Below are 144,179 nucleotides of genomic sequence, written 5' to 3' on the forward strand. Positions count from 1 at the left end.
TCCTTCCTTTAAAGTTTCACGATAGTCCATCAAACTGAGTCTGAATAGACAGGGGGTCCCGTCCAATTTCCCATAGGGACTGTGGGATGAGATATAGGAAAAAAATTGGCATTACAGAATTACACTAAATTTGGCAGGCAGCTAGAGCTTTACTCTGAAAGTGTGCTTTTTGTGATTTGGTGTAAATCTTTTCAGCAGTTTTAAAAAAAATTAGGCTTCAAAATATAATAACATCTTAGATGGTTGGTTCTGCTGGAGTACTGTAGAGTAAAATACAGTGATCTAATTGGTGGAGAGGGCTCTTTTCCCATCTGCCCCATTAGTACTGTAGGACTGGTACAATATGATTTGTTGGCTGCAAAATCAGCAGAAATGTTGCTACACCATTTTAAGACTGGAGAGTCCGATCCTCGTGTCCTCGGTTTAAAAGGAAAAAAAAGACATAAGGGCACAGGATAGGGGTTCCCTGACCTCCTGTCACTTGTGGAGATGTCAAAACACGAAGGAACCACTTTACGGTACCAATCCGGCTGCACAGCATTCTCCTCAAAGATATGAATCCAATAAATCGAATTCCCAATGTTACTTCTTTCTTTGTACTCCTCATTTCATCAACTTGACTCTTCTAATCGATTTACATTATTTTCTTCAATTTATTTTACTCATTCATCTCGATGTAGTGATGTGTCCACAAAACACAGGAGAAATACGTGTTTCTGCATATCACGACTTTATTCATTGTGCCCAATGCATTTCGGAAATAATTTCCTTCGTCAGGGGTGTCTGCAAGAATTCAATAATATCACCGTCAGATAACATGTTATAGTCCTAGGTACAATGTATCACCTAAATAAAATACATACATTCTTTTAAACGTTATGTACTACAATTTAATAAAACTAATCATTCACAGCCTCTTGTTGCAGTAATCGCGCATGAATGAACCATTTCCAACCCCCATTAATCGCCAGTTGCTAGAGCATTCTAGGTGTGTTACCTTAATGTACTTTTAAATGACCCCTCAATCCATCACTCCTCACCAAGCTTACCGTGATATATATTCAGTTAAAAGCACCGAACTGCTGCGTGTGCTTCATAATCACGGAGACAAAATCTCCCCACGCCGCTCATAGTTTCTCTAACACCAAAGCCAAGCTGGTCACACTCATCAAGATTTGCTCTGCCTTATATTTAAAAGCTAACGGTCTTGCTCATGCGCGAAGGTCATTTCCAAACTCTGGAACGGAGCTACACTCATACCACCTCAAGACATCCATTAAACTACTCGTCCCCTAATGCTCCTTAACCATAGTTAGTCTGATCCATACACAGTGCCTCCTCTAATTCTTATCGTAAACCGTCGGATTTACTTTTTCACTTATTGCGCTTCAAATCGCCCTTTCTGCTGCTAATAATGTCTGCCTGTGTAATTATCGAATAATCCGTCATAACAACTTTGCCACAATGTTAATTCCAAAAACATTCTTAGACCCCTCCGTGTTTTTAAGGAAGCCGTTCGAAACAGGAACACCCCTCCTGTGGTGCTCATCATGTTCACGAATCCGTTCTCTCCAAGTTTTCCAATTTTAATCCGTGGGTGCTATCTCACTGTAGGACAGAAAGATTTTCAGACAAAATACATACTTTGTGAGATGCGACACCTATTATTTCTCTGTTTGCGTAATCATTCCATCATTTTTCCAAGCTTGACAAGTTTATCACAATGTAGGCGTGCAAGCACGGTTCGCGCCTTGCCCCGTTGCACTAATCAACAAATCAAAACACGAAGGAACCACGTTACGGAACCAATCCGGCTGCACAGCATTATCCTCAAAGATATGAATCCAATAAATCGAATTCCCAATGTTACTTCTTTCTTGGTACTCCTCATTTCATCAACTTGACTCTTCTAATCGATTTACATTATTTTCTTCAATTTATTTTACTCATTCATCTGGATGTAGTGATGTGTCCACAAAACACAGGAGAAATACGTGTTTCTGCATATCACGACTTTATTCATTGTGCCCAATGCATTTCGGAAATAATTTCCTTCGTCAGAGATGTCCCATATCCCTTGCAAATTTTGGTCAGAGGTTCAACATAAAGTTTGAAGCTTGTTGCGGATAGTATGGAACCTTGTGGAACTCCACTAATGATAGGTGCTGGGTTAGAAACATTATTGAATTTCACAATTTGAGAGCGATTGAAGAGGAAGGAGGTAAATCATATGCGAACTGAGGGCCAGATGTACCACCAGTTTTTGCTTGTGCAAACGGGTTTGCGACCCATTTGCACATGCAAAAACCTTCATGGCCAATGTTTTAACACAATTTTGCGAGTCGCGCAAAATTGCGACTTGCAAAATAGGTTACTGCGACTCGCTATTGGGAAGGGGCGTTCCCCCTCCTAATAGCGACTCACAAGCCATGTATGAATGTTTTGCGCCTGCAATTGCGGCCGCAATACACTCGCAATTTACCGCCCTCTTCAAGAGGTTGGTAATGCAGTCACAAATGGGAAGAGACCACTAACTGCCCTTCTTTTTTTTTTAAATGCATCCCGTTTTCCTTTAAGAAAAATGGAATGCATTTTTTTTTAAAACTACTTTGTTTAAAAGCACTCACAGACATGGAGGTCTGCTGAGCCCAGCAGGCCACCATCCCTGGGAGGGCCAGCCATTCCCAATGGGGTCACAAATTAATTAATCAAGACTCCTTGATTAATTATTCAGCAATGACAGGGTGAATCCGTTATTCAACCTGATGAAGCAAAGGGTTTTGTATGATAATAAAATAGTTTCTCAGTGAGGTTCACCTTGATCTTAACGTGGTCAATTGAAAGGGTAAAGCTGACATTATTTGCATGTTCAGACCACAAAGTAATAGTAACTTGTTCAAGCAGCTAATTTAAAAATTCAAACAATTGCATTTTACATTCCATATATTGATTATCATATTCACATAACGTATCTAAATGTTAAGTTTTGAGAGAGCGCCAAACAGAAGAAAAAAAATTGTAGGGGTGTATCATATGTACCAGTAGTCAACACCAGCATATATAGAGGACTTACTAATCGTGTTCAAATTGTAATGTAGGGTTGAGGACTAATGTATTCGGTATTTGAAATACAGGTAGAGCTAATGTTAAGAGTTTTTGAAAATCAATAATGCCGTTCAAACAAAGAAATGTCGTTTGACGTGAAGCCTTTCACTAATAAAGAGGTGTTTAGTAAGATCACCATTATATACTTAGTTCTGCTATGTTAAAGTTCATAGTGTACCTTTTATACGTTATACAAGTGCTTGAAGTAGAAAATGTATTTGCTTTAAAGATGGAGGCTTAAACGAACGAGATGCTCATGTTAGGATGTCGGGCCTATAAAACGTGCAGAGGCCCAGTCTATGGAAATTGTGTAGGCCTGATTGAAAATGTTGCTTAGCATTAAATCGTAGACTCGTTTAAGAAGAAAGCTGTTTTAGCTGAAGTCAATTGCAACATTTAAGAATTTGTGAGCCGATTCACATGTATTCCTTTGCAGGTGCCGGATCAAGTAGACAGTAAAGTAGAAGGGCCCATTGTGTATGAGTGTTAGGATGCTAGACTCAGACATGGAGGAGTAGCCGAGGAATTCATGGAAGCAACTTGAAGCGAACGAGAGTCTGGGACCCAAGGACATCCTAACGAACAAAGATGGAGATGTGCCATGATGGAAAATTCTGAAAACCAACACTTTGAGAGGGGCGTACCTGAAGGCGTGTCGTCCACATTGTGGGGTTTTGTATTAGGGACAGCACCCTAAGGGTGGAGGCAGAGCAGATGGGCTGAGGAGCGAGAGGGAGCAGTTGGTTGACAAAGAGCTTAGCTATGACTGAAGAGTCTCTAGACTAAGTAGAGAGAAAGTGAGTGAACTTCTTTGGAAGTCACCACGGCTGACACCTTTATTAGGTTGGGCTATTGCAGAGTAGGGATGTCACTTAGCATAGTGTAGGGACAGATTAACCTGATTTGTACTCTTTTCCAATGCATACTAGAACTCAGGTTATAGCAATTCTTGTTAGCCTGATGATTCTCGAATTGATTCTTGTAATATTCATAAGTCGTTTGAGACTTTTCCGTAGGGTTATGTTTGTTCTAGTGCCTGTTTATCTTCTGAACCTATTGTTGAGGTGTTTATACCTTCAGTTGTTTTTGGTTATGTAATACATTTCCAAACTTAGTCCTTAGTCGGTGGTTCTTTGGGGAAACAAAGGGAAGCTGTTGAAATTTAATTGGCTATTGGTGGATAGATTGCCTAATTCATTCTATGACAGGTAAAAAGGTTCAGTCGACCTGTGACGGGATTCTGGAGAATGGTAAACAGACTCTAGAGAGAAAATCCCGCCCTTTCAGTTGGTAGCAGAGTAGGATGGTTTATCTTCTGGAGTGAGGGCAATCTAGAGTAGGTTAAGATTTCCCGAGGCCCATAGAGAACCAATGGCGAGTGTCCAGAGAGGCGCGGACGGAGGATGGCGTTCCATGGAAACTGACGGAGAGTGACGGTGCGGCAGAAAGCAGCGGCTCGGAAAGAGAGTGAGTATGAAAAAGGGTCATGCGTTGTTAGATTGCGGTGATACGTTTGTATTGTTGTGTTGTATTGTCTTGCGGAGTTGAGTGCCTGTAGAGTGTGAGAAGATCAGGTTGTGAGCGTGCGCAACCAGAGAAAAATCTTAGGCTCAAGTGGAGTTTAAGTGGTTCGGGTGTATCGAACACCCATAGTAATTGTCAACCATTGTTAAGGGGATCATGAGGTACCATTGATCGCCCGCAGGACCGAGATAGGGGGAACGAATGTGTGAGTGCGTGGGTAAAGGACGCTGGTCGGAAGTTGCTGTGTGTTTGTAACCTATCAGTTGAAGCGATTGTCTGGTAGTTCGTGGACAGACATTTGCCAGTTCGGTGACAATTACAGTCAGACTGTGGACGTACATTCAAGGAGGTGGTTGCTTGGTCGGAAGTGATCATTTCCAGTGTATGATTGGGACGCATGCGTGACCGGGAGACGAGCGGAGAGAGGAGGGGAACTGCTGCAAAACGGAGGCGAGTGACGTCAGACGGAGCCGCGCTGGGATAGGGTGGTTAGTGTGGAGCCGCGCTGGGATTGGTGGATTGTCATCGGGAAGTAAAAGAGCGCTGTAAACAAAGAAACGTTGTGGGTTTCATCATGAAGTGTTTAAAAGGGTTGCGAAATTGTTTCAAAGGTGAAAAGAAGTTAGAACCTCGGGGTGGGGAAGAGGCTCCACCCGAGGATACCCCAGCCCATTATATGGCTACAAATGTCGGGTTGCATACTATATTGTGGCTTGAGAATTGGTGTAAGATGACTGACGGAAGCGAGGAATTGACTTTTCCTAAATATGGAACATTCAGATCAGAGGTGTTGTATCAGTTAAAAGCGATTATGGCTGCGTTGCGACCTTTGCCTAGACCAACACAGTTTGAAGCGCTGAATGCATGGATCAGGGCAGCCCATGAAAGGAACAGAGATAGGAGACAAGAAAGAGTGAAGCGATCAGTCAGGGCAGTGCAAGATGCGAGATGGGATGCACTAGCCATGAGGTGGAGAGTGCAGACCGTCGAAGGGGACAGGTTGTACCCGTTGTTGGTCAACACGGGGGATGCGCAGAGAAGGAGTACTGAAGATGAGGACAGTGAGACAGACGACAGCCTGATAGAGAGACTGTTGTCGGAGAGACCACCTCCATATGATCCTGAGGTGGGGGGAACGCCAACGTCAGCAATGAGCAGGGAAGCTTCTGTCGGGGAGGGTGGCGTCCCAACGGAGAGCGGCTTGAGCCCTTTAGGGGACAGGTGCAGCTCGGTGGAGGGAGAAAGGGCACCTCCACCTTCTCCAACGACGAGAGTAGTGGGAAGATTTACGGTACAAAAAGTATAGGTCGAAGAGGGGGTTGACTCTCGAAGACTGCCAGACGCTCTTACGGTACCTGTTACCATAGGTCCCATAGTATCAGTGTACAATCCAGAACAGACACAAGGCGAGGGTCCGCCACAAACCGAGAGGGAGAGAAATGTCAGTGAGGAAAGGAGTAATGGGGCGGACAGGTGGAGCCAATTACCAAGACCTGTAGAAAGGAGCACCCCTTTGGCAGCATCGGCAGACTCATCTGGAGAACAGGGGGGTTCGAGAGGACCGATGGACTTGAGAGGACCACGGCCAAGGTCACTTAGGGAATTAAGGCCTGATTTGAGAACGTGAGATACGATTGCGGATTCCAAGAGCAACAGGTCGAGGGATGATTTTGACCATGGAAACCAGGAAAATAGGGGGGTGTCTCACTGTGCGTCTAGCGGAAGCAACCAGGAATGGGATCGTGTGTGGAAAGTAGGGGGGCTTCCCATCAAGCGCCTAGTGATCATAGACAAGAGTGGGACCGTAAAAGTTGGGAAAACCAAAGGGTTCCCCATAACACACCTGAGGAAGACAGACGAGTGAGTCAGGATTGTGGAGGGAGGGACTCTAATGGAACTTCTAGCCAAGGTACATTGAGGGCGGCGATAAAGGCAAGAAGGATTGATGTACTGAGACTTAAATCAGAAGTGGAGGAAATAGTGGAAGGCACATTGCCACTAGAGAGAATTGAACTCTATGAACCAGATGAACTATTGTTTGTGGCGAAGGATGTTACTCAAAGGGCTAGGACAGCTCATGAGAAACTGTCTGAGTTAGCGAATAAGTATGCTGTGGATTTGACGAGGACGAAAGCATTACAGGGTGGCCATAGGTTGCAGTACTCGGACCAAGATCTAGAAGAGAAGAGGGTGATCGGATTAAAAACCCACATCAGGGAACTGGTGGTGGGACTCCGAACATGGACCCAATTAGATAAATGGGAAGAAAGGTGGTCAAAGAAAAAGGGTGCTAGGAGAAGCACTATTGAGACATCCCCGAGAGGAGGGTTGATGCATGCAGAGGCGTACCCCTTGCGGGAGGTGGCTCATGGGGGATATGTTCATGTACCCTGGAGTAGGGGGGATTTGGCTGCCTTTACGAACTCGTTTCCGAAGTTGCGAGAGAATCCAGTGGAATGGTACAAACAGGTAGAGAGGTTCGTCAAGATCTCAAAGGTATTGTGGATTGACCTAAACACACTGTTTGACATTGTGGTTCCAGGAGACCTGTGGATAGCGTGTAAGGTCAGTGTTGAATGGCCCACAGTGGAGCCAGACCGAGATGCTACCACGAATGGACCCTCACCCAGGGTGATGGTAAAGTATGAGCAGGCGATCACGTGGTTGAAGACAAAGGTACCACCACAGGACATTGACTGGGTGAAGATAGATCGGACTAGGCAGGAACCGAAGGAGACAGTTCACGAGTTTTATGAGAGATTATTGCAGATTTTTAAGCAGTACAGCGGATTGGATGTGATGGACCCAAAGGACATGGGACAGTTCGTGTCCAAGTTTGTGCTAGGACTAAGACCTGATATTTGTCTCCTGATACAACAATATTTAATTTGTTGGCAGAACAAGCCTCTGGACGAGGTCTTGAGGTACGCGAGGTATTGCAGTGACGAGATAGATTCTAAGACAAAGAAGCTTAAGGATAAACTGATGTTAGTCCAGATGCAATCGGGAGGACAGGGTCAGTCAGGAAACTGAACATTAGGGAGAAAACAAGGGGGACAGAGGGACAACGAGGAAGGCCTAAGACCAAGGATAGACCTGGTGACTCTGAAAAAGACAACCAAGTGTCACCAGTGTCACGAGGTTGGACATTGGAGACGCGAGTGTCCCCATAACCCAGAGAATCAAGGGCAGGAAGAAGAGGAGGAGGAGGTTCAAGCCCCTCCGGTACAGAAGGTAACCGTAACGAAGTACAAGACGGTTAAAGGGGGGACTTCAGCCCCTAGGGCTACGGTTCCCCAGCCACCGAGGATTTCAACAGGGAACAAGGTTTACAAACAGATGCCTTTCATAATTGAAGGAGATGAGTACTATTACTTTGACCCAGTCACGGGACGGTGCCTGAGTGGGGAGGAAGACTGTACCCTCGGGGCAGTTTTGGAGGTATATCAGAGGGGACCATTCGTAGAGGCTGACGTAGATGGACACCCAACCACCTTTTTGGTTGATACTGGTGCCTCCCGTTCTACTGTACGGTCTGCAGTAGTCCCCAACTTACCCCTTTCAGGACAGACTATCCAAGTTGTAGGCGTTGCAAACAGGAGAATGACAAACCCACTGACTGAACCAGTCCCAGTGAAGATTGGAAGTTTCAGGGACAACCACCAACTCGTAGTGTGTGATTCCAGTCCTGTGTGTCTGTTAGGAAGAGATCTCCTGTGTAAACTCAATTGTACCATCTGCTGTACCCGAGAGGAGTGGAGTTGCAGACAAATGACGATGATGCTGCCTTTAAGGTTGCAAATACGCATGTGTGCATAGAATTGTATCCTGCTTTAACTGTGGAGGAACTCCCTTGGGATTTGAGGGACTCAGTCTCACCGGAAGTGTGGGACTTCACAGGAGAGGAGATAGGATTGATTAGAGGAGTGGAGCCAGTTAAGATTCAAGTGAGGCCGAATGCTGAGTTCCCAAGAACACCCCAATACAAGTTGACTCCGGAAATGATTGCAGGGATAAGACCTGTGATCGAATCCATGATTAGACAGGGAATTCTGAAGGAAGTCATGGGCAGCCCATGCAACTCCCCGATCATGGGTTTGCAGAAGCCTAGCCGGAAGTTTAGGATTGTGCAGGATTTGCGAAAAGTGAATAACATAGTTGTTCCATGCTGTCCAGTGGTACCGAATCCATCAGTGATACTGTTTCAGATACCATTCCAAGCTGAATGGTTTTCTGTGATAGATTTGTGTCAGGCTTTCTTTTCGATTCCATTGCATGAGGAGAGCCAATTTCTTTTCGCTTTCAAGCTGGAGAATCGTGTTCTAACGTGGTGTCGTATTCCTCAAGAGTATACGGAGAGCCCATCGATCTTTAATCAGCTGCTGAAGAAGAATCTTGAGAGTCTGGTACTGCCGCAGAACTCCGTTCTCGTACAGTACATAGACGATCTCCTTGTTGCGTCAGAGACAGAATATGCTTGTAGAATTGACACCATTGCCCTGTTGAACCATTTGGCAGAGAATGGACACAAGGTGTCCCCCAGCAAGTTACAGTACTGTTTATCTGAGGTACAGTATCTGGGTCACAGAATAGAGAAGGGAAAGAGGAAAGTGTCGCCTGACAGGATTGAGGCGATCATGAGGATGATGGTGCCTTCGACCCAGCGAGAGGTTAGGATGTTCTTGGGCATGGTTGACTACTGTCGCCAGTGGATTGCCAATTTTTCCCTGAAGGCGAAACCTTTGCAGAAACTGACGCACAAGGATGTAAGTGATCCGGTACCATGGGACAAAGACTGTATGATGGCTTTCCTTGAGTTGCGAGAGGACTTGTGTCGCGCTCCGGCGTTGGGAATGCCTGATTACGCCAAACCATTTTTACTGTTCTGTTGTGAGAGGGAGGGGTGTGCTTTGGCAGTCTTAGCACAAGATCATGGAGGAGTCCGTAGACCAGTTGCTTACTTTTCGGCTACCTTAGATCCAGTAGCCGCAGCGTTGCCCGGATGTCTCAAATCCGTAGCTGCAACAGGTGTCAGCATTGAAAGGTGTGAAAGCATTGTGATGGGTCATTCACTGACTGTGCATGTTCCCCACTCAGTGGAATTGTTGATGACCAGGACCAAGACGCAGCACTTGACTAATAATAGGCTCACACGCTACGAGCAGGTTATACTTGCTGTGGAGAATGTGACCCTTAGGAGGTGCTTGGTCTTGAATCCTGCTACTTTGATGCCATTACCAAATGATTTAGATGATGATTGGGAAGACCATGATTGCCTTGATGTGACTGAACTGTGCACCAAACCCAGACCGGATATTGTTGACGAGCCACTGGTAGATCCTGATGAAATTTTCTTTGTTGATGGCTCATGTGTAAGGGACAATACTGGTCAGTTGAGAGCAGCTTTTGCTGTATGTACTATTACTGGAATAGTCGAAGCGGCATGCCTGGAAGGAGTACATTCCGCTCAGGTGGCTGAAATAATTGCGTTGACGCGTGCCTGCCTGGCAGCCAACAAAATTCGGATCACCATATATACTGACAGTCAATATGGGTTCGGTGTGGTTCATGACTTCGGTCAGTTGTGGTCTCAAAGGGGATACATGACATCATCAGGTTCCCCTATCAGGAATGGAGAATTTATCAGATTACTGTTGGAAGCTTTGCAGGGTCCGGCAGAGATAGCCGTTGTGAAATGCACAGCACATACAAAGGGTACTGACTTTGTGTCCCAGGGAAATCGTTATGCTGATGAAGTTGCACGTTACTGTGCCGAACAGGGATACTCATTTACTGAACAAACTGTTGAAGGGGCACAGGGAAGGACTGAGTTAAGCATGATGCTTGAGGTGGCAGATACTTGGGAAGAATTGAAGAGCATGCAGGAGCAGGCATCAGATTATGAGAAAAGGGTGTGGGAGATGGCTGGTTGTGTCAAGGGAGAGCTGGACTTGTGGGTTTCGGCTGATGGGAGAGCGGTGTTGCCGAATGAACTGGTGAGTCCAATGGCACGACAGATACATGGTCCTGTACATTTGGGGAGAGATGCGATGATGCGGGTGTTCAGACCGACTTGGTACAACCCGAAATTCCAAACGGCTGCGGAAGCAGTATGTAAGAGGTGTGTTACATGTCAACAATTGAACGTTGGGAAAAGAACACCAGTTACAATGGGTCACATTGGGAGGTCCGACGGACCTTTCTATAGGATGCAATTGGATTTCATTGAGATGCCGAGGTGTAATCGCCTCAGGTATGTCTTGGTGATCGTGTGTGTGTTTTCCAGGTGGGTTGAGGCATACCCAACTCGTAGGTGTGACACACTCACAGTAGCAAAGTTATTGTTGAGGGAGCTAGTGCCACGTTTCGGGGTTCCAACCTCTTTGGAATCAGACAGAGGGACGCATTTTAATAGCGAAGTTGTGAAGATGCTCTGTTCTGCGCTGAACATTGACCAGAGACTGCATTGTAGTTACCGACCAGAGGCTTCTGGCATAGTGGAGCAGATAAATGGAACCCTCAAGGCTCGAATGGCGAAAGTGTGCTCATCTACGTCCCTGAAATGGCCAGATGCATTACCGTTGGTGTTAATGAGCATGCGTAGTACGCCAGACAGGAGGACAGGACTCTCACCTCACGAAGTTTTGATGGGGAGGGCTATGAGACTGCCATCTATTCCTACAACGGCCTTGATAAATATCACAGATGATCTGATTCTTGATTATTGCAAAGGACTTTCTGATGTCATCCATTCTGTGTCCCTTCAGGTGCAGGCTGCTGAAATTCCGGCATCTAGGGAGCTTTGTCACGACCTGTGCCCGGGTGACTGGGTCCTGGTGCGGAAGCACGTAAGGAAAAGCTGCCTGGATGTGCGCTGGAGAGGACCATTTCAAGTTATCTTGGTGACGAACACTGCCGTGAAGTGTGGAGGATTACCAAACTGGGTCCATGCTTCTCACACCCGACGAGTTCCAGCACCTCTGGAAGAAACAGCTCCCCTTGTAGATGAAAATCCAGCTGTGGAGGAAGATCCACTAGAGGGGACAAGTCAAGCTGTGGAGGTGTCTGAAGAGGCTGGTAACTCATCTGATCAAGCTGAAGGAAATCACGACGACAGTGACACCGAATCTGCTTCTGAATGGGGAAGTGGCTGTGAAGGCGATTTGAGCGCAGAGCAAGCTGAAAGTAGTGATGAGCAGGGCGTGCCAAGAAGAAACAGAAGGGTGAGAAGAGCCGAGGCTCATTGGCCTGAGAGATGGAGGCGACTGAACGTAAGATTGGTTTCCGAAAGAGATCTTGCCCCTGTATCTGAAGAATCAGACCAAGAGGAGAGAGAACAAGAACCAGAGCAAGGAGGTCCGAGAAGGTCGAGGAGGGTGAGAATACCTTGTCGGAGATACGCCACTCCTGAGTGGATCTACCCTTTGACAAATGCCCGGTCTACTGAGATCAGGGAGGGTGAGGGCGGTTTCGGTGACCAGCACAACCCCAAATGTTAAGTTGGAAGTGGTGCTGTTGGTACCACGACTTGAGATCGAAGGCGTACTGACTCTCACCATTCCTAATCCCCCTTACCTAAGCAAGATACGTGATTTAATCCTGGATAGATTGATTTTTCCTACATTTGGTCCCGAAATACCATCCTACGAATCGGTTGTGCTCCGCATGGAACTTCTGGATTATGTGCTAATGGCAGTTGGAGCAAATATTATCATTGACTATTAAAGACTTTGTAAATAGCTGTTGAACTAACCTGGGGCCGAGTGGAAGAAGAAGAAATTTAGGGACTTTCCACAGAGGACGGAGAAGGGTTAGGGTTGTCTGTTGCTCATGCTAGCGAAGAGCAAAAGACAGGGAATTTCCGCTTTCAGAGGTGTGGTTCGAGAGACTCAAATAACCAAGAAAAGGACTTTGGATTGTTGCTGAAATCGAACTACATTGTTCCAAGACCATGGAGGCTGGAAACCCGACTCGTAGGGCTAAGTGCATTGTAGGCACCCTTCTAGGAGGAGTGATATTTCTTATTTTCTTAGTAGTTATAGTTTCCTATTTTGCACCACATGAGCAGGCAGTGAAGGTTGAGGGAACACCGACACCTACCACTTCTAGCAAGAAAGAGGTCAAGGTAGGAGCAGAGAAGGCCTTGCTGGAAGAGGAGAGTCGTAGGTTACATACCGATCTGTCTAAAGGCAATTTTGGGCAGAATGCGTATGCAAAGTTGTTGTATGAATACATTGATGCGATGGATGCGAAGGACTGCTATGTGTGTATGCAACTGCCGGCTTCAGTAGATGAGGGTATTAGATACCATCACCTTCCATTGACATATGGAATTTCATGTAGTTTGTTGCTTAGTATATTTTATGGGAGAAACCATTTTGAATATTTCTTTTCGAATTATGACGCTGTGTTACCAGAAGTCCCTGCTTATAAACACTTGAATAAGTTTGATTATTATAAGTCAGAGGATAGACTTGGGTATTTTTCAATTCCAACACAAGAGTTAGACACCTCATATGCACACCGACACAATTTGACATGCTTGTTATCAGAGACAGAGAAAAAGTTCATAGAACAAGTTGAGGACAGGTACAAGAGGCAAAAACAGTTGCAAGATTCAGGGCAAGGTAAAGTTGATTGGACGGATGAAGAGAAGCAGCACAAGTCAAGAGGGAGCTATGGTCCGATAGCTCTAGATGAAGTGCAGAAAGGGAAGTTATGTATTCACAGACCACAGACGTATTATGAGAATGTGTATGTGGGTCATACTACATGTGAACACACTTTCACACTGGAGTATTACACAAAGGATTTCTTGAAGAGCGTGGTGCAGGTGATTCCTACTGTTTACTTTGTCTGCGGGAGGAATGCGTATGTAAGATTGCCGGAAAAGTGGTACGGAACGTATTACCTAGCGATCATTTTTCCCAAGATTTACCATACTGAGGATTTTGCTCTTTTGGAAGGAGGACGGCAGACGAGGGTAAAGCGAGGTGAAAGTGCTGGTGCAATAGTTGGAGATGTGTTCGGAGCAGTGATACCTATGTTGGGAGTGATTTTGAATGACGTGAAGATACGGCGGTTGGCAACTGTGGTGGATGAACTGTCAATGAATACAGCTAAGTCATTAGTGTTGGTTGAGGGTGAGATGTTGTCGATAAGGACAATGGTTTTACAGAACCATCTTGCTTTAGACGTCCTTCTAGCAAAAGAGGGAGGAGTCTGTAAACTTTTGAAGGTTCAGGAATGTTGCACGTATATTCCAGACCATTCCAAGGATCTGAAGAAGTATATAAGTAACATTACTGCCATTCATTATGAAATTGAAGATTTGACGCAAGAGAACGTGTGGGAGAAGGTTGGCAAGGGAGTTGGAAATGTTGGGAACTGGTTTGCAAATCTGGGAAGAAGTTTCCTTGGGTTTGTACTGATACCCCTCATCATAGCTGTGGCCTGTGTGATTGGATTGTGGGGTTTGGTAAGGGTGTACAAGTGGTACAGGTCAACTAGGATGGAAAGATCGATGAGAGTGCAAGAGCGAAGAATGGAGAATTTGCAGGACAGTCAATATCGGAGCTTGAGAGCATTGGAGATGCTCAAGCGAGGGAAAATGGCGACAAGCTCTGTTTAACTCAGTTCTTACCCTTAGGGATGGGGTGATGATGGTGATGACACAGGTCATCAAAGGAGAGAACTGAGAGAGCACCAAACAGACGGAAAAAAAATTGTAGGGGTGTATCATATGTACCAGTAGTCAACACCCGCATATATAGAAGACTTACTAATCGTGTTCAAATTGTAATGTAGGGTTGAGGACTAATGTATTCGGTATTTGAAATACAGGTAGAGCTAATGTTAAGAGTTTTTGAAAATCAATAATGCCGTTCTAACAAAGAAAGTCGTTTGACGTGAAGCCTTTCACTAATAAAGACGTCACAACGCTACTTTTATATAACCTTGGACCAACTATTTAAAAACTTTGTATATAGTGCAGAAAAACCCTAGGACTTATATGTCTGGATGCAATATTATTTTGATTGAAAAAGTTAACAAGGTTTTGGCCAGGTACTCAATACGGCAAATTAGATGTCCAGTATTGTTTGTCAAATAATGTGAATATTTTCTGACCACTATTGTGAATTTTCTTCTCTGTTCACCTATTTCACTTTTTCTGATCATGCCTTTCTTTGCACGCTCTCTGTGGGCAACCACTCTGTTTTTATTTATTCTAAAAGGATATATTGTGTATAAAATGAACTGCCAAAAATGAAAAACAAAAATTAAAAGTATTTTCTTTAACCGTGGTGGAGGTTTATCTTGTGGTACCAAGCAACTTGAGTACAATAGAGCAGACTGTTTGTAGTTGCTCTACATATATAAAAAACTGTGGGAATACAATTGATTTAGTCAACCATCATAATTAATAGGTTTAGGACCATTGTTTTCTCTGTTACCTCAGCGCCAAGGTGCCCCTTTGGGGACGAGTTGAGCGCTATTCCAAATATTCTTTAACATAACATAACATAAGCAAGTCAGCAGATGACAAAAAGACATATACTGCTACTCTGCCTCCAGGGCTCAGTAGTCTCTTAAAAGAAGGATGGCCTTAGGGGAATTTGGGTGGGGTTCCTCGTCATTACCATCGCTAAAAGGTGTGGTGTGTCAATTGTTATACTTGTTCCGGTCTATGTCACTAGCTACAAACCTTACAGTGCATCTCAAGCTGTCTCGGGTAATAGTTGGGCTATAATTCTGGTCTATCCAGTGCCTAATGGGAACTCTATGTGCAGAGTCGGCCTTCAGGGTTTTGTAATTAGCCTCATGCTTAAAATGCTATGTACCTTCCTCTAATGCTTTGCTGTCATCCTCCTGTCTCAACATACTTGCTATGCCCACTTGCGTGTTGTCCTCTTGAGTCCCTATCGTGGCGGTTTAGTCAGTGCTGCCCCATTTCCAAGCACTGCCACAGGTGAACCGCCAGCGTCTCCTGACAACCTGAGGAAAATATCAAACATCTAAATAATCCTTGTGTCTTCCTTCTTCGCCCTCAGTGGTTTCACTGATTTGTGGAAACAGGTATGTTGGAGGTGGGGCAGTGGGGACGCAAGCCTTAACTCTGTCTCTCAAGTAACTAATTCAGTTTTGGAGTCTCTCATGAGTGTGCTTCATCCAGCAGGCTTGAGGCTCATGTTTCTGTTTGCTTGCTTTTTCATACCAATTCAAAAATGAGGCCCCTTTCTATGTCTATCTTACTCTCAGGGTCTGTCAATGCTCCCAAGTGCTTGTTTAAGTGTTCTAGATCAAAGGGACTTCTTACCGTCTTCGCTAGTGTGTCCCACCATTTCAAATATCTGCACTTGCTTTTTCCTTACTGTTGGTACATAGCATGGGTGGTGGTCCCTTTCGCTGGGCACTCTTTCTGGTGAGATTAATGCCATCTCCACACCACATTGACACCCAAGAACATATAAAGGTGTCTGGAACACAGGAAAGGAGAGACGTTATAGTTATTTCTCTAAGTAATTTGGCTCCAACAGGTTGCCCTGAAGCTACTGTTAGCTCACCAGCACCATTGAAGTAACTCTCAAAGTGAAATTCAGCCCAGTTCACCATTCAGAGGATCTATGCACATGAGAACACATCACTGTTCATCTCAGGACCTATAGAGTGGCAGCCAGCCACATCAATGACAGGGCCTCATGCCAGCACACAAACACACACTCTGTTGGCCTAGGAGGCCTGCAAAGTGTCAATTAGTATCTACTCTCAATCTAGCAAAGGCACAAGGAGTCTGGTTGTGTTGTAGGCCCCACAGTCAGTGATACTATGTGTGTGAACAATCGGCCAGGAAAGAAGAGTGCAAGCAGAAACCAGATTAGAAGCCTAGGTGTGGGCCAATAGGAGTCAGAGAAAAAGTATGTGAGTTGGTTGTATCTTCAGCCCAGGAGCTAAGGAAATCTGACATTCATTTCCAAGCCTCACTGTGCATTCATCTTTGTCTGTCTATACAAGTGTGCCCATTTATTTGTGTATCTGTCTGCATGCGTTTGGAATTGTGTTACCCCTGACAAACACAGTTGCTCCCTGGAAGCTACACCTGATGTCAAGGATCATGAGAAGTATGTGGTTCCCCATCATATGTAGTTCATCTGTAGAAAAACTGGGTCTATTCATGGCATAGTAGTGGTCCTGGCATAACAAATATCGGTGTTGGCATATTTTAGGAATTTTGGGTCTATTTAAACATACTGGCAGCTATTCTTTATATTTTGTGACATATTAATGACACACCAATGGCCATGACTGATGTATTGTGAGCATCCTGGCCATTATGCTGTCCAGCCTTGGAACAGTGGTGCCTCTCGATTAATAGTGAACATTTTTGGCATATTAGAGGCGTCCTAGGCATTATGGTGACTTTCCATGTCATGGGATTGCAAACGTCTATACATTTGAAGCAGATTCCCTCCATGTGAAGCATTTGTGTAGGTGAGCACTTTCAGAAAATGACCAGCTGATGTTTGGGGACTGCATTTGTTATGAATGAAAATTGCATTTTAAAGACAACAATTATGTTTCTGTCACAGAAGAAATTTGAAAATTGAGTTTGTTTGCCCAAAACTAAAGAGGTATTTAATAGGAAAATATGTTTATTTTCAGAAACTAATATGGTGATGACGACACAATGGTAACATTTCAAAAACATACTGAGAGCTGATAGTTGAATTGTAATTCAAGCTGAGACGGAAAGTTATTGCTGCGGTTATATCTGTTATGCAAGACAGTGTGTGCTGTTTCAGCTGTTATTTCATTAATCATAACATAATGTGTATATGTAAAGAGAATTTACATCCAGAAAGGTATCTTGGTGCTAAATAACAAACTTTATTGTTTCCCAACTCAATCGTATTCATTTTATCGACCTCAGAAGGAGGAAAGGCGGAGTGGACCTGCCGGGATATGAACCTGTGACCATGAGGTCAAACACAGGCCCCTACAATGAACACATTAATCCACTAAGTCACCAAAACTGGCCTCAATTGGTGGCATTTCATATTGTTAACACATTTCCTAAGATTTCTGCTGGTAATCCCACCTATTTGAGTTGTCACTATTACACTGTGATAAAAAGTGTTAGTAGCTTGCAATAATTTTCCTTGAGCAGAACTAGCACTCAGTGTGAAAAAGGTTAGAGACCCCTGCTCTAACTGTTCTCATGAGGGAAGAAGACAAATATATTTTACTTGTGCACACATACCCCCTTCCTTGCTATGGCTTATATCCAATTAATGCAGTGAGGCTGGCATAGCGGCCATGGCAACTGGATCAGTGAGCCTCTTTCACTCACATGTTCATCCTTGTAGAATCTATGTAAGGAAACCTCTGGGCCTGCACAGAATGGTGCTATTATAGAGCCTACTTGCTCTGCACTGGGGAGTACAGTCTTACTTTTTTTTTTCAGAGACTCTTGTCTTAATGGCACAAGAAGTGACATCCCTGGATTTTCCATCATCCATCGGCACAGAATGTGACATTTCTGGTTTCCTGCCAAAACTGTCTTTAAAAGAAGAACGGAAGCAAGTGGAGTCATTTGCGTCATCCATCTGCACAGAAAGTGACATCACTGGATTTTTCTTCATCCATCCGTATAGGAAGTGACAACATTGCATTTACCACCATCCACCTGCACAGGAAGTGACATCACTGGCTTCCCTCCAGCAACTGGCTTAAAAGGAAGAAGCAAAGCAAGAAGAGTCATTTCCATCATCCATCTACACGGGTAGTGATGTCATTTTGGAGAAGTGTGGCTCAATGGTTAGCGCGGCAGACCCTGATGCAGAGGTCTTACCCGGGACCAGGGTTCAATTCCCGCTTCGGTGGGTCTTGAGTTCAATTTCTTCGGACCTGATAATTCTCGCCTCGGTGCCTATTCTAATCATGGGTCCCACTCTGCAACTCTGGGCAATAGCTTGCTTAATCTCCACAACGGCCCCAACAGTGCTGGGATGCCTGGCTTCACCTTGGGGGTGCCCAGGAGTGGGCATTTCACAGGGAAAAGCCAGGAAGGGTTCCACAGCGATATGCGTACAGCGCCAAGACGCCTCAAGGTATAAGTGCGCTATACAAGTACGAATTCATTTCATTTCATTGGATCTCCCATCATCCATCTGCACAGGAAGTTAATCACTAGATTTACCATCATCCATCTATAGAGGAAGTGGCATCACTGGTTCCACCAAACCTGTCATTAAAAGAGGAAGCCAAGCAAGAGGAGTCATTTCCACCATCCATTTGCACAGGAAGTGACATCAGTGGATTTCCCATCATCCATGTGCACAGGAAGTACATTACAAGTTTCCCATCAAAACTGACATTAAAAGAAGCCAAGCTTGAAGAGTTATTTCTATCTTCAAGCTGCACAGGAAGTGACATCTCTGTATTTCCCTTCATCCATTTACACACAAAGTGACAACACTGGATTTCACATTATCCATCTGAACAGGAAGTAACATCACTGTTTTCTCACCAAGCCTGTCTTGAAAAGAAGAAGCGAAGCAAGAGGAGTCAATTCCCCCATCCATTTGCTCAGGAAGTGACATCAGTGGATTTCCCATCATCCATGTGCACAGGAAGTACATTACAGGTTTCCCATCAAAACTGACATTAAAGGGGCGTGGCCTGACCGGCAGTGGAGTGAGACGTGCGTAGCGGGAGCTCTGGCCGGCCACCAACATTATTAGCCTGATTTAAGCGGCCCGGCAGCGGCGAGGGGGCACGGATTGAGCCCCCTGTGTGGCTCACAGTGGGCTTCATTGGACCCGACTTGGAGAGGAAGTGACATTACCTGCAGTTGAATGGCTATCCCTGGTGCGGCCTGGTCGCCATCTTACAGGTCTGAGGTCCTTCTGCAACTGGCGTGGCTCGGAGCCCCCTGGGCCCTGCTGATGAGCGGGGCAAAGCAGCGGTGCAGCGGAGGCAGCATACAAGTGGAGCGGGAGCTGGACTGACCCTGTCTTACTTGGGAAGAGGCAGCGGCGACGTGGGATAGCTGTCCCGGGTGGCGTGTCTGGCCGACGCTGCCGGGGAGCTACGGGAGCCGCGGCGGACCTGGGCACTGGGGTGCTCGGCCGTGACGATAAGCTGCTGTTTGTCAGCCCCGAGGAGTGGTCTGCTGGAGGTGCGGGATATGGCGGAGGAGACGGGCGGCCCCTGCCTGGATTGCGGACTGGGGAGCTTTGGCTGCCGGCCGGAGCGCTCGCCATCTTCTCCTCTTGAGGTGCGGAGGCGGCCTGCCATTTTGATCGGGCGGCCGCCCTGCAACTGAGGGGCCTGGCCGCGTGTAGGCGCGAGCTGGCCGAGGGATCCAGGACTCACATTGTGCGGTGCGGTGAGTGGAGAGCTGGGGTCCCTTCGTGTGTCTTGACCTCTCTGGGGCTGGAATCACCGGCACTGCATTTGCGCCCGCACGCCATTTTGAGACCCTCCCTGACTGTCGGCGTGGAGGGGGTTTGGGTGGAGAGAGAGGGGCCCTTCCCTGCATGGCTCAGCACCGTACTGGGGCAGACTCGCTGAGAGATTGCGGCTGGGGCTGTCATCACCACTGATTGACGTGCCTGGATACCGGTGCTCCCGGGGGTGAGTGGAGACTGTGGACAGGCCTTGCCTTGGGAGACCCTGTACTCGCCCTGGGCGGTTCGCCTGTCTGCTGGGGTTAGTGGTAGGCCCGACTGCGGCTGGGAAGAGCAGAGATTGAGGCCCTGGGCTCAATCTGTGGGGCCCGGGCGTATTGGAGACCTAGGCCTGCCTGTCGCCACACCTGACACTCCTTATTGTGGCGTGGGGGAGGCCTGCCACATCGGCTGTGTAATGAGGATTTTTTCCTGGGGTCTACCGGAGGTGCTGGGGATCCCCCTGCCTGTTGCTGCACTTAGAGAGGGGCTGCACCTATTGCCACACTGCTCTCCCGCCACCTGAGGTTTCTGTTGGTCCCCACTGGACATAGCGTCCCCGCGGCCCCCATAGGAGTGAGGTGCGCCCTGGGGCACCTGTCTGGCTCCCCTCTTGATCCTGGCTGGATACACCCTGTGTTGTCGTTGCGGCCCTAGTAAGGGACCTTTTGAGTTGGCTAGAGCCGGGGCTGAGAGGTCTGGAGAGGGTGGTGGGGGGCCCCCTGGCCACCCGCTGGTACCTTGCCGGGGGGTCGCTGGTCCCATGTGATTCCCCACCTGTATTTGTTCTTGGTTGCTGCCTCTAGCTGGAGAAGCCTTGGCTAGCTGGGGGCTTCTATAGTTGATCCCTTGAGCCTCTCATCTCTGCTGTTTACCTTGGTGGGCGCTGTGGTGGGCCGGTGGTGCTCCGGACGGCGGGCCTGCTGCGGAGTGCATCCCGCCCAACGATGACACGCTCTAAGGGGGGCAAGGATGCATCACGGGCAATCCCCAAGGACAACTCGGTGGCAGCCATGTGGGACAAGACGACTACACATGCCTCAACTGACTCTAGCCCTTTGCCAGGGGGGGAATCGCCACCAGTCACGCAGGCGTTCATGACCTCTTTTATGGCGGAATTAAAGATGGAAATAGGCTCCCTGCGCACTAAAGTGCACTCTTGCGTCAAAGAGCTGAGGAAAGAAGTGACGGATTTTGGTGACCAAGTCGATGGCCTTGAAAGGACTGTTGATGTCCGCACGGAGGAACAGGCGCAGATATGGCAGCGCCTGGCCTCCCTAGAGGAGCAACACATCGAGTTACAATTAAAGCAAGAGGACTTGGAAAATCGGAGCCGTAGGAACAACCTCCACATCCGGGGGTTCCACTCGGAGCGGAGGGGAAGGATGCCCTAACCTACGTGACCCAGCTGCTGCACGAGGTCTGGGGAGATAAAGACGCCTTGCCACCAACTCTGGATCGGGCTCATCGGGTATCGGGCCCGGCTGGGCAACCGGGAGTTCTGCCGGACATCCTCACCAGAGTGCACTTCTTTATGGAGAAGAAAGCCATTCTCAAGGCGGCGTGTGCCAAGCAGGACCTCACATATGATGGCCATCGGATTCAGATTTTTCAAGATTTGGCGCCCAACACGCTGCGGCGACGGCTAGCTTACAAACCCATCACCGACAAGCTACGAAGTCTGGAAATTCCTTACAAATGGGGGCACCCGTTTGCTCTCATCTTTGCATGGGAATCCAAGCACAGGGTGGTGCGATCCTATAGGGAGGCGGACCAATTGCTCCGCCTTCCATCCTCACCGCCGACCAGTCCCTCGAGACTCCCTGCCACGACGAGGATCCTGCCCAGCCAGCCTGGTCCACGGTACGACATCGCCGAAGGTCACCGCCCATTGATGAACAGGCAGCATCGCAGGCAAAGCAGGACATTATCGAGCACATCAGGTCCCTGGAGGGGGACGCAGCTGGCTCTATGCATCAACCGAAAACTCCCTGACTGCCCCACCTGTAGGTGCATTATGTTCACTCTAGGCACTAGGGACAGTCTCCTTTTATTGTTGGGGGAGTAAATACGAGTTCCTTCCCAGTCACTACGTGTGACACCTCTGTATTTCCCTTCATCCATTTACACACAAAGTGACAACACTGGATTTCACATTATCCATCTGAACAGGAAGTAAAATCACTGTTTTCTCACCAAAACTGTCTTGAAAAGAAGAAGACAAGCAAGAGGAGTCATTTCCATCATCCAGCCACACAGAAAAGGACATCACTTTGATTTCCCAACATCCATCTGTACAGGAGTGGCATCACTCGTCTCCCCTCCCAGAACATTCTTAATGTGTGCCACATCGTGGACACAGGCAGGGGGTGATCTGCAGGTGCGCCAAATGCACACGAGAGACAGCCCATCTGTGCCCGTCTATGCTTGGACCATGCCCAGTGCCGGGAATGCTGACCTTCCACCCTCCCAACACTACCATGCTGCAACCCTCCACTCCCACAACACCGGTTACTGCTCCACTCGCTGATACTTTGCCACACCAAACAAAACCAAGGGAGCATTCTTGTGCACTTCCTGCAAGTTTTCATGCTGTTACCAACACCCAACTCTCCCTGCACCAACAGTGTCCAACACCCACTCCCTCAAACTCACATAGTCCTGCAACCACACCCAACACTCCACACTCACATGTATGCTCATCAACACCTGTTCACTCCCCAAACACACTACAGAGATCTGGGACCTGCTGCACGACAATGCCCGTGACCTGCTTTTCCTCATGGAAACCTGGTTGAATCCTGCATCAGCACCTGACATCACCACAGCCATCTTCCCGGCAAGACATACTTTATTAGCCCGGAGGCAGTATCCCCATCATCCAGAAGAACACCATCAGCTGCACCACATCCATGGATATGTCCTGCTCCAACATCAACAGCTGTCATTTAAGCTCCATGTTGCAACCAACTTCACTTTAAGCGGCACTCTCATCAACAGACCACCAGACCCGCACACCAAATTAATCGAAATCATCATGGACTTCATTACACCACTCGACCTCAATACTAGCAATTACATACAACTCTGAGACCTAAGCTTCTACCTGGAAGACCACAATGGCCCTAACTCAAAGCACTGATTGAAGACCTTGGAAGCCTAAGCCTCACCCAATGAGTAAAGGGTCCTACCCATGTCACTGGCCACATCCTGGACCCTGTTTTTACCAACATCAGAGACGACCCGACACCAGTCCCCTGTACAGACCACAACCATGACAAGTTCAGCATTCTCATCCCGGTCCGACACACATGCACGACTGCCAGACCATTCCACCAAAACTGAAACATTATCACTGACAAGGATGGAAACACCCCTCTCAACACCCACTGAGCCAAACACAGAAAAAGCCTCCCAAATGCATCAAGATTTCAATCAATTTTATCACCTCCTGCGCCAACTTCCTGCCCCCCTTCAAACACAGCAATACAACAAGATCCAGACCCAGGCCACTTGGTACACAAAGGAACTCAGACTGAAGAAACACAAGTACAAACAACTAGAGCACAAATGGGGAATGAGCCAGGACAAAGCAGATAAGAGTATGTTCGTATCCCCCTAAGAAGCTACCACCAAATGATCCAGACCGCATCAATGCAAGCTCCAACTGAAGCAAAGACATTTTTGCACATTGTGAATAGATATCACTTCGCCATCTATGCCTTTGGCTCGATTACCCTGTTGCAGGACCGCTACAACAATCTTTCTCAATTTGTCAGCAACCAAATCACTTCCCTTTACAACAATTACAGCCCACAATCGAACCTGACAGACCTCACCAAACTCCTCCCAATCAAATCCAAAGAACCAATGCTAACCACTTGGTCCACCATCACCCCAGAAGAAACCAGCATATGTCCATCCACTCAGGGGCCCCATCGGACCCCTGCCCCCACCACACCTACTCCAGGGTAGTGCAACCCATAGGCGTCATGCTCACACCCATTCTGTATGCCTCCACCTCTTCTGTGACCTTCCTAGATGCTTGAAAACACGCATTGTCCTCCCATTACTGAAGAAACCTTCTGCGGACCCTTCAATGCTTGCCAACTACAGAGAATTTCCCTTCTACCATTCCCGGCCAAGGTTTTAGAGAAAATCATCAACAGGCACCTCACTGAATACCTCAATGATCACCAACCACCTGACACCACTCAGTCTGGTTTTAGACTCAAACACAGCACGGAAACTGCTCTTGTCGCTGCCACAGATGACATCTGCATGATTCTGGACAAAGGAGATATGGTGGCCCTCATCCTCCTGAACGTGTTTGTAGCATTTGACACAGATGCCCCACTCCACTGCATCCTCACCCAATGCCGACACAACATCGAAATCCAGGGACAAGCACTCTGATGGATCTGCTCTTCCTGACTGGAAGGCCCTACTGGCACTGTGCACCTCAGACACCCGACCTTATCTGCGGAGTTCAGCGAGGATCTTCCCTGAGTCCAAACCTTTTCAAAGCATACATAATCCCTCTATCCAGCATCATCCGCTCTCACAATATCAAAATCCCGCCTACGCTAATGACATATAATTAATCATCAAAAAACTTTATTCAAATCTTTTTTCGATCCATAAAAGTGCATACAATTAAAAACTTACTATCAATTTATATAATATAATGCATAATATAACAGTTAAAACTTAATTTGTACTAATCACCTTGTTATCCCATTTAAAGTAAATTCACTTTTCAGCTAGGGTTCATCTTTCAATTAACTTTATAGACTAACTGGTCTAAATATACAAGGGATTTCCTTCTTTGTATATCCCTGTTTATAAAACCAGCAACAACTCGAGCAGCTAATTCATTATCAAGGGTACAAATACATTTCATAGCATCGTTGAAAATGAATAATTTCTGTACAATAAAAACTGGGCGTAGAAAATGTTTCTCATATCTCGATAAAACTTGCAAAACAACATAAAGTGCATCGTGGACTGAATTGCTTTCCCATCACATGGGCATTTGTGAACTATTTTCTGACATTTTTCGTGTTTTGGAAAAGCCACCAGTTAATGGACTGTGCCCAAACACAGTCTTGTCATATAGAATCTGTCCTGAGTGTTTGTAACTTTAACCAAATAATTAGGTAGACCAGTCAACTCAATGCTAGCCATATATCTCGATATGCTTGTTTTTTCCTCATCTCTGCTAGCCCTCTCTTGGCTTTGTTCCTCCATGTACATTTTTTAAATTTCGCTTTTACCAAATTGCTGAATGTCTGTAGGATTTTTTTTCAACGATAGATCTTTGTCAATATTCTTCAGCAACTTGTCCATGAATGCTAGCCATGGGATTTTGTTAGTGTGTTCCAATGCTAAGCAGTCCTTAATTATATCCCTTGTGAACTTTGGTCCCTCCTTGCACAAAATGTTGTGCAAGGAGCACAAAGCTCTTACTTGAATCAGGTCCGCAACATATGGTACATCCAACTCTTTATGCAAGAGATATGTGGAGGTGGATCTTGGTACAGCCAGCATACGACAGAAGAATCTTGTGAAATAATTTTCACAAGATTGCAATGTGTTAAGATTGGCAATACCCCACACTAGAGAGCATAGGTTGCTATTGGTAGGCATTTACTGCTATATATTTTAAGCATATCACAGATAGGTTTGCTATCTATCTTGTTATAAAATCTAAAGATCGCCTCTATGGTTCTAATGAATTTAAGCCTAGACTGGTCTAAATAAGGACCCCGATTACTATTAGAAGAAAAGAAAATACCGAGGTAGGAGAAGTTCTGGACTTCTGTTAGCTTGTAATGCCTTACGTAGTGGGACTTTTTCTTTGCCCTACCTCAACCGCAGACCATCACAAACGTTTTGGTGAGATTTAATTTTAGGTATTTCTGCTCCATGTATGAGACACATAACTCATTCTCTCCCTCAGAGAAAAAATGCCTTATACCAGGATCAAGTTCATTGCCTGCATGACTGAAATCGTCTACTGGATGAAGACCAACTGACTACAGCTGAACACCAACAAGACCAAAATTGTGATCTTCGGGAAGAGCACATCAATGTGGGACTCCACCTGGTGACCAACAGAGCTCGGACCGACACCCATACACCCATTCCAAGTACCTCAGGATCATCATTGACAGCAAACTCAACATAACCGCCCAAGTCATTGCCATCACGCTCTCATGCAATTATACCCAAAAGATGCTGAGCAAGATTTACAACTGCCTCCCAATCAGCGCCCAGAAAACAGTCCTGCATTCACTGGTAACAAGTAAGCTAGATTTTGGGAACACCCCCTATGCTGGTTTTAACAAAACACTCACCAGGAAGCTGCAGACCATTTAGAACTCGGCAGCCAGAATCACTCCCAACTTCCACGCGGCATCCACACCTGAAGGAGCTCCACTGTCTCCCCATTCACAAAACAAGCACAATTCAAACTCCTCACCCACACTTCAAAGGCACTACAAAACAATGGAATGTGAAGGTAAACACCCAGGCTATCTGTCTAACAAACACTAGCTATGTACTCAACTGCATCATTCCCCAAAAAATATAGAAAACCTAAACCATGACACAAACAATCATAATGATATCAAAAATAGTATTTTTTAATAAAAACAGGAATAAATTTTTACAATGTAAATATACAGTTATGATGAATTGTTGATAAAAAAATGATATATTTTTTATATTAAAAAAACATAAACTAAAAAAACATTAGAAGGACAGTGATACATGTCCTATCTATTGTTGCTGTGGCTGTTGTATGTGAGTCAACGCGTTTCGACACGTCGTGGTGTCTTCCTCAGGACAATTATAGTTTCAGCCAATTTATCTATAAAGAACAAAATGATATTAGTTCTTATTTTTTCTTAAAAACGGTGTCACAGTTTACAGTTTCATTTTGACCATTCATAATTGATGATAGCGAACCCCAGAACAATTATTCATTTCATTACTGTTGTTTGGTTCACTTCAGTTAGCATGGGAATATCAAGTGCAGTTCGTTATTTTATCTCGAGTATTACTTAATACATAGCATAGTGTACAAGGGATACATTATTACTGGAGGTATCCTAAGGAGAACAGGCCTAGACAATTGCAATTTTGATATAATCTATTTTGTCTACGATGTACATTTGTTTCGCTGTTGACATTCTTTAAAAATCCTGTTCAAGTTTCGTTCAATAACATCAATTTTTTATCCTTCTATCAAAAACAAGCGAGAGAAACCCAGAAAAAAGTTTAAGCAGCAAGATAAGTGAATGAAAGAGAATTTGCAGCTGCAGAGATATCAAGGTTCAGTCATTTTTTTTCTCCCACAAGGATTCAAGTATTAGCCTTGTCCACGCCTGCAACTGGTATCCTATCCTATATTAATCCACATTACTGATACTACATTTCTATTCTCACCAATACTGTGTTACATTTAAGTCGGTGTATACCTATTCCTATTCTTCCAGAATATTAGGCTACCCATGTCTTTACCTGACAAGGACCTCTCTTTAGACGGTTCGTCTGTCGATTTCTTCAGTTAAAAAACAGAGTAAATGAGACACCGTTATTTTCTTTCCCTAAAATCGGCATGTGAAACCTGCAGAGGAAATAATTTTGTGTTTCTTAATAATCATTCTGTTTATTTCCTTAGTACGATAGAGAGCGGCATCTAACTATCTTCATTCTCTCTTTATATTATGTTGCATACCTTAGTATTAAGGATTCACTGCTCCTATCTCAATTAGCCTGTATTCCCACTATTCGGTGGTTTTCTTCAGGTAAACGAATGCCTCTAGGCTATAGATAAAACCATATAAACTACGCGTTATGATGAGACACAGAAGTCTTACTCGGATACAATTAAATGGGCTTATAATGGTATCTTTCTCACCTCGTGTAAAAAAAGGTCTTTCAAATATACCGGGCGACACACCATCGGGCAGTAACAGGATAATTTTCAAGCCAAACTACGTGGTGCCTTTGAGAGATTACAGCTCCCCGCGTAAAATGACAACGTCAACATGGAACTGTTAGGGGAAAGTGAAATGCAAAGCATGTTTATCTATTCTGACTTTTCTTTTAAAACACGCTCCTGTCTGTGCCCCGTGGGATAGGGAAAACAGCCTGTGTTCATACCTTCATAAATCTCTTTTCAGATGAAAAGACCGTTCGGAGTTTTAAATGTTGCAGACAACGCTGCCCGAGAACGGGTCTCTCCGTTTCTTCCCTTCTCACCGCGGGGACCAGCAGTTTGTATTACTGAGCGTTCGCTTCTCGCAGGGCTCTATTCTTTTAGCAGAGTACCTGGGAGGTTTAAGACATTATTCCATCAGTTCGTGAGCTATTATAAAGCTATTGCGTTTAGCTAATAGGGGCCAAGGGGACCATTTCTTTTCATGCTTACCTCTTTGGCGCTATTTCTCCCTCTGGGGATGGTCCAATCAACGGGCGGCTTGTAACGGCAGAAAACGAAGGGATTCACAAGCCGTAATTTTATTGGTATTTATACTATACCTTCGTGACATCATTTCCCTAAAGCTCCTCCCCTATTTAAAGCTACATTTTCCTTTTTTCCTTATGTTGTTTGTTTTAGAACAAAAAGGAAAAATAGAGAGTCTTCTCGCGTACTCCATATCAATTCACTTTTCCTCATTTTACATCGGTTAGTGCTTAATCTACTTAGGATAAATACATTAATGCCTTCATACTCAAGAGGTTTAGGGTTTTTGAAGACCAATTCATCATTTTATTAAGATGGAATTACCTCTATATTTTAGTACATTGATCCTACGCGGTGGTCCATGGACTTACTCTTTCATTAGGTAATTTTGTCATATTATGGCATTTGACCACGGGCATTCTAAATTCAGGCCACGTTCGTATGTGTCAAGGGTAAAAATCCAGTATAGTTCTCGCTTTTTCCTAATCTTTTCCCCTCCTTTGTCATTTGGCAACTGTATTTTCTCTAAAATTCGCCATTTTATTTCTTCAGGAGAATGTCCGAAGTCCAAGAAATGGCTAACTAAAGGTGCTGTTACTTTTTTCGTTTTTATTGCTGACCTGTGCTCGGTCAGCCTCGTTTTTATTGCTCTTCCTGTCTCGCCAACATATCCTAAGTGGCAAGGACATGTAATAAGATACACCACATTTTGTACAAAACAATGGCCCAGCATACCTCAACAATCGCATCTTCTTTCGCAAACGTTCCAGAGACCTCCAATCTTCCGGAAACCTACTTGCACTAATTCCAAGTATATGGAAAACAAGATTAAGCTGTCAATTCTTCTCCTACATCACTCATAAAGCAGGAAAGTCCTGCCTCTACACACAAGAGCCTCATCCTCCTCACTTCTGAAATTCTGCAAGAAGCTGAAGACCTGCCTTTTCTAGTAGTCCCACTAGGCCCTAGGTGTGCCTAGACTTACAGATGGTGCGCTCTACAAATCTGCATAACATACCTATCTACACAGTCTTAACCCGTCGTCTTCTAGCCAGACAACAACTGTGCTCATTTAAAACACCCAGACTGTTAGGCAATCTGCAAGACAATGACCATACCTAGACTTAACCTTTTTAGTTTAGCCATGCTAATGCTGTCTGGCCTGATCTGCGGGTTTAGTGCTGGCTCGTGCTCGGCCCAGTTTACCTGGATTGGTAACAGCCCAGTCCCTTACCTTGGAGAAGGGAGCCATTGTGTAGAGTCCTCAGCCAAGGGTGTCACTGCTTTGACACTCTTGGATGCAATCTTCTCTCTGCTATGATGCAGAGGCCAGATGGATCCACGATCCTTTGTAAGGTCTCCACCGCAACCTGCTTACCAAACAGATCTTGATAGAGGAGAGGCTCCAGGGGAAAGGGGTTTGGGAACAAACAACAGAGCAGACGACGCCTCCCAGTATCACCGGGACTGATGCCTTCCTTGGAACTACAACGATGCTCCACGGATTGAAACTAAAACTGTTTGCACTTACCGCGGAACCTGAGTACCCTTGGCCGCTGCCCGGTGGAGCTGTCACATGCAGCTATAGAGGAGTCTGGCTCTGGGTTTCCCCCTCGGATGTCACCTACCCAGTCGGACATTGTTTTTCACGGTTCTTCACGTTTTTATCTTTCTCTCTCTTACTGTTTTGTTCCCCCTTGAGTACTTCCCCCCTTCAGGTCTTCTTGACTCTGTCTGCTTTCGTCTCCCCTGTTTACCATTTCCCCCACTACCTTCCATTCCCCATTAGACTTGTGTCTTGGATATGCTACGCGCTAATATCTTATATTATTGTGTAAGATCACGTTTTTCTCCTAAGCATATACTGGTAACTGCAACTGTAACTGATCTAACTATGTAACAATGTTCTAAAACAATGTCCGTTTCATTGTAAAGCGCTCTTATAACAGCGGGTCTAGCCAGCGCTATATAAAACTTTTTTCAAACTTTTTTTTTCAACAGAGTAAAACAATGAAGAAACTGATGAAAAGACAAGTTGTGCTTTCACACAGGAAGAAATACACATGCTATTACCAACTGGAAGTTCTCAATCAATATGTCTGCCCCCAGCTAAGTTCCCCTGACATCTTACCAAGAGCTAATTGGGTAGAATTCCCATTTCTTAGAGAAGTGCTGTTCCTCCCAGTTAAAGGTTCGCTTCTCGGACACATTAGGGCTCATTGAACTCACAACATAAAGCGAGGAACTGAACTCACAACATTAAGACAGGACACATGCAGTAGTTGCTTTCTCACAACTTTAACAGTTTTGTTTTCATATGACTGTTCACCATCAACCATATTTATTCTCCATTTTACTTTATTACTATGTCCGCATTAGCAACACTCAATGCTAGTATCTGCACTCAAGTTTCTTAAATACCATATTCAGTTTTCGTTTCTACCAATTAAAAAGAATTGAAAGGAAGTTCTTATGCAAAAATACACAAGCTGTGATCTCACTAATAATAATATCTTAGTATGTTTATTTACCATGTAAAGCGCTCTGATACTCTTGGGTCCAGCAGCGCTATATAAAACCTTTTAAAATAAAATAGTACTAGCCACGTTTCTCAAGAGTGTGTGGACACATAAGTGTTCGTTTTCAATAAGTCCTGTAAATTAATTCCCAAACATAAATTCCAGGCTCTTCAACAGTGAAATGTTACATTTTGTGAATAGTTTTAAGAATAAACTAAATGTTATGTAATAAGTGACATTTATCCGAGATTTTACCTCGGCGGCCGACGTCCTTTCCAGAGTGAGACTTCAAACCAATGTTTATTCTCAGGGCGGAGATCCCTGCATACTCTCGCGTCATCTCCCTGAAATGCTGTGAAAAACAGGTAAGACCTCTGCCAGCAGCTTCACAGAGGCACGTCTTTCACGAGGACTGTGCACGTCAGAAGCGAGAGGACCCAATCCTCTTGGTTTAATGTGTGACATGCAAAATGGCCGCAGGTTAAGCAAAAGATGTTTATATTTGGTATACATTTTCTGGTAGGGCAGTAACCATAGAAACATTCTTTTTTTTGTACAGATGTACATTGTTCAAAGAAACAGAAAATTGTGTCTAGTATTCAGGTTTTTAATGTTTTAATTGCAATGATTTTTGTTGATGAAGCAATAAAGAACCAAATCATTCATTAATTATAGACGTAGCTAGTCCGACCTTCGTGGCATATTTCAACATAAACTGTATGAATGCACTGGGGGCGTGGCCAGCAGCCGATCATGGCGGACGGGTGCTAGGAGAGCTCCGGACTCGATCCTCCAAAATCCTGATATTATATGCCTTAATTGTACTAGCTGACTACCTGCGGCTGCGGTATAGGGCAGTGCGGTCAGGGCTGAATGCTCGGAGCCGCTTCTGTGTGAAGTAGGTGCTGCGGAGAGAAGGGATCGATACGACCCTGTGCCGACTGCGGAGGCCGAGTGTCGAACCGCAGTGTAATCCTGCAGCCACGACACCGGAGGAAAGCCGTTCGGGGGCAGAAGCGGTAGCGGAGGGCAGCGAAGTACTTTAGCAACGCACTGAGCGGCGGTCGCGGCCGCTACTATAGAAGGTCCTGTGGCGGGGAGCCGGGGCACACATTCAGGATAGACCGGGGATGAGGTGAGGCCTACTCTCCCGCGGTGGTGACCCCTGGGGGAGCGCAAAGTATCGAAAGGAGAAACTATGGTGCGATACCCTGCTGAGTTCTGCAGAGGAAGCTGGAAGAGACAGAAGACCCGACCCCTAACTGGAAGAAGCGTGTGACGACGTGTGTTCCCCGGGATGGCGGCGGCCATTTGCCTTTGATCGTCCCGCCACTATCTATGTATAGTGATCGCGTGGAGCAAACTCCTGCTTGGTCGTGATTGCCTGGACTGCTACCAGACATGCACAGTGAGTAATATACCCCGGTGGGTCCGAACCACTGGTGTAGGGCGGCTATCCTTAAGCGGAGGGAAGAAGCCCCCCCGCCCCCAATCTCCTGTTAAGACACTGGGGCTGGTACGTCATCTGAAGGGGAGCATCGGAGACACACCCGGCAAGGCCTTACAACGGTGCAGAATCCTGTGGACTGTCAGGACCCTGCTGAGGTGGGATTTGATGGAAGGCGCACTCTCTGCAGGCACCATTGTCTTCACCGTCGCCGCTGGGGCGCGCTGAGTGGGGCACCATTGCTCACATACCTTGAGAGGAACTGTCTTCTGCTGCGGCTGGTGACTGCCCATTGGGGGACAAGAGGGCGCTGATGTGAGGCTGTGGGATTTGAGAGACACTATCTGGGCGCTATACTTGCTAGCTGGGTCCTGGCAGGATCAATCGGATGTGGCGTCATCGCCGGTTCCCCACTGCAGCATTAAAGGAGTACGTTGCACGGGTGATTCGGGGCTGGATTGTAAGAGTGACCCTCTCTGACCTGTGCTTTCCCTGGGGCATGCTTCCTTAGTGGACAATGGGTAAAGTGGGACGCACCAAGCCAAAGATGCCAGAACAACGGGGTACAAACCAGTCACAAGGAAAACCAGAGAGCACGGACGAGGTGCTGTGCTCTGGATACGTACCCCCAACAAAGGAGCCCACCTCAGAAGACAAACTGGACCTCATCTTACGGGAGGTGCGAGACACACGGAAGGCACTGGAGCTCCCAATAGGGTCCTTGTCCACAGGGCTGAACTTGCTGAGGGCGGATCATGTAAAGACAGCGGAGACGGTCAAGGAACAGGGGATGAGATTGGCGGAACTGTTGCCCAAGCAAAAGCAAACGGAATCTGACGTGAAGCAACTACAAACACAGGTAGCCACATTGATGGACAGAGTGAAGGATGCAGAAGGGAGGGCACGTAGGAATAATATTCGCATAATTGGCCTGCCGGAGAGAAGCGAGGAACCGGATGCGGTAGGGTATATGGAACAATGGTTTAAAGATAATGTCACAACAGAGGGGCTCTCTTCGCAATACTGCATTGAAAGGGCGCATAGAATACCAACTGGATGGCCAAAACCAGGCGCCCCCCAAGACCCCTTATAGTAAAGTTTTTAAGCTACCGCAACCGAGATGTCCTGCTCCAAAAAGCTAGAACGGCGGCGCCGATCTATTTCGAGAATGCGAGAATCTCGCTGTTTCCGGATTAAATGATGATGGTGCAAAAACAGAGAGCCTCCTTCATGGCGGTGAAGAGACGGCTTCGTGATTTGCAGCTATAGTATGCGCTCTTGTTCCCGGCACGCCTCAAGATAATTCACGACCAAAAATCTTACTTTTTTGAGAGTCCTGGAGATGTCGAGGATTGGCTGGAGGTGATGGAACTTACTAACACGGAGGAGAAAGCTATGCTCATGGAGGAGAATCGGAACTCAGTGGCGGCTTCATCGACTAGACGCATAGGCCGTAGACTAAGGAGGACCAACGAGCGCATGCGGTACACTTCGCAACAGATGCAACAGACCAAACAACAGGCGGTGCTGGCCACAGCGACCTTCACGAATGCACCGAGATCGGTCCATAAATCCTCCTCGGAAGAAGAGGACACTCATGAATCAGACTCCGAGGGCAGTGTGGCTCTATTTCCCTCGGCAACGCCGCAGCTGATCGCAAACCTGTTTGGTTGAGGGTCTCACACAAGTATTGTAGACTCTAATTGATTTCTTTTTGCGCTGCAGCTGTGTTGTCCCCCCCTCTCAGACAGCGTAGTTCATTTTTCATCAGGCACCAGGTATTAGCGCTCTTGTACCGTAGTAGCTCAACCTGGCAGATGTTTGACAAGTAATAGCATGTGCAAGTCGCAGGCACAACCCCTAAATGGCGAAGGCGCAATGTAACTTCTTTCATTCTTGTTTTTTAATGTTCATTCAGTTTGTAGATTCAATGAGGATCCTTATTTGTAAGTTGGATCAGTTTGCGGGAGTTTTGGTCCAATGCTTGTTTCAGGTTGGACCAAGTATTGTGGGGGGTGGGCTGGGTTACGGTCTTAAGTTGTCCGCCACTATTGATCTCCAAATCCACAGATATGTACTGTTATGTTATTACATGATATGTTTGATGATTAGATGCATACACCGGGAAAGTATAAAATTGTAATGTGGAATATAAGGGGTATGGGCAAGGTGCATAAACGGCACAGAATGCTCAGCTACAGCGCCGCAAAGAGCAAATAGTCTACTTACAGGAGTCACATATGATAGAGAATGAAGTTGCGAAGCTCAGGAAAAAATGGAGGGGACAAGTGTTTTCCACTGTGTATTCTAATTATGCTAGGGGAGCCATGATTTGGGTTTGACACGGTGTGCCCTTTGTGGCCCAGGAACAGCGAATTGATAAACAGGGTAGACATGTGTTTGTTAAAGGACTTTTGGATGGCCAACTGGTAGTACTGAGAACCTTTTACGCCCCTAATTATGAGCAGGACCACTATTGGAATACACTGAGCGGGGCATTGCCGGGATGGGAGGCCTATCCCTGGATATTGGGAGGGGACTGAAATGTAGTATTAGATGTATCATTGGATAGATCACACCCACCATTGCAGGGCACTACTGTGTTGAGACAGGCTGAGGCATTATCACACTGGATGGAGGGTTGGTATTTACAGGATGTGTGGCGGATGCGACACCCCCTTCATAGAGAATACTAATATTACTCTGTAGTACATGACCTACACACGAGAATAGATAGGCTACTCTGTACGGGTAGGATAGCCATGCAGGTGCTTGACTCCACTTACCTTCCCAAGACTTTTTCTGACCATAACCCATTGGAAACCATAATCGCATGGGGTAAAATACCCACACCGGTCCCCACTCTTGGAAGATTAAGTCTGCCGTAGTACCCTATCCAATACTACCGAACATTATTTTGTAGATAACAGCAACACAGCCTCCAATAAACTGATAGAATGGGATGCTTTTAAGGCGGTGGTGCGGGGTAGGGCCATAGGTACGACGGTAGGAGCAAGACAGGAATTGCATAAATCACTAGTGGAGGTGGAAGGGAAAATGGGCACACTTGAGAAAGAGGCACTCACGGACGGGTTGAAAAAGGGGCCTCTACAGGAGGTGCGAATACGTCACGCGGAACTGTTGGAATCTCTGAGAGTAATGGATTATGCAGCATTCACACAGCATGCTCACAGCGAGGCAGACAGTGCGGGAGCCTTACTGGCTCGCATTCCACGAGATGATCCTCCGTCTGTGGTCATACCCCGACTTATCACAGAAACTGGCAACATAATCACCACTCAAGGGGAAATAAATACGGCATTCCGTGACTACTATGCTACACTATAAAGGGCATCTGACGGCCCTACTGGGCCACACACGGAGGCCTTTCTGTCTGACCTAACATACCCGACAGTTCCAGAACTGGTGCGTAAAGGGCTTATAGGCCACATTACATCACAGGAGACCAGAGTGGCAATGAAGGGGCTGCCGTGCAACAAAACGCCTGGTATTGATGGACTACCCATTGAGTTCTATGATACTTATGCGGAGGCTTTGGTGCCCCAGTTGGTAGATTTATATAAGGAAGTATGGGAAAGGGGCTCTTTGCCTACTACGATGGCACAAGCACTGGTCATCGCGCTCCGAAAGCCGGGTAGGGACCACACTGATATGGCAAATTATCGACCGCTGTCGTTGTTGTCCACAGAATATAAAATATTGAGTAAGGTGCTCGCAAACAGATTGGTTCCACATTTATCAAAGTTGATACACAATGACCAAACAGTTTTTTTGCCTGCCCGGAGTACATCTCTAAACATTAGGAAATTGCATTATTTGGTAACGGAAGCCCCGAAAAGTTGTCCATATGCCGGCTGTCTTTCACTTGACCTACGGCAGGCTTTTGATTCCATACAGTGGGACTATATGTTCCAAGCACTGGGGAAATTTGGCATCCCGGAAGAATATATTACATGGGTACGGATATTATACGATGCCCCTGCGGCACGTACTAGAACGGGAGGACACATATCGGGAGAATACACCATACATAAAGGCACAAGACAGGGCTGCCCGCTATCCCTCCTTCTTTTTATCTTAGCATTGGAGCCGTTAGCAATACAGCTGCGACGGGATTTTCTAGATATGGGGATACGTTTGGGTAATACGACCCATTTATTCTCGGCATACGCTGATGATATACTTTTGTATATATCTGACCTTCGCACCCCTCTGGTCACCTTATTTGAGGCGTTTCAAAGGTTCGAACATATATCGGGACTGGCTTTAAACACTACCAAGACGCATGCCTTTTTTTTGCGGATGGGATGGACACTACTGAACTAGATATTGGTGACACTACAATTCAGGTTACGCCGTCGACGTTTGGCTACCTGGGAATACAAATCTATAGGAAGCATGAAGACATGTTGGAGGGTAATCTGAATAAGGCAATCAGGGCACTGAGAGCTGGTATTGCGTTCTGGACTGCGTTGCCACTTTCTATTACAGGCAGGGCAGCTATTGCTAAAATGGTTGTGTTGCCCCGTTTGGTGTATTACTTCACGAATCTACCTTTGTTAGTACCACAGCACACCTTTAATTTACTGAACACTCTGCTAATGGATCTTATTTGGGGTAAGGGTAGACGGCTCATTAGCCTTAAAAAACTTCAAGTTGGGACTGCGGCAGGATGCCTGGGAGTACCAGATTTTTGCGCTTATTACTATGCCTGTCAACTACAATGGCTGTCCTACTGGACAGCGGGCCGTAATTTACATGAAATTGATCAAACAGTTGCAGACTTGGATAACGGCAAGATACATGCCCTATTAATACCGGGTAGTAGAATCCGGCGGAGCTTCCCCTACTACTGCAGACGAAGCTGCGGTTCTGGAGAGCGGCGCTGAAATACACACGCACGGGGCATAGATATGCAGGGAATATACCATTACTTGGGATTACGCTGGTCAGTGGGAGGCTAACGAAATGCAAACTGACACCCTGGTTGGATGTAGGTATAAGTACGGTAGCCGACTTGTTTGGGGAGGACACACTAATGGACCACAATACATTCATACATCAAACCGGTGCCACGGCATCTATGTTTCTAACACGCACTGCTTAGATTTATTAAGAAGACTTGGGCTCCTCAGAGGACACCCCCCCTGAGAATGAATTGATTAAGATGGTATATTATATGGGTGGTTGACGTCATTTGATCAAATGGTTGTACACTGGAATTAGTGCACACACGAGGGTTTCCCTACAAACCTTGAAGACTCAATGGGATGCGGATGTAGGGAAGGAATTGACGGACAGGGAATGGGCGATAGTACTGGAACACCCCAGGGAAATCCCTCGCAATGCTAGATTCAAATTTATACAAATGATGGTGTTGCATCATGCTTATTTAACCCCACACAGACTAGATAAGATGTTCCCCCAAACACAGCACTGCTGCCCGCTGTGTCTTTTAGAGGGGGCAGGTTTTACACACATGGTATGGGACTGCCCACGACTGCGTAGATACTGGGAAACGGTACGACAAATGATAGATTCTTCCACGAAGCTAGCCATTACTGATACAGCAGTGGAGTGCATCCTGGGGTTCCATACTCGGACCACCATTCACAAAGTGCAATACCGATTTGTAAACCTTGCATGTTTGTTAGCTGTTTGAAATATAACTAGGAGATGGAAATCTCGCAAATCCCCTGAAGTAAATGTATGGCATGCAGAATTATTAAGATGGGGCGGAGCGGAAGGCGCGACACTACGCAGAGAAGAAATTAGAGGCCTGCCAAAGACCCCGTATCTCTTGAATGGGAGGTTATGTTGGAAGGAATGCGTATGCAGGACTTAGATTTGATGTCTTAAGACAGAGATATTGTGTATTAAAGACTCGACCGCTGGGTTTGCTGTAGAATATAGATGCGACACAAAGCGTAGCTGGGTGTATGGCCTAGATGCCTTTAGGGTACCGCCTACCCACTAGATATACCGGTAGTATGGGCATTAGCTGGATAACAGACCGTAACCTTGGGGAGGGGGTAGTTGGGACTTAGTTTTTACATCTTTATTATAAGTATTACATTCTATTAAACTGCTGAATTTACCTGATATGATGAATATATCATGTACATTGTTTGACTGCCTATTTTTATGTATCTGAAAGTAAAATGACGGCTTTAAGGTGCATTATATTGACAGTTTTCTAAAATTGGGCTAATACGTAATATTTGTCAATACTATACTGTAGAATGTAGAATGTATAAACGGAAAATTCAATAAAATATGGTTTTTTTTAAAACTGTATGAATGCACAATGTACTAGGGCCAGCATGTTGCCTGGATTATGCCATTGCCATCAGGTCACCACGAATTACCACCATTATGTCAGGGCTAGCATACCACCAATATCAGCTTACCACCAGGGATTTCTACTATTTTATCAAGCCTGCATGTTGGTAGAGAGTACCACCATTATGCTAGGGCCAGCATGCACCTGGGGTTTCCACAAATATATCAAGGTGAGCATGTTTGCAGACATAACTTCTATTGTAGCAGGGCCAGCATTTTTACCAGAGATTGCCAACATTGTGCAAGGGCCAGCCTGTTGCAAGTGATCATCACCATTATTCCGGGATTAGGATGTTGTCAGGAATTACCACAGTGGCAAAATATTGACTACTTAACCACACAAACAATCACGCGCACAAACACCAGGGCCGGACTGGCCGTAGAGGGCACCGGGCAATCCCCCGGTGCCCCGCACAGGTGGTGGCTGGTTTTGGGCCACTGGGGCCCGATATTGTTACAGGGCCGTTTTTGCAGGGGCCGGTTTTGGTTCCCAGTCCGGCCCTGACACACACACAATAACACAGACATGCCCTCACTGATATGTACTCTCATGCACACATACAAACACCCACAGGCATGCACAAAGACGTGCATAGACGCAAACACTCACAAACATGTTTGCACATACTTGCACACACACAGGCAATGCAGAAAACTGTTTAGCTTAAACTGTTCTTCTCAACACCTGCTCTGGGGCTGCTCCTCTGCTATGGCAGAGGATTGTCGCCCCACTGCTCCCAGAGCCAAAAATGATAATAACCTCCTCGTTATTATCATTTTATTTTCCTTTGCTACCGGGCTGGGTTAGGGCGGGGCTGGTGGCACAGGGGGAGGAGTGGTGTGCACACGAAGTCTGCATGACTGCTTGTCTGGCTGTCTTGGAATGGCCTAACAGTCACATGCACTTTGCATGTTCCTCACCAGGCTGTAACACAAAGCCTGATGAGGAACATGCCCAGGCTCCCATTCCCCGTCTGAGCGCCACACCACAGCGCTCAGACCAATCACAATGCTGCATTGCAGCATTATGATTGGCTTAGGGGAGCCTGGGTGCTTCCTGGTTCCCGGACTGCCAGGAAGAGAAGCAATGACCGGTGAGACGCGGCGGGGAAAAGGTACGCGTTTGTTTTATCTTTTTTGTTCAAACCCCCCCGCCCAACCACTCCCGCTCCCCGCCAGCCGCCACTGCATCTGCTGCTCCTTAAGCAGGCTGGCCTCTGCTCTCTTGTTCTCAAGGCGCTCTCAGGAGGGACCGGGCAATTTCCTCAGGTAGTCCGGGAGCTAGGGTGCAAGGGTTAGGGCCAAGAAGGCATGTGGGGAAAATGGGAGAGACGTTATGAGTGCCTAAAAAGGCCCACGTGGAGATGAAGTAATGAAGTCCCAGAGAAATTGCAGAGTGGGGTAAATGAATTAGAAGTTTGAGATCAAAAGAGGGGAGACTGGGTGTGAGTGCTTGGTGGGACCCAAGGGCCCAACAACAGTGTGAGGGTGGGGTATTGTAGCGGGAATGTGGGTTTGGTAAAGGGAAGGGAAACAACCTTTACAACGCAGTCATTACATCGCACTATACTAACAATGCAGTCATTACATCTCAGCATCCGTTACAACGCATGTCACTACAACGCAGGCATTACAACGCATACCATTACATCGCATGGCACTACATCGCATGTCACTACAACGCAGGCATTACAATGCATACCATTACAGCGCTTACCATTATAACGCACAGTACCCCTACACTATCCAACATTTACCCTACTGTTGCACCCCCTGGCGTTATAATAGTACATTTTAACCCCTACACTATCCAACACTTACTCTACTGTTGCACCCCCTGGAGTTAGAATAGTAATTTGTACCCCTACACTATCCAACACTTACCCTACTGTTGTACCCCCTGGAGTTAGAATAGTAATAATTGTTTACCTCATACTATCCAATACTTACCTTAAATGCAATGTAATGGTATGCATTGTACTGGTATGCGTTGTAAAAGTATTATGCAATTTAATGGAATGCGTTGTAAAGGTAGTTTCTTAAAATGCGATGTAGTGTCATGCGATGTAATGGAATGCGTTGTAGAGGATGTTGCGATGTAAAAACTACGTTGTATAGGCATGCGTTGTAAATGTATGCGTTGTAACATCATACATTCAAAGGGAAAGGGTCTTTAGAACCTTACCTTGGAGGAGGGATGGATGACGTATGCGAAACAGGATATTATAAGGAGCATCCGTAGCCATCAGGTGTTTTGTGGAGGTGGGTTGCATGCACAGTGATGGCACTATCAGGGGGGCACTCTTCCCTCTGCCAGCGACTCATCCCCATGGGGAGGAAGTTGCCCCACATTATTTCTTTGCTTTGCGAGTGAAAGTATACACTTTTCAATTTGCGCAGCAAGCGGTTGTGTGGTATGCCTAACAACATGCTAACAGCCTTTTCTATCATAACCTCAATAAGCTTTATCATAGTGTTGCTGAAACGCAACAGCACTGATGCAAAGCCTAAAAATTAGTTCAAACAAATATTTGATTTCAATTTTCTTAATAGCTTTTGAAACCTACCTATTCTGGACTCCAGTACAGTGGTATGGATAAGGGATGGGTATGAAATATCCATAAAGTGATAACTAGGGGCATGTCCAGCAAGATGGCAGGCTAGACGCAGCCTCCAGGTCTTCGGTCCAGCCACATTGATCCTGCTATAAACCTGCGAACTGTGAGGCCTATGCAGCCTCAGAAAACGCAACTACCTGATCTGTAGGGTGACCACCACTATTTGGAGGCGGAGGAGTGGACCGTCACCTGTACTGTGGGCCAATTACTGGAATGGGGATGGTGCACGAAGACAGGCCGCAACACCAAGAAGGCGCCTGAGCGTAGCGAGTCCCAGCTCTGGAGATTAAGTTGCGTGCCGGGGGGCTGTTGATAGAAACCCCCCCCATCCCTGTTTGGGCCTGAGGAGGCCAGGGGCTGCACTTTGAAACCCAGTCGGCCGCAGTCGCCAGATTCTCCCCAAGTGCCAACAGACCAAGCCCCTAGTGAAGCCTGGAGCTAGTGGTGAGGTGGCGTTGGCATGCGCCGATGCGGACCGGTCTGTGGATGAGGGACAAAGCCACCAGACAGGTGAGTGAAGCAGGAGAGATGGTCGGATGAGCACCTTTTGAGTGAGGTGAACCACAGGTCGTTGGGGACCTGTTGGAGATGTCCATGAGGCTCCGCTTTGGACGTTGTGGAAGCTGGACTGACTGGAGCACCTGACTTGTTCTGATCTGTGGCCCTTGGTATCCTGTTGTGGACTAAGAGCACTGTGACATTGGGCCACTCTTTTCTTCCCTCCCCCCTGCATTAAGAGATGCCAACTCCGGTGTGGGTTGCAACGCTGGTGTCATGGCAACCCGGAAGAGAGCCTGAGAGCTGTGGGGTGGTGATTTGCCTGTGCGAGGAAGGGCTGCGAGACCCTTGCCCCTGTTGGGAAAGAAAAGGACCCAATACCTCCCCAGCAGGGCAAGATTGACCACTATACGAAGATGGTGGGGCCCCATGGGGAGGGCTCTGTCAACTCACCCATGATGCCTGATAACGCAGTGCTATTAGCAGCAAAATCGACTTCCAGAGAATCCTTAGAATGAAAAATTGGGGAAGTGCACTTCGAGGTGTCACTCCTCTGACATGACCTACGAAATGTGATTGAGTGAGTTTCCACAGCTAATGGCAGAATCTTGGACCTTGAAATAGCTGTCCAAACCCTTACGCGAGGGGGTTGCAATGGTCAAAGGGGCCCACAAAGGACCCTGCCTGGAAAATTGACAATGCTGAAAACAGAGCACGCAGAAATAATCTGCGCCCAGTGGGATTTCTGGAAGGTGTTGAGAGAGGTGATATGTTGGGATCCCTAGACCAATGGCTTCGCTCCACCTTTCCACCAGAAACATTCTCCTCCTCTTTTGTTATTGGAAGGGCCCACAGAGGACTTAGCAGGAGCCACAGCCTGAAGCTTCCTCTTAACTGGTCATTGCCCTCTCCATGAACTTTCAAGAACAAAATATGATCTTTAAGGAGGCCAGACATAAAGGGTAATTAAATAGGATACCTCCACAATCATGATCTTTCCAGACTGCTCTAGGGAGGTGCAGAAACAAAGGTGGACATACAATGAATTCAAGGCCAAGCTCTGCGCTCTAAGGTTGCAATATATGCTCTTATTCCGGGCAAAGCTTAAAGTACTCCTCCAAGAAAAGGCCTTTATATGTAATTCTACGGAGGAGGCATGGCAATGGCTAAAGGAACAACCCCAACTTAAACCGGCACATGAGCGGTCAGGGTTGGATAATCAACAGGAGGAACCCAGGGCACGAACCAAGCTCTGGCACACAGTGAAAAGGAAGAAATCACAGAGGAGACTGGATGGCTGGAGAGTCACTCCGCTGCCCGGCAGCGCTCATAGGCGTGGAGGAGAGACAAGTGATTCTGAGGGGGACTTACCACCCTGTTGTGCCGCACACACTTGGGGGATTGGAGGGGTCACAGCCCGGCACACCACGTACGATGGAGATGAACAATGCTCGGATGGTGCTACACTGAACCCTGAACTGGAGGACAAGCCAAAGGTGAACTGGTTGATTCCTAAAAAACAGGTATTTCTGGATGAGCCCAAGATGGCTGAACTGGGTGAAGGATTGGGGGTGTTATCATGGAGGGCCCCCCTACATAGTGACCCTTGGGGTGCTCGTAGTGCTTTTTATTAATCTCCTGGTGGGCGAGACTTTGCAGGAGAGACTGAGAGATCTCTAGTGCAATTGCTGCAGTTGTGTTTGGGGGTTTGGGGTGGGCAACAGACCTCTCAAGCCTTGGTCACGAGTAGGTGTGATTTTGAAAATGTGGTTGTGTACTCGTGGAGGGGGGTGGAGGGTAGGCTGGGGGAGATTGGGATAGGGAGAGATAGGTTTTGTGTTTAATATGTTTTTTTTCTGGTTTACAGAAGGGGAAGGTTGGAGCAGAGGCATCACAAATTGATACATGGTACAAAAATGTATGGGTACTGTTCCAAAAACGTACCAATGGCACAAACCAGTTTCTTAGATAACATACAATATTCTGTTTTAACATGGCATGTCAATGGGCTGGGGAACAAGAACAAACGTGGGGCAGTAGTGCAATAAATCTGCCGCCTAAAGCCTGACATAGTTCTTCTCTAGGAAATTCACCTCCTAGGGGCACAATGTCGATTTCTGAGCAAGGAAGCATACACACATCACTTTGGCACTGATGGGTTTCACCTTGGGATCCAGGAACTATACTGATTTTTAAAAATCCTCCCTTTCAGGTAATGCGCACATAGATTGATTCACACGGCAGGTATGTGGGGGTCCAGGGTCTTTGGGGCAAACCAGATATTTCCATGATGAGTGTCTATGCACCCCCTCCAACTGCAAGCACCCACACTTGAGAAGGTAGCGGTATACTACTGGAAACAACCTCTTCTTTACACATTATAGGCAAGGATTTCAATGATGTCTTTGCTCATGATATGGAACGTTCCGGGTCCACTGCGGTGCCCGCAGAAATACTCCTCTTGCACGGTTTGTGTCCATGCTGGGTCAGTCAGATCTGTGGAGACACCACCACCAAGAGGCGAGATGTTCCTCATATTTTCAGGGTCATATGGAGTCTTCTCCAGACTGGACTATGTGTTTTCCCCAGGAGGGGAGATAGATAGTGTAGCAAGGGCTAATTATCTGGCACAGGGTTTTTCAGACCACTCACCCCTCTTGGTCTCTGTGGGCAGGAAGCAGCCGCAACCACGTGTTAGCTGGAAATTGAACCCTTGGGGACTGGGGGACATGACAGTGGCCTTGGAGCTCCAGATAGACACAGTACTGTCCTATGAGAGACATATAAAAAGATCTTTAGGGATCTAGCTCAAAACTTTATTGTGCAAAAAACAGAAGGGGTTGAGGAGATTGAGGCAATAGCACATCAACTTTTGCTAGAGAGCTACCCCGGGACACTGGTAGATCCGCTTGTCCTTAGAAAGATTGAAAAATTACATACCGACTACCGCAACCTAGCACAGAGGGATGGACAGAAACAAATGCTAGCCACACTCCATTGATTATACGAATGGAAGACAAAGCGGTAAGCTGCTGGCATGGTTGAGGTGGAAGGAAACAAACATCCGTTGGGTGGAGGGCATCACAGACCTTTGCTGGGGAAACGCATGTAATGGATGGCCAAATTGCAGACGAATTTGCCCAGTACTATGAGTTGTTCTATAAAGCATGTCCACTGACAGACACCGACCAAATCATAGAATACCTTAACACTTTGACTACTCCAGTGGTGTTAGACGAGAGGAGGGACAAATAATGCTCATGGAGGTTCAAGCTGCTATTATGATACTAAAATCAAGCAAAACCATGAGTCCTAACGGTATCCCGGCAGAGTTTTATAAGAGCTATGTCAGGCTCCTAGAGCACTATTTGTTGAATCTCTTCGCGAGGCTCGGGACCTGACCTTCAACATGCTGATTTCACGGAGAGCTTTAAAGAGGGTGAGCCTAGAAATAGTTGTGAGTCATACCGTCTGATCTCCTTGTTGAATATTAAAGCAAATATACTACCTACGAGAAGCAGATTAAATGAAATATATATATATACAGGGTATGTACTCGCTATACGCAATCTGTGTAATTAGTAACAATATAGATGTCCATCAGTGAACTGGTGCTAGTTATGGCTTAATTGCTGATTTCGGATATTTGACTGGTTGTGGAATGGTGTAGAGGTACTCACAATTGATTGATTGTGTAGGTACTCACAAACTGTTGAAGCTTTGCAGACACAACAGGTTTGAGAACGGTGCATAGCTGATAAAAATGTGCAGTCCAACAGGACTAAAACATCTCGGTGCTTGGCTCTCAGTCGAAGCATAAGACGAGCAAGGCCATATCACAGCCCAAATAGGGATGGCACACTAGGACACTAGTAACAGGAAGATAAGTCTTGAGCACACTAGACAGGCCCTCCCTTTTTTGATGGTGACTAGAGAACGGGATTGGGGGGGCATACTGACATAAGGAAAACAGGGCCTGTGCTACTGGTGGAAAAATGCATCCTTCATGGAAAAGTGACTCCCAGCACTCATGCCGTTTGTGAAAAAGGTTGGTTTACTTGGAAGCAAGCAGAGCTCACAGTACATCAACATTTGACATAAAGGAATGTTCTACAAATCCTTACCAGCATACCAACAATTAACTCTAATCCGTATTTCCTCCCCTAAATAATTACCCACTCCAATAGGCTCTAATGCCCCTACTGCTCCTTTAAACATCAAACTGCCAAAATGTCAACCTAACAATCCCCAATTTCCTGTTTGTCAATCCTAAAATACCCATCCGCTACCTTTGCTGAGTCTGCATTTGTCCTTGTCAATGTTTTGTCACGATAACTGCAACCTGTATCAAACGTGCTGTGTGTAGTGCATCGAAAAACTTAACTTTTATAATAATCCCGGTTGCTACCACCTCCAGTCTTCCAGCAGTGGAGACCTGCTTGCAAAATGCCTGATTGCCCCCCAGCCCCACCCCCTCATTCGGCATACAATAGCCTTTTCATTTCAATATTTACCTTTGAAGTGCATTCAAGGCAAATTTCGTGGGATTTACCTTGAGTCAGGTGAAAGGGCAGCCATTTTGAAAGCTTGACCATAAAAGCCAGGCCCTCCAGCCACACACTTACTTGACTCTGTAACACCTGGCTGGCAGGAAGTCTTGCTCAGTTACCTGAACTCCTGGATCCAACCAGGTAAGAGCTTAACATGGTGATTCGATTCTCCTTCCAAGATGGCGGCTGCCCGTGTGGGGGAGATCAACCCTGTAAAAAGAGAGACAAAAATAACAGGGTTAGTGACCCACGTCTATTTCAGAGCCATGCAACAGATTAAGGACAAGGTTCATGTTGCAATAATTTTAGAATAATTTCAGAACAATTTATTTGCACTATGAAATCCAAAAGACAAAGAACTCTGAGCATGAGCTTTTGATTTGGCTGACGATTAAATTGGTTGTCGAGCGCTCCAATCCCTCGTGGGAGTTCAATGCCAACTAAAACTTTAAAGACTTTAAATGCTTCAGCCTCTAAAATAAGGGTTAATTGACAAGCATTGTTAGCCCAATTAGAAAATTCAGAGAAAAGGGAAACTTTCTCTATGCTGTTGCTAATTAACCAGGAGACAAACTGTACTTTCGCCAACAGGACAAGAATCACCTTATCAAGTCAGTTGTCAATAGGCTATTCATGAATCTAGAATGAATGATAATTGTAACAACGTGTATTAGTTAAAATACTCTGTTAACATTGAACTTAATCTTTGCACAGGGACTGTTTTTTAAAAACATTTTATTTATAGGATTTTAAGGGGTGGGGCTCAAAGTTGATTACAGCTTAGGAGAAAGGGAAATGAAAGAGCAATATCATCACATTGGCATCATGGGTGTTGTACAGGGTTCACACATTACAATCGTAAGAAGGAACATGAGAACATTAAGCACACAGGTTATTGCTTTACAGAGTCATCAATCAGGCACATGCCAAAGAGCTCATCTTCATCTTCATTACTCCCGGATGTACTATCTGAAGAAAAAAATGCCTCAAGCCGCACTTTTTGCAGAGTATCCGGCATGGTGATAGTCAGGTTACTCTTGTCCCTGTTCCTTTTAGCGTAGGTCTTGAACGGCAGCCAAATTCTTTCAAACTTATGCATCTAGTCCATAAATTGCATGGTCAAGTGTTTCATAGCATATATGTGGCACACCTTAGCCCACCATAGTGAAGGGCTTGATGGGAAAGGGTTCTTCTATCAGGAATATACACCAGGCTTGTATCATTTGTAGACATCCCCACGGTCTTAGGATAAATCATGTTATGGTCTCTGAGAAACCTTAAATGTGTTATCTTGTTTTACCAAGGCTTATTGGGCACCTTTGTATAATGTGTATAATTAAAGCATGCTATAATTTTTCTTTATTTTATTGTTACTTCATCACAGATTATTAAGAAGCATTATGCATATCATGTTATTTTGCCCGTTCTGTGAAATGACCAGATTCATGATTCATTCAAGTGTGCGTGAAACTAAAGACGTGTAAAAACATTGAAAATACATTGTTTATTGTTGCCAAGGGAAACGATCACCTGAAGCAGCAACGTTGTCAGGCACGTTGCTACAACACGACTGGTTACGCCCTTCAGATTGGCTATAAATAGCCATGCCCCGCAGCAGTCCTCGTTTGGCTTTTTGATTCTGTGGCGTTTGGTTGTGCGGACTTCCTCAGATTCCGCCCACTGTCACTGCAGCAAGTTTAATTACGCTTAGCATTTCTTTTGTGTTCAGGACTCGCGAACCTTTATGTGATAATGGGGCATTGATTATTTGGTGACTTTAAGAAGTTACTGAGAGTGACTTTAATTGACATTTGGGATTCAATGCTAATATGGGTTGTAAGACTTACTCTTTGGGCATTTGATGTTAATTTGCCTGCTTGAAAATAAATCGAATGATTCTAGGTTCAAGGAAGATCCCCCTTATGTAAAAGGTGAAAGCATGAAAATAATCTAAGCCTGAAAGTAATCAAAGAGATTTTAAGTGCACATTAGAAGTATATGTATACGTTTAATACAGATGCTCTCTTTGTTTTCTAGAATCTTTTGCTCAGTTCTAAACCCAATTTGCTTTTCCATGGGTCATTGTGTTCCCAATGAGAGGGTCAACGTTATTGTGTCATTTTGGTGAAGTGAACATGTGCAACAATGCTATAGAGGTAATTCATGTTGACGTATTGGCCTAATAACATTAGGAACATTGTAGTATAAATTAGTGGTTTAACAAATCCTTTTTCCCTTAGCACTGAACAAAAGCTACATCTACCTTCCCAGGACACGGAGCTTGGCTGGTCCACGTGGTAGATCGTGGCAGTGTTTTTTCTTCTCTTCTCTCTCTCATCCCAAATCCCCTACCTTCCTGAAACATCTGCTAGGGCTCCTGTTCAATCAGTAGTTCTGAGAGTTGTTCTGGTGGGTTGAGGAACTATCATCGCCCCAATGCAGGTGATCCTGCATTTCAGGTCAGTGGACGGAGTCTCATCTCACATAAAGCCAAGCCACGACATTAAATTCTGCTTGGGCGATGGATGCTCCGGTGATGATACTATTCCTTTACAGGATATGGCCTTTAAAGATTTACGACGAGAGGTAGCTGCTTTAAAACAGGAAAATCATACATTACAGTGCGAGTTACAGCAATATAAGCTTCGAGAATCTCCTCAGGATAATACCACTGTTAGACCCAAAATGGTAATTCAACCACCACATTTCCAGTTCTCCTCCACAAGCACAGATACATCGGGGGTTCAGCCAATTAATGTCACAGTCACCATACAAACTCCTGTTCCTTTGGCTCCCCCGAACAATTTTTTGGGGATCAAATGAAATATAACATTTTCATGAACCAGTGTCAACTGCACTTTCTTTGTCGGCCTACTGTGTTCCCTGGTGATGCAGCCAAGGTGGCATTTGTTCTCTCATATCATGGAGGGACTGCGGCCACATGGTCAATTCCATTTGTAGAACGGGATGATCCACTATTACATGATTTAGGACGTTTTAAAGAAACTATGTGTAAGCTCTTTGCTAAACACCAGTTCATCCAGGCAAGCAACAACGAGTTGTTGAATTTCATCAGGGAAATAAAGATTTATTATCTTATATCACCTCTTTCAACCAGTTAACTGCTGAAATCGAATGGCCAGATGAAAAGATAACATCGCTTTTTTATTGTGGTCTTCAGGATAAGTAAAAGGACGTACTTGCCCAAATTGTAGATCCCCCTTCAGATTGTGCAGAATTAATCGATCTGGTGGTCTGGCTGGATCATCGCCTGGGGGTACGAAGGGGCAACAAAACTCGTGGGGATATAGCACGAGTGGTACTAGTAAAACATGAGAAAAAAGAATCCCCTAGTACTAGTTCTTCTTCCGATTCTTCAGAGCCTATGCACATCGGTAGTATTAGAGGACCACTTTCTAAGGATGAGAAAGATCATAGACGTTGTTTAAATTTATGTTTGTATTGTGGATGCCCTGGTCATTTTGCACGAGATTGTTCCGCAAAACCAATTCCACGAAAGACAATAGGGTTAACTAATGTCTCAGAAACACTACTGTAGGAAAACTCCCTGGCCCGATAAGGATAGAGGCCCCCTTATCGAGCATTTCTCACAAACAGGCTCATGTCATTATCTGGCTAACACTATGACACCCACACCACAGCATCTTACTTTAATAGTGACGTTGCTTTTGCCACCCAAGTATGGAAGGTAATACCCATCCTATTGGATTCTGCAGCTACAGGAAACTATGTAGATATTGGGTTGGCAAAAACTCTGAATATTCCCATAATAAAAAAAGAAATTCCTGAATCAGTTTGGGCTGTGGATGGGTCAGAGTTATCTTCTGGTATGATCCTCCATCAGACAGCACCCTTAACCATGATCTGTGCCGATGGGCACTCCGAGCAGATTCAGTTTGATCTCATAGACAGCACAGTGTTTGGGGCTATATTAGGCATCCCATGGCTTCAAGTCCACAATCCGAAGATTGCCTGGGTGAAACGCACAGGCACATTAGATTCCACATATTGTTGTCATAAATGTTATGCAGATAGACAACAACCCATCACACCCCTACATTACACTCGAGACTCCTGAACCTGTACTCAAGGAAGAAAGCGCAACTTCCTTGCCTACCATATATGAGGACTTTCACAATGTGTTTTCCAAACAACAAGCAACTAAATTGCCTCTGCATCGGTATTATGACTTGGTTCCTGGAGCCAAGTTACCATGTAGTCGAGTGTACGCTCTATCTGAACCTGAAACTCAATATTTAAAGGAATATTTAGACAACCTGTTACTAAAAGGGTTCATTAGACATTTCACTTCACCTGTTAGTTCACCACTCTTCTTCGTCCCAAAAAAGAATCACAAATCCGTGCCTGCATTGATTATTATGTCATTAACAAGGTCACTATAAAAAAGGTTCCCTCTAACCTTGATACTGGTCTTACTGGATCAAGTACAAATTCTACCATTTTTACTGAATTGGATTTGCGGGTGCCTACCACCTGATTAGAATGAAGGACAGAGACGAATGGAAAACCGCCTTTCAGACAAAATTTGGTCTTTTCAAATATACAGTGATGCCCTCCGAATTGTGCAATGCACCCGCATCATTTACATTTTTATTAATGAAGTGTTGCAGGAGTTTTTGGATGTCTTTGTGATCTGTTACATCGATGATTTCCTGATTTATTCATCCTTGAATTGAGCACATTGACCATGTTTGGGCGGTATTACAGTGAATGAGAGAACACCACCTGTTCGCTAAATTAGACAAGTGTGTCTTCCATGCTAACAATATTAAATTTTTGGGTTATGTAATATCACCTAATGGTATAGCTATGGATCAGTAGAAATTACAAGCTATCTTGAGATGGGAAACCCCAAGATCAGGAAAAGACATCCAGTAATTCCTGGGCTTCACAAATTTCTAACGGCTTTTTATTCCCCAGTTATCTTCGGTAGTCTCTCCAATTACCCATCTGCTTAAAAAGGGGGTTCAGTTTAACTGGTCCCCAGCAGCAGAACAAGCTTTCCAGACACTGAAAAAAGCCTTTACAGAAGCACACATATTGCACCATCCTGATCCAACACAGCGTTTTTTTGTGGAAGTTGAAGCCTCCCAGACAGCCGTCGGAGGAATTCTCTCTCAGAGGGATCCCAACTCTGGGCATTTACATCCTGTCGCCTATTTTTCGAAAAAACTCTTGCCGGCCGAACAACATTATATGGTCGCTGAGCGTGAACTGTTGGGCATTAAGCTTGCGTTCCATGAGTGGCGACCTTATTTACTGGGAACCCATCATACTGTGACTATTTACTCTGATCACCGTAACTTACATTTATACCAAAATGTTAAGGCCTTGACCCCACGCCAACTATGTTGGCTTTTATTTTTTAACAAATTTGACTCCATAATTACTTATAGACCAAGCAAAGACCAACAGAAATCGGACACATTATCACATCTAAATTATCCCAATCCTGAACTCAATACAACCTCATCCAGTCCCATTATTCTGGAACATAAAAGGGTTGCTCTCTGCACCCCTCAAGATTTTTTAACACAAGAATAAAAAGCACAACAGAAAGAGCCCCAACCTCCGGAAACCGCTAAGAAAGGGGGTCTATTGTATTTCAAAAATCGTCTATACATCCCTACACAAGAGTTACATGACACTGTGTTCCATTGGACTCATGACACCGTCCTAGCAGGACATCCTGGTCCTGAAAAACCCCTGAAATTATGTCAATGAAATTTCTGGTGGCCAACATTGATCTCTGTTGTAACGATTTATGTTCACACTTGTCCAAACTGCGTGCAATCTAAGATTCACATGTTGCACCATCTTTTTTTTTACAGCTCATGCCCATACCACCTGCACCTTGGCATACTTTAATTATAGACTTTGTCACTAATCTACCTGTGTCCAATGGATATTCTATCACATGGGTGATGGTGGCTTATTTAACTACAATGGCACATTTTCTCCCCTTGAAACACTTGCCATCTGCCAAAGAGCTGACAAAATTGTTAATACAACATATTGTTAAGACACATGGATTGCCCACAACTATTATATCTGATCGGGATCCACAATTCATCTCCAAGTTTTGGCATAGTTTTTGTTCTTCTATGAATATTGATCTCCGTCTGTCCTCTGCCTATCACCTACAGACTGATGGACAGACGGAAAGACTTAACCAAGCAATGGAACAAACCTTACGTTGTTTCATTACTACATGGACAACTGAGTGGGATAAGGCGTTACCCATGGTAGAGTTTGTGTACAACAACACAGTCCATTCTACTAGTGGTGTTTCACCATTCTATTGCCTGCATGGCTATCATCCTCGAATGCTCCCCATAGTATAAATGTCTGGTGCTGAGCTGATTCCCGCAGAAAACGATCATCACAAAAACCTAACACATATTCAGACACAGGTTAAACAACACCTAGCAGTATATCAACAACAAGTGAAAAGTCAGGCAGACAAACACAGGCAACCTGCCCCTCATTATGCCATAGGGGACAGATATGGATCTCTAAAAAGAACCTACGTCTCGCTGGGACCCGCAAACTTCACCCGAGGTACCTAGGTCCATTTAAAATCACTAAACTGGTTAATCCCATCACAGTAGAGCTGTCTATCCCTGCTGATTTCCAGATAAACCCAGTTTTTCACATCTCCTTAATACGACCTTATGTTTCCACCACTCATATTGGTCCACCACCTCCTCCCCTCAAAGTACATGGTGAATAGGAATGTGAGGTGGCCAAAGTATTGTACTCTAAAAGAATACAAGGCATTTTACCTTATTTATTGGCATGGAAAGGGTATAGACCTGAAGAAAGTTCATGGCAACCTGCTTCATCTGTCCATGCCCTTCGGTAGTCTCTCCAATTACCCATCTGCTTAAAAAGGGGGTTCAGTTTAACTGGTCCCCAACAGAAGAACAAGCTTTCCTGACACTGAAAAAAGCCTTTTCAGAAACACACATATTGCACCATCCTGATCCAACACAACAATTTTTTGTGGAAGCTGAAGCCTCCCAGACAGCCGTTGGAGGAATTCTCTCTCAGAGGGATCCCAACTCTGAGCATTTACATCCTGTCACCTATTTTTCTAAGAAACTCTTGCCGGCCGAACAACATTATATGGTCGCTGAGCGTGAACTGTTGGGCATTAAGCTTGCGTTCCAGGAGTGGCGACATTATTTACTGGGAGCCGGTCATACTGTGACTATTTACTCTGATCACTGTAACTTACATTTCTACCAAACTGTTAAGGCATTGACCCCAAGCCAACTATGTTGGCTTTTATTTTTTAACAAATTTGACTTCATAATTACTTATAGACCAAGCAAAGACCAACAGAAATCGGACACATCACATCTAAATTATCTCAATCCTGAACTCAATACAACCTCATCCAGTCCCAATATTCTGGAACATAAGAGAGTTGCTATCTGCACCCCTTAAGATTTTTTAACACAAGTACAAAAAGCACAACAGAAAGAGCCTCAACCTCCTGAAACCACTAAGAAAGGGGGTCTATTGTACTTCAAAAATCGACTATACATCCCTACACAAGAGTTACATGACACTGTGTTCCTGTCAGGATTGCCCTCACCTACAGAAGTCCGCCGCTGAGTGCGTGATCCGGCTATACCAATCTGTGCCGCTGGGACCACAACTACCAGCATGCCTAGAGTGGAGCCAGCGCGGAACAGACACGCCTACATAAGCAGGTAGCAGCGAGGACGCAGCGTCGGATATTTGTATCCCTGCCGACATCGCACTGCAGTCATAGGACCCGTTCTCAAGGATTCCCATAGCCGGAGAAGACCGTAGGACCCCGAGGACAGATTGAGCGGACGCTCTCTGACCCCAGTTTTTGAACCGGCTTCACCCGTAGCGGAGACGCACACCAAGGAGGTGTTTGCCGCGTCTCAGCTAAAGAAGACGTAGTGAGCGCGGTAAGCATTTGGAGCCCCCGCTGAACAAGGGGGATTGAAGGTTGTCTTCTGACCCCTTTGACGACCCGTTCACCCGCCGCAACTGAGACGCACACCGCGGAGGTGAATGCCGCGTCTCAGCAGAAGAGGCGTGTGGCCGATGAAAGGACAGGGCACGTTGAGCGGCTGCTCCTTGCCCTGCTACTCCTTCTGGATAGCGATACCTTGAACAAGGCAACAGTTACTGAGACGCACCCCACGGAGGTGGTTGCCGCGTCTAATTTGGAAGCACACGGTTCTAGAAGTTAGACACGGGTTTGGTTATAGAGTGGTGCAGGTAGAGCGGCTGTTCCCTGACCCAGAACAAGAACGGAAGGTAGAGTGCCCGGCTGGGCATTCCCTCGTTCTGTAACTGCCTATTAGCCCCGTGGATGACCAGGAACTGATCCCAAGGTACCGCACCCACCACAGCAGTCGAGCGCCATTGTCGGCCGCTTCTTAGCACAGTGTCCTTCGTTGGTGAACACCGAGACCGGTGTTCATGCGAAGGACGGTGAGACCATCCAGGTGCTGTGATTGGGTATCGTTGTTGTTTTCATAATTTTGTGTACAGTATGTGTTGCATACGTTTTGCTTTGTTCTTTACCTTTGGCCATTAAATTGGTAAAGTTCTTTAATCCTTGTCTGTTGTCTTACGTACTTTCGAGCTTTCCCCGATCCCGGGAACATCAGGTGGTTACAGTTCCATTGGACTCATGACACCGTCCTAACAGGACATCCTGGTCCTGAAAAAACACTGGAATTCTGTCAATGAGATTTCTGGTGGCCAACATTGATCTCTGATGTAACGAATTATGTTCACACTTGTCCAACCTGCGTACAATCTAAAGATTCACATGTTGCAACAGCTATTTTTTTTACAGCTCATGCCCATACCACCTGCACCTTGGCATACTTTAATTATGGACTTTGTCACTAATCTAACTGTGTCCAATGGATACTCTATCATATGGGTAATAGTGGATTATTTAACTAAAATGGCGCATTTTCTTCCCTTGAAACACTTGCCATCTGCCAAAGAGCAGACAAAATTATTTATACAACATATTGTTAAGACACATGGATTGCCCACAACTAATATATCTGATCGGCATCCACAATTCATCTTCAAGTTTTGGCATAGTTTTTGTTCTTCTATGAATATTGATGTCCGTCTGTCCTCTGCCTATCACCTACAGACTGATGGACAGACGGAAAGACTTAACCAAGCAATGGAACGAACCTTACGTTGTTTCATTACTACCTGGACAACTGAGTGGGATAAGGGGTTACCCATGGTAGAGTTCATGTACAACACTGTCCATTCTGCTACTGGTGTTTCACCTTTCTATTGCATGCATGGTTAACATCCTTGAATGTTCCCCATAGTATAAATGTCTGGTGCTGAGCTGATTCCCGCAGTCAAAGATCATCATAAAAACCTAACACATATTCAGACACAGGTTAAACAACACCTAGCAGTATATCAACAACAAGTGAAAAGTCAGGCAGACAAACACAGGCAACCTGCCGCTCATTATGCCATAGGGGACAGGTATGGCTCTCTAAAAAGAACCTACGCCTCGCTGGGCCCCGCAAACTTCACCCGAGGTTCCTAGGTCCATTCAAAATCACTAAACTGGTTAATCCCGTCACAGTAGATCTGGCTCTCCCTGCTGATTTCCAGATACACCCAGTTTTTCACGTCTCCTTAATACAACCTTATGTTTCCACCACTCATATTGGTCCACCATCTCCTCCCCTCAAAGTACATGGTGAATATTGCCCTAGATGTGGGGTGGGGAGGGCGGGTTTCCTACACTTGGCGTGGGAATGTCCTTTAGTTCAGGAATTCTGGAGGAGGGTGGTGGTGTACATTACCCGAGCCTCGCATCTTAGGCTCCTTCTAGACCCACTCCACTGTCTGCTGGCATTGGTGCCTAAGCCTAAAAAGAAGGGACTATCTTATAAATTCCTGCAACTCTTACTGGTTCTGGCGAGGAGGCGGGTGGCCATCACTTGGATGGGTCAGAGGGCACCTGAGATTCCTCATTGGCTGAGGGACGCAAAGGAATGGGCCTTAGCGGAGGAGTCACACATGCAACGCACTCGCAAAGATGGGAAGCTCCAAGATGATTTGCTCACCTGGAGAACACTGTGCATGGAGGGGCTGGCGGAGGATGATTCGGATGCTACCAGTGCTGAATTGTTTTCTTCTGCGTCCTCGGAGTCTGACGGTGGGGAGGAGGGGGCTGAAGGGGGGTGTTTAGAGACAATATAGAGGTCCCCTGCGGCCACGCCAATATTCTTTACTAGGTATGCCTGTAACTAGCTGTGATTCCCATAGGTCCCGACTGAGCTGTACTGGCTGCGACCTGCCTGACCCTCACACGGATCTCCTGCTTTATTCGGATCAGCACTAGAAATGCCACTACTGGGGTACTTAGTTATTGTTAAATTGTTACGTAGTATAAGGATGCGAAATACGAAAACTGAGCGAAGACACTGATAAGTTTTTGATATATTTGGAGCACAATTGCAATTTTCCCTACTGTTATACATGTCTTATTCCTGCGCCGCCCAGCCTCCGGGATGTGGGCCGTCTATGGCTGTGTATTGTCATTGGGACTGCTTGTTCCTGTCGTTTACATATCAACGGTATTACTGACTGTATGCCTTTTTAATATCTTCGCTGTAATAAAAATATGTTTAAAAAAAAAAAAGTACATGGTGAATGGGAATGTGAGGTGGCCAAAGTATTGTACTCCAAAAGAATACAAGGCATTTTACCTTATTTATTGGCATGGAAAGGGTATAGACCTGAAGAAAATTCATGGGAACCTGCTTCATCTGTCCATGCCCTTCGGCTGGTTCGACATTTCCACCAGCAAAATTCCTCCAAACCACATCCAGTATGAGGGTTTTTAAGGGGGAGGACTGTCCGGAATACACACCAGGCCTGTATCATTTGTAAACATCCCCACGGTCTTAGGATAAATCATGTTATCATATAATTTCATTTATAAAGCACCTGGCTACACCGACTGGTGTGTCCCAGCTCTACAGAAAACAGCTGCATGCGGGGTAGGGCCGGTAGGCATGGCTCGCACCAAGTAAAGCCAGGTTTTCAAGCCTCTTCTGAACACACTTCCAGATGTTTCTTCACGCAACAAAGGCTGCCAAATAGCCAAATGAGCGTGCACCCATCTTGGCCCTTTTTAATTTTTGAAACTTTGAGTAGATGCGCTCCTGTTGACCTCAACTGACGGGTAGGATTGTAAGGGGTCAGGAGATCATGCAGGTAGCTGGGTCCTTTTCCCTGTAGACTCTGGTGACAAAAGCACAAAGCTTTAAAAAGAATTATTTAAAAAGAATTATTTTGCAAACAGGTAACCAGTGAAGGGTATCAAGGGCTTTCGAGGCGGAAGCTCTCCTGGGTAGATTCAGAACTAGGCATGCTGCCACATTCTGAATGCGCTGCAGCCGCTGCATGCTTCCTTTCGTTGCTCCCAAATAGAGGACATTTCCATAGTCCAATAGCGATGTAGCAAGAGTGTGGACTAGGGTTTTCCTAGCTGAGGTGGTAAAAATATCCAAGGTTTTCCTTAACATTTTAAGGATACCAAAGCATCTCCCTACAATTCTCCTTGTGTGGGTCTCAAAGGATAGTTTCGAATCGAGTCACCCTCCTAGATTTTTTACTTCTTCTTTAGGTGTGGGCATGGGCCCCAACCTCTGGGGCCACCAAGCCGAACACCAGATGGAGAGGGCTTTCCCTATGATCATAACCTCCGTCTTACTGCCATTCAATTTCAGGCCTTTATTTGACATCCATGAAGCTAGGTCTTTTAGGCAGGAGGAGAACTGGGTTCCTGGCTCGTCTGAGTCCTGAGCTAGAGTGACTTTAAGCTCTGAGTCATCCGCATACGACACTATGGTGATCTTGTGTTTTTCCACAATATCTGCCAGGGGGTGATTTATTTATTTATTTATTTATTTTAAATACGTTTATTAGTAGTCACAAGAGCAGTACATATAGCAAAGCCTACAACCCCGTGGGCCGGCTGCATCATTGCGGTATTACGAGAGAATAAAGGAGCATGGAGGAGGGTGTTCAGTTCCTTCGAATGTAACTTCAGTGAGTGAGCTTTTAATTACAACTTCCATGCCACGTGTGCTCAACATTCAGTTATGCTTTCAAATGACGTCTTGTTTTATCGTTTTTTTATAAGTAAACATTTTAACTCTGCAAACAAAATAGATCTCATCGGTGTGTCCCAATCTTTGGCCGCTCCATCGCGCATCTCTCTGGTATCTACAACACTGAAACCCATGGGTTGTAACATCAGACCATGGAGGTGTGTCAATGGGATAGGGGTTAGTGGTGCACGTGTTCAGTCTGTCTTTGTCGTGGTGTACGACAGCCGTTCAGAGCGGTAGGGCCCCACGGGCTGTCAATGAGGTGTGTGATGTGCCAAACGGCAAATGGTATAGCCATGCTGCATATTGGGGAGACGCCACCTGCTTCCAGTCCCGTGGCCGGACATGTATCCAGGTGAGCCTTCCGGATGTGGCGTGTGAGGAAGACAGGGCTATGTCTGGGAGACAAGAGTCCGAAACAATGAACAAAGGTGTGCGCGTGGGAGGGGAAGTGGTAGGGGAGAGTGTGCCTGTGGGAGCGATGTCACGAAAAAGGGTCTAGGAGGATACTTCAATATGTCATGGATTAGTGGTCCCCCATGTGGGCGGTCGTCCGGGTCCACAGCTAGCTTGTCGGATGTGTGGTGCAGCCGCTACCTGGGGATCTGCCAGGGGGTGATATATAGATTAATAAGGGTTGGGCTAAGAATTGAGCCCCATGGGACCCCTTGTGAGAGTGGCAAGATTTTTGACATATGAGGATGCTTTGCAACCTGGAAGCTGTGGTCCTGTAGAAAGGAACTCATCCACTTTAGCGCTTCTCCATCCACCCCACCTGACCGTAGTCACTGCAGGAACATTTTGTGGGATACTGTGTCAAAGGCTGCACTTAGGCCTAGCAGGACCAAGGCCTCCATCTGGCCGGCATCCACACACCTACACAGTGACTCCGTGGCGAGGAGAAGTGCTTACACAGTCGAGTCGAGTTATGGTCTCTGAGAAACTTTAAATGTGTTATCTTGTTCTTACCAAGGCTTATTGGGTACCTCTGTATAATGTGTATAATCAAAGTATGCTATTATTTTCCTTTATTTTATTGTTACTTTATCAAAGATTATTAGGAAGCATTATGCATATCATGTTATTTTGCCCGTTCTGTGAAATGATCGGATTTATGATTCATTCAGCTGCACGTGAAAAGACGAAAGACGTGTAAAGACATTGAAAAGACACAGTTTATTGTTGATACTACAAGGATAATTCTGGAAGCAATCACGTGAAGCAGCAACGTTGTCAGGCACATTGCTACAACAGGACCGGTTACGCCCTTCGGATTGGCTAGAAATAGCCACGCCCCACAGCAGTCCTCGCTTGGCTTTTTGTTTCTGTGGAATTTGGTTGTGTAGACTCCGGGTTCCTCAGACTCCATCCACTGTCACTTCAGTGCGTCCTTCAGTTGAGGCATCAGCGCGTTGAAGAGTCTTGTTGTCTTAGAATCCTGAATTCCTTCCTGCGGACTGAACAAGCACGCTAAGTGAATATGTTTAATTCCGCTTAGCATTTCTTTTGTGTTCAGGACTCGCAAACTTTTATGTGATAATGGGGCATTGATTGTTTTGTTACTTTAAGAAGTTACAGAGAGTGACTTTAATTGACATTTGGGTTACAATGCTAAAATAGGTCTTAAGACTTACTCTTTGGGCTTTTGATGTTAATTTGCCTGCTTGAAAATAAATTGAAGACTTCTAGGTTCAAGGAAGGTTCCCCTTATGTAAAAGGTGAGACAATGAAAATAAACTAAGCATGAAAATAACCAAAGAGATATTAAGTGTGCATTAGAAGTATACATATAAGTTTAATACGGATGCTCTCTTTATGTTCTAGAATCTGTTGCTCAGTTCTAAACCTAAGTTGCTTTTCCATGGGTAATTGTGTTCCAGATGAGACGGTCAACGTTATTGTATCAATTTGCTGAAGTGCACACGCGCAACAATGCTATAGAGGTAATTCATGTTGTTGTATTGATATAATAACATTAGGAACATTGTAGAGTAGATTAGTGGTTTAACTATTCCTTTTTCCCTTAGCACTGAACAAAAGCTACGTCTACCTTCCCAGAACACGGAGCTTGGCTGGTCCAGGTGGTGGATCGTGGCAGTGTTTTTTCTTCTCTTCTCTCTCTCATCCCAAATCCCTTTCCCTCCTGAAACATTTGCCAGGCCTTCTGTTCAATCAGTAGTGCTGAGAGTTGGTGTAGGTGGGTTGAGGAACTATCATCGCCCCTGCAGACGATCCTGCATTTCAGTGAGTGTCTGGATTCTCATCTCACATCTTCCAAGTGTGGGCTATGGTTAGCCTAGCTTCCAGAAGGAAGAAGGTAAGCATTTTGCCCCTAGAACGCATGTGTGTGTAGACCAGGTCTTCCCTGGCATCTCCCAACAGGTGCACCAATCGGTACATCCGCAAAGTCACCAAGCTAATTTGATTAATAGAGTGTAGCACCTCTGATCAGTTGCATTTTACCTATATGCATTGCTCCCAAATGTGTAAAAAAGGTACCCTTGGCTTCACAGCTCCTTCAACAGAGAAATGGGAGTTCCAACCTTGGCATGAAGTCAGACTGGGGTGAAATACCATCTAGTGAGTATTTTGTAGGAATTACCCATAAGCTGTAGCCAGACAGATGTCTTGGCTGCACTTAACCAGAGCTGCTCCCAGGTGTCATCTGTAATGGTGATACCTGGGTCCGGTTCCCATCGCAACTGGTAGGGGTGTTACAGTGGCTGGGAAAGGCTACATAATGCTTAGTAGAAGTGGGTGATGCCTTTCTTTGGAGACCCCTTGGCAAAGAGTTGTTACAGAGATGTTTGGGCTTTACTGCCTTTATCTTTTATCATTGGTGTGCTTGCCCAATGTAAAGGCTGTTTGAAGTAAAATGTGTCTGCAGTGGTCCGGTGGAATAGTTTACATTTCATGTAAGAGGGATTGGATGTTCCCCTTTGTTGCTGGTAAAGATAAGTCAGACAATGCACTGTATCGCTGCGGGGCCCTAATCTGTAGCCACCACAAAGCCACTGCCTTTAATGTTATTTTGGGAGAGATAGCATGTTTTTAATTGAGGAGGTCACCGGACGCTTATTGCGTGAGGAAGATGCCATTGGTGGCTCCCCAATCAGAGCATCCACTGCTAGAGGATCATCCTGGCTGGTCATATCATACAAGGAAGGCAAACTATGCAGAATGATCAAAAATTGCCGAAAACCTTTAACAAGCTTGTGGTGGGTATATCCCTTTCACACAGCCACCAGCAGTCCCTACATGAGCAGTGCACTCTCTGGGCCTAGGTCGCCAGGGTGGTGCAGCGAAGTGAGGAGCAAGGAGTCCTCTCAGCCTCAGCCTTTGGTCTGTAGGGAGACCGGATGAGGATGCTTAGTTTTGGCCACACGAGGCAGGGGTCCTTGCGTTCAAGCGGCAGCTCTCTTGGGCATGCAGCAATAGCAAATTCTCCAGCGAGGCCTCAACTGCGCATGCGCAGTGAGGTTGCATGTGGAGCTCAACTGGGCTACACAAGCGCGCCTCTACAGAAGCTTGCCAGAGCGTCTCTCTCACGCTCTGCAGCTTCCTGAAGACATCGCTGGAGCTGCTTTTTCCTGGACTGCAATAATAGGGGCTTTTCTGCAGACTCTAGTTACTGGGGCAATACAGAGTTTAAATGAAATTATATTCTACGGCTATACAGTGATATTTATCCCTGTCAAAGTCCTGATATCTGTCACAGTGGTAACTTCTTCTGAGGGTAATGTAGCCAGCTTTGTGATCCCATTGACGTCTTGACTCTGGGATGAACAGGGCTGCAATAATTGTAGCCTCCTGTCCCCACCCAATATATCTATAGTTTGGTTGACCCTTGCTTCCTTCTGGGGACTCTGCATTTGGTACTTTCTTCCCTCTTGAGATTATGTCTGATGATTCCGAGACATTGGGTCAGGGTCTGGTATCCCATGGCCCTGAAGAAGATGAGGACTATTATTATGACAATGATATGGAGGTGTTATAGCTAAATATTTTCAAAAATCTCTGGATAAGGTCCTCAGCTTTGTACTTCAACACATTTCTCAATGTTTGGATGAACTTGCTGGGTACTCTTGCACCCCCCTCTGGGGGTCCCACTTCCCTCTCTTCTTCCCCCTCTGCCCCGTCATGGCCACATGCGAAAGTGATTGCTAAGGTGACTGCAGGGACTTTGCCTGATCATGCTTACAGTGCAGGTTCCCTCCCGCCCTCCTTCTCGCTGCCCCAGCCACTGATACCGATACTCATCTTTTCAGGATTCTCAAGCTTAAAAAACGTTCCAAAAAGCGTAAATGCTCTGTCTCTCCTTTCATGGTATCTCCCTTCACCTTCAATCCTTCTGACATTATACATCCTAGGAATCCTGCTCCTGCAGTGGCTGAATATATGCAGTTAAATCTCTGTAAAGGTGTTGATAAGGAAGTGAGGTTCCGTTTACGCTCAGAGTGCCCTGGGCCTGATTTACCTCAGGAAACTTCCCTCACCCTGATATTGATACATCCATGTACACATTTCTTAAAAAGTACAACAAAGACCCAAAAAAGGGCATTGATAGGGCACTACGGGACTTGCCAGGATAAACTCTTTGATGTTTCTGGCCCCTTAGCCAAGATCTTAGAATTGGCCTTACATGCGCAAGAGACAGGGGCAAGAGACAGGGGTGCTTGTTGGTTAGACCCAGAGGAACGCTAATTGTGTGCTGGACTCTGAACGTCGCATGTCCGTGCTTCTTAGAATTGACCCACAGTTGGTGGAACCGGCTACTGCAGAACCGGGTCACCTGGCAAAGGGCCAGTTATTTGATAACCATTTTGTTAAGGACAGAGCCAGGTTTGTTAATACAATTACCTCTCTTGACAAATCACAAACTTCGTTCAAACAAGTCTTGAGCCCCCTTTCTGGCAGGGCTGGTTGTGGCACCACACGCTTCAACCAACAAGGTCCTCCTCATGGGTTCAACTCCAGGCATAAAGGTTATGCCTAAGATCCAGTCCCAGCCGGGTTCTACCCTACCAGATCCAGCAGTCGCTTCTCAGCCGACGAATTACACAAACAATATTCTACTAAATGGAAGCATTGGGTAGGTTGGTGCCTTCAACGGGAGGTGGATCCCGTGGGATGCAAGTTGAAAGATGTTCTGAATTTCCTTTCTAAGTGTGCTGAATATGGTTTGTATTACAGGTCAGTAAATCATTTTAGGTCAGCATTGTCTGCTGAACACAACCCTATTGATGGCAAGCCCGTGGGTGTCCATCCCATGGTATGTTCACAACTGAACGGTATCAGGGTGTCTCGTCTGTTCCATAGGCTCCTGATTGACGTGATTAAATCCTGAATTTGGCTCACACCGGCGAAAAACCAGGGGATGGGTGGGTAGGGGTGGGGTGGTAGGCCATCTCCGGAAGAGTGACATTAACAGCCGAGTGAGTCAAGAGCTAGTAGTAGGATGATGGGCTCGCTGGCAAGGTCCCGCTAGGCAGGGCGGAGGGTATGGGACCTGCTCACTGCTCCTTATTGTAACCGGGGGAAACGAGTTATTTGTTGGGGTTCGGGGTTGGGTAGGTAGGGGGGAAAAAGCGGATCTTTTAAACAAAGCCTAATTATATTGATGTCAAGTGAATATTGTTGCTGTGGCATTGCCACCTGGTCTTTGTGTGGATTCCTGGATGTCGCCGCCCTACCTCCGGGATGTGGGCTACATGGCTGTGTACAATACTGTTCATGACTGATAATCAGCAATAAGGGGAGACGGAAGGGATTGTCTAAACGATTGTTCATTTCTGATTCTGCAATAAAAATTATTTTCCCAAAAAAAATCAGGGTGGCTCGTGCTCTGAAGCCTAGATACACTCAGTTGTGGTATGTTACGAATGTTTTATCCTTATTAGAATCATGACCTGATAATACTAATTTGGCATTGAAACAACTTCAGCCAAATTGACTATGCTTCTATGCTTGATTTCGTGCTGTAAAATGTTTGAAGGTTTCAGAGGAACAAACTTTGGCTTATAGAACTGATCCTCTAGGTCCTTTGTTGTTGGCTATACAGAAGCCTGTTCGCCCAGTGACAGCAGCAACATTAGCCCGTTGGGTTCATTGGGTCATGTCCAAGGCTTGCATTGATATTTTGTTGTATGGTGCTAACTCAGCTAGAGGTGCTATGGCTTATAAAGCTTTCACTTTTGGTTCTAGATTAGAATATATTATTTATGGTGCTGCTAGGTCATCTGATTCTATGTTTAAAATGCTCTATTATAAACCGATTGTGCCTGTATCTTCTGTTGTTGGTGAGCTTTGAACCAGCATAATCAGAACCTCCGGTCCTGCCATAGAATAGAAAACTTTCTAGCATGTGTTAAAACTATTTTAGATTCTATTAAGGACACAGAAGTGAGGATTATCCCACACATTGGGACAGGTAAGGTTTATGATCTCATTGCTGTCAATGTACTATGTGGAATATATCTGGTTATTTTATTCCACACTTTTGATTGAACTTATGTTAAGATGGGATTCAAGTTATTTTTTCTTTTCTGCATCGGATTCGAAATAAAGTTAACACCCATGGCCTAGCTGTTTCCAGTGGTTGGTGGTCCAGTGGCTCTGTTAGGATTTCTTCGTTCTGCTTGGACCCTTTTTGAAGTGTGGTAACTCTCCATTGCGGGTTTTGGAACTGTGTACCTGTTCCATTTTGGATTATGTTCTTATTAATGGACTGCTTTTTCATAAAGAAAGAGGCAGGAAAATGGTGCATCTCTATTTTATACTGGATGTCAATAGACTTTTGGTGGGTTTGTAAGAGGTGTGGTTTAAATCCTCATGGGATATGTAGTATGTTTAGATGTTTACTGTTTTTTGATTGGCTGCTATTTTAATGAGTAGTAAAGATGGAGAAGCATGAGCCTCACCTCCGTGTCCTTAACAGAATCTAAAATTCTCGTTGGACTTGCTTGAACATTTTCTATCCTCCTATATCTCCCCCAGTTCCCCTGACATGGTACACATATGCATTGTTCATTTCAGCTAGTGGGCATACCTGTCCAGGAGATTGGTGGGATCCACACTTCTGCAGCTCATCTGGAAATACAGGTTAGTGGTCTTGACATATTCCTATGCCCTAAGTATCTGATTTTAACCTTCCCTTCTTCTAACCTTCCCTGCTCACCCCTACTTTAACCTGATCTTTCTATTGATGCTTACTTCCTGCAACAGGACAATACATTCGAAAAACATCCCTGTCCTTTCTGTTTGCAAAGCAACCTATCTTCTGTACCAGGGTGTGTGAATGCACCAAGGAGTTTAATACTCCCATGTGCACATGAGTCTCTGCGATGATGCGTCAGCCAAATGACCACCAGCACCTGATGCTGACCCATGTCTCATACCTGCCAACTTGAAGAACAATCTCACAGTGTGAGGAGGGGGTGGGGCCTTGAAGGGGTTGGGCCTCGTGTTGAGAAGTATCTATTTTTTTTTTGTAAATATTTTTTTATTGCAGCAATATCAGACAATCAAACAGCATTTTCCATCATCTCTCCTTGGTTCGCATGTGGTGTGTCGCCCCTCCCTCCAGTATTACACAGCCATTCAGCTCACAACCCATAGGTCGAGCGGCAACAGCACTTTGGGAAGAAAAAGTTAACAGGAGCGTTCAGTTCATGCCCATAGCCACCAATCGGAGGAGGAATAACATGGCTGCTTTTGGTCCTAACATTCTCTACTTCCTGACCCAAGGCCCAATGAACCAAGAGCCTCTTGTCACCCAACCCGAACAAACCCCCCCCCTTCCCCACAACATCCCCAACCCCAACAACCCCTCCACCCCCGCCCAAGACCACCCCTAATAGCCCTCCCACCCCTGACCAGTCCCCCCTCCCCCCCAGGCGTGCCAAAGTACCGCCCAATCAGATTCGTAATCCCAACCACAGGACCAGATCCGGGATTTAGCACCAGGAGTCATCAGCTATCATTCGTAAGTCCTCACAGTGGAACTCAAAGGTAGGGAAGCAGCAAATCAGGTCTAGGCCGTCCCCCCGTCTGACGGGCGCTCCGCCGGAGCCGGACTATGTCCCGGGGAGTCCTCCTCCTCCATGTCCACGATAGTGAGTCCCAGGACCATCCCCTCCCACGCCCTGGCCCTCTCCAGTGCTGTGTCGTTGCCTGCCCTGAGCGCGGCTCGTAGGCGAACCTCACCCTCACACCTTGTGTTGAGAAGTATCTATGAGGCACTTTTGAAAGCCACCCTGCCCCCAAACCCCCTCATCCCCCCAAAAAAGATGCTTGCTGAGACTGGTGCCGAAGTCCTGGGGTGTTTTCACACTCCTTAATGGACGTCGTCAATTCAAAGCCTCTCAAAAACAAGGTAGACAACCAATATTTACAGTGGTTTTCAGCTCATTTTCCCTGCCACAGTGTGATATGGGCTACTCACTGAGTGACCGGTTGATGGGAGTCGATATCATGTGTCACACTATGGCACCATTTGAGTTGGCAGGTATGGCGTCTTCACCAACCTTCCACCAAATCCCGCACAGAGAGGAAGGTTTCTCATTTCGAAGTGAGGCCTGGCTTAGGGACCAATTAATCTTGATAATAGTACTATTGATGGACAAGGATGCATTATTTAGAGGCAAACAGAACATGGTGTACATCAACCTCAGGCTTAGCTATACATTCTGCAAATCCCAACAGAGTACCAACAATTAACTCTAACCCATCCTCCTACCCCTAAATATTACCCTCACCATCAGGCTCTAAAGCCCCCTCGCACTCCTTTAAACATTAAACATCTGACAGTTCAGTTTGACAATCTCCAATGTTCTATTCCGTAATCCTTAAAATCCACATTCACCTCCTTTACAGCCTGTCCATACCAGGTCCTGGCCGGCTCCAGTTGTCTCCTTGTTAATGTTCCTATTTCTTACTACTCTGCTTCCAACCTTCCCTGCTCACTCCCTGACTTAGCCTGAGCTCTCTTTTGCTGCTATTTCAAAAAACTTCCCCAGGGGCTTCCTGTTGTCATTAGGCCTTCTCCCATCATCAATGCTCCAGCACTTCAATCAACTTCATCAAGAATATCCTGGTCTTCAACAGGGACAGGTGAATACCATCCTTTCTGAACAACATCAGCTATTTGTACCCGATTTGTCCCCAATAACCACTTCTGTGTCTTGAGTCTACAGAGACCAGATATTTACCTGTTGACCTCTTTGTAGGTTCTGTTAATTGCTGCCGACTTCTGAACAAACATACCAGCCTGGGCAGCAGCTATGTCTAAAACACATCAGTGTATTCCCACATGTCAGCCATCGAGGCCTTCTTCCTCATCTTCTGCTGCTTTAGGCCCATCAACTACAGCAGATCATTCTCCCCCATGTGGCTCATGATCACATTAGGTCTGGAACCCTTGCTATTATTTTCTCATACTTTGGACAGTAATTGGTCCCAGTGCATCCTGCCGGTATCATGCCATCAAACCGTCACTGCCTCCTCATCCAGCCCAAGCTGCTGGCCATAGGAATTGCCATTTCCTCTTGCACCCTTTCCTATATTTATATGGAATTTCCACAGATCCAAATCATTCTCTTTCAACGTCTTTCCATCCACCTGTGCTACCGACAAAATGAATGCTTTTTAGAAGTCCCCTTATCCAGCACACCTGCGGGTCCCACTTTGCCATTCATACATCTGGACCTCCACCTGCCCAGTGTAATCAGCCTACCCTCTCTCCATCCTAAGCCATATCCTGCAGTCACTGATCTAGTCTTTTTTTGATAATCAATTTTTATTAAAGTTTTGGGTACATGTAAATTCATTGGCAACAAGTCACACATCACATTTAAAAAAAAACGTTCCCCCTGATAATATCACAACACTTATTAGTCACTTCTAATTAGGGAAATAGCCCTTTTGCATCAGGCCGGCAGAGCGGACTGGGGCCCTTCAAGGCGGAAGCAGGCCAAACCATTTGCCCCACACTTTGTTGAACATTTCTGGGCATCCCCGAGCCTAGAAGAGGGACTCCTCCTGCACCCCGCACCAGTCCACACCCCTCCTCCATTTCTGCAGTGTTAGTGCCCCAGCCTGGGACCATCTAGCCGCTATATCTCGTTTCGCCACTGCTAGTGCTGTACCCAGGAAGCGCCTATCAGCCCGGGAGCCATCCAGGCCGTCGAACACTCCCAGTAGCAAGTGTCTCGGGTCGTGGGGAACTACCCATCCCAAGGCCTGCGTGATCTCACGCTCCACCCCTCCCCAGAACCGATCCAAGACCGGGCAGAGCCACACCATATGGTAGAAGTCGTCTGGGGCACCAGAGCAGCGCGCACAGTCTGGGGAGGCTCGTATGCCAGCGAGAAAAAGACGCGCCGGGGTGAGGTAGGCCGCATGGAGATAGTAAAGCTGGACCAGGCGTAGTTTAGAAGATGTGGTCAGGGTTTTGGGTGCCATAAGGGCATCACGCCAGTCTGCCTCGTCCAAAGGACCTACCCACCCCTCCCATCGCTCCCTAAGCCGGTCCAGTTATTTACCAGGGCTCAGTATATACGGGACACCCCCCCTCTCCCCAGGTTACCCATCATCACTTGTGCTTCTAGGGGGCTGAATTCCGGGAGGGAGGTGGGCGTTGGGAGGTGTATGTGAAGGGCGTGGCGGAGTTGCAAATATTTGTAGAACTGGGAGTGTAGGAGAGTGTGCCTGTGTTGTAGGTCAGAAAAGGAGCGCATGTGGTCCCACACCCACACATCACCGAGTTGTGTTATCAGGGAAGAGACCTCATTCAGCCAGGTGCCATGCCAAAGCGGCGTTGGTCTAGTCAGCTTCTGGTACCAGGTTACCAAGCGAAGGGCAGCATGCCAGGCCATGAGAACCGACCTGGTGATTGGGAGCAGAGGTAGTGGCACCGGGGAGCCATATAAGAAGCTTTGAATCTGTGGAAAGCCCAGGGCAGCGAGCTCCACCCGGTAGGCTGGGTCGGACCAGCCGCCCGCAAACCAATCATGGATCACTATGAGTTTTGTAGCTAAGTAGTAAAAATGGAGGTTGGTGACTCCCATACCACCGTCGAAGGGGGGATCCGGCAATGGGACAGGGACATCCGCGATCTTCCACCACCCCACAAAAACCGAATGAGTGTGCCGTCTAGTTACTTGAGAGGGGGATCGAGGTGTTCTGCAGAATGTAAAGAAAGCGGGGGAGGATCATCATTTTGAAAAGGGCACTTCTGCCCAGTGGGTTAAGGAAGGGGGAGAGATTGCCAGTTCCTAAGGTCAGTTTTCATCCGGGTGACCAGGGGAGTAATGTTAAGGGCCCATTCCAGCTCTGGCAGGAGGGTCACCCACACTCCCAGATACTTAAATGACTGCCTTCGAAGGGGGATCATCTCCTGCCAATCGAAACAATGCCTCAGAGAGGGCAATTAGAAACCTAGGGCCGGAATGCTCCGGGTCAGCCAAGTAGAGCAGAACATCATCTGCGTACAAGGCGATTTTATCCACCTGGCTCTGATCCCACACCCATCCCTGGATAAGGGAGTCCTGCCGGACCAGTGCCGCCAGGGCGAATAGGAGTTGGGAGAGGGGGCAGCCTTGCCTGGTGCCTCTCCGGATCGGGAATGGTTCAGAAATTGCACTGTTGACAAGAACAAGGGCTCTAGGCCAGTTGTAAAGGGCTTGGATCAGGTGGCAGAAGGGGAGGCCGAAACCCATGCGCTCCAGAACATCCCTTAAATATCCCCAGTCCACCGTGTCATCGGCCTTTTCAAAGTCCACAAGGGGAAGCGCCAAGTACGGGGATAGTCGGTGCCGATGGGCCAGCGCCAGGTGGAGGCGACAGATGCAATGGCGGATGCCTCTGGCTGGCATGAACCCGCATTGGTCAGGGTGGACCATGTCGGGTAGAAGGGGCCGAAGTCGTTGAGCTATCGCTGTAGCGAAGATTTTAATTTCGGTGCTTATCAGTGAGATTGGGCAGTAGTCAGAGCAGTCCAAGGAAGGCGGCTGTGTCTTCGGGATGACCACAATGGTCTTCGGGAAAGACCCTTTGTCAACCACCTGGCAGAAGAGCTCCGTTAAGTGGGGGGCCAGGTCATCCCGGAACATAGAGTAGTATTCTTGGGGTAATCCATCGGGTCCGGGCGTCTTGCCGGAGTGCAGCAGGGTGATAGCTCCATGGATTTCCTCCGGGGAGATGGGGCCATCTAGGGAGTCCGCGATTTCACGGGGGAGGCAAGTCCCAGACTTCTCCATCAAATCAGTGAGGGAGGTTTTGGGAGGGTGTGCCGCGTACAGGGCCGTGTTGTAGTGGGCGAAGGTTTGCGCAATAGCCACTGATGTCACCTGGCGAGTCCCATCGGCGTTCGGATCTCTGGAATGATGCGATGGGCCCTAGGGTAGGATATCAGGTTGTGGAGCAGTTTACCATTCTTGTCATCCCAGCCATAAATGCGGGCCACGGAGGAGCGCCATAGCATTTTGGCTGACTCCAGGGAGAGCCGCCGGATCTCGTCCCGGACCAACGCCAGCTGCCTAGAGGAGTCGTACAAAAGGGGGTGGTGATGGACAGAGCATCTGAACCAATCAAACACTCACACCCAGTCAACAGATCTGGGTTTAATCCATCACTGTTCTTTAGCCCACTCTGCCACCCCAGTTCAGACATGGCCAGGAGTCAGCGTCGTCCCTGGCCAGTTGAGCCCGCTCCGAAAGAACAGCTCGGGACTCCAGCTGCGCCAGTTGGGTGACCCGTATACAAGGGGTCCCCGCAAGGAAGGCGTATTGTGAGCTACATACACTAGAAACTAACAACCATAAAGTGAGATACTAAACGGAATATTTGGGTATTGTCATTTATTTATCAACACCGAATAATTGCCAATGGCACAACACATTCACATAAAATTGATAGCCCCAAGGTGGGGAGGAAGAGCAGGGAGGGAGGTGCTCAAGGAAGTGTAAGGTCAAGGAGAATAACCACAGTCCAAAGTAATTACTAATTACAAAATTACAGACAATTCATAACACATCAAATACACAAGCCCTAAATCAAGGCGTACATTAGAACTGATTAAACACAGGACATTCAACGGTCACATACAACATTTGAAAGAATCGGGGGCATGTGCCGGAAGTCCGAGAGAACAGTCGACGTTTCGACCCCTATGTATAGGCTATCTTGAGTCCTTTGTCGGGGTCTTCATCAGGACATCTACAACGGGGGATGGGGGAAGGAAGGAGTGGGGCAATCCTATCTGGAAAATTAAAAAACAAGAATTCGCACTTAGTACATAATAGTAGTGAACTCAATCCAACCATCCATTGTGGCAATTCAAAAGACTCATTAAATTAATTAATTACCATGGAGTAAAGGCCCAACTGGGCTCCGAACATGGAAGGAGAGTACGCCACGCAGGATGTCGTGGTCGATCTCAGCGATAAAAATTCCCAACTCCAGAGGAGAACATTAAATCAGACAGCGGAATGAGGGTAGATTCACAGTACTCGGACCATCAGACATGTGTACTGTCAATTAACACTGTCTACTTGAATTGAAATGCCAAATTGGGACTTACACATACTTCAAGAATTAATTGGGACGTATGGTGAATCAGTCATCTTAAATCAGGTTCAAGGTCGGTACAGCCAAAATGCACGGGCTGTAGGTAAACATAATTACAGCAATTCAGAGTGAATAGTGCATATGTGATTCATGGCGCTATAATAAGTTTCCTGTCCTAACACTGGGAGCCTATGTCACGCATGAAAAACCACTTACATGAGAGACACGGTGGTCAGCACAACGTTGATTGAGTTGGAGACTAAAGGGTCATCCAAATGTGGTAAAGATCGCTGTAAAATACAATACAGGAACTCAGTTTGCGAGTTATAACATAGATTGCTTCATATCGCCTAAAGGCAGAGTAGAGTCTCTTACATACCTCCGTGTAAACAGCGGAGTTGGAGAAAACTAATTTTTCGTTTGCAGGACCTCTGTTCGGCCCAGATACAATCTACGGTGAGGACCGTCACGGAAGCCTCAAGTTGAGGAAAACAAAAACGGACACTCGTTCCGTCAGCCTAAGGCGATTTAATCCTACAAATAGACAAGGAGAACGCCGTCTGGAATTGAGACTTATCTGAGATTATAATACATAATCAACAGCCTCTTTCTGTTACTCACAGATACCCGAGAGGACGTGGCCGTCTACCTTCGTCGTGCAAAAATCCGCAGGAACGCTACGCGGAGTGGGGGGCGGAGTCTATAGACTTTTTAGAAAAAATGGAAAGGGAAGAGTTACTCTGCGTTAGTACTAAACTCGCTAGTGTGGCACTGTGGGTGAACCCTAATAGATTACAATTTGAAATAGATATATGGAGAATTCCGATTTAGAAAGAGAGATATATATTACAAAGCATATTAAAAACACTCATGCAACTCTCACACAGGAGGTTGTAAACGAGTGGGAAACAGGTGGTCATGTGCACTAAATAGCAAAAATTAATAAGAACATTGGATTAATTAAACACTCTGTCAATGATACCCGCGCAACTCTCCGACACGAGGTTGTAGGCGAGTCACTTGACATTAAATCTCCTTATTGCTGTAATCACAAGGCAACCAACCTCGTGCACTTCTTAAACATAAGAGTGTAAACGAGTGGTCAAGATTACAGATAACATATTCTAGGAAAAGGATCATATAAGTTAGCCAAGTAATGCCAATTGCGCTAAGCTGCTTTCCTGCTCATTGAGACCATTCTTAATCGAGTCCAGAAGGGACATCCATTTCAATTCACGTGTGTTTAATACTGTAAGAAGGTTACCCCCTCTTCTGCCTAGGGCTACCTTTTCAATTACAAACCATCTCAAATCAGATACTGCATGTCCTGCTGTCTGCCAGTGTTCTACCAGTGGCGCGCCCACCACTTTACATCGCAGTCTACTGCATTGAGAGGAAATCCGTGATTTGATTTTTGGTTGGGTTTGTCCCACATAAACTAGACTACAAGGGCACTGGACGATGTAAATAACGCCCGTAGTGTTACAATTCGTGTAGTGTTTTAAAGTATATATACGACCGCCATGGTCGAAGGTTTTAGTCTGGATGGTAGTTTCACATGCTGTGCATGTGCCACATCTATGATGTCCTATCAGAGGGGGCAGATTCCATAAGGTTGTCAGAGTCGGTTGACTCACTGGTTCCAAATAAGAGTGGACCACCAGGTCTCGTATATTTTTGGCTCTCTTGAAAGAGTGAAGGGGGAGTTGAGTTTGTTTAATCACATCTGCCACCACTGGCCAATTTTTGTTGATGATTTTCTTGATTTCATTACTCCGTGTAGAGAAAGTCGTAACACAGATCATACGATCTGTTACGGTTTGATTAGTTGCGTCTGGGTTGAGCAAAGAATCACGGGGATTATACCACGCACGTTTCCTGGCTCGTTTCACCATCCGGGCTGGGTAACCCCGTGCAATAAGACGCTCACTGAGGACCTCAGATTCCATGAGGTAATTGGCTCTAGTCGAGCAGTTTCTCCTAATTCTAAGGAATTGACCCACGGGTAAATTGTCTTTGAGACCTCTGGGGTGATGACTCCCATATTGCAGCAATGAGTTCCGCTCAGTTGGTTTCCTGAATAGGGTGGTCTGTAAGCGATCTCCCTCTACATAGATGGAAATATCCATGAATGGTATGGTTACGTTGCTGGATTCCATCGTGAATTGGATATGGGGGTTTCTTGAATTAAGCCAATCATGAAAGACTTTCAGTTGATCTTTGTTACCCTCCCAGATGCATAGGACATCGTCAATATATCTGACCCATAAGGTCAGCCTGGCCTGAAAAGGGTTATTGGAAGAAAAGATATGTTTTTGTTCGAAATGATCCATATAGATTATGGCCAGATTTGGGGCAAAAGTAGCCCCCATAGCTACCCCTTTAGTCTGTAAATAGAAACCCTCCTGGAAGATGAAAAAGTTCTGCATCATGGCGATCTTCAATAACTCAATTATGAAGTCCGTCGGAACTGGTACAGGGGCCGTTCTCTTGTCTAAGGCCTCTCGCATCACTTCCAAAGCCTCCTCTTGGGGGATGCTGGTGTACAGCGATATAATATCGCAAGTGACTAGGAGTGAACTTTCGGAATTGAATGGTCTTTCATCAATCAAATTGATTGTCTGTGTCGTATCTCGTAGATAAGCCCTAGTCTTGAGAGCGATGGGCTTTAGGAAAAAATCCACATATTTGCACAGGGGCTCTAACATAGACCCGCATCCGGACACAATCGGGCGTCCCGGAGGGCTGTTCAGATTCTTGTGCACCTTCGGTAGGGTGTATATGGTGGCTAGTCTTGGGAATTTTTGGTTAAGGAATTTAAATTCCTGCTCACTACCTACAGCCCGTGCATTTTGGCTGTACCGACCTTGAACCTGATTTAAGATGACTGATTCACCATACGTCCCAATTAATTCTTGAAGTATGTGTAAGTCCCAATTTGGCATTTCAATTCAAGTAGACAATGTTAATTGACAGTACACATGTCTGATGGTCCGAGTACTGTGAATCTACCCTCATTCCGCTGTCTGATTTAATGTTCTCCTCTGGAGTTGGGAATTTTTATCGCTGAGATCGACCACGACATCCTGCGTGGCGTACTCTCCTTCCTTGTTCGGAGCCCAGTTGGGCCTTTACTCCATGGTAATTAATTAATTTAATGAGTCTTTTGAATTGCCACAATGGATGGTTGGATTGAGTTCACTACTATTATGTACTAAGTGCGAATTCTTGTTTTTTAATTTTCCAGATAGGATTGCCCCACTCCTTCCTTCCCCCATCCCCCGTTGTAGATGTCCTGATGAAGACCCCGACAAAGGACTCAAGATAGCCTATAGATAGGGGTCGAAACGTCGACTGTTCTCTCGGACTTACGGCACATGCCCCCGATTCTTTCAAAAGTTGTATGTGACCGTTGAATGTCCTGTGTTTAATCAGTTCTAATGTACGCCTTGATTTAGGGCTTGTGTATTTGATGTGTTATGAATTGTCTGTAATTTTGTAATTAGTAATTACTTTGGACTGTGGTTATTCTCCTTGACCTTACACTTCCTTGAGCACCTCCCTCCATTCTCTTCCTCCCCACCTTGGGGCTATCAATTTTATGTGAATGTGTTGTGCCATTGGCAATTATTCGGTGTTGATAAATAAATGACAATACCCAAATATTCCGTTTAGTATCTCACTTTATGGTTGTTAGTTTCTAGTGTATGTAGCTCACAATACGCCTTCCTTGCGGGGACCCCTTGTATATGTATCACATAGCGCCCAGGTCCCCGTGACTGCATGGGTTCAAACCCCCCCTCTTGTAAAGTTGGGTGACCTGGGCCGTGCGTTTGGCATGTACTAACCCCCTGGCCACCCCTCTAACCACCGCCTTGCCCGCTTCCCTGAGCGTACCCTGCGAAGGGACCGATCCTGCGTTAGCGGAGAAGTAATGGCAGAGCTCCTGGCCCAGGGATTCCACCTGCGCGGGATCCTGCAGGAACTAGGCATTTAAGCGCCAGGTTGTCTTAGGTCCTGTAAAGGGAGACCCGATACGGAGAGAACGGGGGAATGGTCGAAGATCCCCCTAGGGAGGATCTCAAGCCCGGACACCAACTGGCAGTCTGTAGCAGGCATCAGAATGAGCTCTATGCGGAGTGGGTATGGTGGGAGGCCGACATGTGTGTGTATTGTTCTTTTCGGGGGTTCCACACCCTCCATACATCACAGAAACCCATAGCCGAGGTCCAACCCACGAGGCTCTTCGCGGAGGTCAACCGGTGCGTCGAGGGAGGGCCCGTGACATCCCGGGAGGGTTGTAGGACAGCATTGAAGTCACCCCCGATGACATTGAGGCCCTGGGAAAGGGAGGAGATCACCCGTGTAAGGCACCGAAGGGTGGATGACAGGAGCGCCGTGGGAACATAAGTGCAAAGGAGATTCACGGGATTGCCTTCAACCATCGCCGACATGGCCACGAACGTCCCTTGCGGATCAGTGGCGACGTCGACTACAGTCAAGGGGAGCTCACGTATCAGAAGAATGGCCACCCCCCTGGAGCCTCTAGCAAAGCCAGAGTGCCAGACCCGGTCAAACCCGTAGCGGGCCAGGAAGTGGTATTGGGAGCCCAGAAGATGTGTCTCCTGGTGGAGTAGGGCATCAGGCATGTGTCGGCGGGCTGCGCGGAGCACAGCAGTGCATTTAATGTGGCCTAGGAGGCCATTCACGTTCCAGGAGAGGATGTGGAGGGGTGTGTTAAGCATGTGGGTCATTTGTGAAGGTGAGGTTTAGCGTGAGGCAAGCGGGGAGGAAGAACCTCTTGTGGTCAGGGGGAAGGCCTCGGCCGGATCTGGGGCACCAGGGCATAGTTGGTTGGAGCAGGAGTTTATGTGACAGCAGAGGAAGACAATAGGACACGTGACTACCAATATGAACAACACACGGCGGCCCGTGGGCGGCCAAAAACAACAAACTCTTGAGAGACAACGGTCTCTCCTCCCTCCCTCTCCCCCCAACTCCCCCCACCCTATACTTCTAAACAGGAAGCATCTTTCGCCCTTAAACAAGTCACAAACACCTCACATAGAGGCGAACAGCTAAACTAAAATGGTTAGCAACCACAATATTGGGACATGGCTGAGTCGAACCCCTCTCCATGTGTTAGGATCAAATGCCAACTGCAGTTTAGAAGAAAAGAGCATAAACGTGCATCTGTGGGTTAAGGTATTTAAACTCAGGAGTGCATCAATGTGAGGACCCCGACAGATCAGGTTGGTGAGCTCCGTATGAGCTCGATCAAAGAGCTAGAGACGTGATCATGGATGATGAGCCCCGGGTTGGTGCTTCCAGCACTGGTGGTAAAGTAAATCATGATCCGGTATCCCCGTCCGAGCCGTGGATCACAGGGCTCCCGGACAGGTCAGAGTCTGATATGACGCGTCGCAAAGTTTCACTAGGTCCGGGGACGCTGCCCAGGTCGATCAGGGAGGAGGCCAGTGGCGGGGGAGCGGGGCCCTGTTCCTGAGCCTGGATCGAAGAGTGTTGGGCCTGTGCTTCCGGCGATTGGGAGCCACCACCTCGGCGACCGGCCCTCCTCCGGGATCCAGTCCTACGGTGCCTGGGCTTCGGGGTGGTGTGGTTCGCCCGCTCCGGGGCTCTCTGGGACGGGGAGAGAGTCGTCTTCGGCCGGAGGGGCCGCTCCTCTGTGAGCCAGGCCCACGCTGCTTGAGGGGAGTCAAAGAAGAAGGTCTTGTTCTGAAAGATCACTTTAAGCCAGGCCGGGAAGAGAAGCCCATAGCGAAGGCCCAGCGCTCTAAGTTTTTGTGCGAGCGACGTTGAGACTGAACCTCCTTCAAGTAGTCCGGGAACACCATTATCCTAGTGTCTTGGTGATGCAGCGGCCCCAGCTCTCTGGCCGCCCTCAAAATGGCGTCCCTGTCGCGGAAGTTAAGGACACGAAGGATGATGGGACGGGCAGGGGCTCCAGGTGGCGGCTTAGGGGCAAGGGAGCGATGGGCTCGTTCTACCGCGAACCAGGGGGAGAGCTTCTCCTTGGGCATCCAGGAGCGGATCCAGGTCTCCATAAAGGTGGCGGTGTTTTCCTTCTCCACCCCTTCCGGGAGGCCCAGAAGGCGCAGGTTGTTTCGGCGCCCCCTGTTTTAAGCATCCTCGGCCCGGCGGTGGAGCTCCGAGGTCTGCGATTGGAGATGGGCCATTTGAGACTTGAGGGTATTGACGTCGTCTTCCATGGTGGAGATTCGGGATTCAGCTTCCGTGATGCGTTCCGTGGCCTTGCGAAGGTCCTGGCGGATGAGGGCCACATCGATCCGCACCTCCCCTATCTTGCTCTCAACTGACGTTTGGGATGCGGCGATCGCTTGAAGGATAGTCGATACGTCCCCCCCAGCAGGGCCAGAACCAGGCACCGTTCTGCCGCCGGGTCCCCGATCCGATTTCGCAAACTGTTCCATTGTCGTTTGAGTTGTGGGGCCAGGGGGAGGGAGGGCGCGGGGTTTGCCCATAGGTGCGGATAGTCAACCAACGCGTGATGGAGAGGACAGGGTGTAGGTCCGGCGGCACCCGGCCACCCGATATGATGAGTGGACCTCTTGGTGACACCTGGCCCGTCTATATCAGAGTCCTTTAGGCGGAGAGCTCGGAGCGAGGGCGGGGCGGAGGGGGGAAGGCCGCCCGTAATGCGCTGGTCAGTCTTCCCGGGGCCAGGGTGCTCCACGACAATGCACCTGGGGCACGGTGGCGCTCATAGACGGGTCTCAGACAGGTCAGTCATAGGGCAAGCCGCTTCCGGGTCCGCGGCAGGTAACGAGCCCGCTGTGTCTCCCCCAGGGCAGACGGCCCAGGCAGGCCAATGCCCCGGTGATCCTCCCCGGGGGCCTCCTTATGGCACAGGTTCACGTGGCAAGATGCAGGTGCTCGCAGTCGCCTCGGAGGATGAGGGGTCGCAGGGCCGCTTCTACGGCCTCGTGGTGGTGGTCAGGTCTTCCCGCAGAGCGACTCCCTGGGGCACAGGCACTCACGCCAGCGGTAGGGGGCCTGAGGGCCGCCTCGTGGAGGTGCAGAAGCGGAGCGAGCGTGGGGCCCAGGTCCCAGGGGAGATCATGCGGGCTCAGTCTCTCCCCCTCACGGACGCTCCCGACAGCTGTTGCCCCTCCGGTCAACGGGTTCACTCCCCGGAGGGACGGTGGCACCCTGAGGAAACTCGGCCCCCCACTGACAACTCCACCTTCCCTTCAACGCCTCTGGGGAGCCGGCCGCCTTCAACCGCCGGCCTCGCACAGGCGGCAGGGGGGCCAGCGGTGTCCCTGCACATGGGGGGGTGACGAGCTGCCAGGCCGCCTCCCACAGGTCCCTCCACCGATCACAGTCCTCCACGGGGGGGTTCGGGGCTTGAGCAGGCCGCACCAATACAAGCAGGCCGAGGGCCGCCTCACGGGGTAGCACCACGAGGCCAGCAAAAGTCTATGGCCCAGAGGCAGAAAGCATGGGCTCGGCCGACTCCAACCCCCCGGGGAACTCCTCACCGTGGCACCGCCGCCTCGCAGGTCTGTCTCGTCGCCCGCCGTGCTGACCGCTCCTCCGATTCTGCCGCGGACCAGCAGCCGCCGCCTCTGCGCCTCACACCCAGTCCGGCGCACTGGGATGGGCCCGCGGCTCAGCAGCTCCTCGTGGCAGCCCCGGTTCTGGGGATCCCAGGCGATGTCTCTCCAGCTCAGCCGCACTTCACTCCGGCAGCACCCAGAATGGCCGAGAGCTCCCCCGATCTGCCACCCCGGATCCAAAGCACTGATCTAGTCTTGAAGGAATGTGTCCCAAAACATTCTGATGGCCAATCTCTACTCCGTAAACACTTCCACAGCACTCTCAGCACTTGTCTGTCTATCACCCTGTCAGTACCCTCATACCTGAATGCCAGTCCTAACTGCTCCCCGTTCATCTTGCAATAGACTCTATGGGATTCAACCGGGCATATATATCCCTCTCTTTCCAGATCATCCTAGTGTTACTTGCACAAACTTCCACCTGTAGGCTATCTGACTCCTGCACACCCTTAGGCACAGTGTGCCCTCTTCTAAATCCAGGTCACTCCCTCCCCCCCATAGACTCTGGCCCCTGACAGCTCACAAAATAGTAAATTCAAAATTGTTTAGTTTAACCAGTCTTTCAGATGGACATTCATCTAGTTTGCGCCTCTACCAGAATGTCTTCTGAAATGTCCACTTTTTTAATTGCTTTTTTCCATCCTTTGTTCTGCTTTTCTCTCTAGCCCAGCCTTCCACAACACGCTTAACAAATTTCCCCCAAATGGCTTGCACTAGATGGTTTCGCCGAAATAGTAACTGGGGACAACTTTTTGCCAATCCCTGTCATCACAAAGATCACTACATTTGATTTTCAGAACTCCAAACCTGCCCCATCATTGTCTTTTCTCCTTGGGCTACACTTAACAAACTTCTTCCAAGCCGTCTACGCCTGTTCCTCGTAGATAGGTCCAGAAGAATTTCAGCAAACCACAATGCTCTCACCATCCTAGATACCATTTCTCCGCTGGAACCATCTTCCCCAATTGTTCTACCTCTGGTGGCATCTCATGGAATCAAGATCACTAAAAGCAAAACCATGCTTCCGCCACCTCTTTAACAAGCCCTTGTAGGTGCTATTCTCAAGCAGAATGTTTTTTTTTACAAAAAATGATTTTATTTTATAGATTTTATGAACATGAATACACACAACTCGAAAAAAAAAAAAGGGGGGAACAAAATGACAAAAAGTCACAGCATACAAAGAATGTATATACAAGGGTGTTACTGGGAGGACAATGCAGAATACAATGCTCCAATGACCGGAGGGATGCATATAATGCAAAACTACGCAAATTCAATCGGAGAAGGAAGATGGCCTGAAAGGCCAGGTGAGTGCCTAGTGCAATGTTCCCATCTTTACATCCACCATGTCTGCAGTATCTACCCAAACCATCCCGGACCCCTCCCAATGCTAGACCGTTGCTCGGGGGATCATGTCTTGCTATCTAAGTAACTCCTGTACAGGCTCCAAAAGTTCTTGGGGCGACTCTGAAGGGGGAAGCAGATCACTATACAGTTCTGACTGTGTATTGCAAAATAATATGTCTCTAGACGATTGTGTGAGAGTAGTGGGTGAACCTCGCGCCCAGTGCATTGCAACTGCCTGTTTCGCTATTAACGCTCCTATGTCAACCAGGAGCCGTATATTGTTACGTTTCTTCTTACAGAAGCCCAGGAGGGCCACTAAGGGATCTGGGGGTCAGGGGTTCAGCGGTTATGTCACTTAGGGCCAGATGTAGGTGGCCAAATAGCAAGCGCTAACGCTGACATTCGCAGAATTTGAGCGTTTGCGATCGCTATTTGGCAGCGAGCAATGTAGGTAAGTTGAAACCTACTAGCAAAATGAGGAATCGCAAAATTGTGATTCCTTATTTTGCTCTTGCATCTAAGGAATCGCAAATTGCGATTCCTTAAATGCAATGTAAGTAGCACAAAAGAAAGTGCACTTTAGCCTCAAGGAATCGCTAATTACCACCAACTTCAAGTTGGTGGTAATTAGCGATTTCCTTTAAAAAGCACTTTTTTGCATTTTTTTAAGTGCCATGTGGCACACATTCATGCCCTTAGGGCATGTATGTGCGCCACATGTGCACTCATGCACATTTCAGGGGTGCAACAGGGTGTCCTTTTGGAACCCTGGCACCCTTGAAATTGCACCCGCAATTTGAGAGTGCCTCTTGGTGACTCGCAAATTGTGGAAGCAATTCAAATTCATTCCTATGGGCCTCTTGGCCCATAGGAATGAATGGGAAGGTATTCCTTAATTGCTAATCACAATTTGCGATTCACAATTAAGGAATATTAAGGAATCGCAAAAAATATTGCGATTCCTACTTACATGGCATTTTGTGATTCTTCAATAGAGATTCCCTAAAAATCGCTATTAAGGAATCGCAAACATGTATTTACCTACATCTGGCCCTAAGTGTTTGGAACACTAAGATCCAAAAGTTTGCGTTTGGAGGGGGCATAGCCAGGCCAAATGTAAAAATCTTGCTGCCTCTTCGCTGCACCTTTCACACCTATCTGGTTCCCTCAAGCCATATCTATGCATGCGAGCAGGAGTATAATAAACCCTGTTGAGGAATTTAAACTGGATGAGACGAAGCTGACCATTCAGGGAGATGCGCTGTGTGGCTTCACAGTAATACCGCCAGGTGTCATCGTCTAACGTAACCTCTAAATCCGCCTGCCACTTAAGTCTGGCTTTAGTATAGTGATTTTTACGATAACCTTGCACCATGCGGTAAATGTGTGAGACAAGCTTGCTTGGAGAATCAGAATGTAGCAGTAGTGAGAAGGGGGCTGTTACATTCTTCTCTGAGGTTCATTTATCTTTGTATATTTATGTAATGCTCTGGAACACATGCTTCCTAGCAACCTGTCTGTTCTGATGCTCATGTGTGATCTTGAGACCAGAGCTAAGGCAGTTGGAGGAAAGAGCAGCTGTGTCCCAGGGGTCTGTTCCTGTATGCTGAAATAAATACTTCATTTCATCAATCTACCTGCATGGGCGTCCGCAAGGGGGGGCAAGGAGGGGCGCTTGCCCCCCTCTGCATCGCCAGTCTGGTGCAGGCCGTTACCGTACTGGAGCCGTGGTGCGGGCGGCCGGTGTCTCAAGGGCTGCAGCACCCGCTGGCTTGGCTGCAGGAGGAGTGGGTAATGCTCATTATCCTTGGAAGGTTATGAGAGCTGGCAGCTCTGCAGGAGTTGAGATCTGCTGTTAGGTGGCAGGAGGTAAGACCTGTGTTATGGAGAAGTTTCTTGCTTGCTTTGCCCCAGGGAGCACGTGTTGCATGCGGCATGCATGCCAACAGCCATCAACGAGTGCGAGTCCTAAGTGTTAGTAAGAGGTGGCCCCAGAGTTCAAGATGCCCCGTGTTGGATGTGAGGTCATCTGCCCTAGCATTTTATTGGATTTAGTTCCTGCATGGGAATCCAGTACAACTTAGTAGTTAATGTAATTTAACATTTGACACAGTGCTTCTGAAACCTGGACAGTTCTTTGAAGGGAAGGAGTAAAAAAAAAAAACACACAACACCTCTATCCTGATACTTTTACAAAAAAATGCCTAAACACCAAAAACTGTGTTGAGAACTGACTGAACGTGCAAGGAATGGTAGCACTTATTTCACATGTTTTGTTACGGGCTATTCACATAATACTTAAGGAAGGGGAGAGGAGTTGGCCTAACGGCTAAGGCGCTCGAACCCGGACCTGGGGATCTGGGTTCGAGTCTCGGTAACGACGCCAAAAACTTCCTGTGATAATGAGCAAATCACTTAACGCCCACATGCATCAAGTGATTTTGGAGTCGCAAACGGTGCGAATCGGAAAAATCGTCCGTTTGCGATTCCAAAATCACTTTTTGGGATGCATTAATCAATTTCACAAAACTCGCAATTTTTTGCAATTCCTAAAAATGCGATTGCATTTAAGGAATCGCATTTGTGCGATTCCTTAAATGCAATGCATGAATTTTTTTTTAAATGCGAATTCGGAAATAGGCGGTGCAAATTAACACGAGGTTGACCCTCGTGTTAATTTGCGAAATCTTTAAAAAATGCTCAAAAAAGCATTTTTGAAAGTGTCATGTTACACACACACATGTCCTTTGCACTTAAAAAAACATTTCAAGGGTGCAGGGGGGGGGTCCTTTGGACCCCCCTCAGCACCCTTGAAATGTATCAACAAATTGCGATTCGCAAAATAAAAATTGCAAAAAGGCATTGATTCCTATGGACCTCTAGGCCCATAGGAATCAATGTAATGCCATTCCTTAATTGCGATTCGCAATTAAGGAATCGCAAATACAGAAAATTAAGAAATCCTAAAAACTTTTAAGATTTCTTGATGCATAGGATTTTGCAATTTCTTAATTGTGATTCCTTAATTTTCGCAACTTAGGAATCGCAAAATGCTACAATGATGCATGTGGCCGTTAATCTCCCCGTGCCTGAAAATGAAAATGTGTGTTCTCATGTAAAAAAAAAAAAAAAACGTAACTTGTACTATGTAAAGCGCTCTGATACCTGATTTGGTTTGGGTCTAGTTCGCGCTATATGAAACTCTACAAAAAAAAAGCATGTTTATAGAGACTTTGCTACTGGTTAGAACACGTGTGAGCAATTTAATAATAATTATACATAAGAATGTGTTAATAAAGACTCCTAAAAAATAAAGAGTACACATGGAGTCTGTTGTGAATTTAATGGGTAAAGGGTACGCCTAAGGCTTTAAGTGGGTTGGAAAACTGGGACAGGGGGGGTCTCTCAAAGGGGCGTAACCTATGTAATAAAGGGCGTAAGGGCTGTAAGGTAAATATCTCTGCTGCCTGACTGGCGTTTTCCTGCCTCTTTCTGTTATTGCATCCAAATATATAATAGAACTGGCATGCACCTAAAACAAGCCCAGACTATTGGCTTTAGCAGTGGATGTTAGTTGCATTATATGTAGCAATAATGACTTTGTGGTAAATAATAGTGAAAATGTCTCAGTTGTATAATTATGATACTGTGAAATTACTATACCATGCCATTAGAAACGTTAAATAAAACTATTTGTAAACAACTAGCCCATGCATCAGCATTAATCACAGCAGACCTGTTAAATGTAGAGCCTGCACTCTGCTTTTCACATGCCTGCCCTGCTGCAGATCCCCATGGCGTGCAATTTTCAGATCACTAGCAGGTGATTATATCTTCTGATTATCTCCTTCGTGGCACCTGCATAACAAAGGATTCTCTCCATGCAGTTCTGCCAAGTTCCACGCACCAAGGGTGAAGCTAACGCATTTTAGCATGTGGTCTGCATCACCACACCAAAACGCAAATTTGTGCATTCATAGTTCCTCTCACACCACCGGCGCTGACATGCAGACACAAGTGGGACGGAGCACTGTCCAAGCACTTCATGATGAGAAACTGTGCGCTGCTGTGGCAGAGTGTGCGACTGCAGCACTACTACTGCACACTGTGCAGAAAAATAAGTTTACATGTGCCGGCCTGGGGGCTCAGACAGATGCGCAGGCTGCAACATTATCGCAGCTGCCACAAGACTCAGCTCCTCCTGTGCCCCAGTGTTTCTTGTGCCCCACCTGGCACACATCATGTCGGAGGATGGTGATGACATTAAGATGTTGCCCCCCCCTGAAACAATTTCTGCGGACGCCCATGTCTACCTGCGTCCTGCTTCTTCAAAACTGGTGACGAGGATGGGATGCCCTATTTAAAGAAGAAAAACGTACCGCCAAGGTTGGCAGGGCACGCCGCGCACTGTGCTTGTACGGTCCTTCCAGACTCTATAGTTAAATGCTCAAAATCAAATCATAAACTGTAAAGGTACGATGAATCAGACCAAAACTATCACACAAAATGCTCAATATACTATTTTATGTGTATCGTATGTCTTTAAAGCAAATGTTTAGACTTTTTCAAAGTGACCATGTATATCTGGTTCAAATGAAAATTATACATTCATTGATAATAACATGCCATTATGATGTAAGCTCATACAATTTTATTTAAATAGAAACACATAACGTGAGCGAATATTTTTGATGAAGTGCCCGATGCATTTTGGGATGGTGATGTCCCTTCCTCAGGGGCAATCTGGCTGAACACTGCTAATCGCCAACTGGTGGTTAAAGGTAACCAATTTCCTGTACTGTACTCAATGAATATCTCCTGGTCAAAAGAGAAATCTTCGGGGCAAATAAAAAACGCGGCGCGGCTCGCGCCGAGCTGCAAACCCCAATATCAACCAAAGTGTAGTGCTGCGCTTTGATTAAAACTGGTTCAGATGGCTCCGTATTCTTTTTACAAGGTTCGCCTTCCACAATAATCTCCGCTACTTACTGCGTGAAGCAAGGTTTTTATTTAAAGAAGGTCATCTATGTTTTGGACTTATTTTTTTTTTTTTTCTCTTTGACAAGCACTGGAAAAAGTTTGGACAGTAAGTGACCCCTGGATAAATTTTGGACTGTTTTAGTGACGCAACCTTTTCAGTCTTCATCTATTTTCGCATAGTACTCTTTTCCTGTTACTGAGAACAAAATTTCATGGTTCCGTTATGGATGCTGGTTTTCCCTAATGTATTTCTACATACTGATTTACAGCAAGTAAGCACTGGCATCTGAGGAGCTAGTTATGGGCTGTTCGTCTTTGGGAAATTCAAAGAAGGGATATTTGCAATTTTGCCCTCACCTGTTGTGCTCCCCTGATTGTTTTTTTTTTGTCTTCATGACTGTGAGAACAGTGGGCACGTCCTGCAAGACATCGGTGTTTTCATTTTGGAGGCGATTTCATTGTGAGAGAAATTTTCAACAAGTTTCCTCATTATTTGTTGTCGGCAGTTAATATTAGCGTTAACTGCTACCGGCACGTCTTCGTTTACCTTCAGCTTTAGAAGACGCTGTCCGTGGCCTGTGTTCTGACGCTGTCCGTGGCCCGTGCTCTGAGGAATCCTCACCATTGTTGACTGGAGCCAGACCGGAGTTCAGTGTGCGTTGTTTGAACTTCACGACGCTTACGCCACGCTCGTTGCGTGTGTGCCGTCATTTTGGGGGTATTGTTTTATTTTCTCTTCGTTCATCAGCGTTTCGATGATGCGCACATCTTCATTGCGCGTCTGCACAGGTCTAGTTTCTTTTTAAAGGAATTGGATTGATAGCGTATCTATTCTGTTTTCATCGTCATTCAGAACAACATTTTTAATACTACTTGCATCATTTCAACGGTGATACGCACACCTATTTTAGCGTGTCTTTGCAAACCTTTCTGCATCGACGGTGACACGCACACCGATACAAGCTTAAGAGTGAGTCTCTACTGCAAATTTTGTTTACATTCCTTTATTTTCATTTGATTTGTATTCTGCCAGTTGCGGTTTATATTATAAAGGAGAGACATCCTTTTTGATATTAAACAATATTTCTGTGGTATGCGCTCTAGTCTATGCGCGTATACGCGATGACGCGGCACGCACTAGACTAGAGCGGATAGGCGCGCATGCGCAGTAAAGGAAAAAGGAAAGGCGCGAACGCTAGGAACGGCAGTTGGCGACCGGAGCTTGACATAGTTAGACGCTCGGCGCCCTTAGCTCTCAACCTATTGTAATAATTTAATAAACCTGAGTTACATACACTAACCTGTCTCTGCGTGTCCTGTGGGAGAACTACGAACATTACAGTGGCGACGAGGCTGGGATCCGGACACCACCAGGTGCAGTGGACGACAGCAAACACCCCCACAGCCACACTCACGAGTCAGCAAGGCAAATCACCTGCAAGGAAGAGCAAAGGGCGTGGCAGCAGCGCAGCAGCACGGCACGAAACCGAACACCAACCTTACAAGCCAGGTTAGTGTGGCCCAAGACTCCAGGAGCCCCCAGGCAGCAACCTGGCAACCAAGGGAGACTCCCCCAAGCCAGAGGAAGGGGGGGAGAGTGCACAGACTGCGCACAGTGCGAGGGATAATACCCCAGGGAGCCCAAGGGGCCAAGGCGACACGGCAGAGAGCGCAGGAGCGTCTGGTGAACCCACCCAACGAAGGGCCCAGGAAGGTGAACCTAGAGGTGAAGGCAAAATGGCGAATCAAGCGTCAGCCCTAATGGCACCAGTCCCGTTCCTACCCAGACCAGGTGAACCCCAACTAAAATGGGAAGACTGGAAAGATTATTTCCTCAATTACATTGAGGCTCTTGGAGATGAGAGTGAAGGTGAATACACGCCGGAAAGGAAAAAGAGACTGTTGCTCCACAACTTAGGCCCAGAGGGGGTGAGGGTGTTTAAGAACCTGGTGCCCAAGGAGAGGGGTGCAACGGAGACGGATGTTTTTGTGAATGCCCTGGACGACCTGGACAGCCATTACCGCCCAGCGGTCTGCGTCTCGATAGACCGCTATAACTTCCAACAGCGAAAACAAGAGGCGGGAGAGTCCATTGATGACTATGTGGCAGCCCTCCGTCGGCTAGCAATCACGTGTAGGTATGGGAATCTGCAGGATGAATACATCAAGGACCAAATTGTAATGCACACCACCAGCAGAGCAGTTCAAGACAAGCTATGGGCGATGAATGAGACAACCCTGAAAGAAGTTGTGGCGATGGTCAAAAAGGCGGAAATGTCGAAGAGAGGCGCAGACGCGGCGAAAAGGGAAAGTGGGCCGAGACAGATGATCAACAAGATTGATGAGGCACCACAATCCAGCAAACCCAAAAGCAATTACGGAGACCCGAGGAAGGATATAAGAGGGTCTGGGAAACAGATGGCTCGTTCCGGCCCGGGGACAAAATTTGCGTGCTACAGATGCGGCAGTGCAGCGCACGCGGCCCAGGACAGGCGTTGTCCCGCGTTCCGCGCCAGGTGCTCGTTCTGTGGGTTGACCGGTCACTTCGAAAAGGTCTGCCGGAAGAAAGGGACGAAGTCCACTGTTAAGTGCATCGATGCGGCCACGGCCAACGTAAGTGAGGAAGACGATTTGGATGAGGATGATCTGGTTCTGTGCATTGAGGATCAAGTGCTGGACGTGTCCGGGAAGCGAAGAGATAAGCCCCGCACCGACATGCTCATCGGGGGCGTCAAAGTACATGTGGCCGTGGATTCAGGGTCCCCCTGGACCATCGTACAAAGGTCGATATGGGAAGAGGACTTCGCGCCAGTCATAGGCCCTGACCTAATGCCGCCGGACATCAGACCCATCTCGTATACCGAGAATGCCATCCCCCTGGTTGGGTGCAGGGACCTGGAGTTCGAATTCAGAGGACGGTCAGCCACGTGCACCCTGTATGTAGCGGAAAAAGGCCCGTCGGTACTGGGATGGAGAGACGCAGGTGATCTCGGCATCATACTCAATCCTGGGGGGAAAGAACAGATTTTGCTAACAGACGAATGGCCCCTCTCGAAGGAGGAAGACTGGAAGGCAGCATACCCCAAGGTCTTTGAGGGCACGGTTGGCAAACTGGACAAATTCGTGCATAAAATGGTCCTCAAGGAGGGAGCAGTACCAGTGGTGCATAAGGTCCGGAACATACCGATGTCCACGAGTGAGGCGGTGCGCCAGGAACTACTGAAGCTAGAAGAGCAAGACATCATCGAGCCAGTGGACAGTGCGGAATGGCTATCGCCCTTGGTAGTGGTCAAGAAGCCCAATGGCAAGGTCAGACTCTGCGTGGACCTAAGGGAGCTCAACAAAAACCTCATAGTGGAGAGGTTCCCGCTCCCTAGAATAGAGGAGATGCTGGCAAGGACAAAAGGCATCACCCACTTCTCCACCATAGACCTGACGTCTGCGTATTACCAGATAGAACTGCATCCGTCGAGTAGGAAGTACACAGCCTTCATAACGCCCTTTGGATGCTACCAATTCAGGAGAATGCCGTTCGGCCTAGCATCCGCTGCGGCCGTGTTCCAGAAGCTGATGCACAGGTTGTTTAAGGACATCTCGGGAGTGCAATATTTCCAAGACGACATCCTAGTGATGGGCTCCGACAAAGGTGAGCACGATAAGAAACTACATCGAGTGCTGGGAGTGCTGCAAGGCAAAGGATTGACGGCGGAATGGAGTAAGTGTAGAATAGGGTCCCGCTCTGTGACCTACCTGGGGCACGAGATAGGAACGCATGGCATCTCGCCGAAAGAGCAAAATGTGAAGGCAATAAGGGACGCCAAGGCCCCAACTACCAAAGAGGAAGTGCGGTCATTCCTCGGAATGGCCGAGTATTACAGCCGGTTTGTCAGACATTTTGCCACTAGAACGTACAGGATGAGACAACTAATCAGAAACAATGCAAAATTCGAATGGGACGCAGAAGCCCAATCCGAATTCGAGTCCATTAAAGACTGTATCAGCCATGCCATCCCATTGCAAGGGTATGTCCCCACCGGCAAGACTGTTGTGACAACAGACGCAAGCGACAAGGGCTTGGGGGCTGTCTTGGCGCAGGAAAGGGAAGATGGAGCCAAGGAAACGATCAGTTTTGCATCCCGGGCGCTGTCCCCGACGGAACAAAGGTACAGCGTAATTGAAAAGGAGATGCTGGCGGTCACGTGGGCGTTGAGCAAGTTTCGTCAGTTCATATGGGGCACGAGATTCAGACTTCAAACGGATCACAAGCCACTCATCAAAGTGTTGACATCATCGGGCCATGACACCGCCACCCCGAGAATAGCGAAAATGACCTTGAAGTTGCTAGACTATACATATGATGTAGAATATCTTCCAGGAACGCAGAACAAGGTAGCTGATTACCTCAGCCGGGCAGCGGCAATGGAGGAGGCGCCGGGTGAGACCCCGGACACAGAGGAGATGGTTGCTAGCATGGAGGATCACGAAATGTCGATCAGTGCACAGGAATGGCAGGCGGCTTACGAGCTCGATGAGGAAAAGATGGAAGTAAGGAAACACCTTACCGTGGGGTGGCCGGACAAGAAGAAGCTCACGGAGGGTGTGCGACGATTCTATGAAATAAGAGAAGAATTGTCCCTGAGTGACTCGGGGATATTCTTGTACAGAGGAGAGAAAGTGGTGCCCCCAGTGACACTGATACCCAGGCTGCTGAAATTGCTCCATGAGGGGCATTTGGGCATTGTGAAAACCAAGGCGTTGGTCAAGCAGATGTATTGGTGGCCAGGAATGGATACCCACATTGAGAGGCAAGTGCGGGAGTGCGGGCAGTGCCAAGGAGCGGATAAGGTGCTCCGCCCACTCAGACCAGCTCTGGGGAAGTTCGACACCCCGCAAGGCCCCTGGGAAGAGGTGGCCATAGACATTCTGGGGCCTGTGCTGGACAGCAGAGGCGTGAATAAGTACATCTGTGTGATAATTGACAAGTATTCCAAATGGCCGGAAGTGGACATACAAGAGTCGATGGACACGGAGACGATCCTTAAGTTCCTAACCTCGGTGTTCCTCAGAGAGGGAATACCCAAATCCATTCTCAGTGACAATGGACCGCAATTTGTATCGGACAAGTGGAGGAGATACATGAAGAGGAATGGGATCGAGGTGAAACACACGGCTGTGTACCATCCAGCTTGCAACGGCCAGGTCGAGAGGTTTAACAGGGTGCTCATGGGCTCCATTCAGGCAGCCATATCGCAAGGAAAAGACTGGGAGGTGGAAGTAATGAACATGCTATGGGCCTACCGGATAACGCCCTCGGTGGTGGGGTATAGTCCGTTCCAAGTGCTAAGGGGACGATATCCCTTCACCCGGGACAATGTAGCATGGAGGGAGAAGACCATCACTAGCAAGTGGTCCCCAGCGGTGGTGCAACACAATCTGGAGAAGGCCCAGAAGATCTATGCAGCCCACTATGACAAGCGACGCAGCACGAAGGAAACGGCGTTGGAAGAAGGGGAGTGGGTTAGGATCAAACTCCCCACTCTGCAAAAGAAAGGCGAAAGTAAATTCAGCCAGCCGCTACAAGTCAAGGAGGTGCGCGGTAGGGCGGCTCTCCTCAGTGACGGAAAGGTCTGGTCGCAAGACCGCATGGCCAGAGTCAACAAAATATTAGTCTGGCCCAAGGCTGAGGAGGGAGAGAGTTGCATGAATCACCAGGAGGCCAGAGCCCTCTCGGAGCACGGCACAGACAACCACGAAGAAGGTGCAGGTGATGACAGTGAAGCGGAGGTCCGGGGAGCCAGGACCTCCAACGGTGGTGATGTACAGGCGAATGCAGAGCAGAGAGCAGATGCGAGAGAAGCTGGGGTGTCCCGAGGAGAGACAGAAGAGGGAGAGAACATGCCGGTAAGACACACCCGCAGCGGAAGGGCAGTTATCGTGCCCTCTCGTTATAGAGACTTTGAGATGGAAGGACACTAGTTTGTTGCTGCCCCCCATGGTGCCCCACTAAGACACTTTCACAGTTGGAGGACACTCAACCGGTCGGGGGGGAACGTCATAACCTTGTTTCCATTAAAGGGGGGAGATATGTGGTATGCGCTCTAGTCTATGCGCGTATACGCGATGACGCGGCACGCACTAGACTAGAGAGGATAGGCGCGCATGCGCAGTAAAGGAAAAAGGAAAGGCGCGAACGCTAGGAACGGCAGTTGGCGACCGGAGCTTGACATAGTTAGACGCTCGGCGCCCTTAGCTCTCAACCTATTGTAATAATTTAATAAACCTGAGTTACATACACTAACCTGTCTCTGCGTGTCCTGTGGGAGAACTACGAACATTACAATTTCCTTTTCAGTTGTATGATAAGGAATGTCACCCCAGGTTATTCCCGCACCACCATTTTTTCTACCAAGTCCGGGTCAGCCATGTACGTTGTGGGAGCACTGGAAGGAGACATTCAAAACTTATCTGAAAGCTATTGGGGGGTGATGATTATATTTCTAAAAGCAAGTTGGCCATTTTGAAACAATTTTTGGGTTTGGAAGGAAGGAATGTGTTAAAGACTTTACCTCTTATGGAAACTATTTGTTCTGAGACCAACACGAACAGTGAATCTGCGGGGGATGCTAATGTTGATGTATATGAAATAGCCTTAAAAGCTTTGGAAGAAAATTTTGGAAAGAAAGTAAGTGTCGTAGTTGAGAGACACAATTTTTTTTCACGTGCACAAACATCGGGGGAAACCATTGAACAGTATGTGGCAAATTTAAGAATGTTAGCTGTTACTTGCAAATTTAATGATATAAGAGACGATTTGATTAGAGATCAATTCATTAACAGGATGTCTAATCTTAAGATTCAAGAAAAACTTCTTGGTTTAAAGGATCCTACTTTGGATAAAACTTTATCAGTTGCTAAAAGAATGGAAAACACTTCTAGATATGTCAAAGGACGAGCCATCAGAATGGTTAAGTCCTGTCGCAGGGATTCCGTTCTCATACAGAACTGTGCATAGAGACTTGGAACCTCAGTAAGTTAGGGTGTGCCAAAACTCACCTTAGTACCCAAAATCCCCTACCAGACTAGCTACAGTGTCTCATTGGTTATTACAAACTCCCAATGTTTAGACAAACCAGAACATGGACTTAGAACACCTCAGGTAACGTGGAACACATGAACACTCTTTCGTTATACAATCATTTCAATCCAGAACAGGGAGTAAATGAGGACGCGTGTACATTTGAAATGTTTATTTTCTAATGCAGTGTTCTCAAAGGCAGTATCTAAGCTAATACAAGCAAATATATTATGAGGAACAAAGTAATCAGCATAGTTACTAGTCCATAGAATACAAAAGGTGAAAGCATGTTAAAATGCTAAAGCGAACAAGGTTAAACAACACCTAATTCTCACCCTCCCTAGCTAGTATATTATATTATATCTAAGAAGGTCTCTTTGGGTTTTAGCAGGGCGGGCCCATACCTCAGATCCTAGTGGTAAGGGATCACATCATCTTCCACCAGCTCTCTGCATGCGAAGAACCTTCAAGTGTGTGTGTGTATGCTCTGTGCAAAGCAATATAAAACGCGCCTAAAGCCAGAATTTGGCCGCAGCTGCATGTATGTTATGTCTAGGAAGGTGCGAAGATCAGACCTCACAACAACCACTGTGTCGAGATATCCTTGAAGGCTTCAGCACTCACTGTACAGATACAGCTCACCAAGCAAGGCTGATATCAGAGTAACAACATATTATTCTCGTGTGAATCAAAACACTCTACTAGGCTCAAAGCTAAAGCAACAGTTATGTGTCATTTGCAGAAGCAGTAGAAAGGTAAAATGGTGTTTAAACTCCTAATAAGCTCATGCTAACTTAACACAGCATATAGGCAAAGCATATCTATATGACACTCTCCCATGATCCGATCACTGATAAGATAAGATATGGGGCACATATTTGAAATGCAGAGTTCAATAACGATAGGCAGTTCAAATTTGAGCAAGTGAGAAAAAAAATGTTCGTCATTAAAAAAAAAAACATCATAATCATGACAGGAATCAAAGTCAATAGGTCTGGGGCTCAAAAAGTTTTCCATAGCTTCCGAGAGAAAGAAATATGAAAAATGTTTAATGTCAACCATGCCATCGACAGACCTTAGCCCAGCACTGAATATGCAAAATAGGCAGCAACAGCTTCCAAAAGGAAGTCACTGTTCTCATCCGAAAATAAGTCAGCCATCCAATTTAATAGTGGGAAAGAACATACATGCTCTTAAATAACCGGAGCCTCTAGCACCATCAGAGGACAACTCGGTGGGTTCTCAATGAAGCTGTGTGCCAAGAAGTCTTGCGCCGCTGCGAATATATTCCAACGACCCAGTATTCCATGCATCGCTGCCAAGGCCATAATCCCTCCGTCAGAACAAAGCAACTCATGAGCAACTAAGGGGCTCATGAGTTGATTAAAATCCACTTCAGGAGACACCATATTGCAGAGACACAAATCCAGGGCCCACTCGAAATCGCAGCTCAGGCAATGAAAGACAGGCTGGACACATGTGAAATAAGAAAATCGAAACGATAATCCATAGGCTGCACTTAAGGTGGCGAGCGGCAGCGCACCATAGTATTCAAGCATCCTGTTGCGAAACAGTGCCAGCCGCGTCAGCTTGTCTTGGAACACAGGATGTGCATCCATTTTTAATAAAACAAAATAGTACCAGAACGCCTGCAGCCAGCGCCAGTAAAACTGGAAATCCACCAAATAGGCTGGAAAAAATTGAATGGAAGAAAGCAGGAATGACTCTAAATATCTTTTGAACTGAAGTCACAAGATCACTGCTAACTACTTTAAAAAATTGCGCCAGCCCCAATGTGGAGGATGCGTTAAAGATTGTATGAATCAGCTCACTGAAATGCAATGGCAGGTCAGTATTTAATAAAGCATGCACCTCTGTGCGGGTGTTTGCTACGTGAAGGACAAATGTTTCACGAGCAGATGTCAGGACAACTTCTTTTTGTGACAATAGGGCTCTTATTCGACTCATCTTATTGAACTCTGCTTTCAAGGTCGGAATCCTCGGCCAGATGGAAAAGTCCAAGTTCCCATACGTGGGTGGATACAAAACATTCTTACAGCAAACCACACGTTCACTGACTGTAACGACATAAGCAATGCCTTTTACTAACACACAGCAATCTTCATTATTTAAAAGTAAATAACTGCCGTTTGCCAGTAATGTTAATGTGGGGATGATAGCGGGCACAGGTGTACCTTTCAAAACACAGGCTAAATTAGGCTGTTCTTGACTGCAAGAGCCGTGTAATTGAATATGTCTACACATTAACGAGTGATCTGGTGTTTCGGTGCACTCTTCACCTTTCAGATAAACTTCCTTTCCCTCCCTAAGACATCTTATGTAAAAGGAAGCGACCAGGCTTCATGCAGATAGGAGCTACCAAGAGGCTCGTATCTACCAATGGCAAAATATTTCATACAATTTTTAAATTCGAAAAGAGCAAATGGTAAAGTTATTAACCCGTGGATAAGCCACGTTGCAGTAATGGCCTCTGCCACAGAGAATGATAAAGACTCCAATCATTCAATGTGTAACATAGAAAAATATGCATCTCTCATTGAAAGCAAACTCTGCTTGTCAGTCAAATTAAACAGGGCAAAAAGAGAAGAGGTATTCATGTAATTCCAAGGCACTTTCCTGGACTTAAGTGTCTGCAGGGTTCACGCAAACTGCATAATAGAACGCAATTGATTTTGACCATGGTACAACACAGACACTTCATCTTGCACAATATCAACAACAGATGACACAATATTATCCAACGTGTAAATGCAGGAAGAAAGCGTGTGAATGCTATTATCCACAAGAGCAAGCACTTTTTCTAAATTAGCTTGATCAATAGCCCTAAGGCGGGTAGCCGCCTCAATCTGTGATGTTTTCCAGATTTCATTATAAACTTCATATATCCATCTTCTAAATCTACCTCTAGCCGGGCCTTTTATGAAATAATTCAAATAAACATCGTCATTCAGTTTAGATAAATGCAGTTTAACAGACGCTAAGGTAGAATGTTTGAGCCAATTCTGACATAATTTGCCTACTGAATAAGTGGTGACGGAATGGTCATTCTCAAAACGGGGATCGACCCTGACCTGTGTAAAGCCATAAGCTAACCCAGAAAACGATGTTGGCACGAGTCAGCACTTCTGTGCCACAGCAGCCAACCTTTGGGATCCAAACTGGATATGTTAAAGGACGAATTTAGCATTAGAGTTTGCAGCTCCCTGATCGAAAATGTTGTTTTGTAGCATCACCCCAACCTGAATATTCTTCCAAATCAGGGAAGGAAGGAGTATTTAATTTTTCAGAAGTAGCCAATCCAAAGCATGTTGTCTGTGAAATGCTAGAATTCAAAAACAACATATGATTCGGGATGAGACATGCACGGTGCAAAGCCTCAGTGCCTTGCACTTGCCAACTTTTAGAACCCCAAACAGATTTAAGGTCAACTGTTTCCTTCCATAACTCGTAGCCTCCAACAGCTAGCTGGTCTAGAAAGGACTTCGAGTACAATAACTTAGTATCGGTAAGTCTAACCTTGGACATGGATTTTTCTGTTATTTTAAAATAAAATGATGTGGGATTGGACTGATTAAAATCAGTAAAATAAGTGTACTTTTTCAAAAAGGTACTCGAACTGCCTTGTATAGGAGCTGGACAATGTTCCCATTGTGTATAATTCACAGTGGTCCTCCTGGAATTAGTTTTATGTAGGTAGTGGTTGCCAAAATGTTGGAAACAAAATAAATCACAATAATTAGCAGATTCTAAATACAAATCTTCAGCATCAAAGGCAGCATAATATTTCAAATCAGAAAACAACGCCTCTACGAACTGAACATCCCAATCATCAGAACGTATGTTTTGTTTAACTACATCCCCCATGTTAACTCTAAGTACATTAGGGACATTTATAACCTCAGTGGGGCCATGGATTTGAAATTTAACAGCATCCCATACTATCCCATCCAGGACAGGCCAAGCAGTGATGTTAACAAAAGCCAAGTCTCTCTTCAATTTGTGTGCAGTATGTGACGAGGAATGGGGTGCCAATGTTCCATTTAGATGTCGAATGCATGTTCTCTCTTCGACATAGTGTCCATTGACGATTCGGAAAAAATAAAACACAAAACCAATTGACATAAAAAGGTAAATCGAAAAAAGCACCAGCCAAATATATATCCAAGGGGGAATCAAAAAATGTTTTTTAAATAAACTTGTATAGACTGCAATCCGTGAGGGCTTTCCTGATGTGTGTGAAACAGTATCAAATGAAAATCTGGATTCTGTGGCTGTAGGAAGGTGGCTACCTGACTATGGTTACCCCAGATTTTTTGCCTGTGTTTAGCTGGTTTTTGACTTAGTTGACCTGGTTCCCTGCTAATCAGGGCCCCAGGCCATCTGCTCTCTCTGTAAAATGGATTCCATGTACCCTAGGTACATACCCCAATTGGAAATGGACCCCTTGTCAGCCCCTGTATAATGCACTATAGGTGCCCAGGGCATAGGGGCCACCAAGGCCTACCAGGGGCTGCAGCATATCTTTTGCCACCCCTGGCTGGTTCTTAAATTGACACAACTGGCTGATCACTCAGCTGGGGTAAGGTGGTGTAATCACCCCTTGCTTAGATGTAGTATACCTATATCTAAACCTATACCTGGACACATATTAACCTGTGAGCCACTCCTATGGAAGGCCTCATCAATCCTGGAGGCAGAGTGCGTGGTTTCATGTGAGATGGAGCTCTAGCATGAGCTGAGCCTGTCTGCAGCTGTCGGGAACAACTCCCTAAGCTGTTTCAGGATAATGCCATACCATATACTCTTAAGTGCCTTATAATCCTCGCGGTTATATAGCAACTTTGGTTTGGCTTTATCAAAACATGTCGTGTAAGGTGTCATACGATTTGGAATACTATCCCCTCGCCAGTTCTGGCGACGGGGATAGCATTCCACCCCTCTAGAGGGGTAAGACATGTTCCTTTACTAAATGCGGTTAATTTCTCCAAAGACCTTAAGATCCACAAAATGGATGCCTCTGCCACAGACAAATGTCTGGACCCCTGCAGTTGACCGAAACTCAGCAGATGGGGCCTGGACAAAGGGTTTCCTGTCACAGGAGGGTGTCACCACCCTCCAGACAGGAGATAGTGGATTGTAGCAGGGAGGTTTGAAAGAAACCAGACACTGCCTGGGGCGCACAAGGCTGCCCCTTGCATAATCCGGCCAAACCGGTTCTGGGGCACTCCAGCCCTCGTGCCAGGGCGGCCTGGATCAAAGGAAGGGGGTGTATCCACCCACTTCCTGGGTCCCACCCATAGGAGGGGACCTAGCAGGTAATCACGCCCCCCAGATTGGAATAAGAGTGGGAGCAGTGCCAATGCACATCAGATTTCCTGGAAGAAACATTTGAAACGCAATTCTGGACCCTTCGCCCTCCATCTCATCGTGGAAGCCCGAAGAATCTCCCTTGTGGTCAAGGAGTGACCACCCTGCAGCAGCAGGCACCATCCAGCCCTCGACGTCTACTTAGTTGCAGTTCCCGCCGGAACTCGAGCGACTGAGATCGACGAGATCAAGCTTGCCTGCCTTCCAACAGCCCGATCCACAGTCCCTGCAGAGCTGAGACCCGTGGAGGCGACCGGAAGCGTGGGGCACGCCATCTTGAATTGACCACGAGACGCTGACCGTGCAGCCCACGAGTGACCCTCGAAGCTGTGCACCGGGGTTTGAGAAGCCCCCACCCTGAGCTGCTCCTGAGCCGAAGTTCAGCCCTCCACACTCGACGAGTGCTGCGTGGGGCCCTTTGGCTCTATTTGGCTCAACGCGTTGGCCCGGTCACTTGCCAGCTGGCTAGTGGTCCCTGTGCCGATGAACTACCTAAGAAGACTCGTGAATCTGGTTGCTCCAGATCCACACCAGCTCCCCTGAAAAGGAGCCCCGACTCTGACCTTCCTGGTCCGAGTGAGAAGCAATCTTCCGATCCCGCGTGGATTGCTCTTGCCAAGGCTTGTTTGCTCCAAACTTGAAGCCGACTGCACCGACGGTGAGAGCCTGCGTGGGACAGATCGTGACCTGCTCCTGGACGTCGCAGATGCCCCAGAGCCCACGTGACAGCGGAGAGAAGCTCCTCGACGACCACCTGATTGCGCCCGACATTGCCTGGTTCCGTCCTGGTTCCACCCTGGTCACTGCTGAGTGACCCAGACTCTGTCCCCTCTGCTTTCAGGTACTCTACAACTTGAGTCCACCCTTGGACTCCACCGGACACTTCATCTTTAACCCGCCTGCAGCCCTTTCAGCTTCAAGCACCAAGAGCCTGCGTGTCAAAACCCGACGCCACTTCGACCCTGTGCACCCACTTCCTGTGGGTGAGGTAACTTTGCTCCGCCGGTGTTCCCACACTGGTGCACACCTCTAGGGTCTGTGTGTTAAGTTTTGTTCCTCTAGGTTCAGCGGAAGTGTCCTTAAACTTTAACTCTATGACTTTTACGCACCATTGGTTAACATTGGTGCATGCGTGCGCTTTCCGCACATCTCCCGAATCCCGAGGGCCATTCCCGACTTCAGCATTGCTTGTCCTGACTGCTCCCAGCGATTCCCTAGGCCCTAGGCCTAACCACTGTTCGAGTGGCCTCTCTTATACCACTTGTTTAGTATATGGTTTGAGTGGCCACCCGCCCTCATCCATAATTGTGCAACTTGTATGTTTAAACAGTGCTTTTGATTTAACGCTTGTGCCCCTTTATTCATAAAGAATACTGGGGATTGTTTTTAGTAATAAACACATATATTTTTATAATATATACTTGTGTGGTGTCCTTTCATTTGGTATTACAGGATTGTATGTGGTAAAACAGCTCGCTTAACACGACCTCTTAAGTTAAGCCTTTAGGCTGCTTAGTCCATGCTACCCCTAGGATAGCTTGTCTAATAAGGTTGACTTACAACCAGACACCATAAGGGATTGTTTGGTCAGGTAGTAGGTGGTTCCAGAATTGGAAACATCCCCTACCAGGCCAACTTCTCACAGTGGCCAAACGAATTTGTAAATCAGGCATCGATAAGTCAGTTGGGTAAGAGTAGTCAGTTTCATCAAGTTGAGTACCAGGCAATGTACTCAATAAAGGACTAGAAATTGTAGGCATCTCGATGGCCACCTCCGGCTCAGGATTCGAAGCAGTGGCCAATACAGAATTTCTCACAATCGAAGGACATGACACTGCCGGTGTCATACTAAGAGGAATCGGCCACTCTGTGTATCTTGACATTGTCAATGGAGATATACCTGTTTTCTTTACGACCTGGAAGTGGAGGTAAAATGACTGTTCTTGTGCCCTTCACACCAAGCACAGGAACTGGAGCTCGGTAAGAGGGACCAAATTCTTTCTTGATTTCGATCTTCTCCCGAACCAATTCTCCAATTTGGGATAGCCAGCCAACTACCGGGATCTGCAACGCATCATCCGAAGTGGAGGGCAAATGTTCCTTTGCAAGACTGTCTCTTGTCTTTTGTAGAGTCTGTAAAACATTGCAATGTTCATCTACGTCAAAGGAGGCAGCAACAGCCACCGAGTCTAGACCGTCAAGGTCCGGTACATACATCTTGATACCAAAGAGCATTTTGTATGGGGTCCGCCCACCCAGAGACCTTTTAGGGAGATTATTAAGAGCACGCTGCACGCCATTGAGATGGGCCAGCCAGTTCCTGCCAGTGCCTATAACTCGAGCTGTCAATGATTGCTTTAAGTCACGGTTCATTCGTTCCACTACACTATTACCCTCAGGTCTGTATGGAGACGAAAACTTGACTTGGACCCCCAACTAAGCGATGGCATCCTTATACGCCTTAGAGGCGAAAGCAGGACCCTGATCCGAATGGAAGGTACCACAGGCAAAAATCCCTACAAAGACACGCAAATCCCTTATGACAGTCCGTGAATCAGCGCTGTGGTGAGGCCAGACCCATGCAAAGCGTGTACATGAATCAACTGCGACTAAGACGCACTTATATGCAGTATCAGAAGTAAAAGGAACGCAGTGATCTAAATAAACACAACCTAGTGGTTTATTAGAAATGAACAACTGTGTTAGGGTCGGACGCGCAGCAGTTGAAGGCTTAATCTGCTGGCAAATGTCACATTGAAGGACATAATCGCACGTCTGTTTGTACAGTCCCCACCACCAAAAACGCTGTTGCAATTGGGACACAGTGGCAGAAACGCCCGCATGCGCAGACGCAACACCTTCATGGGCCGCTGTGATCAATGTATTTCTGCAATCCGAGTTGGGAATCTATCTCTCCCCAACGTCATTATTTTCACATAAGGAACCTTATCGGGACTTAAGTGGTATGAGTACTTTGAAGGGATTCCCTTAGGATATTTACCTCCCTTCTCAGTGGCAGCAACAGCTGCCAAGATATCATCATCAATCTTACTTTTGGACCGTGTAACTGCCGCAACTGAATATGTCGATACTGCTGATTTCGCTGCCTCATCAGCAAGCGAGTTGCCAACAGCGTGGACTCCAACGCGCTGATGACCAAGAGTATGAATTACAAAAACGAGTGGCAACTGCTCTTTAAGCTCAGCCACTCGGACCCAGATCATTTTATGTTTTATTGCGCTACCTTTGGAATCACGAAAATCATTCTGAATCCAAAAGAACAAGTTTTCATTGTAAGACTAGACACAGTAGTAAGAATCACTTACAATAACAGTCGTCTTACTAGGATCAGAGTACTCCAAAGCAAGCATCAGAGCATGAAGCTCTGCCAATTGTGCGGTGCAGTCCCCTAGAGTCTGCGTGTGCACGACCCTGGACTTGAACTCATCGTTCACCATGGCACCTACCACAATGGCGCAAGCGGAAACGTATGTGTGTTTAGAACCATGCGCAACCTGCGCCGAACCATCAGTGTATATGATGCAATGGAAATCCTCCAAAGGCCGCATAGCCAAAGGTGCAGGATGAACGAATTCATATTTCAAAAACTCCTGCGACCGTAAGGAGGCATCAAAAATAAATGTGACATCTGGAGATGTCAATGAAGCAGCCCATTGTATCCACTGAGGGTGCAAAGCTTTAGAATTAGGTACACTGGCTTTCGTAACTGCCTCCAAAGCAGGACACGGGGGAACAACCAACATGCGTTTTCCCTGTGACAGAGCACGCTCCTTAAGAATCGCCATCTGTACAGCCGCCAAAACTTTCTCCACAGTGGAAAATCGCATTTCAGCCGAAGTGTACAAGTGTGACTTGTAGGCAATAGGTACTGTGTCTCCTTCGTTAAAAGTAAGGTAAGTGAAACCACCGCCCCAGGGACGATTCTTATCACCAGGTTGGTGTGGTTATCATAAGTCAGTAAGTATTTAGAAGCGAGCAGATCAGCCTGCAAAGATTGCAGAATTGCTGAGTGCTCCGGCAGCCAGCATGATTTGGTAAAAGTAGGTTGTATCAAAGCCTACAAAGGCTTGATACGCTGGGCATATTCAGGAATGTATGTTCTCCCGAAGTTCAAAAATCCCAGCAAAGACTGTAATTTTTTCAGAGTTGTTGGAGCGCGCAGTTGTGCGCATTTCTCCAAGAAGTGAGGAGCTAGTTCTCGACCTTCATCGTTGAGCGCGTAGCCCTGGAACAACACTGTGTACTCTGCAATGTGCGATTTTGCAAAGCTACAAATTGAGCGATCAACACGACACATTTTTTTTTCCAAAACTTTATTCGTGATTGTATATTCATGGCATAAGCATACATTATTAAGTATCGAGCATTTAATACATCACGATTTTCCAATTTACTACCAGTCTGTAAAAAACGGGCTAAGTCGCTTTAACTAGGTCGTTCACGTACAGATACATGCACAGTATCAGGGTCCTCTGTTATTGACAGGACATATCCCGCACCCACCCCTTCCCTCCCCAACTTTCCCTCCCCCACCCCCTAGACCCGGGTGTCAATAATCTTCTCTCAGCTATTCAGTCTCCGCTCCACGGTGATGACCACTCTCCTTCCAGAATAATCAATATAAACCTACCTAAACACGTCCGTTCCATCACAGCGTTCATTATACTCGGCCTTCCTCCCTCAGGGTATAATGTGCTGTCATTCGCTTTGGGACAGTGGCTGGTCTAATCTATCTAACTCCATTAACATAACCTCCCAATCCTGTGCCATGGGAGTTTTCCGCCTCCCGCCCTCCTCCTCTTTTCTAAGGGCAACACATTCTGCTCGGCCCCACCTCACTACCTCCGCCTGCCATGTCTCTACCCTGGGCACTCTTGGGGATTTCCACCTAATCGTAATCATCCTAATCGCCAAGAGGAGGGCAAGATCTACAAATCTTAGTTTGGTTTTTAACGGCTTGGGACGTGGGCCAGCTCCCACTAAACAATATAAGGCGCTCTCCTTCACCTGTATCTGTGAAACCTCCCTTATTGTCCAAAGCATATGTAGGAGGCCCGCCTCATCTACCCTGCATCGCTGGCAATGATGGAGGGCGTCGGGAAACATCCGGTGAATTCTCCCCGGGGTGAGATATGCCCTATGGAGTATCATGGCTTGGATGAATTTAAATTTCACATTCCGGGAGACCCTTTTTGGGTGTTCCAGGACCACCCGCCATATTGCATCTGTAATTTCCTCCCCCGTATCCTGTGACCAGATCTCTCGTAATGTGGTACGGGACAGTGCCGCATGAGTTCTATTCCCTGTATATAGCCAGCGTACTAAGTGACCCCCTGCCCCCATGTAGTGCATCAGATGTACTACTCATGCTGCTGTGGTTGAATGCGTTGTGGCGCCCAAGTCATCCTAATAAAGTGAGATACAGTAGCGTGCAATAGGTAATGTCTGTCCGAGGTCCCGGTCACCTGTACAAAAGTGCGGTGGTCAAGCAGTAAATCGTCTCCGAAGAAAATACCCACCCCCTCAACTCCGCTCGCCGTCCAGTGTCGTAAAGTATTTTTGGTGAGTTTTCCCTGCGGTGTTGGGATGCCCAATAGAGGGATATTATCTGCATATGGCAGTGCAGACGACGTGTAAGCCAGCGCCTTCTTCCAACAGAGAAGGGCAGTGCGTAGCAATGGGTGGCACAATCTCGGTATCTTACTTTTGGGTAGCAATAGGGTATGTAAGTCACCCCGGTCCAACTGTTCCGTTGTCCATACGATCTCATGGAGGTTCCTTCCGACCAGCCAGTAAGACAACCATTGGAGTTGACTGGCGTAATAATACCCTTGAAAATCAGGGGCACCTAGGCCCCCCGAAGAGGTACCAAGTTGTAATTCACGCAGACTAATCCGTCGTCTGCCCAACCCCCATACAAGAGTGGTCAGTAAGGTATTTATTGTCGTGAAAATACGGTGTGGGAGACATATGGGTAGATTCACGAAGTGATACAGTAAGCGAGGTAGCATTACCATCTTTGCTATTGCAATGCGGCCCATGACTGACAAAGGCAGCGAGGTCCAAAAGCAGATACTGCCACGGAGGCCAGCAATGGCCCTGGAGATATTGCCATCCAACTGGTCCTCCGTTTTCCTGTATATGCGGATCCCCAGGTATTTAAAGCTGGACTGAGCTACTGGAATCATGTAGGTGCCAAATGATATAGAGGGCGGATGGGGTGCGTCCCAGAAGTAGAATCCCACAGACTTTTCTGGGTTTATAGCCAAACCCGATATCACTTCAAACTGACGGAAGATATCGTATCACAGCGTATGATCAGCCTCCAGGTCCCGGAGATATAATAACATATCATCCGCATATATGGAGAGTATATGGGATGACGCTGCCATTGGAATGCCTAGTGCAGTCGCGTACTTGCGAAGAGCAATGGCCAGTGGTTCGAGCGCTAGAACAAACAGCATTGGGGACAGAGGGCACCCCTGTCTGGTGCCTCGGTAAATCGGGTATTCGGCCGATACATAGCGCTCCGTTCGCGCCCGAGCTGTGGGATCAGTATATAACAGCCTGATACATCTTATTAGAGGGGCTGGGAAGCCAAAGCGTTGCAGGGCCTCAAACATAAAGGGCCAAAAAAGTGAATCAAACGCCTGTTTGAGATCTAACGCAATGCATCCTGCCTGTTTTAATTCTGTCGGTGATGCCGCAATTAGTGCGTGCAGGCGTCTCGTGTTTAGGGAGGTACTGCGCCCAGGAAGAAATCCACACTGGTCTCGATGTATGAGCGCAGTCAGGTGAGGTTGGATACGCAGGGCGATAGCTTTGCTCAATATTTTATATTCCGTGGACAGCATGGATAAGGGCCTATAATTTGCCAGCTCCAAAACATCCCTACCCGGTTTAGGTATGGAGGTCAATAATGCCTGCTTGTTGATTGTGGCAGACGGCCCTCTTCGAAGGCTATCTTATATACCTTTTCCAGGATTGGTACTAATGTATCGGCATAAGTCGAATAGAACTCCACCGGGAGCCCGTCCATGCCCGGTGTCTTGTTTCTGAACTCGACACAGATGCTCCCAAAGTTCGTCGTCTGTGAGATAAATCCCATCCACATACGAGCATGCATCAGGGTCGATTCTCTTCAAGAGAGAGACTATGCGGGCAGCAAACACCCCAGGACTATTCTCATAGCCCATCGGTAAACGTTTGAACTGTTTATGGACACCGCCGCATGTAAAACTGGTCCATTGGGAACTTAGACCATCCAAATGGTGGGCATAAAAACCGTTGGATATGTCAAGCGTGGTTTTAAACCGCTTACGCACAAGACTATCCACAAAAGCAGAGCTGAGAGTATTCTGTACTGCACAGGTACGGCAATGCGAGTTTAAATGCCGGAAATTCAATACCAAACAATACGATCCGTCAGGCTTGGTCACAGTAAAAAGAGGGTTATTCATTGGTGACACACATGTTTCAATCACTCCTTGATATTCCAATTGTTCAAGGATTTCCGCAACGGAAGCCTTAGTTTCAAGTCTAATGGGATATTGAGGTTGAGGCTGTGGCTGAGACCGCAAAGGTATTTCGTGATTGGGGGGGGAATGTATCCCAACCACAGTGTGTACGTTACAGAGCCGTCCCAAGAGCTCTAGCCCACTCTTCTGCAAAATTCAGCGCATGCTCCTTCGAGACCGTGTGCGCGAAACTAGGGAGGATTACCTCCTCCCCTCATGGAGCTGCGAGAACAAAAGGTGGGGGCCAGTCAGCCTCTGCTAACAAAATGTCATAGGTAGTTGTAAGATTTTCCCAAAATACCCCTTTTATGGTACGCTGTATGTCACCTTCAATGAACAAGACTATTTCGTAAAGTCTGTCAGGGGGAGCAAATCTAGTTTCAGCTGTTTCCACAACAACATAACGGTCAGTCGCTGTCACCTTCAGTAGTGGACGCAGGGCCTCTCGCACTATGGGGATCTCCGCCGCGCTGTCCAGCAAGGTCAGAGCCCATGTCTGATTCCGAAGCTGCGTTCTCACTATCTGTAGCATATCCCGCTGATGAAGCGGCAACTTTCTTCTTTTGAAACTGGGGTCTCTTCGGTGTAGAATCGTCCTGCTTGCCTTTACCGTCTTTCGGGCGGGGCTGGACGCGTCCCTGCTGGCCACCCTGACCCCTGCCGCCTCCTTCACCACCGGTCGATGAGGGCGATGAGTCCTGAAAAGAACGAGGAGAACGTTGGTCAGAAACCTGAAATCGATCAAAATTGACTCAAAAGTTGAACCAAAATCAATAGGCGATGACATGGCGGTAAGTGAACCATCCCTGGTAGACGTATTCAATTCAATACAGAAGTTTCAGCTGGATGTTAAATCCGACAACAAGAAACTCCAAGGGGCAATCAGTAAAGTGGGCCAAACATGTCTGGAAATTTCAGATAGAATGGCCTCGGTCGAACAACGTACAGAGAATCTCGAAACCGACGTCTTGGCTGTGCAGAAACAAGGACAATCACAAGAGGGGATTATTCGTGGTCTAACGATGAAGGTAGAGGATCATGAAAATCGGGCTCACCGCAACAACCTACGCATACTGGGGATCCCCGAGGGAGTGGAGGGGAACGATACAAGGAGTTATATGCTATCCCTGTTCAAAGACTCATTACCCGAGCTTGCTTCATGGGATTGGGAGAAGGAGATCCAGCGAGCCCACCGCTTTCCCTTTACCATCAATAAATGGACACAAGGATGAGCAATATCCCAGAGCAATGCTTGTCAATTTCGGTAACTTTCTTCTACGGGAAGCAATCTTAGACTTGGCAAGACCGACCAGAAAAAGACAATACAAAGGATATGCTTTCTTTAGCAGACCTGACTTTGCCCATGCAACGGTCGAGAGAAGATGGCGACTACGGCAACTCTTTACTCCATTTGAAAAGATCGGTGCGACAGTCTTCTTACTTACTCCAGCAAGACTAAAAGTCATATTTAAAGGTACAACGAGAAGCTTCTCCAGCGAAATCCAAGCGCAATCCTATTTGGAAGAGATCACCGATCACAGCAAAGATAAAGAAAATCTATCCAAAGGGAAGAAACACAATAAATAGAGACCATATGTTTGAAGTCAAAGAGCTGAGACATAGGCAGAGAGGGAGAGCTGAGAATTTCCTTACTATAGTGAAAAAATTAAATGCTTATAACTGATAGCTGTTGAACAAATTCACCGACTAGTATCAATCAGCTCTTCAGAAGTTACAGGGGTCAGGGCTAAGAGTCACCTACTTCAGATGGATCTGCGAGATGCCCACAACCTGGGCCCACGGGCAACAGGTAGCCTCATTAGATGGAGGGGGGAGGGGGGATGGGGGTGGGTGTTAGCTGTTGTGGGATAGACGGGGGAGGGGGAAGGGGGCAGCGGTACAGGCAAAATGAAAGGGTAGAATTTATAACGAGGCTTAGAAAAAGGACAAGAAGAGCACACCGTCTTATGACCAAAAAAGATTTAATTATAGATGTACACAAAATCTATAAAACAAATGGCTAAATTGAGAATACTAACTATGAATATATGTGGGCTCAATGATATTAAAAAGAGGCAAAGATTAGCAATAGGTTTACATTCATTAGGAGCAGAAATAATATGTCTTCAGGAAACACACATTGAGGGGTCACAAAGACATCTGTTTAAAGACCTGGGATATAGAGTTGTCATCGCCATCACCCAACCAAATAAAACTCGTGGGGTAGCTATTTTAGCGCAAGGTGGGGGTTTGAATTTTTTAAGATCAGCTTCAGATCCATCTGGTAGATGGGCTATTACAGAGTGTCATTGTACAAATGGGAAAAAATGTACCGTCGCTTCAATCTATGGCAACGTCATAGACGATCCAACACTGTTACGGTTCTTATCCAACGAATTAGCACATTGGCCCGATGATCGTGTGTGGGGATATTAACATCAATCTCCCACCAATTTGGCTTTCGGAACAAACATTTAAATATCAAGGCCGGAAACCTAGAACATATAAGGCCTTGGTGGAACTATGTCATGTTCATGGGCTGGTAGATTGTTGGGAGATGAAAACACCGCAAAACCATGGGTATACTTTTTTTCCCACCCCCATCGCAAACTGGCTAGATTGGATTATATGTTTATTTCCAATGTAATTCTCTCCAAATGCTCTATAAATAGGCTGCCTAGGGTTTTTTCTGACCATAATCCTCTACTAATGAGTTTTGATACTGAGATTATTAAATCTGATCGCAGCAACTGGACTTTTGAAAGAGCCCTTCTAACCAACGATAAATATTGTACTCATATGGATCAATGGATCCCCGAATTTTTAAGCTACAACATGGGTAGTGCCTCGCTAGAGGTGGTTTGGGATTCATTAAAGGCAGGGATAAGGGGGGAAACCCTCAGATTCTCTATTCAAAATAACAAAAAAGCCAAACAAAACTTAAAAGATCTAAAGGAGAATCTGGCTAGGAAAGAAGAAGATTTAATTAGACTACTTCAAGGGGGGACAACATAGAAGAGGCCATCAGAGATGTAGCGATAGCAAAAAATTTAATATCTGAATTATTCACTCGTAAAGCAATCCTCAAAGCTACAGAGAATAGGGAAAAAAATCTATGAATGGAGCGAACAGGTAGGGCACCAATTAGCGTAGTGTAAGAGAACAAAATTCAAAAAATACGATTAAAGCAATAAGAGACCCCGTTCTCAGGCCTAACTCATGATACAAATGAAATTAGGGATGCCTTTAGGAGATATTATGCAGAACTCTATTCTGAAATAGATATCAAGCAAGATAAAATCAATGAGTATCTAATTTCGGATATAAGGCCCTGCCTATCCATAGCCGATGAGGGAATTCTCGCTGAAACTCCAGACTGGATAGAAATTTTACTATCCCTACGCAGTCTTCCATCTGGCAAGGGCATCAGGTCTAGACGGTATCCCCGTGGAATTTTATGTCAGATTCAGTAGCTCACTCAAAGACATCCTAACCCAGTTGTTTACTCAGGTCTTCATGAATGGACATCCTCCGGCTTCTTGGGCATGTGCAAAAATTATAGTATTCCCCCCAAAAAATAAAGATCCGACAGAACTAGGCACATACCGTCCTATTACCCTAATTAACAACGACTCTAAAATATATTCCAAAATGTTAGCAAGCAGATTGGCACCTTTAATTCATAAAATTGTATCTGTTAGGCAACACGGGTTCGTCCTTGGAAGATCAACCACAGACTACGTCCAGAGGGTGATAACTCTCTTTGACATTGCCGAGGTAGCAGGAGACCCTATGGGTCTAATTTTGTTAGATGCGGAAAAAGCATTCGATAGGGTCTCCTGGCAATATCTATGGTCGGCCATGGCAAAGAGTGGGATCGGGGATCATTTTATTCAAGCAGTACAGAAAATGTATGTCGCTCCCGAAGCAGTCATTATGATCAATGGGGTCACCTCGGACATCATCAAAGTAACTAGAGGTACAAGACAAGGGTGTCCTTGTTCTCCCCTACTCTTCGCCATTTACATCGATCCTTTTATCGCAAAGCTAGAAATGAACCCATCCATACTACCTATTAAGACATCGAATGACGAAACTAAAACTCTAGCCTTCGCAGATGATATTGCGATTGTTACATCAGATCCAATTACAACAGCGAGGATAGTGGAGGAAGAAGCAAAAAGGTTCGGGGAGATTTCGGAGTACAAACTAAATCAAACTAAAACCCAGATTGTAATAAATATTAACATCAGCGTGGACGATGCAAGAGTCACTGATAATGCATTATATCTTGGCGTTAATATTACATCCGATCTGAATAATCTAGTGGCCCTGAACCTAGACCCCTTATTGAAACAGACAAATAAAACCTTATCGAGACTCCACAACCTGCATTTAACAATAATAGGAAGATGCAATCTTATCAAAATGTTTTTTCTGCCCAAATTCTTGTACTTCTTCTGGGCAATCTGTCTTAACTTTGACCTATCACTTTTTAATGAAATAGATAATATGTTATCTCGCTTCATTTGGGGCTATGGAAAAACACGAAGAGCCTATAAACATATCACACACTCGAGGGATAGAGGTGGCCTAGTCCTCCCTAATTTCAAAATCTATTGGTGGGCTACAACCATCAAATACAGTCGTCTACTGTTAACCCCCAAACAAGACTCAACACCCATTTGTCCGGTTCCAACTCCACAGAAACTAATCTTGGGCAATAACGCTAACAACCACCTTTGGAAACTACCTTACGATTGCCATCTAAAAAAAGAACGATTTAAAACACTCAAGGGCATTTACACAGTTTGGAAAATGGTTCGGAAACATCTGGCGATCGGCAGGTTTTCATATTATACTCCGATAGAAAACAATACAAATCTTCCAGTAATTTTTCGGGATTCCTGTATGCGGAGATGGGTTAGTTTAGGAATATCGCAACTCGGCTCTTTTTACGATTCCATGGGCTTTTGTTCATTTGAATCGCTAAAAAATAAATACGGGCTGAGTTTGCACGATTTTTTTGGAATCAAGAGATTTTATTCTCAAAAAGGGGGGACCCAATGGTTGTTTTAAGAAAATCCCCACAATTAACACCGTGGTCAGCTCGCCAAGGGTAAAAATTGGAGATATTTATAAAGACCTAATTGCTGTATTACCAGACGATGTGGATAAACATGCAAATAATTGGCAAAACAGGATCGATATTACGGAGGATATAGCTCATAAAGCACTTGAACTTTCCAGCTCTATCCTAATGTCCACCAAGTTACAAGCTCAGTTCTACAAAACTTTTTTCGACCTTTATTATACACCCGAAAAAATTTCAAAATGGGGGGAGGGGAAGGGGACTCTCTGCCCCAGATGTACTAGGCCCAAAGCCGATCTGATACATATGCTGGCTACATGTCATACATTAGATAATATTAAACGAGATATCTCCAATTTCCTATCTGAAATATTAGAAGTATAGAGATCAGCACAGCAGAAATTATGTTAGGGGTGGATAGAGCTACCAGACCTATCGCCATGCAGGGACTCATCTATATTGCTATGGCAGTCTTAAGAATCTGTTTGACTTCCGCATGGCTGGAGCAATACCCACCCATATTTCAACAGTGGCAGACGCGCTTCTTAGCTACATATAATCTTGAAATTGCCATTTATAGTCGGAAAGATATCAAGAATAAAACAAAGGGATTAAAAATTTGGGACCCAGTTAGACTATGGCTAGGGAGCCCAGTTAGATCAATAATGTAACCGAGAAGTATCGAGTTCGTAAGGAATGTGTATGATGTTGTATGTTTTTTTTATTTTTTTTATTTTTTATTTTTTTTATTTTTTTTATGGGTTTTTTCACTCTTCTTATTCTTCGAAGCCTGTATTTCGCTATTTTTCTTCTCAATTTATAATTTTTTAAATGCTATGTTTCAAATTGTTACCTGTACCGGGAGGAGGGGTCCCGGGGGGGGGGGGGAGAAAAAATATATATATATATATATAATTTATTTTAAGTCATTAATTTTATGGTATTTAATTTTTGCGTAATATAATTCTGTAGCGGGTTGTGGGTTTATAGGGGAATAGGGTGGGAAGTAATTTAAATATAATTATTTTAATTTATTTATTGGTATTTATGTTGAATTAATTGTTAATTAATTGTTAATTGGCAATTAATTAAAATATAATCGGTGATTAATTTTAATTGATCGATTAATTGATAATTATGTTAATTTTATTAATTTATTTTCTATAGCGGGTTGTGGGTTTATAGGGGAATAGGGTGGGAAGTAATTTATTTATAATTAATAAAAAATGTAATTTATTTATTGGGATTTATTTTGAATTAATTGTTAATCAATTGTTAATTAGTAATTAATTAAAATATGATTGGTGATTAATTTTAATTAATTGATTAACTGATAATTATGTTAATGTTATTAATTTATGTGGGTTTATAAGGGAATAGGGTGGGAAGTAATTTATTTATAAATAATTAATGTTTAAAATTTATTTATTGGTATTTATTTTGAATTAATTGTTATTTAAATTTTTAATTGATATTAATAAAAATATAATTGGTAATTAATTTTAATTAATTGATTAATTGATAATTATGTTAATTTTATTAAATTATTTTCTGTTGTGGGTTGTGTGTTTATAGGGGAATAGGGTGGGAAGTAATTTAATTGTAATTAATTACATATTTTAATTTTTTTTTGTTGTATTTCTAATTGTTAATTAATTAATTGTTGATTGGTAAATAATTTGTATTAATAGGTAATAATTTTTAATAATTAATTTTTATTTGTATTCTTAATTGATTAATTATTATATTATATAAAATTGTTAATTAATTTTATTTAATTTGTAATTGGTATTGATAATTATTGTTTTTTTTGAATATATGAAGTATTTACTTTCCCTACTGTTGCACTCTCTGGAGTGGGAATAGTAATTTTTACCCCTATGCTATCCAACGCTTTCCCTACTGTTGCACTCTCTGGAGTTGGAATAGTAATTTTTACCCCTACGCTATCCAACGCTTTCCCTACTGTTGCACTCTCTGGTGTTGGAATAGTAATGTTTACCCTCCTGCTAACCAATGCTTTCCCTACTGTTGCACTCTCTGGAGTTGGAATAGTAATTTTTACCCCTACGCTATCTAATACTTTCCCTACTGTTGCACTCTCTGGAGTGGGAATAGTAATTTTTACCGCTACGCTATCCAACGCTTTCCCTACTGTTGCACTCTCTGGAGTGGGAATAGTAATTTTTACCCCTACGCTATCCAACGCTTTCCCTACTGTTGCACTCTTTGGAGTAGGAATAGTAATTTTTACCCCTACGCTATCCAACACTTTCACTACTGTTGCACTCTCTGGAGTTGGAATAGTAATGTTTACCCCTACGCTATCCAACGCTTTCCCTACTGTTGCACTCTCTGGAGTGGGAATAGTAATTTTTACCCCTACGCTATCCAACGCTTTCCCTACTGTTGCACTCTCTGGAGTGGGAATAGTAATTGTTACCCCACGCTATCCAACGTTTTCTCTACTGTTGCACTCTCTGGAGTGGGAATAGTAATTTTTACCCCTACGCTATCCAACGCTTTCCCTACTGTTGCACTCTCTGGAGTGGGAATAGTAATTTTTACCCCTACGCTATCCAACGCTTTCCCTACTGTTGCACTCTCTGGAGTGGGAATAGTAATTTTTACCCCTACGCTATGCAACGCTTTCCCTACTGTTGCACTCTCTGGAGTGGGAATTGTAATTTTTACCCCTACGCTATCCAACGCTTTCCCTACTGTTGCACTCTCTGGAGTGGGAATAGTAATTATTACCCCTACGCTATCCAGCGCTTTCCCTACTGTTGCACTCTCTGGAGTTGGAATAGTAATTTTTACCCCTACGCTATCCAACGCTTTCCCTACTGTTGCACTCTCTGCAGTGGGAATAGTAATTTGTATCTCTACGCTAGCCAACGCTTTCCCTACTGTTGCACTCACTGGAGTGGTAATAGTAAATTTTACCCTTTCTGCTACCCTGTGGTAAAAATATTGATTTTTTAAAATTAATATTACGTATATATATATATATATATATATATATATATATATATGTATCAACAAATCAATTTGTATGGTGTTTTTTTACTTACATTAATTATTTATTAATTTTAAAGTTATTTAAGTATTTTAAGTATGTTTAAGTTAATGATATTTATTATTTCATTAATTTTTAATTAATTTAAAGCATTTTTAAAAATTCAATATTTTGACTAACTATATTTTTTACATCGAAATTTTTGATTCGATATTTTTGTTCTTACCTGTTTGGAGATAGGAGGTCGATATTTTGGTATTCTATATTTTTACCTCGATATTTTGGTAGGCCGATATTTTGGTATTCTATAATATGTCAGTGATCCGGTCTGAATTGAATGTTATGGATGATCTTCTCAGAAGAGGGAGCAGGTTGGTTGTCCCTGAGAGTCTTAGAGAAAGATTGCTGAACATCATGCATGAAGGACATGGAGGAATGTCTGCCATGAAAAGAAGATGTAGAGAGAATTTTTGGTGGCCTGGCATGGGCATTCAAATTGAGCGCTTTGTTTATGATTGCATTGCATGTGCTTGTAGTGATAAGACCCATTCTTCCCAGGAGACCACCATTGTTGCTTCACCCATGCCTAAGGGTCCCTGGGATAAACTGGCCATAGACATTTGTGGACCTTTTGACATTTTGAATGTTTCTGAGAAATTTGCCATTGTTATGGTTGATTATTTCTCTAAATGGCAGGAAGTTGCTTTTGTTAGAGAAATTAGGTCGGGAGGGGTTATCTCTTTCTGCGAAGATATTTTCAGAAGGGAGGGGTGTCCAGCGGAGATAGTCACGGATAATGGGCCCCAATTTATCTCTGTCCCTCCTACTCTGGGGTGGCGGACGGGCAGATCCGTCCGCCACCCCAGAGTAGGAGGGACCATCCGCAGGGGCAGCGGCGGTCCCTCCGTGCAAATTAGGACGTGACCGCCACCCTGGCAGTCACATCCTGTATTTTTAACATTGCGGCGGGTGCTGCTTGAAGCAGCACCCGCCGCAATGTTAAAAATGAAAGCAGTGCCTGCCGCTTCGTGCACGCAAAGGCACGCAAAGTGCACCCCCTTCACCCCTGGGGGCCCGCAACGGGCCCCCAAACAAAAGTCCGTATGCCTTTCCACGGCAGAAATGCCGCCGTGGAAAGGCATAGAACTCCAGACATCCTAATATGCCTGGCGGTGTCTGATAGACACCGCCAGACATGTTAGAGCTTTTCCACCGCGGTCGAAGGCGACCACGGCGGAAAAGCTGCGGACGGTCTTCCTGACCCCCAGCCATCTTAATCTGGCGGGGGTCTTTGAAGGCTCTGCAGCGGTTTTTCCACATCCTCCGGGCCGGCAGACACTTCCGCCGGCCTGGAGGATGCGGAAAAACCACAATCATAATCGGCCCCTTAGTTGTGGACGTTTACGTGTAATACCCAAAAAATATGATGATTACATATGTTCTTAAACCTATTGTTTATGATATTTTGTTTTTTTTTAAAGAAGGAAGATGTGTTACATTCTTTTCTGAGGTTCATTTATCTTTGTATATTTATGTAATGCTCTGGAACACTTATGCTTCCTAGCAACCTGTCTGTTCTGATGCTCATGTGTGATCTTGAGACCAGAGCTAAGACAGTTGGAGGAAAGAGCAGCTGTGTCCCAGGGGTCTGTTCCTGTTTCATCAATCTACCTGTGTCCTGCTTCTTCAAAAGGGGCGACCTCCAGCGGTTCCATCAACTCCTCACCCAGCATCTCACGAAGTGCATGACGGGCTCTAAAGAAGTGGAATATAGTAATACCCTGCTTTCCTGCAATAAGGTCTTCCCAGTCTTTTCATATCCCATCAGCAAAAAAGTCGGCTGTTACCAAAATATCCAGGCTGTTTAAGGCACGCACCACCTCCGTTTCCATGATAATTTGGGAGCCAAGCACACCACTGAATTGGCGTTAGGGGGGTATAGAATGGAGGCGACTTGTCTTTTTATTAAATTGTGCCAGGCATGCATAGTTGCATTAACCGAGTCCAAAGAGCCCATGTGTCTCACCGCAGTGCGGGACAGTGTTGTAGCAAGGTGGGAAGGCACTGCTGCTACCCTTTCTATGTGTAGATGGGGAGGAGGAGTTTGCTGATGAAGCCAATAGAAAGCGTGCGAGCACTGTGCCACTCAATAGTACAGTTCCAGATCCGGAGCACCAAGCCCACCCATAGAATATGGCAGAGTGAGGATATTCCATTTGACCCGTGGGTGCTTACCGGCCCAAGCTAGCTTAACCTGTAGTGCCTTTAAGCGCTTAAAAAACTGGGAGGGGAGATCCATAGGTATATTAAAAATAAGAAAAGGAATCTAGGCAACACCACCATCTTCATAAGGGAGACGCGGCCTAGAAGCGACAAGGGGAGTCGCATCCATTTGTTTATATCATCTTCTAATTTGGCAATCGCTTTGCCATAATTCTCCATAAAAACCGTCTCCGAGCACGTGTGTACTTGGATCCCCAAGTATCGTACAGGGTCAGTAGCCCATGAGAGGGGTAAGTCTAGATCTATTGGGGGCATCGCTGGGGTGAGGGGAAAAATTGTGGATTTAGACCAATTGATTTTTAGCCCGGAGAATTCCCCAAAATGTACCACCTCTATTAACACTGGGGAAAGGTTAGTCTCCGGGTCTTGAATATATAAAAGCGTATCATCCGCATAAGTGGAAATTATTACGTTATAGTTGGGGAACTGAACCTCTCTATAACTGTGCCTCTAGAGATTGTGATAGAGGAAATCACAATGTTTCCAATTCTCACCCGGGCCGTTGGGGAGTTATAGAGGACTCCCACCAGTTGAATGAACAGGTCGCCTAATCCTATAGTCTTAACACCAGCATCATAAAGTTCCACTCCACCGAGTCAACAGCCTTTTGGCATCCCAAAAAATCGCTGCCTTAATGTCTGGTTTGGTGTGTTGTATAGCTCTAAACAATGTGCGTAGGTTGTGAGTTAATGAGTGACCCTGGACGAGTCCTGCCTGTTTGGGCTGACCAAAACCGGGATAAGAGGGGCTAGGCTATTCGCCAGGACCTTGGCAAATATTTTAGTGTCGACATTTAATAGTGACAATGGTTTCTATGAAGAGCAACTTGAAAGTATGACAAGCGGTTTGCGTGTCAAAAAGAGTTGCACAGCCTTATTCACATTTGTGTTCAAGTAATCCACGTAATCAGTAGTATTTTACAGTTCATCCATTTTATTCCCATGGTATAACAGTCCTTTTTCATCATGTCAAAGGTACATAGTTGCATTATTTCATGCGTTTTAATGCTCCAGAATTGCCCATCAGGGCCTATACGGAGGCTTGTACTGAAACTAGAGTCCTCCATCACATTAAAATCCACCCAATGCATTTCGGTCCTCCTGGACCTTTGTCAGGGGTATCTATGATAATTAAAAAATATGCATCAACTAGATGCAACGCAAACATATGACCAAAATAAATAACAAACACTTGATTTAAACAAAGAGATTCGGCATGTTAAATACAGGTAGGAAGAAGGGAGCAAAATGGTTATTGGAAAGTGGGACAAGAAAGAGGGGTCAGAGCGTTGCCATTTATGCAGGTTTTCACACAAGGGTGACACATTTTTTTTGGAGTAGAGGTCGTAAGAAATGGGGTATAGTTAAGGGGGCACACATTTGTTTGTGTGTTATGTTTTAAAATGTCAATGAACCACTGTGGCGATCACGGGTACTCATAGTACGGTCCTCGGGCCGCCAGCGGCCTGGCATGCCTTCCTTTGCGGCCGGCGGACCATGCAGACATCGTACCTGTGTTTTTTTGTTTTTTTAAAGTGCCATCAAACACGGCCGGAGCTGCTCTATGGGGGCTGGGCTATTCCGGGTGATTTCAACGATAGTCAGAGTGGAGATGCAGGGGCGCTAAGAAGAGGTCAAATACAACAAAGCCTCTTTAACAAGTAAATGGTCTTTTAAAGACCTGTGAAGTACTGGGTGATTGGCGCCAAAGGGGGGCTTTGACCTGACAGCTCGGGGTGAAAGTCAGAATTAAAGCCAGTGACAGATGTCAGGAGACATGTAGACACAGTACATGTGCACTGCCCAAGGCACAGACACAGATAGAGACAGAAACAGACAGATAGAGACAGAGATAGACAGAGACAGAGATAGAGATAGAGACAGAGATAGACAGAGACAGACAGAGACACAGACAGGGACAGACTGATAGATAGAGACAGATAGAGGCAGGGACAGATAGAGACAGATAGAGACATATAGAGACAGAGCCAGATAGAGGCAGAGACAGATAGAGGCAGGGGCAGACAGAGCTAGATAGAGGCAGGGACAGGGACAGACTAACAGAGGCAGAAACCAATAGAGGCAGAGACAGATAGAGGTAGAGACACACAGCGGTAGAGAGCGATAGAGACAGAGACAGAGACAGAGAGAGAGACAGAGCTAGAGATAGAGGCAGGGACAGATATAGGCAGAGACAGCTAGAGACATAAACAGGCAGAGACAGATAGAGGCAGAGACAGACAGAGATAGAGACAGAGACAGACAGAGATAGAGACAGAGACAGGGACAGAGACAGAGAGGAAGACAGAGGGAGGGAGACAGAGACAGGGACAGATAGAGACAGGGACAGACAGAGACAGGGACAGGCAGAGACAGACAGAGACAGGGACAGACAGAGACAGGGACAAACAGAGGCAGAAGCAGAGACAGACAGACGCAGAGACAGAGACAGACAGAGACAAAGAGGCAGAGACACAGAGAGAAGGAGACGAAGAGGGAGAGGGAGACTGAGGGAGACAGAGGGAGAGAGAGGGAGGGAGAGGGAGGGAAACAGAGAGGGAGACAGAGAGAGGGAAACAGAGCGAGAGGGAGCCAGAGGGAGGGAGACAGAGGGAGGGAGTCAGGGGAGACAGATGGAAGGAGAGGGAGACAGACAGAGGGAGACAGACAGAGAGAGATAGAGGGAGGGAGATAGAAGGAGGGAGACAGATGGAGGGAGACAGAGAGAGAGGGAGACAGAGCGAGAGGGCGACAGAGAGAGAGGGAGACAGAGACAGAGGGAGAGGGAGACAGAGAGAGGGAGACAGAGGGGGACAGACAGAGGAAGAGAGAGAGGAAGAGACAGAGGGAGGGAGGCAGAGGGAGGGAGACAGGGGGAGGGAGACAGAGGGAGGGTGACAGAGTGAGACAGATAGAGGGAGGGAGACAGACAGAGGGAGGGAGACAGATAGATGGAGACAGACAGAGGGAGGGAGCCAGATAGAGGGAGACGGAGGGAGGGAGACAGACAGAGGGAGACAGAGGGAGAGACATGGAGGGAGACAGGCAGAGTGAGTGAGACAGAGAGAGAGAGAGACAGAGAGAGAGGGAGAGAGAGAGAGAGATAGAGAGAGGGAGGGAGACAGAGAGAGCAAGAGAGAGGGAGAGAGACAGAGAGAGGGATGGAGAGATAGAGAGAGGGGGAGAGGGCGAGAGGGAGGGAGAGAGAGAGCGAGAGGGAAGGAGAGAGAGAGCGAGAGGGAGGGAGAGAGAGAGTGAGAGAGGGAGATAGAGACAGAAGAGACAGAGGGAGACAGACAGAGGGAGAGAGAGAGGGAGAGACAGAGGGAGAGACAGAGGGAGGGAGACAGAGGGAGGGAGACAGAGGGAGGGTGACAGAGGGAGGGAGACAGAGTGAGACAGATAGAGGGAGGGAGATAGATAGAGGGAGACAGAGGGAGGGAGAGAGACAGATAGACAGAGACAGACAGATGGAAATAGAGGGAGGGAGACAGAGCGCGACAGACAGAGGGAGGTAGACAGCCAGAGGGAGACAGAGGGAGACAGACAGAGGGAGGAAGGCGACAGACAGAGGGAGGGAGACAGGTAGAGGAAGACAGAGGGAGGGAGCCAGATAGAGGGAGGGAGAGGGAGGGAGACAGACAGATGGAGACAGAGGGAGGGAGATAGAGGGAGAGAGAGGGAGGGAGCCAGATAAAGTGAGTGAGACAGCGAGAGAGAGAGAGAGAGAGAGAGAGAGAGAGAGAGAGAGAGAGAGATGTGTGTATGCCGGGTCTGGTGGCTCAGTAGACGAAGACTTCCGCTTCAGGGGCCTGTGTTCAACCTCATGGTCACAGTTTTTTTTTGTTCTAGCCCCGCCCCCCTCCCCCACTGCCCCTGCCCCCACCGGTGCGGCCCTCAGCCACAGCCCACACTGTAAATTGGCCCCCGAGGGAAAGTTTGTGAGTACCCATGGTGTAGATAGTGTTGCAACAATGTTTAGTCACTATGTGTATGTTTCCAATGCCTTCTAATTTTAAATGTATGTCCTCATGATTCCCTTAAGAAGAATTCCATTGATTGAAAAAATGTTACATAGTTTGTGTTACTAACACTATTCTACAATTAGAGTATGACTGAATCACAAACCAGACTCAATAGGGTTCTTAGTGTCTTGAAGAAGGCCTTTGACCCAGTTGAGAGTAAAATTTGCTGCTGAAACATGTTGACACAAACTAGGAGATGGTAGTGTGATAAGGCCCTATGACTGAAATTTGGACTGTTAAATTAATAAGTGTTCCCAACCGGCACTCCTTTGAGACACTGTCTCCAAAAGTAAACCTCAGAGTGAATTAATTTTTTTATTTGGTAAAATAAATGCAGTAGACTGGTAAGTTCTTCCAAGTTCAACTGTCTTATAATTTTAATTCATCATCATTGTTGCATCACAATGGTTCCATCCAATATGAATTGTATCGCTATTCAACTTGAAATTACATTTCACGTCAGTACATTAAGATCCTTGTGTACTAGTGAATTGCGAATCCTTATGCATTTCGGGACTGAGCCATTCTTCAGGGGAGATGTGTGTAATGATGATGAATTAAAATTATAAGACAGTTGAACTTGGAAGAACTTAACAGTCTACTGTATTTATTTTACCAAATAAAGAAAATATACTCACTCTGAGGATTACTTTTGGAGACAGTGTCTCAAAGGAGTGCCGGTTGGGAACACTGTTATTAACTTGACAGTGCAAATTTAAGTTATACAGTTCTACTCCCAAGGGTCAGAGGGAGACACCCACGAGCACCCAAAATACAAGACAGATTAACCTTGTTTACTCAGAGTAACTTGTAACGAACTACAGTGTGCCACACACCTCTCTTCAATTTTATGTATAAAGGCCCTATGACCATCTAATCTGTTATGATTTTAATCCTGTCAAAAAAAAAAAAAAAAAAAACCTGAAATGATTGAGCATCCTTTTAAACAGTTTTAATTGCTTGTTTCTGGATCCCTAAATATCATCTGGAGCACAATATATGACTGAGCTCCACTACTGTATAAACAATTGTACAATAGGTGTTTCAGCATGCCTGATGATAAAGCATGCCACAAGTGAGTGAGGGCATTGCTTCAAAAGAGTAAGATCTTACTAGAAGTTGTTTTTGTAAATATCTCTATTGCATTTCTGTTTCAATGACATATGGAACAGGACCAAATCTGGTGTAGAGTAACAACACTCCACAGCGGAGGAAGAAAGTCAGGCACTTCGGAATTCGGAATGTTGGCAGACATGATGCACTGGGATGCTCATCCTCTCTGCAAAACTCTATATCCCGAGGGGGTGGAAGTGTCCAACAAGAAGAAGCTTGTTTCCGGTCCAGGGAAGGCATGGCTTGGCAGTTCGGGCTGGACTGTTCCCATGAGGCACAGGGTCAGACTGATTTGCATATATATATAATAATAATAATAATCCACATTTGTAAAGCGCACAATCACCCGTAAGGGAAGATTAAGCAAGCTATTGCCCAGAGTCACATAGTGCTGGGCTAACCTGCCGCCAGAGCCGGGGATCGAACCCTGATCCCCAGATTCCAGCGTCAGTCGCCCTGGCCGCGGCGCCACACCTCTCCCCTAATATATAGCCATGTCTGAACTGGTGTGGCAGAGTGGGCTAAAGAACGGTGATGGATTCAACCCAGATCTTTTGACTGGGTGTGAGTGTTTGATTGGTTCAGATTCTCCGTCCATCACCACCCCCTTTTGTACCGCTTTTGGCCGCCATAAGTGTGGCAGGGTATGCTCAGACGTGAGTCCCTTGCTCACTTTGCCACTGGATTCAAGCAAGCCGGGCTGAAGACGGCTGTAATGCCAGAAACCGGTCCCCGGAAGCTTGTTTCCGGTCCAGGGAAGGCATGGCTTGGCAGTTCGGGCTGGACTGTTCCCATGAGGCACAGGGTCAGACTGATTTGCATATAGCCATGTCTGAACTGGGGTGGCAGAGTGGGCTAAAGAACGGTGATAGATTCAACCCAGATCTTTTGACTGGGTGTGAGTGTTTGATTGGTTCAGATGCTCCGTCCATCACCACCCCCTTTTGTACTACAACAAGTAGAGTGGGCAGCACTCGCCAACAACACACAGCCAACACATAAGTATACTAAAAAAACAAACAGTTGTACCAAGAGCTGACACACTGCAATGTGAACAATGCAAAACAGAAATACTAAAGCAAGACCCCATCCCCAAACTGCAGGCGTGTGTGTGTGTGTATGTGTGTGTGTGCAAATGTGCCCCAACTCAGCCTATCCCAACCAATCTGTGTCTCACATGGGCCTCAGGCGTCTTCCACCAAAGGTTGGAATATCTCATGGTGACCCCACAAACATTTTCGCATGACAGGTCAGTGCATGCGGACGCTGTGTCCCAGCACCGTAAAAAAATCAAGAATGGCTGGGTGAGGGTAGGGGTCTCATACATCAGAGCCAGCAGGGCCATCCACTGCGTCCTCAAGGGTGGTGATCATCTACATTCACTTCAAATTCCTCTAGGTAAGTGTCCCAGCACTCCAGAGTGTCTGCACATCCCCTCTCGAGCGTTGCTGTCTATGGACTGCCAATTCAGCCAGCGCCCATCTATGCATATCAGCAGGCCAACACCGCAAGAGGGGTGCCACGTCCGACTACCAGGCCATACCAATGCAGCATTTAGCCACCATCAAAGCCAGGTTATGGAACCACAATAAGCCCTTAGTTTTCCTAGTAACATGACCTATATCAAACAGATACTGGATAGGGTCCAGAGGGAACAGATAGTCCTTCAGCTCTGACACTGTTTGTGATACTTGCACCCAGAAGGGGTGTATTACCACGCACGACCACACCCTATGGGGAAAATCTGCATCCTCCACTCCACACCTAGGGCAAGCGTTAGCTGCACCCGGGAACATTCTACCAATCTTGTGCATAGTGAGTGAGGTATGCGTGGTGGAGATATTGGAATAGAATGAGGCGAAACCGGCATTACACGTGACGTCACCCCCCTGACTGACTGAAGGCACCGGTGCTGCCCACAGCTTATCTGAAATGTCGTTCTGCGTGCGAGTTTCCACCAGTCTCGCAGCTTCGCGATCTCCCCTGCGGGCCCTCATCATAGAGTGGAGTAGAGACATGTGATAGCCTCAGTAGGATTACTCCCATCAGGACTGGCTCTAATGGGGCCGCTGTAGGAGGTTGTGCTCAGCGAGTCCCCCACATCCTCCACATCACATCTCAAAGGGCCAAGTAGAGTAATACTGTGTGTCCCGAGGGGGGACAGTGTCCAAGAGTCTCTGCAAGAGGGGGTTTCCGCTAGTTCATCTAGGATTCCCTCATTCAAGTGGTGGCTCACCAGCTAGCCATTGCGTCGGCCACTGTAACTGAGCCGCAGCATAATAGAACCCCGCAATTAGGAGCACCGAGACCCCCTCTTCTAAGGGGGCAAACAACTTACTACTTGTCATCCTTCGCTGACCGCCCCCAGATTAAGCCTGTCAGAACGCCCAGTATGTTCTCACTGCCTGTTCTGTAATTTTCTGCTGAGGAGCGCACTCATCGCTTTAAGTAAAATTGTAGTCCTCCTTCTTCTATTTTTGTGAAATGTCCCGGTTTTTGGCTTTTCAAATTCTGGTCACCCTATACCCATGGGCGACAGAGGCAACAAGGTCCATAAGGGAAGTAAGCGACGAACGGAGGACACTGTCTTCCCCAGGTTCCCCTCCAGAAAGGCATGTGCTTCACACCCAAATATATCTTACTCGAAGGTTGATACATTGTTGAGGCTTCATCATACTTTGAATGTGTTGTGCTACAGTTGGGAGGCTGATTAATGATGTATTGCTCTCTGCTCTTCATGATGTATGTAGAGAAAAACGTCCAGCAACTTCTTGAGTTGGAGGAATCTAGGCTAGAAGCCGACCATGCAAGTAATACGGCTAATAGCCCGCTGTGTTTTCTCACCAGAATAAGTGATGCTGCTGATAATGGTTATTTTTTACTGAACACAGAGCCAGCCCCTGTCTATCTGTGTCTAGAAAGTTTGAAGCCCTTCTATAAGCAGTGAGAGGCAGGTGAGTGACAGCTGGCTGCCTTTCTGCTGAACTGCTGATCTCCACGCAAAGGAGGCATATACCCCATTTCATTACATGTACATTGTGAGTTTATAAATTAATTTGCAGGTTTGCACCTGTAAATGCAGTTGGCACCCACAGATAGGGAGTGGATAGGGTTACCTCATCATAGAGACACCACTTCCCCTTTCTGTATTTTGATTTAACATATTATTGTTAGCAGGTGTGCTGGTCCCACTGGCTCAATAAAAATTAACCAAGACTAGGAGTCCCAGAACGCACTGATATGTTAGAGTTTGATCAAAATCTAGAACTGAAATAGTTATATCCAGTGACATGGAGTCATCTGGTCACCCCATGAGTAGGGTTGCCACCTGCCCGAATTTGTTACTGACATGGCCAGTAGTTTAATGTCCGAATTGAAACAAACATTAGGGAAATCATTTAAATCTGGCATTTGTCCCCTTATCAGTACATACTTAAAATAGTAATTATCAGAAGAATACACTTTAATATGCGTTCTACAGTTGCCTTAATGAATGACCCCTGATTGATATTTAAAGTAATCAAAGATAGAAAGGCCATGTTAAAAATGAAAATGGGCAATTTTATTTAAAGTTCTGTAGTATAATGTCCGGGCCTTTGCAGAAACTTAAAACATGAACACATGGCCGATATTTTCTCTGGGAGAGGTGGCAACAGAGTGAATTAGCAGGTATGCCATTGTGGAATCCATTTTTTGAATTGTAGTGTTTAATGTATTAGAAATAAAATATTTGCTAACGGAAGCCAGTTTTATGCTTTCTTCCATATTGAATGTGACATCGTAATACACCATGTGATCACCACTACTATTGCTTTTCATGCTGTCATTAAGACTTGTGAGCTTTACACCGAAGAGACTGAAGCTTTTCCAGTCACACTGGATGCAATATACCATGCAAAGGACAACCTGGCTGTTGAAGTTGTAACACATACTATGTATCAACTCATTTTAACTGAAAATACTCTAAGAATGTGTGAATCCAATGTATTAGTATTATGAGCGTATTTTCTAATGTATTCTGTGGTAAAAATGTTTCTGTTTGCTCGTTCCCCATTGATGCATAGCCTGGGAACCATGTTCTTGTGTAGTGATTGTTTGTAATCCTATGTCTTAAGTTCTATATAGGTCCAGCTTTTCCACTGTTAGTATGACCATTTTTTCCTGACTTTAGAAGGCAAATGTATGCTGGATTATCTAGTGAACTTTACTGAGTTCCTTGTACTTATGATTTACGTACCATTATACTGGATGGTCCAGATGATGTATTTCTGCTTTTATATTCTTTAAGTAAACGTTTAAACTTTAGCCTATGTCTGTCGTCCTTCTTAAAAATGTAACAGCTTGATCCTGATGTGTAAGACCTAACGGAAGAGAGACTAGTCCAGTCGGGGAGCACCAAAGTCTATATAGAGACTACACCACTCCCTGTCTGAAATGTTGGCACATGTGCAGGCATGCACTGCCTCCAGCATACATGGCCAAAATGTTACAAGCACCAATACAATGATACTACAGATACCTGAGTATAGTACGGACAACCATGTGTGGTCAGAGACCCTTTTAATTATTATCTCTGGCCGCACCAGGCCAGAGGATGTACTACATGCATATCCGGGGCAGTGGGCTGCCCTTGAAATGTCCGGTGGCTCACTACATTCCTTCCCACTTAGTTCTGACCTTAACTCCAGGAAGTTACTCATAAAGTCATTGAACCTTTGGTTCAGGAATGGGGTGCAGCCGCAGATCGTATCGCTGATGTTAAGAGCGGTCTGGCTACTTCCTCGGTTACCTTCTCCTTCAGACTCACATTGTGCCTCTTCTCCTGTTGACTGTTCCCTTGATGTCTCACCACATTGTGGTTGATTCTGAGGTTCCTCCTCAACCAATGGAGCAGCAACACCTCAGGTCTCCTCTTCCTCCTCACTCCAACAATAAGATCTCTCCACCTTCTTGAACTATGATATATTGTGACTGTCTCCTCTCCCTTTTTACCAGTATCATAGTGCCTTCCAAACTCACTACTTGCCATTTTTCTGCTTCAAATGGTGTCCTGAACTTTCATCCAGGCCTGCGATCTCTTAGGAGTACATGATCTCACTTCTCCAGCTGTCTCAAGACTTCTCTTCAGCGGATACTTGCCCTTGTGTTATTTTGGCATCTTCTGATCTTAGCACCTTTTGGATCATACTCAAGTTGAGTCCATTCCGGATGTATGGGAATCATGTCCCTTCTGTGCTCTTTCAACAGCAAAGCCCTTGGGGGGTATGGAGTAGTGCAATGTGGTGTCCCTCTGTATTCCAGCAGGAACCGATGCTAGCTGACTTCTGGGCTGGTTCTTTCATGTGTGGAGACGTATAGTGTCTTGTTCAGTGTCCGTATGCATCACTTGACCTTCCCATCGACTTTTGGCCATTGTGGGGTGATGTGGCGATGTTTAATGCCAAAATGTTTGAGAAGATCTTGGAATTCCGACTCCTAAAATGGCAGACCATTATCCGTTTTGATTTCGTTGGTAAGGCGAACTGGGCAAATACATTTTCCATGGCTGGTGCCATGTTTATAAAAGTTGATTCAGGCAAAAAGAACAATTGATGGACAGAATGAAGAACAATGTCATACATTCACCTCAGTACAGAGATCTGGGCCGGAATCCATCGTTTTTTTGCTCACCATGCCATTCCAGTTTGGACCCAGCCACTGCAAATCAGTCTTGACCCTGCGCCCAATGGGAACAGTCCAGCCCGAACTGCCAGGCCAGGACCTCCCTGGACTGGAAACAAGCACCCTAGGACCGGTTTCGGGTTTTCAGCCGTCACCAGCTAGGATAACTTGACTCAGGTGGCATGGAGAGCAAGGGCCCCACGTCTGCGCATACCCGTCCCATTCGGGGTGACAAAGACAATAAGAACAATTGACGGACAGAATGCAGAACAATATCATACATTCACCCCAGTACAGAGATCCGGGCCTGATTCAATTATTTTTTTGCTCACCATGCCATTCCAGTTTGGACCCAGCCACATGCAAATCAGTCTTGACCCTGCACCCAATGGGAACAGTCCAGCCCAAACTGCCAGGTCAGGTCCTCCCTGGAGTGGAAACAAGCATCCTAGGACTGGTTTCTGGCTTTTAGCCCTCATCAGCCAGGATAGCTTGACTTCAGTGGTATAGAGAGTACTGGACTTATGTCTGGGCATACCCGTCCCACTTGGGTGACAAAGGTAAAAAGAACAATTGATGGACAGAATGCAGAACAATGTCATACATTCACCCCAGTACAGAGATCTGGGCCTAAAACCATTCCAGTTTGGACCCAGCCACATGCAAATCAGTCTTGACCCTGTGCCCAATGGGAACAGTCCAGCCCGAACTGCCAGGCCAGGTCCTCCCTGGACTGCAAACAAGCATCCAAGGACTGGTTTTATTTGCTTTGTTCGCCCTAAGTTGGCAGGGTATGCCCAGACGTGGGTCCCTTGCTTGGTTTACCACTGGATTCAAGCTAGCCTAGCTGATGAAGGGTGTTACCCAGAAACCGGCCCTAGGATACTTGTTTCCGGTTCAGGGAAGACCTTGCTTGGCAGTTCGGGCTGGACTGTTTCCATGAGGCACAGAGTCAAGACTGATTTGCATATAGCCCGGTCTGAACTGAGGTGGTGAAGTGAGCTAAAGAATGATGACGGATTCAACCCAGATCTGTGACTGGGGGTGAGCGTCTGAAAAGTTTTAGCGCTCCGGTCATCATCTCCTTGTGTTTGCTTTTAACAAAAGTTGATTCGACCATCTCTATGATAGGATATTTTGAATGACTAGCCAAAATCCAAGCTTCCTTTGGACCAAGCAGTATCTGCTGGCTCTTCCGTGATAATTACAGCCGGCAGTTTGGGGCTGATCATTATCTGACATGCTGGGCACTACCATACCAGATCATTGTTCCAGTCCTGGGAACCACACTTTCTCCCACAGGCGAGCCTTCGTCTTTGCCGTCCTCTGAGGTCCTCAGAGGGCCAGCTCCGCAACTTGCGGTACAAAACTTTCAGGGATCACCAGCCTGTGGCCTCATAGAATGAGGTACTCAGGAGTGGTACTGATCTCAAACCGTCCTCTCCACAGCTGCGTAAGTACCGCTCCAACTTATCACATCTTGTAGGAAGGCTTGTCAGGATCCTTGTTGCAGTGTGTCTGTGACCTTTTTCAAAACTGAGTTTCAATCGGTCGATTCCCATATTTCCGGCAGATTCAGTGCTCTCAGGCAGGCTCCTTGAGACATAAAGCAGATGTACTCCTCCGTGCGATTAGCCTCCACCACTGTCTCACCATTAACTTGGGACAGATGATGGGAATGGAAGTCGGCTGGATGTTCGGACCCTTGTTTGGCGATCACTTTGAATTGATAGTGCAGTAGCTGAATCTCCCATTGTTCAATGCGAGGTGGGGGGAGGGGGCCATGTCCCTGAACAGAGGTATCAGTGGCTGATGATCCATGCTTACACTGAAATATCGCCCACAGAGGTATGGATGAAAATGTCCACATGTCCACTTGATGGCAAGGGCTTTGCTCTCGATCCGACCATATCTCGCCTCCGTTGGTTTGAGTGATCTATTTGAAAATGCTAGGGGTGCCCACCTTCTTGGATCCACTTCCTCTGTGAGTTGGGCCCCCAGGCCGACTGGTCTGGTGTAAACTATTAGTTCTATCTTTTTCTTTGGGTTACAATAGGCGATTGTCGCTTTGCTCAGTAGTGCTGACTTGACCTTCTGGAATGCCTCCTTCTCATCTAGGCCTCACACACAGCGAGGGTCCAATTTTGTGAGCACCCTCAGTGGCTCCACAATAGTTGCCAGATTGGGAATGAATCGGCCACTGTATATGGCCTTTCCTAAGAAACTGCAAACCTCTGAGGCATTGCAGGGTGCACCACTTCATGAGTGAAATACATTTTGCTTTGGAAGAAAGAGCACTTCTCCCTAAGGAGGGTGATGCCTTGCAGGGTGGCTCGCAGGTGTTGGTGATATTTTGTGGTGGACAAGTAGATCAAAATATTGTCACTGACCTTCATGATGTCTTGAAGATCGGACACCAACTCTCTTTTTGCATTCTGGAATACCTCCACTGTGGATGATACCCCAAAACGTAGCTGCTTGTATCTTCGCAGACCCAGGTGCCTAGAGAATGTTGGTATGAATCAGCTCTCTTCCACTAGCTGGAGTTTGTGATATCCAGCATTGAGGTATAATTTAGAAAACCAGCTGGTCAGTTCAAATCAGCTATGATATCGTCTATCGTGGGAGTGAAGTGCCTCTCCCTCTTTATGGTCATGTTTGGAAGGTGCATGATAACACATGGCCTCACCTTACCAGGATGTTTAGGTTTCTCAGCAATCATCATCAGTGACACCCAGGGCGTCGGGCCAGATACTTTCTCAATGACCTTCAAGCTCTAGCTTGTCAAATTCCTGTTTCACTAACGGCCGTAAGTGGAATGGCCCACAGCGATGTCGTAGGGCCACTGGTGTAACCGATGTGTCGATGTGTAAAGTGATGGGTGGGGCACACATGCATACTAGTCCCATGAACAACTCCGGGATTCCGGGAACTGGTTTAGCCGTTCATCTAACTGGTATGCCTGCACGTGTCTAGCAAAAGACACAAGGCCCAAGTTTACTGCTGAATGACATCCAAGCAGGGTGTCTGCCTCTTTCTCAATGACATGGAATGCTGCTATTATTTCCGCAGGCACAATTTCATGGGTCGTTTCAGTGGCAGCGGGGTGTGACCTGTATACGTGTAGATTATGGTGTGTAATAGGGATAGTGCAGGCCTCGGACAGAGGCGTCAATATTGTTGTATGTCATCACATTCACAGAGGCCCCCATGTCAATAAGAGCCTTGACTTCTGATCCAGCAATTTCCACCATGCACGTGGGTTGCAGTCTCCTGTGTTGGCTTTAGTTGCACTGTGAAGGAGATGAGGAAGAACTACTCTTACCCTTCTGATTGAGAGTCCTCCTGGTTGTGTCCAACCCACGGCTTGCATTTGGTAACCCCAGGGGGCTCTGGGTCATCTAACAACAGTTGTCGGACAGCTTTGATTAGGGTTTGCCTCCTGCAGGCTCTTTTTCCCCTTGGAACACATTCATTCCTTGGCAAAGTTGTTAAGCTTTGCACAGTTCAAACACATCTGAACAGTTCTCCAGGGGGTATTCCTCATGACCACATTCACGGCACTGTGCGCCAGACTGTGTCGGGGTTGTGATCTTGGGTCTGGTTGATTTCGCTCGTGTGGACAGATCGTGTGACCATGCCATGATGAGGATATCATCTAAGGTGATGGTTGGATGTCCAGTATGAGGCCCGGAAGAGTCATATTTAAGCACCCATGTATAATTTGCTTCTGGATCTCCTTAGGCTGATAATCCACTGTGCACATGCTGGATAGCTCTCGGAGGAGCGTTATATGCGTAGATGGATTTGCCCTCACGCTGGCGGAGCTTGAATCTCTCAAAATCAGTACTTAGCTGTGGGTTGAAATGCACACTGAGTACCCTCACTGCTGCATTGTAGTCATCCACTGCACATGTGTTAGTGAGGTGTTCAAATAGTTTAGATTTCTTCCCCTGCATAGTGGAGCAGAAGTGATCGCTTAATAGCACCATAATTTTCCCAGGTAGCTACGAAAAAATTGTTCACTCTCTCCAACCATATCGTCCACTTGGGCACAGCTGTTGCTGGATCACTGAGTTAGCTGAAAGGCTTTAGTACTCCTACCAGTGTGTGTTGTTGGGGCATCTGTATCCGGTTGGGCCCCTGGCCTTGCGGTGCATTTTCCTCATCTGCCATGGCCTCTCACTGCCCTGTAGCACACCACACTGCTGCTCCATATGTAGTTACTTGGTATCTGAATTTTCAGTTTGCTTCTGGACTCATTGCCCACCAATCAGGTACTCTGTGTTGTCAAAGGGCCCCCAGTCAGACTTTCTACTCAAGGTATATCTATCATGCACTTCTCCTCTCACGTCCCGGGACCTGCAGGCCTCCTTTTTCTTAGGGGCACAAGCTGGCAGGTAGTCCTGTGCCTCTTGGACTGGTGTTGTGTTCACTGGCCAAAATGGCTAGGGCGTGGCCGACACGATCACGGGCCTCTCTGTCTTTCTCCCTCAGCAGGCCACCCTTGCCCTCAGAGATATACCTCTGAGCACTGACAGGGCATTAAGGAAAAAGTGAGCCGAGAGCTCTCCTGAGTGAGATGTTGTTCCTGCACCAGTCGAATATTTTTGCAGCCGCTAACTGCTCTATGCAAGACACATGAATCGCGACTCCTCTTGCGCTGCAGGGCTGGACCACCAGGGCCAGCAGCCTCTCTCGCGTGGCAGACAAAAACCTCTGAGAGTGAAAACGGTTCTGCTGCTGCTTGGGTGACCACTCTCATCACCAAATGTGCAGGGGTGCACAGCCTCCAGTGTACATAGCCCAAATGTAACAAACAGTAATATAATGATATACTTCACACCTGAGCATAGTATGGTTAAAGACCACGTGAGGTCTGAGACCCTTTTATTTATAGCCTCTGGCCACTCCCCGACCAAATGATCTACTGCGTGCATATCCGGGGCAGTGGGCTGCTCCTAAACTGTCCAGGTGGCTCACTACAGCACACATTGGGAAAGTAAAGGAAGAACAGATTTGTGCAACAACACCCTTCAACCTTCCATGACGGATTCTTGCATTCAATCTGAATCAACGAAGAAGCGTTTTCACATAAAAAATAAAAGCCAGACCTATTGGCTTTGTCAAAGCTTATTAGGTTTCACCTGCACTGCGTTTGTTCTGTGCTTGAGAAATCTATTGTTTTTAATATGAACTTAAAAGAGAGTTACATCACGCGTCCTCTCTTTCCTGGCTTCTCATTGGTTCCTGTGCCTGCTACTTAACGTACCTTCATTTCTATTGGCTGTAGCATATTTTCCTCCATTTACCAATGCTTGTTCATCGTCTGCTTCTCTTATCAGTTTCCCACCGCCAAAATACTGTTAACATCCGCTTTGGTGGAATTCTTTTTACATAAAGAAAGTTTTACCTCCTTCTGCTTTTTCGTCTTGCAGCAGTTTGATATATCCACTATTTATCACAGGGAGAGATTAAGTAATTTGCCTAGAATCACAGGATGTTGTGCCCACGAGACTCGAACCGGGAATCCCAGCTCTCGAATCAGCAACTCTGGCCGCTGCGCCACATCCTTTCCATGCCCATGATGGTTGTCAGGGAGCTCTTTCCTTTATTCTGGATGGTGATTGATGAAAACAGCTTAGTATTATTAAGGTAAACCTGATGCATTACTAATGCTAGTTTTAATTCACATTTCCTTCCAAATTTGTTGTATAGCCTATTTGCCTTATATCTTCGGATGTAACCTCACCCAGGGTAGGACATTTAACCAGTATTTGTAATAAGTGTGAACAATTCAGGGGCTTTAACTTTCTCTGATATTTATTTTCTCCCTATCCTTCTACCACATGGTTCCATAAATACCCATAGACTATCCCATTTATTATACTTTCCTTTATTCCTCCCGTCTGTAGGTACACTATCCGGCCTTAGGCATTCTCTTTTCCCAGGTTACTCTGGGGAGGACTCTCCCCTTATTGTTATACTAGGCAGCTCACCATTCACCCTGCTACCCACTTTTTTGAGGTCCACTCTTTCCTTTTTTCTCTCTTATACAGGTCTTTGGAGTTGCGTACTTCCAAGCAAGACATTATTCTCCTCATGGCTTACTATGCCTAATCTATTCAATTTTCCCCCTAGTTCCCTTTTTACTTCCTGTTCCATTTATCTGTTGTCTCTTTAGTTCTGGGGCCACACCCTTCCCTTTCCTCCAACCTCTTTTTGGACCCCCTTTCTTTTTCAACATCTTCTGTGTTTTACCCTCTGGTCTTGTAATGGGGTATACATCTCTTTGTACTCCAGTTCTTCCCCCACTTTATTACCAGCATTAGATACTTGGAAATATATATCATAGGTGAATTTTCGGGCTGCGTGTGTTCTCCTCATCAGTGAGGGGTGACCTATATACTGCCTGATCTCTCTTCTCCATTACTGTTTGTATTACAGCAAGCATACAACTGTTAATTTGTTTTAGCTCCTCCGCGATCTTCTGTAATTGGGTTTTATGGGTTTTCCCCTAGCAATTATTCTTGACTAGGGCTTCTAATGTTGCCTAAAGGGGTTTTTGCAATAAAAACATCACCTCTGGTAAGGATAAGGCAGAGGTTTCTGTCATGTGTAGTGCCAAAGAGGACTGTATGGTTTCGGGGAGATAAGGCCTTGTTGAGGGATACCCTTCCCAGTGACACCTAACAAGTCATTTCCCCACTCTCCAATCCCTCCCTTTCTTGCTTAGTCACTGCTTGTTGCAGGACTTCTCTTTCTTCTGTGGGGCCATCAATTCCACTAGGGGAGATGCTGGGTGACAACGATAATCTAAGTTCGGATAGAAACACCCCTCCATTGATACCATCTTCATCCACCACGACTTGGTCCAAATCTGGTAGTGTTTCAAGAATAATAGAGTCACTTGTTACACTCATGACATTCTTTTTGTCCTCTTTGCAGTCATTACCTTGAAGACTTTCCGGCAGTAAAGGGTGTTCACGGGCATCAGGTTTCCTTATAAAATATTTCCCCCCAAATTCTTTTACAGATTGTCCCGGGGATATTCCATTCGCTTCTTCCACAGGGTATTCCAGAATATCGAGCATACTCAGAGTCAATTTCTCTTCTAGGGGATCAATAATAATTCTCTCTAATGACTTACAATGCTGGTCCTTTTTATGCTTGCAAAGCATTTTTCTGTAGAGCATCTTACTGTCCCTTGTTATCCCCACATGTTTTCCCTTTCGGCTGCATTTCCATTTTCAATCAATCAATCTATCAGTATATTTGTAAAGCGTGCTACTCACCCGTGAGGGTCTCAAGGCCCTGGGGGGGAGATGCTGCTACTGCACAAACAGCCAGGTCTTGAGTAGTCTTCTGAAGGTTAGCAGGTCCTGGGTCTGGCGTAGGAGGATGGGGAGGGTGTTCCAGGTCTTGGCGGCGAGGTGGGAGAACGATCTGCTGCTGGAGGTTGATCTTTGGATGCGGGCGATGGTGGCGAGGTAGGCGGAGCGAAGCTGGCAGTTGGGGGTGTAGAAGGTGAGTCATTTGTTGAGGTGTGCTGGTCCGGTGTTTTGGAGTGCCTTGTGTGCATGGGTGAGGAGCTTGAAGGTGATCCTTTTGTTGACGGGAAGCCAGTGCAGGTCTCTCAGGTGGGGTGTGATGTGGCTGCAACGAGGGATGTCGAGGATCAAGCGTGCAGAGGCGTTCTGTATGCGTTGTAGTCGTTTCAGGAGTTTGGCCGAGGCTCCTGCGTAGAGGGCATTTCCGTAGTCCAACCGGCTGCTGACGGGGGCCTGGGTGACCGTTCTTCTTGTTTCGGTGGGGATCTTGCAGAGCATGCGGAGGGTGTTAAAGCAGGAGGACAAGACGGCGTTGACCTGCTTTGTCAAGGAGAGAGTAGAGTTGAGGATGAACCCCAGGTTGCGTGCATGGTTGGTGGGTGTTGGTGCAGTTCCCAGAGTGGTCGGCCACCAGGAGTCGTCCCAGGCCGAGGGGGGTGGAGCCGAGGATGAGGACTTCTGTATTGTCCAAGTTCACCTTCAGACGGCTGTTCTTCATCCACTCGGCGACAGTTTTCATTCCTTCGTGGAGGTTGGTTTTGGCGGTGAGGGGGTCCTTGGTGAGGGAGAGGATCAGCTGGGTGTCGTCGGTGTAGGAGATGATGTTGAGGTCGTATAGTCAGGCGACGTGGGCGACCGGTGCCATGTAGATGTTGAACAATGTCGGGCTGAGGGATGAGCCCTGGGGTACGCTGCAGATGATCCTGGTGGCTTTGGAGCGGAAAGGGGGGAGGAGGATGCTCTGGGTTCTGCCGGAGAGGAAGGAGGTGGTCTAATACTGAGCCTTGTCTCAGATCCCAGCTTTGTGGAGGCGTGTGCGTAGGGTGCGGTGGCAGACAGTGTCGAAGGCGGCTGACAGGTCCAGGAGGATGAGAGCTGCAGTTTCACCACTGTCCAGCAGAGCCCTGATGTAATCGGTGGCCGCGATGAGGGCAGTTTTACGGTGCTGTGGTTGCTGCTGTACCCGGACTGGCATGGGTCCAGGATATTGTTCTCCTCGAGGTAGCGGGTCAGTTGTCTGTTGACGGTCTTCTCGATGACCTTCACCGGGAACGGGAGCAGGGAGGTGGGTCGGAAGTTTTTGAGGTCCTTAGGATCAGCCTTCATTTTTTTGAGTAAGGCATTGATCTCAGCGTGCGTCCAGCTCTCCGGGAAGGTCGCTGTCTCGAAGGAGATGTTGATAGCTTTGTGGGGATGGGGTGCAATGGTGGCGCTGGCTTTGTTGAAGATGTGGTGTGGGCATTCATCTTACGGAGAGCTGGAGTGGATGGTGTTCATGACTTTGATGGTGTCATCGTCGTTTGTGTTGGTCCAGGAGAGTAGGGGATCGGTGCGGATGGTGGCCGTGGGGTTGGAGGTCTCAGTGGTTGTCGGGGCGGTCATGACGTTGAAGCTGTTGTGGATGTTTGCAATCTTGCGATGGAAGAAGGTGGCAAGGGAGTTGCACAGGTCTTGTGAGGGTGGGATGTCGTTGGTGTTGGAGCTGGGGTTGGAGGGTTCCTTCACGATATTAAAGAGCTCTTTGCTGTAGTGTGCGTTGTTGCTAGGCGATCTTTGAAGTAGGACCTTTTGGCGGATCTGAAGTGGTGATGGTGTCTGCGGGTGATGTTCTTGTGGGCTGTGTAACTGTCCGGTGTCTGTTCACGGTGCCATTTCTTCTCTAGTTTTCAGCAGGTTTGCTTGGAGGCCTGGAGGTCCTCGGTGAACCAGCTGGCTTTCTTTTTGGTGAGTCTGTTGGAGGGTTTCTTGATCGGGCGAGAGTATTGGCTCATCCGTCGATCCACTGTCTGAGGTTGCGGGCGGCGGTGTCGGGGTCGGTGGGTGGGCTCCGGGTGAGGGTGGTGGTTAGCTGGTCTTCAGTGACTTTGCTCCAGCAGCGGCAAGGGATCTGTTGGGTGCGGTGGTGCGTGGGGGGTTTCTGGAAGGTGAAGTGGATGCAGCGATGATCGGTCCAATGGAGTTCGGTGGTGTGGCTGAACGAGACGTGGGAGCTTGCGGAGAAGATGGGGTCAAGTCTGTGGCCGGCGGAGTGGGTGGGTGTTGTGATGAGCTTTCTAAGTCTGAGGTTGGCGGTGTTGTCAATCAAGGTGGTGGAGTTGGTGTCGTTGTTGATCTCGAGGTAGAAGTTCAGGTCCCCGAGGAAGATGTAGTCTGTGGAGGCGAGGGCGTGTGTGCTGACAAAGTCAGCGATGGAGTCGCTGAACTGTGGCCGGGGTCCAGTGGGTCTGTAGACGAGGGTTCGTCTAAGGGTGGTGTTGGGATCGGTGTGGATCTGGAAGTGCAGGTGTTCGGCGGTGCTGAGGGTGTCGTCGGTGCTGTTCGAGACTCTGAGAGTGTTCCTGTGGGCGATGGCAATTCCTCCTTCGTTCCATTGGTGCGGTCCCTGAGGGTGATATTGTAGCCGTCAGGGATGGCTATGGTGATGTTGGGTGCCGAGGAGGGGTTCAACCAGGTCTCCGTCAGGAAGACGACGTCTGGGGATGTTGAGTCGAGTAGGTCCCAGAGTTCGACGGTGTGTTTGCGGGCGGAGCGGGTGTTGAGCAGAATGCATCTGAGGTGGTTACGTTCTTTCACGGTGGGTGGATTGGCGGATTGGATGTTGGCAAAGCTGCAGTTCCGGCAGGAGAAGGGTCCTTGGGTGCGCTTTGGAGAGGCCAGGAAGCAGGTGTGAGATCGTCCAGTGTTGAGTGCGTGGAGGGTGCTGGCGTCGTAGCGGAGATGGGCGTCGTGGCGTTTGCGGGGGCCATGGGTTCTGGCGCTGGGCGCTGTCCAGGCGTGGACGGGCACAGACGGGCTTGCCTTAGGCGTGCCAGCTGCGCGCGTCCGTGCAGCTACCGCCATATAAGGCGAGGTGAGAGGGAGGAGCAGCTGGGAGGCGGGAGCATGGAGGCGAATGGGCAAGCAGGGGGGCGGGGCAGCAGGGGACGCAGCGGTGGGGAAAACGGGAGTTAGAACGGGCATAAATAACAGACGGGCACAGTACAGGAGAAATAAGGGGCAAAAACAGAATTAAAACAATACCTGAATAAAATAGGGGGCAGAGACAGAATAAAAGCACAAAACCAGAATCAAATAAGGGGCAATAATGGATTAAAAACACAATAACAGAATCAACAGAATACAACACAATTACAGAAGGCAAATCACAGCAGGGCAGGCAGGCAGAAAGGGGGCAGAGCAAGCACACAGGACCTACGGCTTACCACTGGCCACCAGGGATGTGGCGCAGATGGTAGCCTGCGGGTGGAGGCGGGCCTCGAACTTCTGGCAATCGGCAGCGGAAGGCTCATGGGGACATGGACACACAGGTGGTGCTGTGCGGCGTGGGGAGCGACCAGCCTGAGAAAACAGGGTCAAGGGTGGCTCTCCCCTGGGTCAGTTACTCCAAGATAGTCCGTCTAGTTATAAACAGAAGCCAAGAATGATCTGCATCACACTACCCCAAGGTGATAACACATGTGCAGTAGGAGCAGGATAGGGTGCAAGTCGCTCCACAGTCCTGCCTCACCTACGCTCTACTGCGCTCACCTGCTCCTGCACCTGAGGCCAGCCCAGTGCCTGAGCCTGTGGAGCGGTTGTTTACTCTTCATCTCTGGACCTCTGTTCCCGCACTGGATGTGGCTGAAAGTCTCTAGACCCAGGGGTCTCGAGGTCTCAGAGCCCTCTCCAAACTGCTGGCTGCCACTGGCTCCGCTGGCTCCCTTAATCCCCTGACACCATTAATGCTCACGATACTGCCAATGTGTGGGTAGTATCTGTGGGTGAACAAAGGCTTGGCAGCTCCATAGCTCTGGTGGCTCCCAGCCCTGGTGGCTCTCTCCATGCCTCCGTGAGGTTCACTGTACATCCTCCTCCAATAGCACGCAGACTTCACTCTGTTAGCCGCTCAGCAGTCAATTTTGAGGTTTCCCCCCCGTCGCTGCCTTAACCTCAGCCTCTCACCGTGGGTTCCTTTTTGCGGGAAGCTGGGGACTGCCAGGGTGCCGAGGCTAGCTCCACCTCGTGCACCTAAGCAGCAGATAACTCCAACTCCAATTATGGGCAGGCCGATTAGATTTTCGGAACCGCTGCAGCGACTTGTGGCAGCTCTTAAAATGCGCTCCAATACCTTCAGGCCGAGTTTGTGCTACACAACACTACAAAAAAAAAATCGAGATTTCAGAGAAAATTCATTTTTTCTTTCCTTACAGAATTAAACAGTATAAAAAGAATTAACCAAAGGTGTGGTTCTTGCTCATTTAATTCATCACTGCTTACAAAACTCTTCTCCAGGTCTTTCAGGAAGGGGGTAAGCTTTGCATACAGCTGTATCTCGGGCGTTTAGCCTAAAGCATGGGTACTCACAAACTTTCTCTCGGGGGGCCAAGTTTACAGTGTGGTTTGTGTCCGAGGGCCGCACTGGTGGGGGCGGGTTCAGTGGGGGAGGGGGCGGGGCTAGGGCAACAAAAAAAACCTGGTACCATGAGGTTGATCACTGGTCCCTGCAGCGGACACCTTCGTCCACTGAGCCACCAGACCCGGCATACACACATGATTTCTCTCTCTTGTTCTTTTTCAGTCTCTCTCTCTCTGTCTCCCTCTCTCTCTCCCTCCCTCTTCCTCCCTCTCTCTCCCTCTGCCTCTGTCTCCCTCCCTCGCTCTCCCTTGCTCTCCCTCTGTCTGCCTCTCCCTCTGTCTCCCTCCCTCGATCTCCCTCTGTCTCCCTCCCTCGCTCGTGCTCTCCCTCTGTCTGGCCCTCCCTCTGTCTCCCTCGCTGGCCCTCACTCGCTCTTCCTCTGTCTGCCTCTCCCTCGCTCTCTCTCGCTCTCTCTCTGTCTCCCTCCCTCGCTCTCCCTCTGTCTGCCTCTGTCTCTCTCCCCCTCTACCTCCTCCCTCTGTCACCCTCTTCATCTCACCCTGCCTGTGTGTGCCCTGGCTGAGACAGCTTCCGGGACACACACACACAGCCGCACCCTAGCACTTCACAGGTCTTTAAAAGACAATTCACATGTTAATGAGGCTTTGTTCACCTCTTAGGCCCCTGCAGCTCCACTCTGACTAGGGCGGCAATCGCACGCCTCCACAGAGCAGCAGAGTCTCTTGAGTCGCGCTGCCACAGGGGTGTTTGCTGACACACTTTTAAAAATAAATAAATATTAAAACACGGGTATGATGTTTGGACGGTCTACGGGCCGCCAGGGAAGGCTTGCCGTGCCGCTGTTGGCCCGCGGGCCGTACTATGAGTACCCGTGGCCTAAAGCCTACCAGGGGTTGTCCAACGTAGGCCCAAGAGGGTGAGATCCATTCAGGATTTCAGGGTACCCACACAAAATAAATGGACAGATAAATAATAAAATGGGAATTTAGTTACTAAATAGGCGTTTATCCTGATAATCTGGAATGGGCCTGGTTCCCCTGCACCTATATTGGACATTCTTGCTTGGCTCGATTTTTCATTCTGCATTGATAAATGTGCTTGTGCGGTGAATGTCTCCTCACAGGGATGGTTTGGTCTCAAATATTATGTATAACAGAAATTGTCTCATGCAAAAAGAACGCTCAGTACAGTCATAGGAATGCTAAAGGAACCAAGGCCCACCACGGCCCAAAAGTATTGGAGCACTTTTACAGGCGCACTGGTTACATTATAGTAGGACAAATCCCTTCTTATTTATAAGCCAATCAATGCAAAATTTATCAAGACTTTTCATTCTATCAACACTCACCATCCATCATACAATGGTTCACATCTACGCACATAGGTTCCAGCACCTAGTAAGCTCTCCCCACCCCTCAAGTTGCTAACCCTCCCCAACTGCTCTTTCTAATCTATTTTTTATTTTATTTTATTTATTTATTTATTTATTTTTTTTTAAAGACTTTATTGTAAGTATGCCAATAATACAAGGTAGTAGTCAGCGAATCAACAGTTACTGTTACACATGCGATATCACCTCTATGAATGTACACAGCTGTTTAGCCGACAACTCTCTGGTCCGGCAGCAAATTCGAACAATGTTGCTAGGCAATACATAAGTAGTCTCGGATTATGCATCGTCTCATTTTTATATAAATCAAACAAAACTTTAGACTCTTACAGATCAAATAGTCATCGTTAGACATTTCGTGGCATCCCTGTCGCCACTTGCCGGTGTAGGTGTTGCAGTATGTGTCCTAATCCCCTCCTGAGCTCTAGGCCGGGCGTTCCCCATGTCATACGGTCGCTATCTTCCCTTCTGCCCCTGTCCCACCTCCCAATGTTCATTCATCCAGTTCCCCTTCATCTCCCGAACTGTCTTCCACTTCCTCAGAAAGGGGTTCACACAGTCCCCCTCTATATCTATTCCATGCTTTCCAGATCTCGTTCCATTTGCGAGGGTTGGCTCTCAGTTCGTACACTGCCCGTTCAGTTAACATGAGTTTATCCATCGTTCTGCACCACAGTGTCAACGTAGGTATGTCAGGCACTCCCCACCGCTGCGCGATGTCTCGCTTGGCTACCATGAGCCCAATAGTTATCCACTGCCGCTTCCGATGTGTCAAGTCGGTTCCCTCCCACACATTCAGCAGACACACACGCGCATCTGGCGTCAATGAGGTTTCAAGGGTTTGGGAGATAGTGCGCATGATCTGTTGCCAATATGTCAAAATAATGGGACAATCCCAAAGTGTGTGCAGTAATGTCCCCTCCTCCCCACATCCCCTAAGACAATACGGGTGTTCTGCCCTGTGCATACTATGCAGGGCGGTTCTGGTGTAGTATACCCTGTGAAGTATTTTGAATTGTATCAGTCGGAATCGAGCTGAAACGCCCGCCTCTCGAGGTGATGCTAGTGCGGCGTTCCAGTCTGTCTCATCCATGGCCCCTAATTCAGTTTCCCACTTCTCCCTCAGCTTGAGCAGGGGGTCTGGGAGATTATTCAGCAATTTACGATAGGTGAGTGAGGTGGCACCTGTTTGCATAAAATCTGTGAGCAGTCTGTCTTCCAGAGGCGAGGAGTCCGGGACAGTCGACCCTGGCTCAATCGCTGCCATCAATGCATGCTTTATTTGTAAATATCGGTACGTTTCATTGGGGCCCAGCTCGTATTGCTGCTGTAATTGGGAGAAAGGGATCACACCCGTAGCGGTCCAGAGATCTCCCACTGTCGAGATTCCAATGGTGTCCCACTGATTAAAGCCTTTGTATGTCCGGAGACAGCCTAGGCGCTTGGTGTCCCATAATGGAGTGAGCTTAGTTATGACCCCTTTCCATTTAAGTCGCGACGTCGCCCTGTGCCACAGCGATACGGTATGTTTGGTTGGGCCGAACAGCGTCGCCATTTGGCTAGAATTGTAGAGAGGAGCCAACATGCTGCGCGTTCCTAATTGCGCTCTATCTGCTAAATATGCTGGGTCAGCCTGTGGTGCGTGGATCCACTGATTAATGACTTTGAGCTGTGAAGCCCAATAATAAAGCTGCATGTTTGGCAAAGCTATCCCTCCGTCGTACCACCCACGATTGAGTTTGGCATGCGCTATTCTGGGAGGGCGTTCTCCCCACAGCAGGTCCGTCATCACCGCCGTTACTTTCCGGAAATAGGAAGGCGGTATCAAGACCGGAGTGTTTTCCAGTACATATAGAAGGCGCGGCAGAGCCATCATTTTGAATAATGCCGCGCGTCCCAGCAGTGTGAGAGGCAGGGCTTTCCAATGTCTCACGTCCGCCTTCAGGCGGGCAAGTGGGGGCAACAGGTTCTTATCATAGAACACATCCACCTCACAGGCAATGTGTATACCCAGATACTTAAATGAGGTGGCGGCTATCATCAACGGACAGCTATCAGGAAGAATGGGTAGCGGACCTTTCAGGACATAAATGACAGATTTTGTCCAGTTGATTGTGTATCCGGAGGTCTGACCATGAGCATCACAGATCTCCAATAGCTTTGGAATACCAGCCATCGGGTCCGATAGTTACACCAACATATCGTCAGCGTACAGGGAGACTCTATCCTCCCATCCATCACCCCATTGCAGTCCTTTCAATAACGGGGTAGTCCGAAGGGCGGAGGCCAGAGGTTCCAGTACTAGTGCGAACAGTAGGGGGGATAGCGGGCATCCCTGGCGCGTCCCCCTAGCCAGGGGGATCGTACGGGAGACGTGGCCGTTGGCCGTTACATGTGCTACAGGGCTCGCGTACAACAATTTAATCCAAGAAAGGAACTTGGGGCCGAAGCCCATGCGAGCCAATACCGCAAACATGTACTGCCATTCCACCATGTCAAATGCCATTCTGGCATCCAATGATAGTATGGCCGCTGGTTCCGATAGTTGATGGGCTCGCGCCAATACTCCGTGCACCCGCCGGAGGTTCAGTGTTGTGCTTCTATGTGGCATAAAGCCCGACTGATCCGGGTGGATTAAGTGCGCCAGGTACGGGAGCAGTCTGTTTGCTAGAAATTTCGCCAGAATCTTCGCCTCGGCCTTAAGCAGGGAGATTGGGCGGTATGACGTACAGTCTATGGGCGGTTTACCTGGTTTTGGGATGGCCACTATGGTTGCCACCCGTTGATCTAGGGGTAGAGTCCCCACCTCCCGGCATTCCGTGAACATGGCCAGCAGAGGAGAGCTCAGGGTGTCCGTCATAGCCTGGAACCACTCAATCGGAATCCCATTAGGGCCCAGCGCCTTGCCTGTGCGCAATGCGCCTATCGCCGCTCGAATCTCGTCCTCCGTCAGATCTGCCTCTAGCTCAGTAACTGCTTCCGGAGGTAGAGTCTCGACCCGTGCAGCCTGAAGCGCCGACATTGCCGCTTCAGCCGTAACCATGGCTCTGGGGGTGTAGACATCTTGGAAGTGATCAGCTAAGATTTCTATAATCTTAGAGGGACATGAGTGAAGTAAGCCGTTTGAGTCTTTTAGTTGCAAAATGTGCCTAGTGCCCTCTTTTTTTTTATCTAGCCATGCTAGTAGTTTACTGGCCTTGTCCCCTATGTCATATACCCTATGCGTAGTCGCCTCAATATTGCCTAGTGTTTGTCGCCTGAGGAGATCGTCATGTAATTGCTGGCAAATGTGGAGTGAATGAAGTGTGTCCTCTGACGGGTGCGCCATATGGGCCGTATTTGCTTGTTCTAGCTGCAGTTCCAGATGTAACTGCTCCTGCTTTTGTGAGCGCTTGTGTCCTGCTATTGTTGTGATCGCCTGCCCCCGTAACACT

General features: G+C 46.7%; 1 long non-coding RNA gene across 1 annotated transcript; it reads right to left on the minus strand.

Annotated features, from left to right (window-relative positions):
- Positions 1–26,731: 26,731 nt before the first annotated feature.
- LOC144807817 (uncharacterized) lies at positions 26,732–86,899 on the minus strand. The gene is made up of 3 exons (XR_013606458.1): positions 86,803–86,899; positions 46,669–46,759; positions 26,732–26,952 (listed from the first exon to the last, which is right to left on the minus strand). It is a non-coding gene; the product is annotated as an uncharacterized LOC144807817 (long non-coding RNA).
- Between the last annotated feature and the right edge of the window lie 57,280 nt (positions 86,900–144,179).

This window comes from Lissotriton helveticus, chromosome 1_2 (assembly GCF_964261635.1).
Source record: "Lissotriton helveticus chromosome 1_2, aLisHel1.1, whole genome shotgun sequence".
NCBI classification, from domain to species: domain Eukaryota; kingdom Metazoa; phylum Chordata; class Amphibia; order Caudata; family Salamandridae; genus Lissotriton; species Lissotriton helveticus.